This window comes from Ochotona curzoniae, unplaced genomic scaffold (genome assembly GCF_017591425.1).
Source record: "Ochotona curzoniae isolate NIBS_2020 unplaced genomic scaffold, NIBS_Ocur_1.0 contig_2210, whole genome shotgun sequence".
NCBI classification, from domain to species: domain Eukaryota; kingdom Metazoa; phylum Chordata; class Mammalia; order Lagomorpha; family Ochotonidae; genus Ochotona; species Ochotona curzoniae.
The window spans coordinates 33,598,688-33,741,043 of NW_024465369.1; the positions used below are offsets into that span (position 1 = coordinate 33,598,688).

Below are 142,356 nucleotides of genomic sequence, written 5' to 3' on the forward strand. Positions count from 1 at the left end.
GGGCTTTCTGCAGCTCTGGTTTCCAAGTTACCCGCACGCGTTAAGCATTCTGCAAACACTTGCGGAGTGAATGAACGCAACGTGTATGTACCCAGAGGCCCATATTTGCAAGACCGGGCTGCTGCAAGCCCTGAGGCTCCGGACGTCACCTGCACCTTCCGTTAGGGGTAGGTAGGTAGCCGCCTGCCTTGCTCGGTACGGAACGCCAGCCAAAGCCGCAGCGTTTCTGCTCCCGGGGGGCTGCTCCGCCCCGAGCTCGCCTCCGCGTCTCCCACGCTGCTTCCGGGCAGGTGAGGGACGGCGGGAGAGAACTTAGGGCCGGGCAGCGTGGGGCGGCGCGGCGGCCAGGGCCCGGCCGGGAAGGTGCGGTGTGGTGGCGGGCCGGCAGGCTGGCGCGCGAGGAGGGGCCGAGGGTGGGGAGAGGCGGGGCCGGCCGTCCTAGCCGCTTGATAAAAACGCCTGCGAGTCTCCAGAGAACAACGGGCTCATTCAGCGATCCGGAGCTGCCCGCGAGGGGGAGCGGCCGGGCGGAGAGCGCGACCCGTCCCGGGGGTGGGGCCGGACACAGCGGCGAGAGGAGGCGAAGGTGGCCGCTGCAGCAGCGCGGAAGCCTTGGACCCGACCCCGGCCCGGAGCGCAGAGCGGCCGCCGCAGGTCCCCGCTTCCCTCCCGGTGCGCCCGTCCATGGCGGCCGCGGGGCATCTTTGCCTGTTCTACCTGTCGGCGGGGCTCCTGGCCCGGCTTGGCTCAGCCTTCAACTTGGACACCAGCGAGGACAATGTGATCCGGAAATCTGGGGACCCCGGGAGCCTCTTCGGCTTCTCGCTGGCCATGCACTGGCAGCTGCAGCCCGAGGACAAGCGGCTGTGAGTTCCCCGACTCTTCCCAGCCCCAGCCCCCACCCTCTACCCTCGGGGCGGCCGCCCGCGCGCGTGGACTGGGGAGGGCGCACCCTGTTCCCGCCGGTTCGGCGCTCTGGGAGCCCGCCGGTCAGCCCTACCCCCGGCCCGGCCCGACCTCCGCCGACCCCGGGGAGGAGCAGGGCCTCCCGGGTCGCGGCCCAAGCCGGGTGAGGAGCACCCATTGCGCACCTGGGTGCCGGGAGAGTTTACTTTAAAGAAAAAAATAAAGCTAAGTGCTTTCTGCCGGTTCTTCGCTCAGAGAAGGTTTGCTGGGACCCCAGCAGGTGGCACGCTCTGCTGAGCTTCACGTGTGTGTGTGTGTGAGTGTGTGTGTGAGAGAGAGAGAGAGAGAGAGAGACGGGGGGGTGGAGTGCAGGGTCGCTTCGTCGCTGCTCTGGGGTTGCTGGGAGCCTTGTAACAGGAAAGTGCAGGCCTTCCCCAAATCCCGAGCAACACCGGGTTCCCTGACAGACTGGCACGCCCTGCACAAGTTGGGAAGCCACCTTTCTTGGCGTCCTGTCTGACTTTCAGGTGAGAGTTCCTTTGTGAAATACTTCTATGTTTTTGGGGGTGGGAGTAGGGTAGGGGGTGGGGAATGGAACTAACCAGGCACCTGTTCCGCAGGACTAGATCAGCTGAGAAAACAAGGCTCTTTAAGTGTTGCCCAGCCCGGGCCCGCTGCCTTGGGCGGGTCCAGCCGGTGGATTAAAGCAAAATGTCTGATCTGAGCAAGGATTTTGAGTTGAAAAGTGACAACCACTACCCCCACCTACCCCGCCACCACCACACAGGGCGGCTCCCAGGAGAAAGTTGGGAGTGGCTCTCTCCCTTCTTAGGCGTGTGCGTGTGTGTGTGTGTGTGTGTGTGTGTGTGTCCCACACGATAGATCCTTGCAGAGGATGTTTTGGAGCTTGTCCCCTTTATAGCTGTGTGGCTGCATTAAAACAACAAAAGCTTCCCCTCCCACTCAGGCCTGTAGTTGAGCCTCCTTGCAGGACTAACAGAGCGGAGAAAGCAAAGTGCAACCACAGCGAGGGTGATTTTGTAAGAGGAGTGGACGGGATTGAGAGTTGGTGGAAGCCTTTACAACTTCCTGACCTCTGAATGTTGCTGGCTCCTACACCTTCCAGTTGGATTTTTCTGCTAACATCTGCTAGATGAAGTGAAGCTGTTGGGGGTGGGTGGCAAGGTCCCAGGCAGGTGGGCCTGCAGCCTTGGCCAGTTGTGTATCTTCTGCTTTCTCATAGCAATCGGTTGAGTTATAGATCTGAACTGAAAAGTTATTTCTGTTTATTCAGTTGAGGATGACTTTTGGTGTCCTTGAACACTTAGACGGTGCATCTATCCACGTGGAGAGTTTGAATTTGTCAGTGCTGAAGTGACTGTGGGCTGGCCGAGGGAATGGGTTAGCAGCTTTCCTGTGCACACTCTGGCAGCATGGAGTGTCTCTGCTGTTAGAGCTGTGTCAATCTGCCTGAGTGTAAGAAGAAGCCTGTGACTGGGACCCGCACCTTCTGGAAACGCTCTTTCTAGGTGGTGACAGGAGAGAAGTGGATCAGAGCCTTCCTTGGAGAGAGAGGCACGTTAAGGGGACTGAGCCGTGGCAGGAACCCAGAAGCAGTAGCCAGTCTCTAAGGGGGTCCTGTGGCTTAAGTCAAGGGTTGTCCCGCCTTGTGTGGAGTATCCTAGCTTCATGAATAGCACTGGCTCTCCCAGGACAGTCAACACACATGGATCCTGTCATGCCCAATCTCCTAAACTCCATAGAAGTCACCGTGGGAGTGCTTTAGGGCTTCGTGGGAGAGGGACCTGAGCTCTCAGTCATTAACAGCTGTTGATTTTGAGCTTTACTTTCTGTACCTGCAATGGAGAGGTTGAGCTTCATAGAGTTGTTCCAAATATTTAGAGATGACAAGCAAAGGGTATGTGGTCTGCCCAGCCAGGATTCCTGTTGACCAAAGAGTAGCTGTTGATAAATCGATAAGTACCTACTGCGTGCCGTCCCATAGAGGTGTCATTCTGAGGCTGCCTTGGGGGACAGCCAAGGGTTGTTGTCCATATTGGATAATTGATATTTGAAACTCTTCAGCCACATTTAGTTAACTACAGAGCAACGTAACTATTATCAGTCTTAATTAGGTTTAAAACAAAAAGCGAACTCATTGAACAAGTCGCTGCAAAGCAGGAAGAGTACACCATTTGAGATAGGTGGGAATGTTAGATAAATGCACTGTTACAGAAAGCCCATCATAGATGTTTGTGGTTTAATTTTTCCACAATGGTATGTTAATATTTAATAGCATCTTCAACTCCAGCTGTGATTCCATAACAGAATAAACCTGTGTCTGGGATCCACCAAACATTCTAGCAGTTCTAAAGCTTTGAGAACTCTAAAAGGCAGTGCTCCAGCAAGGTTTTCTGGTATAGATTCAGAGTGTTGCAGGTTCAAAGAATATTAGACAGTCACTCGTCCAAGTGACTAAGTCATGGTAGTTAAGGTTGAGTCATCCCCAGGTAGAAGGTGTGTGGATAGCCATCCTCTGAGTCGTCACCCTGCTATCTTCTGGGAAGAGGTGGATCTATGCATGACCGCAGGGCACCGTCTAGAAGAGAGGAGATATTTGTTGATGATCTTCTGGAGCAAGTCTGGATTTTTGCTGACCCTCATTTTTCTTCTTTGTGGGGGACACTGTGATCACCAGTGCAGGGCTCCGCACACCCCCGTCACTTCTGCTGTGACACTGATGTTTCTTCCTGATCTTTCTCTGGCTTGGGAGAACCAAGCTTTTAAAATCCGACTGTCTCCCTTTGCACGTGAAGAATTGAAACCAAAAGCGGTGAGATGTTTAAGAACCCACGGCTGCTTAAGCAGAACTTTAGTTGAATCTGGATGGTATTTCTGACTCGTGCCACCCATAAAGGAAAAGTCTCAAATGTCCTTCAGACCTGGAGATGTTGGCAGGCAGCTGTGTCTTGGAAATGTGCTGTTATGTTGATTTATTGAACGGCTTCCCATATAGGTCAGAGCACTTTTAAAAATTGGTGCTTGTACTCTCTTTCTATTGACCTATGTTCAAACTGACCTTGGATTGAGTTCTGAGCCCTTCCTCCTTTGCCTTCTCCTTGCTTACCTACCCCTTCTGGAAAAGCTCCCTGAAGTAGAACTCTGGCAGTGCAGGGACCAGAGCTGAGTCCAGGAAGTGTTCTAAGCACTGGCTGCCTTGTATTCATTGATGCCTCTAGAGAGTCAGGTGGCCTGGGGCCATCTTCCAGGAATTGCTGGGTCACCTTGAGTCCTGAGAGTAGAGAAAAAGAGAGAATGGGCAGGGAGAGAAAGGAAATCTTGGGATTCTGCACGAAAGCAGAAATAGACTAGTAGGAGACCATGTAAGTAAGGACAATATTGAGGGGGGAAAGGGTCAACGTATTCATCAAGTAAGATTTCTTGGGAAAGTCCAGTTAAATGCTTTTTAGTAAGATTCTCCTTTTATGAAAAAGTAGTTCTCTGTGTGCTTGATTATATAGACAAATTGGATGGAACTATATATTTTTTCGAACTTAAAGTATTTTGAGATTGGCAGAGGCCTCCCATTCATTGGTTCACTCCCCAGATTCCCCCATTGAAAACTGAACTGAAACTGGACAGGAGCTCAATCCAGGTCTCCTGCATGGGTGGCAGGAACACAATTACTTGAGCCATTGCCACTTGTCACTTGTTCCCAGAGTCTGGAGTTGTCAGGAGCCAGAGTCAGGTGTTGAACCTGGGCACTCTGATGTTGGACTCTGGTAGCTTAGCTGGTATTTTAACTTCAGGTTAACACCCCCTCCAAAAATATGTTTGTACTTTCTAATTTATTGCTTATTTTTTATTTGATAGGCAGAGTTATGGAGGGGCAGGGGAAGAGAGAGAGATCTTCACCTGTTTATTCACTCTTCAAATGGCTGCACTGGCCAGAACTGGAATTGTTGGGAGCCGGTAGTCTGGAGCCCTGGGGCCTATGGGCCTCATGCTGGCCTATGGACAGGCTGGTAAGGATTAGGCAATGCAGAAATGGCCGATGGGGATGCTGACAGACCCTGTTGTTCTGGGTGCCATAACAAGTCTAGAATCCAACAGCTTCCTGCCAGGGAGGAACTGCCAGAATCTGAGAACTGGCTGGTTTTGATGGGGAGCTACTTGAAGGATGTTTTGATCAAAAGGTTAAGTCTCAGCTTATATCTGATATGTCAGTTTTCCTAAATGTGATCCAGGAATCTTTCTTCTTCTTCTTTTTTATTTAATTATTTATTTATTTTTACTTAAAAAGATTATTTATATATTTATTTGAAAGGCAGAGTGACAGAGAGAAGCGTAGACAGAGAAAGAGATATCTCCTCTTCACTGGTTTCTTCTTTAAATGGTTGTAGCAGTTGTGACAGCCAGTCTGAGCCATCTGGGTGTCTCCTGCTAGTGGCAGGGGCCTAAGCACTGGGGTTCCCTGCCCTCCAAGGTGTATTAGCAGGGGGCTGAGTTGGAAACGGAGCTGCCAGTACTCAGACCCAGGCTCTGATATGGAATCCCAATATCACAAGGAGCAATGTCACCCTCTGTGCTGCCATGCCAGCCTCTAAAAGTCTGCTCATAAAATTTTCTGGGTTTGAGCCAAACTTTACACAAAAAGCAGCATAAAAGGTCATGGAGTAGAGTGTGCCTCACACCTGGTTCTGCCAGTTCTTTCTGTGACAATGTATGGGACATTTAACCTCTCTATGCCTCTCACCTTTAAGGCCAGGATTCTTTAGTATCTCAGACTAGTGCTGTCCTAGAGGAAGCAACCTCCTGCCTATTAAGTAATGGAAGCCAAGGCTGGAAGAGCTGAGGTGAGTTGGTTTGAATTCTGCATAGTTGGGCCCAGCGGGATAGCCTGTGGCTAAATCCTTGCATCCCCTGGAATCCCACGTAGGAGCCAGTTCTTGTTCCGGCTGTTCCATTTCCCATCCAGCTCCTTGCATGTGATCTGGGAAAGCAGTGGAGGATTATGCAAGGCCTTGGGACCTTGCACCCGCATGGAAGACCCAGAAAAAGCTCCTGGTTCATGGCTTTGAATTGACTCAGCTATGGTCATTGCAGCCACTTGGGGAGTGAATCAGCAGATAGAAGATCTTTCTGTCTCTCTTTTTCTCTGCAAATATGCCTTTCCAATAATAACAAATATTTTTAAAAAATATCTCCCAACAGGGACAGTGTAAGTGGGTCTGCCTTTTGGGTTTGATTTTGGTACATAAATGTATATTCTCTCTTTCTTCTAGTCTCTTTCTTCCTGGATACCTTGTGTTGGAAAATACATCCTGAAAAAGCTATACTTTTTTTTTTTAACATTAGCTTTTAAATTTTTCTTGAAAAGGCAGATTTACAGATCCTAGTGCATGCAAGGTAAGGACTTTTAGCCAGTAGTCTCTGTGCTGGAGCCCCATACCTTGTTGTTTTAAGTGATGGATTCTACAAAGTGTCATTTTTCGTCTTTTAAAAAAATACCCGAGAAGCAGAAGCAGAGAGAAAACATGAGAGAGAGCTCCCCATCAGTTGCTTCGGTCCCCATAACGAACACATTGGCCAGAGCTGGGCTGAGTCAAAGCCAGGAACACGGAACTCAGTCCAGCTCTCCCAGGAAACCAGGTAACTTGAGCCATCATTGCTGTCTCCCAGGGTCCGTGTTAGCAGGAAACTGGAGTCAAGGACAGAGCTGGTACCAAACCCTGTGCACGGGGATAGGAAATGCAGTATCCCTACCAGCTGCATCCAGTGACGTTTTGGTGTCAAGAGATGAGTAGACAGATGCATGGGCTTGCAAGTGTTCTGGGTTGCACAGTATAGGGTGAACTAATCCTTAAAGAACCCCAACCAGCTGGCGTCAGGACCTTCTCAGACCTGACTTTGAGAGCATCACTAGACCCCCATCCTAGGAGGTGGGGTCATTTGTATCATGTCCAGGGTAATGTTGCTGACTGCTTATTTTTCTTTGCTTTAACTTGCCATGAACATGTGGTAGGAAGGCGCTCCGGGAGATGGACCTGGTAGTTACTTATGACATTGCCTAAGGTTGATAGATTGATGGAACAGAGTGGTTTCTTAGCAGATCTGTTTGAAAATTGGTGTTTAGCTTGGCAAACAATGATCTTGCAATTAGTTTTAGGAAGCTACTTAGTGGCAAACTGGGGCATGCACTTGGGCCCATCACCAGTCTGTCTTTGCTTAGCAACTAGATGTATTCAGCATGTCCTACAGTCTGATTCCTACTCATTTTTTTAAAAGAGTTACTTATTTTATTGGAAAGGCAGATGTACATAGAGGAGGACAGACAGAGAGAAAGATCTTTTGCACGATGATTCACTCCCCAAGTGGCCACCAATGGCTGATGCTACATCAATCCGAAGCCAGGAGCCAGGAACTTCTTTCTAGATCTCCCACATGGGTGCAGGGTCCCAAGGCTTTGGGCCATCCTCAACTGCTTTCCCAGGCCACAAGCAGGGAGCTGGATGGGAAATGGAGCTGCTGGGATTAGAACTGGCACCCATATGGGATCCTGGTGTGTTCAAGGCGAGGACCTTAACCATTACACTATCACACTGGGCCCTGATTCCTACTCATTTTACAAAGCTTTTTCAATTAAAGTATCAGAAAACCCTTTTACAGAATAGGCATAAAAAGCCTGGGAATATAGAAGTAAAAATAAACTTGGGGCGCATTTGAAAGCTCTGTATTTGTTAGTGATATGAAGCATACACAGGGCACTATGATTTTTCCCGTGATTCATGTTTGCTTTGCTTGGAGGTGTCACGGTGGCTGCTTGATTTTGAAAGGAGCATTTGTTTGTGCTGAGGTGTTTTTTCAGTGGTGTCTGTGTTGTGCCAGGACAGGGAAATATTATAGACCAAAGGGAAGACATCCCTGACCCTCAGCTCTCACTAGCCAGGTGCCCACTTTGTCACTTATGGAGTCAGAGGCCCTCCTTTTCAGGAAGTACCACCATTGTGGGTCCTGACAGAGGAAGCAATGCAGCCTTTGCCATAGAGGGTCCTTTTCAGGGTGTATTACAGTCAAAAGTATGGGGTGGCTGTTGCCTGTATGCAGACAGAGGCTTGGGGTGACATATGTGGGGACAGAAGCCTGGGGTGTCTGTCTCATGTATGAGGGACAGGGTATCTGCCACGTGTGTGGGAACAGAAATACACGAAGGCTGCCCTTTGTGGGGACAGAAGCCTGGGGTGTCTATTCCATATGTGGGGACAGAGTTGCAGGGAGCCCGTCATGTGTGTGGAGACAGAGATGTGAGGTGGCTGTTCAATGTATGGGGACCTGCACAGGGAAGCTGTTCCTTGGAATGGGGACAGGAGAGCGGGGAGGCTGTCGCGTGTTGGCGGGGGCAGAGGTGTTGGGGCATGGAATGACTGTCCCTGATACGGATGGCCCACATGACAGCACTGGGTTATTGAGTTGCTTGATCCTTGGTGAGGTGAGTTGAAATCCTTCCTGGGTCTGTGCCACTGAGGTGTCTTGTGGGTTGCTGGCTTGACTTCCTTTGCTGTGGCTGGTCCTTTCTTTATAACAAAGGCATTGGAAGTGCAAATATCAGGCATTGTCCCAAACTCTGATGGAGGTATTGAAGGGGCTGGAGGAGGGAGGAACAAGAGGCTAGAAATACCTGGGGTGAATATGAAGTGAGGGGAAGTTGCCTGAGCCCTGGGAACCCAGCCTTGTGGGGAGGCCCACAGGAAAGCTGACAGGTGTTAGGTGCACCGTGACACAGCAGCCTGCTGAGGCCAGCTCAGACCTCTGGCGAAAACTGGGAGCTGGCAACAGAGTGACCTTGTAGGAGCTCACACATGCAGAGTGACCCGGATCTGGACATTGCCAGGCCTGCGGATGTAGATGGCCGGAAGGACCTTGGGAAGTCGGCTGAAGCAGGTGGGTAGAGGGCAGAGGAGGTCATGGGGAAGCTACTGCAGATGCCATTTTAGATGAGCCAGGTTTAGCAAGACATGTGCTGAATAAGAAAGGGACCAGGGCTGCTACAGAAGTTAACTGAGACCAGTTACCTGGCTCAGGGTGATCCCAGGAGGTAAATGCTGGACCACAATAGCTTCCGTTGCTGCCTCCAAGCTTAGTAGCAGCCAAAATCGTCAGGGTTTTCAGTATTTGGGAATAAGAAATTGTTCTTTGTCAGCTTGTTTATTTGTGTATTTGTTTATATTATTCTGTCTTCTATTTCAACCTCAAAGATTTTTAAAAATATTTTTGATATGTGTTATCAAGTTATTTGAGGGAAGAGGAAAGAGAGTGAGAGAGCATTAGTCTGCTAGTTCACTCCCCACATGTGCACTGTGGGACTGAGCTGATGCTATTTACGGGACTCAAGTTATAACAGATAAGAGATGATGATGGCTTGAATTATGACAGCCGTGGATGTAGTAACTAGTGGTTGTATTTTGGTTATGTTTTGAAAGTGGAGTCAACCAGATGTTATACACGAGTTATTCATGAATGAGAGTAGAAATGAATATATGTGCTTATGGTTTTTGGCCTGAGCTGTTGTGTTTTGGTCTGGGGAGAGAGCAAGAGCTTAATGCTTCACATGACCTCTGAGATGTCTAGACATCTGAGTGGAGCCATGGATGGGCAACCTGAAGTTCAGGTGGAACATTTGGCTGGATGGTGTCTAGGTTGTATTGAGCACAGTGAGCTTTGTGTGTTCTGCGAAGGTTAGAGATAGAGTCCTGGGTACCTCTGCACCCCTGCACCTGGAGGGTAGGAGGGGCAGGAGAGCTGGGAGAACTACACTCCTGGAACCACCTGATGAACCGGGCAGAGTTTTGCTGGCTTTATCAGAGCCCTTGCAGCCAGGGAGTAGGAGCAGCGCCTGATTGGAGCAGGTTTGGGAGAGAATAGAAGAGCAGGAAAGAGCCTTGGGACAATAACTGGAAGAGGAAATGGGGTCAGGAGGGTTCTTCTATTTATTTTCTTTTTTTAAGATGGCTGCGAATTATGGTGAGCTAATTTGTTGATGAGAATGTTTCCGTAGGAAAGGGAAAGTTAGTGCAAGAGAAGGGAGATTTGTTGGGGGTGTGTGTGTGTGTGTGTGTGTGTGTGTGTGTGTGTGTGGTAGGTAAGAGGGACAGCTCTGAAGGGTTGGCTTCATTGTTGGAGCATGAGTGGCTCCTAACAGTGAGGAGAGAAGGCCTGTGGAGGGTCACAAGTGCTGGAAGGTGCGAGGTGTCTTGGTGTAAGAGCAGGATTTCCGTTTGCTGGTTGCTTCTAATTTCTGAGTGAGTAACGCTGAGGTCATTAGCCCTCTCAGTGCCTGTGTAGAAGTTTGCAGTGGAGGGGTAAGAACTGCATTCTAAAAGCAGGTGCGTGTGGAATTGCATACCAGTTCCTTCACTCTGTATTGATTTGACCTTGAACAAGTGCTTGTCCTTGTTAGTAAAAAAAAGTACTTGTAGCCTCTTCCTCATAGGGTTGTGAAGATAAAATATCTTGAGTGTAAAAGTACCTGGCACTTCGTTTCTTGTTGTGAATACCTTAGAGACCAGTTCCCTCACCCTGGGAAGTTTTTGTAGCTCTCAATAATCTGACATGACCCTTAGGTCAAGTTGAAGGTTAAATTGTCCTATGAGAGGAGAGCTACAAGTGGGACCAGAAAAACCCTAAGTGCCTGCTGTCCCCTCTGACTCCTCACACAATCTTGTTCCATTTTTCCAGCATTTCAGGACATTTATTGGGAAAAAAAATTAAAACAGTAACAGAGAAAGCTCTTCCATCATCTGATTCACTCCCCAAATAGTTGCAAATGGCTGGCGCTGGACCAACCTGAAGCCTGGAACTCCATCTGAATCTCCCACATGGGTGGTGGGGCCCAAGCAGTTGGGCTGCCTTGTGCTGTTTTGCAAGACTTTAGCAGGGGGCTGGATTGGTATGAGGAGTGATTCAAACAAACCATCTTGGACCCAGCGCCGCTTCCTGCTTCCCCTCCCCCGCTTGCGAAATTCGCGCTGTTCCGATTATCCACCAATGAATTTAACCTCCTGGCGTCTTACCTGAGAACCCCACCTCCCAATCGCTCACGGCCCCTCCCCCTAGTCCCCACCTGCCTGTGGCTCAGATAATCTCAGTCATCCGTCCCTGGGGTCCGCCTGCATCCTCTCCTCCCAACCAGTTACCTACCCCGCCCCCACCTTGCAGGCTCACCTGGGTTGAATAAATGAGCCTCCACGTCCTCCCTCTTCCCTTCCCCCTCTTCCCCTTCTCCTGGCTCTCCCCTTTCCACTCCATCCTGCTCCCTTCCCTTGCCTTGGCGGCCTCCATCCTGCCACCATGGCAGGAGATATTTCCCTTCCTGTTCCCCCTCCGCCCCCGCTCCCGTCCCTATCCTGTAGTAATAAAAGGACCTCCCAAAGCACCTCGGTGTGTCTGGGATTTTGGCTTGCGGTAAACTAATCGTGGAAAGAGGACTTGGCTGCGGAAATTAGAACGTGAGAACTTTTTGAGTGTGTTTAAAACCTAACAATTGGAAGGGGAGCAGCCAGGACAAAATTGGTGCCCACTCAGGATGTCAGCACTGCAGGCGGAGGCTTAACACAATACAACACAGTGCTGGTCCCTAGAATAGTTTTTAAGTATCTCCCACGTGATGGCTTGAGACAGAGAAAGCAAACACAGAACTGTCACCCTTTCCCAGTGAGTTAAGGCTGACATCTTGTACTCAATTGGTATTTGTTGAGCTCTTTTAGTTAATTTAATTCTGCTCTGTATATTGAAGACTTCCAGAGAATAGAAACTGGACTAACCATTTCTTCTTTTCTTTTTTATAAAGGGTCCGTTTTACTTTGGCATTTAGAAAATTAAATTGTGGTAAAAAGAAAAACCACATAATATGTTAGCCATTTCTAAACAGCAGCGTTAAGTATATCCACTGCTGTGAGTACCCTAGCAGTTTTAAAACTTGTTCTGCAGTTCTGAGATGAGAATGTTATGAGGCCATAAAATACAGATAGGCTAAACTTTAACTCAGTAGAGAACTATGCTAAATCATATATCATCTGACACAATCGGTGCGTGGAGACTTGTGGCAGTTGGAATTAAAAGCCTGACATTCATGGTGGAAGTTGAAGTTCAGTCTCCCACCCTGAGCTGTGTTTTTCCATCTTGGTGAAGGACTGCTCCCTTGAGTTCAGTAGTGCCTGACTCCACCTCTGGCTTCTCCACTTAGCATCCCTTGAGAAACCAAAGAAATTTGTCTTCTGGAATTTTTGAGAGAGACAGTCACAACAGATGGAAGGCTGATTCTATTTGTTTATTTCTAATTTACAATTCTTCCCTGTTCCTAACTCCTCATTTCTTTGAAATGCAATGAAGAGTGGTTTCAATTGTACACTGTTCATACCTGAGCTAAGGTTTGATGTGACAATGGCACATTTGCAGGTCAAAGTTCGAAAGAAAGTGCCTGTTTGTTCAGGGATGGCTAATGGGGACAGCTGTCCCTGTGGTCCCTGCCTGCAGCTTGTCTTGCAAATGCTTTTCTTGTTTACCCCACCCCCACCAGATTTCCTCACAGTCATGTTAATCTGTCACCTGGGTGCAGATTTATATTCTTACCTTCATATTTTTTAAAAAAAAAATGTTTATTTTCTTCTGCTTGAAAGACCGAATTGCAGAAAATGGAGAAACCCCCGGAAATGCCTGCAGTAGTCAGGGTTGGGCTAAAATCAAGGACTTGGAGCTCTGGCTGGGTCTCCCCCAAGGGGAGCAGGGACCTAAACACTTGAGCCAGCCGCATGGCAGGATGCATTAGCAGAAAACTGGATCCTGAAACAAAGCAGCTGGGGCTTGAAACTGACACTCTCCAAGGAATGTGGACATCCCAAGTGATGGCTTAACCTGTTGCTGCCACAACACCTGCCCCTAAGTTATGTTTTTTCTAATTTCTCTATCGCATAAGATCTTACTAGGTTTAGGTTCAAAACAGGCTCTCAAAATGACTAACCTGGGAATCCAGGCATCAGCTTAACTGATATTGCAACACCTGCCTCCTTCTGGTGTTGGGAGAGTTCTAAACGGTAAGACCTCTGAGGGCAGAGTGTGTCTAAGTTAGAACCCATGATCAGAATTTGCCTAGGTTCAAGGTGGATCCTGACTCTTAAGGATCAACCTAAACCAGTGCACACAGCAGGTATTTTCATCTGCTTGATGAGAGTGGGCAAAAATTTTAAAAAAAGATTTATTTATTTAGAGTTATAGGGATAGATCTTCCTTTTCCTGACCATTCCCCAAATGGCTGCAACGCCTGGATCTGGGTCCATCTGAAGCCATGAGCTGCTTTTGGGTCTCCTGTGAGGGTGCAGTGGCTCAAGCATTTGGGTCATATGCCAAGGCTTTGCCACATGCAGTAGCAGGGAGCTGGCTCAAAAGTGGAGCAGCTGGGACTTAAACCAGTGGCCATATGGATGCTGGCACTGCAGGTGGAGGTCTACGCTGCAGCTCTAGCCTGAGAGTAGTGCTAGTAATGTTACCTGGTAATGCTTTGTGAATCTCTTTTCCATTGAAACTATTTATCATCTGCACGAGTTGGGACGGGACCCATGGAGTGGTCTAGAAAATTATACTGTAGCCCTCATTTTGGGGGTCTAGGGTTTGGTATGAGCAAGCAGCAAGCTACCAGTGAGCTGTCCCCATTTCTCCTCTCCGGACCCATGGTCTGCTGCTTTGTTTCCCACACTCACCCCTGGCCCACTCTTTCCACCTACCCAGGGTGTCTGTTCCTATAAAACGTCTGCAGAAGCTGAAGAAACTGTTCACATGGCAGCAAACGTGTCTGAACCTAGTTCTCATCCTGGAGAGCTGCCAGGAGTCTTTGGGAGGATGAGTGTGTGTCAGCGACGGGGCCTGACCCTGTGTTTGGCCACACAGGACAGGACAGCCAGGTGCCTCCCATACACAGGACGGGGGCAGCCAGGTGCCTCCCACAAGGGCTGCTGCTGCCTCCTGTCATGCTCCTGAGCAAGCCCAGCTCTGTCCATGCCTCTCCTCACTGCTTCTGTGAAAGGTGAGAGGCCCTCCGACCCACGCTGCTTCTCCTGGGAGGAAGTGATTGCCGCAGGCAGCCCTGGCAGTGTCCACAGCTCCCTCCCACCAAGATCCTGGTAATGAACTCGCCAGCTGTTCACAAACAAAACTCAGAATTCACGGTGCTTTAGGGCTGAATGTTGGGGCTCCCCCTATGCTGGGCTGATGGGTTCCCTTCTAAAAGGAGGAAACCAGAGGTGAGGACTTGGTGTTGGATGGTGTGTGAGGCTGACAGCCCCTGGGCGCCGGCGGCCTTGTGATGTTCCAGTGAAGGTTGGCACTCGTCTCTGCAGTCAGTGTCTCCCACTGCAGTTCTCTGAGGTGTCTTGTGTGAAGTCTTGCCTGTGCCTTCCGCTGTTAGCAGCTCGCTTTCCGGCATATTCCCGCCTCTGTTTTCAGCTTCCTTGTAAGGCCCAGGCTACCTGGGCACAGTAGTAGGGATGGGTTTCTGTCCTTGCCTTATCAGCGCCTCGCCTTGCCTCTAGAGCTGGCTGTAAAAATCCACCCTCAGCTTTGTTGCCTGCTACCGCCTACATACAGCTCGCTAGCATGTGGGAGCTTGCTCAACGCAATTGGCAGGTTTACCTCATGACTTTGGGGCACTGATTTTTGCCTCTATAACTTGCTCTGTCATTTTCTCTTCAAGACTTTCAGTGATGTGTGTCTATTGACTGACACTTGTTTGAAGTTACATACTTTAAAAGTGTTTTGGTTTTGTTTATTTGAGAGAGAATCTTTATCTGTGGTTCACTCCTCAATGGTTGCAACAGCCAAGGCTGGATCAGCCAAAACCAGGAGTCAAGAACTTCTTCCTGTTCTCCCATTGGGTGCAGGGGTCCAAGGACTTGAATCATCCTCCACTGCTTTCTCAGACATATTGGTGTATTAGCAGGGAATCGGATGGAAAGTGGAATAGCTGGGATTCGAATCAGTTCTGATAAGGGATATCAACTTTGTAGGCGGGGGCTACCTGCACCACAATGATGGCCACATATTCTGCATTTTTAATCAATTTTTGAATATTACAAATGGAAGGTCACCTCCCACTGTAGTGCTTCTGTTCTTCTTGGAGGTGGCATGGTTTACCTGGCTTAGGAGTCCTCCCAGGGTGACCTGCAGGTTTCGAAGCACAGGTTTGCTGTGCTTTTTTCTCAGTTGGCAGCATACCGTGTATACTCTGCTGCACCTTGTGTTTTCTCCTGGCCGGCATTAGGGCTTGTTCTGTGCTGCAGAGAGGAGGAGCTTCTTCAGCATTTCTAATGTCTGTATCAGTTCTTAAGTATAAAGCATGGTGTATTTCATCAGTCTGGATACAGATTCTAGATCTGTTGCTACTAAGCCATACTGCAAGTGAAGAACTTGGCTCTCTCATCCCACCAGAAGTAGATCAATTCCTAGTTAAGATCCAGCCCAGTATTGCTACCTAGTGGCCCTGGCTTTGGCTACTCTCTCCGCCTCTCTCACCAGGTGATGGTAGTAGAGGCTAGTCTCCCCCTACCTCCCAGGGTTGGTAAGATCTCTTTTTTTGTTGTTGTTCTATATATATATATGTATATATATATATATATGTATTTATTTTTGACATTCTTTACATAGTTAATTAGGGTACAAAGGTTCAAGGGCTATAGGAAAGTGGGTAGGACTATTATTTCCACATTTTTCCCCCTATATCTAGGGTAAAGGGGGAGGTAAAGGGAGAAGCCCCACCCAGTCTCCCACCCATCCCAGGTCCCTGATGTGGGGCATGCCCCGAGAGTCTTGCTCAAGTGATTTTGATAGTTCAACAGTTCAGAATTGCTGCCAATCTCGCCATTCCAAGCATGATGAGGTCGCTGAGGAATCCTCTGATTGACACAGTCCATCTTGGAGTCTCCGTTTGCCCTGTTTTTCACTGCCAACATATGGCTGGGGTAGTTGATTGATTTGTTCTGTCCTCTGTCTTTTCATGGTTAGGGTTCTGAGTCCGGCAGTTAGATTGGGGGGATCCCTAAAGAAACTTTGAGGTGATTCCAGACCAGGTTCTTGTGTGTACTTGCAAGTACAGGGCCCGGCACAGTCCATCACCCTAATCATCTGATGGTTGCAATTGCTGGGTTGATTCTGTTTTCAGCCCGACTTCCACTGGAACCAATGGGTGTGCAGTCCAGCCTGATTCTGCCTAGCACACACTCAACCCTCATATAAGCCAGTGGGAGCTGCAACCTAGTCGGAGTGACCCACAATAATCCCCACAGGCCCGCCCTCTACCTTGGTTCCCATGCTTGCCAGTATGTGCAGCAGACTAGTCCAGTCTGTCCCACATCCCATTCAGCTCTCATACATGTCAATGGACATTGAAGCCTAGTTCAACCCAACCAGCCTGACTGTCTAACCCACACACATTCTGTTGGGTGCTCTTCTGTCTAGCCACCCCTGCCTCAGTCCTGATTTTCGTGCCCTCCAGTGGGAGTGGTGACCTAAGAGGGAGGAGCCCACTATTTCCCTTCTAGGCCACTCCCACTCCTGGATTATGCACTCTCTTGGTGGTTCTGCAGTTTAACTTGCTGTGGTAAAGCCTAACCAACCCTCACCCATTCTAATTTTTGTTTACACCAGTAGGAGCAATCAGCCCAGCCTGGCCTCTCCCTGATCTAGTCCACATGAGGCCCACAGGTGTTGTAGCCCTGCCTAGTCTTGTCTGCCCCCATCCCAGCTCATGCTTTCCAGTGGGAGTAGCCATCGAGCAGGGTAGCCCCCCTACATTCCCTCTGCCTGCTCTGCCCCCTCCCTCCCTGGTTCTCATGTGTGCTGGTTGGGCGCTGTGTCCACATTTGGTACAGGTCACCTCACCTTGGCATTCCTTAATGTGCACTGTTTTTTGTCGTGACCAAACCTGACTCAACCCACAATATGTTCTGGTGCTCGGATTCGCCAATGGGTGATGTGAACTGGTTCAGCCTGGTCTGCCCCCGACCAATGTCAAATGTATGCCAGTGGGAAACTTTCCATGGCCTGTTCTGGGCTGCTTCCTATCATGCTTCTTGTGCTTGCCTTCAGGGTCTGTGTCCTGCCAGAGGAGTTGCCCAGGCTCCTCCATCAGAACCTCTCCCAATGTCAGATTTCGCACATATCAGTGGGTCCATAAGCCAGCCCTACTCAGTTCACCTCCTGTCCTAGTAGGAACAGTGGCCTTTTATGACTGGCCTTCAACCCAATCTTGTTCTTACTATTGGATGTTTCAACCCAGCCATGGCTTGTCCATACCCACATATGGCTCCCACATGGCTCAGTAGGGACTGAGACCTAGCCTGGCATGGTTTGTCCAGTCCCAGTCCACAATTGTGCTAAGTGAGACTACAACCGTATCTTGATCAAAATGCAGCCCCCATTCCCTTGGTGGGAATCTCAACCCAGCTAGGGTGTTCCCTTAGCTCCCGATTCAGGCCTGTTCACAGCCATAGATCGCACACATGCCAGTGGTTGCTCTGACTCAGCTTGGCACAGCCCCTCACCTGTCTCAGCCCCTGCCTTAGGACACTGCGGCTTAGCATCCCTGGCTCATGCAGACCAAGATCTTGTGAAAAATTTAGAGAGGGTGTTCTTAGCCCCCATAGCCCCGAGCTGATGGATTTCTGATTGTTCAGTGTTTGTATCCCACCTGCACCTACACTTGGTAAAGTGTATTATTAAAATTAGAAAGTGGACAGATATTTGGCCATGTGAGTAAGGTACCACCAATTGAGATACCCGCATTTCACACTGGAATTTGGCTCTCATAGGTTCAATTCCTGGCTCTGCTCCTTGTGTTGAGAACCTGAAAGGCAGCAGTGATGGCTCAAATAGTTGGGTTCCTGCTACCCATCTTGGACACTGGGATTGAATTCCAGGCTCCTAACATTGGTCCTGTCCAGTTCCAGACACTGCAAGAATTTTGAGAAAATGGGCCCTGCTTCTGCAATAATTAATAAATTACTGTCCAAGATAGCTCTTTAAAAAAACATTAGAATGACTTGTTGGAATGTTTAAGTTCACTTCGTCACTGTGGTCAGAGCTTATCAAATTATTTGACATTATTTCATTTGATCCTTGTAACATCCTATGAGAAAATTTACATAGAAGAGTTTCAGATTACCCTTATTAATAACCCAGCTAACAGGTATTCACTGATCAAGTAGGACTTGGGCTAACCAGGTCTTTGATGATTCTGTATTTCTTATTTTTTATTTTTAAGATTTATTTTTATTGGAAAGTCAGATATACAGAGAGAAGGAGAGAAAGAGTACTTCCAAAGTGGCTGCAACGGCTGCAGCTAAGCTGATCTGAAGCCAGAATCCAGGAGCCTCTTCCAGGTCTCCCATGAGGGTGCAGGGTCCCAAGGCTTTGGGCCATCCTCTATAGTTTTTCCAGGCCACAAGCAGGGAGCTGGATGGGAAGCGGGGCTGCTGGGATTAGACCCAAATGGGATCCCAGGCGTGCAAGGTGAAGAGTTTAGCTGCTAGGCTACTGAGCGGGGCCCTCTCATTGGTGTTTGCCTGCTGCTCTGTTGCGAGGTGATAGCTAGTGAAAGCCTGCCCCATATTATCCCAGTTATAACAGCCCCAAGGAGGACTGATCCAGTATCTACCAGTAAGGAAGCAGTGCTGGTTGGTAAAATACTGAAATTGCTCCATTCTAGTCAGGAAATGACTTTGCTCCCAATTCTCCTCAGAGTCTCCTTTCATTGCCATGGCTCTCTCTTCATAGGAACCCACTATATCCATCACATACTTCCCCCGATAACCCAGCAACTGAATGGGAGATGTCCCTAACACAATAGGAGCCCTCCGGGACCTGCTTTAGTACACCATCTGTGCTGGTTAATTGATTCCCAAGCCAATACCAGACCCTAACAATTGTTTAAATGACCTGAGTGCAGAGTAGTTAACCAAGGAAATGCTTACCCATATGACTTGATTCATAAATGCTTACATAGACTTTTAAAAATTGTGTTCCTGTTTTGTTTGTGCAGCTTTCCCTCTTGAGTGTTGTTTTGTTTTGTTTTTGTCTTGTATGCTGGGAAATGTCTAGGTAGTTGATCTAAAGGCTGAGCGCCCAGGATTCATTTTCTTGCTGCTCCACCATGGGAGCGTCAGTCCCATAATCCAAGATGGTGACCCCCACATTCTAGGCAGGGAGAGAAAGGGACAAGAAGGACGATAGCCAGGGACACATGCCTGCTACCTTCTAAGGGGGCAGCAATATCAGGTGGACAGGCCTGAGCTGTGTGGACCACCCAGGTAGAAAGCCTGGATAGCTGGGTGGTCTGAAGCACCTTTTTCTATGGGAGAAGGGAGAAGCTACACTGGGTGGCAGCCAGCAGGCTGGCACAGCTGCCACCATGCCTGTTCCTTCAGGTTTTTTTCTCACCTAGAATGTAACCATGTGATTATATTAATCTCCTTTTTAAACATTGACAGCTTTAGGTATTATAAGCCACAGGGAGAATAGAGTGGATTTGGTGACCTGCCGGGCATGAGCTCAATAAATGTTTCTTTTCCTGATAGGTCTCCTTGAAAGTCACTTTTTCTTTTGCATATTATTTATTTGGTGATGGCTATTACGAAATGAGTACCTGTATTTTCCTATTTGACTGACGTTAGCATCGACAACACTGATGCTTGCTGTACTTGCCATATGAAAACCTGCCTGGCCATGGGCATTTGACCTAGCAGGTAAGACACAGATTAGAGTGCCCATCCCTTTCTGAGTACCATTTCTGTCTCCTGCGCCTGACTCCTGCTTTCTGTTAATACAGAGCCTGGAGAGGTTCAGTGATGGCTCAGGTGGTGGGGTTCTTGGCTGTCACTCGTATGAGAGAACTGAGTTGTGTCTTTTCACCTCCCCACCTCTCCCCAACCTATTCAGGCCTGCGGGAGCCCTTGAGTGTATTCTCCCTCTTTGCATCTCAAATGAGTAAAATAAAATTTAATATATATATGTATGTATATAGAAGGTGTTTGATCACAGTCTACTCAGATTTTAAATTAAGAAAAGTGATGGTGAATTAATTATCCTTCGAGCTCCATTGGTTTCACTGAAATGAACCAAGCATCTACTGTGCACCAGGTACTGTGAGGGTCAGGGAGGAGCGGCTGGGCTGGGAGCCCAGTGGATAAGCTTCTTGGACATGACTCCTTGAAGGCAAAATTCAGTAGATTGGGAGGAGAGGAATGATCTGGCCACTGCAAAGTCAGGTGTCTAATCCTGCAGAACAGAAGGGACTAAAGGCCACATTTGACAAGATCTGGCAGTTCCTTTGTGAGAATGAAAGAACAGGGTTGCTTGGAGACCATGGGTACCACTTGAACTTTCCTTTTTCCTTTCTTGCCCCAGTAGACAGTGACGTTTTTATTGTAACCCTGTGGCTGTGAGTTGCTTGGTCAGCAGCAAACCCCTTTTCAGCTAATAATTAAAATTTTAAAACAAGCTGGTTATGTATTTCTGCCTGTACTGTGTAAATTTCTGTTGAAATTTAAAGTGAAGTTCTTGAGATGTACATTAGAGATGTAGGTTGGTGATACAGTGATTTTTTTTAACCTTGCTGCTGTATATCATATTTTCCCCCTTGAGAATGTTGAAATCCTTCCTGTTGGGAGATAAGAGCAGATGTTGATGAACCAAGGTCACAGCGGAAATCCAATGCCAGGGATAAGAATTCCCTGTTCTTCTTCCCTTCCGTTTGGCTGATCTGATTCCCCTTGCATTGATGGCTGTGAAGTCTGCCCCCCCCCCCCATTCCCTGGCGTGTAGTTGAGATTTCTGAGCTGGAGTCAAGTGTCATGGGTTAACAAGAAGACACGGTCTGCCTTGGATGTTCCTGTGTTGGCTGAGCTCCCTCATTCTTAGGGTCACACCTGCAGTGATGTTATATCAAGTAAGGGCTGGAACCCACAGGCCCCACCGGTCCAGGAGTGCCGCCATCAGGTTTAGGTCCAGCACACTGTCTTAAGGGGGTCGAAAGGAAGCTTCTTGTGCAATTTTGGGATGGCCAGGACAAAACTACTGGTCTTGTAATCCAAATAAAGGCAACAGGCACTCTTTTGAGGCTCCTGTGGTATAGATCTCAAAGCATTTAACAAGCTTTAATTGCAGCCAAGTATGGTATTGTAAAATGAAGCTCTCAGTGGATAAATCAAGGTTTGTTAGTGATGTGATCATTAGCTCAAGCAGGAATGATTAGTGTAGTTTGGAGCTGGATCTGTCTGGAAGGCCAGGGTTGCTGGGCACAGCTCACCAGCTGTGTGAGCTTGGGCAGGTCATTTGTCCCTTTAGAACTTGCCTATTTGTAAAACGGGTGTCAGTAAATAGTGTCGGCTTCTTAATGAACTCAGAGCAGAGTGCCTAAGATAAGAGCATGGCACACATTAGCAGAACCTGGGAAACGATAGCTGCCCTTGCTTTATTAACAATGGTAACATGTTTACCCTAAAGCATGGGTACGGTAGGCTGTTTTATTATTTCTTGGAAGTTATTAGAAATCTAGTTTGTAGAATGTGAGGTTTATAGTTCATGGACAAAAGAGAGCCTTTTAATCAGCTTTCTGTGTACCCATGGAACCCCAGGCTGGCAGAGGAATAGATTTCTTCCACCTTGAAGGTTACTTGACTCAGACTTGCCTAACTGGATCTGCCAGTTAGTGGAGTTAGGTAGGGTTTGGTTTTTCTTGGCTAAATTACTCTTGTGGTTACATATATATATATATATATATATATATATATATATATATATATATATATATAAAAGATAGAGGGGCGAAAGGGGAGACCAGATTCCTGCCCTCAGGGAGTTTGTAGCCTAATTTGGTAGAGGGGGAAGAATTAGGGAGAAGGGGTCCAGGAAGTTTACATTGGAGTGGGTGTAACTTGGACAGGTTTCTGGAAGGCCAGTTGGGTGAGCTGGAGTTAGGCAGTTTTTGTGGGTTGGGGGATGGGATGAGATGGCAGGAAGCATGTGAACATGGATACCAAGGTCTGTTTGTCCTAGGAAAGCAAACGGAGCTCATGGCCCTAGGTGGCTGGGGCATGGGCAGATGGGGCGTGGCTCTGAGCTGCAATGCGAGGAGTATGGGTCACAGCAAGGACCCGCCAAGCTTGATGCCGAGCTTGATGGCTTGTCCATTTCAGGTCATCCAAAAAGTCTGGGCCTTGAGTCCTGCCTCCTAAGATGGAGTTACCTACCTGTTGGAGGAGGGGAACCTGAAGTGTGAAAAGCATCTGCCTTAAGGCCACAGAAGGTGTCATAAGACAGAAGAAAAGAGGTGGGAAAATCCAGGATTACCTAGAGTGTAATTCACCTGGGACTTAGGGACAGAAGCATGTCAAGTCGATCCCCACACCCCGAGGCAGTAGGAGGAGGGTTATGTGCTAAGCTAGATTTGGCTGCAGCCAACTGGCAGGGACCCGGACTGTCCCACGAACCAGGAACACACCAGGATCCAGCAGTGAGCACTTGGTAGATTATCTTGGGTTTGAGATGAGTACCTTCTAGATGTTTCCTTTCAGGGCTCTCATTTGCCTGTCCTCAGTGCAGAGTTCCAGGGCGGCCCTGGGCTAAAAGGCTGTTCTGAGAGTCAGGGTGAGTAGATGGAGATGAGGGAGTGGGTCTGAGGTTGGGTGGAGTCTGCAAGTGCTGAGTGAGGGAAACATGGCCTTGTGCTCCTTCCTCTCCCGTGGGTCTGGTGTCCTGGGGGATGGGATTTGAGACTGGGCTGAACCTGTCATAGGAAGCCCCAGAGGCTCTTGGACCTGATTCCTCTGACATCAGGACACTGAGCCCATGGTAGAAGTATTTTTTTGGTTGTCTGTATCAATCAGTTTTTTATCATTATGACCAAAAGACCAGAACAAAGGAGGTTCACAGTGCAAAAATCAGGCCATGGGACAGGCCTCTGGAGGGGCTGGGCACAGTGGAGGGACATCACAGGATGATGAGCCAGGAGCAAGGTTACTGAGCCGGAGAGCCGTCTTCTGAGAATGAGCCCCAAGGACCTGAGGACACACAGTGGGCCACATCCCAGACATCGTAACAAAATCGGATCAACCCTTGGGCTGTCCCCATGAGACAGGAATTTCAAAATCTGTAGGAGTTTGAACCCATCCTGTTCAAGGCATAACAAGGGACAAAAGAGGAGTGACCATCATGGGCACAGTTTGTAACCTTGCATAGACAAGCAATGTAGGATGACTGGCTCTCTGGGGAGAAAGGTTAGAATGGGCACTGCGTGGTCCCCTACTGGAGTTTCCATTTGAAGCTCTGTCCCTGCAGCTCTGATGAGGTGCTTTTGTTGCTAACACTTCCTTCTCACTGTGCCCAGGGCTGTGGTTGACCCCTGGCCTCAAGGCGGCCGCCATGCCACAGTCTGCCTTGAACTGCAGCAAATGCATCGTAGTCTAAGGGGTGGGGTGAGAGGTGGTGTCACTCTTCTGGCCTCTAATGGTGGGAAGTACTGTCTTTTTAAAGTCTCAAATTCCTGAGGGGGAGGTGTATGTTAGTCTTCCCCTTCTTACTTCTGTACCTGGGTGGTTTAGTTATGAAGATTGTACAAGAATGTGACATTGTGAGGCTTTTCCCCCAAATGTCGTGATCAGATGTCGGACGAAGATGGAATGAAGTCTGTTTTCTTGTCCAGCAATTCTGGCCTTCAGGTTCTTCTTGTTTGGCATGGCAGCTGTTTTGGTCGTTGGAGGTCTACTTTGGACCTTCTTCTTTATCTCTTGGCATTAGAAACTCCGGTGAGATCAAGTTGGGTCCCTGAGCTCTTCCAGGGAGTCAAAGTGGTGAGCATTGCCAGGCAGCCAGCCTGTCACAAGGGGACCAGGTTTTGTGGGTGCAGATGATGCTGCATGGACATGAGGGAGGAATTGAGGACTAGTAGGTGCTCTTGGCAGAGTGGACAGCACCTCCTCACAGTGGAAGTGCAAATGGAGAGCCTGGGGAAGAGGACTCCCTCTGACATCAAGTCAGGTTGGAGTTCAGGTGGGCTGCAGAGTGGGAAAGAAGCAGCTGTGGTGAGATTGCAGCATCATGGGACAAGCCCCACACAATGCCCTATAAATAATGTGAGCCTCCCATATTTTCATGTGAAAATGAGCATGTGAGAACTCCACAGTGGGTTGAGTGAAGTCCTTCGAAGACATAAAGGGGGTGGCATTTGGCATAGCATGTAAGACACTGCTTAGGACACCTACATTTCATATTGGAGTGTTTGGGCTCAACTCCTGGCCCTTTTAAACATCCCAGATTCCTGTTAATGTGCACCCTGGGAAGCTGCAGTGGTGACTCAGTGAGTTGGGCCCGTGCCACCTTCGTGGGATTGAGTACCTGGCTCCCTGATTTGGCCTCACCCAAACTGGGCTGTTAGAGGCCTTAGGAGGAGTGAACAGTAGATGGGAGGTCTCTGTCTCCCTGCCTTCCAAATAAAGGTAAACGTGTCAGCACTACTCCACATGCATAACACCAGGAACAAAGTTTAGGTTGAAATTTCTTAAGTTTTCTCTTCTTTGAGTTCAATTTGGAGTTGGTTTTGTCTGGTTGGCTATGGAGAAGGGCGTTTTCTTGGCTTAGAGCTAGCTACCCTTTGAAATCTCTCAGCCACCAGCTCTGGTTTCCCCAATGTGGTGTAGGTTTTGGGGGCAGAAATTGCCCTAAGGCCAAGATGTTGCTAAAGCAATTGCCTTGTCAGAGACCTGTTTCTTTTGCATTTCTCTTAGGAATGTATTAGTCAGTAGGAGTGGTTGAGGATGAGAACCATGGGCTCATTGACAAAGTGCAGCTAAGGTGGGGAGGAAGGCCCAGTCATCCTGCAAGAAGCTGTGGAAATATTTGCTGTGTGGATGAGCAGGGGCTTAAAAGGTTCCTTTCTGTGTCACTGTTACTCCAAGGTATGCAGGCAACACTTTACAAGGAGCAAGCTTTTGGCACAGCAGTTAAGACACTGCTTGGGATGCCCACATACTATACTACAGTGGCAGGTTCAAGTCCTAGCCGAACTTTCCCTTCCAGCCAATGCACATTTTTGGAAGCAGAGGTGATGGTTCAGGTCCTGAGGCCCTTGTCACTCACAGCAGAGGAGAGTTCCAGGCATCCTGGCTTCTGCTTGGCCTTTGCAGGCGTCTGGGGAGCGAACAGTGGGCGAGAAGATCTCACTATGACTCTCTTCGTCCCTGTATCTCTGCAACTGAACGAAAAGAAGTCAATAGTAATTTTTGGAAGAAAAAAAGTGTCTATTTAATACAACGCTACATTAATTTTATTTGTATATACCTTTTAAAAAAAATTACAGTTCAAATAGCATGCAGTTCTTTTTGAAAGGTTAAACTGGCAGGACCTTTGGTTTCCTGACTGAGAGTAGGGAAAGGCCGCGCTATTTTCCTCCACTTTTTGAGGACCTGTTTACTTTTGGAAAGGAGTGAATATTTGAAGTGTCTCAATTTTTAAGAAAAAATGATTTATTTGAAAAGAGAAATTATATGTAGCGAGGGAGAGAAGACAGAGAGAGAGAAAAGCTCTTTCACCTGCTGCTTCAGATCTCCCCCAGATGGCTGCAATGGCTGGGGTTGCGCTGGCTTTTACATTTGTATGAGAAGGTAGAGAGAAAGATAATACCTTCAAGTAAGATGAGGCTTCCACATGCTGGCTCATACCCTAAATGCCCACAGTGGCCAGTGTTGGGCCATCCAGGTGGCAGGAGCTCATGCCCTGACCAATGCCCCCCAGGGTGTGTGCTAGTGGGGAAGCTGGAGGTGTCCGGAAACTGTATCATGTTGAAATTATTAAAATCATGCAAAGCTTAGTCTGTGAGTTGTGGAACGTCGCTGCTTGCTCACTGAGTGTTGTTTACATGCTAGACCTGCGTGGGTGCTGGGCGATGCAGAATTGCTATGGCCCTGCTGCGTGGAGCTGACATCATGAACTGTGGCCCTCACCGCAGAGGGAAGATCAGTGTGAAACTACAGTTGTGGGGTTTGGCCTGGTTGAGGCGGTGCTGGGAGAAAGGGATTGAAGCAGAAATCTGAAGGATGCCTAGGAGGATTCCAGGGAGAGAAGATCCTGAGCCAGGGAGCAGCTGGTGGGAGGAGAGAAGGTGTGAAGGAAGCCCAACAGGGCAGCCAGGAGCCAGTGACGGGAGAGGGTTAACTCAGGGTGTACACTTTGGAAATACTAGACCTGCAAAGCTTTTACCTGGGCTGGTGTTTGGTATAGTGGTAGTGTTGTTGCTTGCGACATCCTCATTCAATATTGAAGTGTTTGATTCGTATCCTGGCTTCTCTACTTCTGGTCCGGCTTCCTGCTAATTCACACCCTTGGAATGCAGCAACTGATGGCCAAGCACTTGAGTCCTTGCAATCCACGTGGAGACCCAGATGCAGTTCTGGGCTTCCTGGCTTTGTCCTTGCCCAGCTCTGGCTGTTGTGCACATTTGGGAGGAGTGAACCAATGAATGGGAAATCTGTCTGCCTTTCAAATAAAGTCAATGTTTAAAAATTAAAAAAAAAAATTTTTTTTTTACCAACATCACCATTAAAGTGCAAATACTTGGCATCTGAGCACAGTTTTAATGTTTATAATGAGAGGCCTTAGGTTTCTTGCCGTGGTAGACAGAATGATGCCTGTGGCAAAGTCGCCCAGAGCTGTGTACCTGTTAGGATAAGAGGCAAAAGGGGAATTCAGGCTTCTATTCAACTGGCCTGAAAATCAGGGAAATTATCGAGGAAGGCCTTGTGCAATCATAGAGGTCCCTGGGGTGGGGAAGAGGCAGGCAAGACGTTTGAAGATGCTGGGCTTGTGGCTTGCAGGGGGAAGACAGGCCAGGCGGCAAGAAAAAACAGGCCACGTCCAAAGCTGGAAAAGGGTAGGGAGACCAGTTCTCATCAGGCACCTCCTGGACAGGCCAGGGAGGCCTGAGTCGGACTTTGGACCCAAACAGTTAGCAGACATGAAAATGTGAGTTTCCAGCATCCGAGTATATGGTACATTGGGGCAGCAGGAGGAGAAAACCTGCTGGTGGCAGCTGAGGGGTGACGCTAGGTCCCCGGGGAGAAATGGTTGGCTGGACAAACACACAGGCCCTCATTCCAGATGCCTCTCAGCTCTGCCCTGAGCAGAAGGCCTGCCAGGGTGGCAAGTTCATGACCAAACCTGTGCCCCTGGGGACACTGCTGAAGAGATGTGAACATCCAGGACTTCTCCCTGAAAAAAACAGCCAGACTACAGGCCCAGTGTAGGAACCTAGTGGCTAAAGTCCTTGTCTTGCATGCGCCAGGGTCCTGTATCAGTGCCAGCTCTAATCCCGGCAGCCCCGCTTCCCATCCAGCTCCCTGCTTTGTGGCCTGGAAAAGCAGTTGAGGACGTCCCAAAGCCTTGGACCCTGCACCCGCGTGGGAGACCTGGAAGAGCTCCTGGCTCCTGGCTTCGGATTGGTTTAGCTCCAGCTGTTGCGGTCACTTGGGCAGTACTCGGTTTCTCTTCCTCTGTGTATATCTGCCTTTCCAATAAAAATAAAAATAAATAAATAAGAAGCAGCAGCAGCAGCAGAAGCCAGACTGCTTGTAGGGCGATGGAGAGCTTTAGCCACTACTTTTCCTTTTAGTTAGTTTGGACATGATTCTATAGAAGTGACCAAAGAGGCTGTGAGAATGATACCTGTTCATGCACGGCTCACTGAGCAGAGTGAGGTGATGAGTGCAGAGTTCTCAGGTGTATGGTGGGTCTGTCACAAAAATACAATACAACAGTCGTTGTGTGTTTATGATTTACTAGCAATTCTACACACACATACAGCCTCGTGTGGATATTTTCTTTTTTTTTTAAAAAAGATTTATTTTTATTGCAAAGATGGATATACATAGAGGAGGAGAAACAGAGAGGAAGATCTTCCTTCTGATGGTTCACTCCCCAAGTGAGTGCAAAGGCTGGAGCTGAGCCATTCTGAAGTCAGGAGCTCTTCTGGGGCTCCCCAAGGATTTGGGCTGTCCTCAACTGCTGTCCCAGGCCACAAGCAGGGAGCTGGATGAGAAGCAGGGCCGCTGGGATTTGAACCAGCAACCATGTGGAATCCCGAGGCACACAAGGCGAGGACCTTAACCACTGTGCCACTGTGCCGGGCCCGGATATTTTCTTGTTATCAGGACTGATTCTCTAGTTCCAAGGGAGGGGAGGCAGGCCCCTTCTCTGTAAGAGGTGGCTAGCAGGGCTGCTAGGTGGGCAGGGTAGGTCAGAGCAAGTGTTAATGCCTCTTCCCCTTCTGCTTCTCTTTGCTGGAAGGGGAAGGCAGGGGAGAAGGATCTGTCATTTTACAGGGAAGAGCTGAGGTAGAACTCAGCAGTCAACGGGGCGGAATGTGCCGTGCTGAGGGTAGCCTGGCGGTCATGGGTAGGTGCAGGTGACCCCTTACGCCCTGGCCCCTGGGGAAGCAAACCCAGAGAAGGGCCAGAGCTTCTGTTGGGGGATCCCTGGAAGGTGGAACTGGGGGAAGGCAGGGGTTCTCATGAGGCTGGGTGGCTGTGGTGGCCAGACAAACCCGCCTCAGGTGGTCCATTCACCGTGGGCTGCCTGGGACTCTCCAACCACAATCCCACAGCTGCCATGGCATGCATGGAGCTGCCGAGTGCTTCCGCTTGGCTGGGGAGTCTTCATCATTCGTCTTCCCGAATGGAACATTTTTGAGTGAAGGGAGTGGGATGAATGCTAGGCTTTGAAACAACAGGTGTGACCCGGGACAGTAGGGGACAAAGCTGCCTGTGTGGGCAGCCTAGCCAAGGCCTCGAAGCATTAACCATTTCATAGGATGTCCCGACACAGCTTTCAGTGGGAGGAGGAGGCTCACAGAAATAGAGGGGCTCGTCCCAGGGGTCTTTTGTCCACAGCAAACAGCTGGCTGATACAGGGGTGTGTTTTCTTTATATTGCTGAGTATAAAGCAAGGTGTTTTTTTTTTTTTAAAAATCTCAAAACTTGTTTGTCCTTATAGTTGGAGTCCTTGCAAAAATTGTTTTGAGAGCTGCCCTTTTAATTATTTTATTTTTAAAGATTTTTATTTATTTGTAAGACAGAGTTACAAAAAGAGTCTTCCATCCACTGATTCAGTGCACAGTACAATTAACAGCAGGGCCTGGGCCAGGCTGAAGCCAGGAGCCTGGAGCTTCTTCCTGGTTTCCCACATGGATGCAGAGAGGTCCAAGGATGTAGGCCGTCTTGCTGTTTTCCCATGCACATTAGTGGGGGCTGGATGCGAAGTGGGACTCAAAACTGCGGCTATATGGGATGCCAACACTGCAGACAGAGGCTTAACCTTCTGAACCATAATGCTGACCTGATTATTAGATTGTATTTATTTAGTCAACTTAAATTGCGGATACTACTAGAGGCTAAATTTGGTTTTAAAATCCTTTAAATAAAAATATATTACTGATTTGAAAAAGCAAAATGACAGAAAGAGAAAGACCTTCTGTCAGTTTACTCCTCCTAATGTCCACAACAGCCAGGCCAGGCCCAGCAGCCAGGAGCCCCATCTCGGCATCCCATGCGGGCAGCACAGACTGAAGCTTTGGCCAACGTGAGCTGCCTGCCCGGGTTTGTGTATTTTCGGGAAGCTGACCTAAAAGTAGAGGTGGAATTCTCACTTGAACCTTCAGATCCAGTTCTATCTAACCCACCACACCATGCTTGCCCCAGCACATTTCAGGAGACAGAAAGGAGAAGGCCTACACTCTGTATTAATCGCTCAGGATTCTCCCTTCTGAAAGGCAAGGAAGCCATCTAGGTATTTGGTTCACTTCCCACAAATGCCTGCAGCAGCTTGGGCTGGGCCGAGCCGGAGCCAGGCGTCAGGGTCTCTGTGTGGCGGGGACCAGGTCCTTGAACCGTCCGCCACCTGCTGCATTAGCAGCAAAGGACGTCAGATGCCTATCTGGGATTCAAACCTGAGCCCTCTGGTCATGGGTTGTGGGTGTCCCACGCTGCAGCCTCGCCACAGCAGCAGAAAGTTATTCTGATTCTCAGACTTTGACAAGTTTAGATGTTAGAAGCTTTAAAATGGCCTGGAAAACTGGGTTGGACATTGCTCTCTGATGAAGCCATGTCAAAGAAGCATACAGAGTTACAGTTCAATGGCTTCATGACACAAGAACAAAATCATTTTTAGTGAATGTTTAGTATACCATGATGAAATGTTTGTATGAAGTGGATGATCAAATGTTGACCACTTTCTCTCCATTCATAAAAGTTTAAATAGACAAATTGAGCAGAAAGGCATTTTTGGAATCCCCTCATGATTCCTTGTTTTCTTTTGCTTAGGTATACATGGTATGTGAGGCAGACCCGGCATGGGAGGGCCACAGTGATAGTCGATGTGGTTGTAGTGGCAAGGCAGGCCTTGCGTTATCAGACTATGGGGAAGGCAGGCTAGGATGAAAATCTGATCATTTCTGGAGTGACTGAAATTTGGTTCCTGACCCCAGGTGACAGAGCAGGTGCACAGGTTTGCCGCCAGGCTCTGCGATGGCTGAGAGATTGCAGAAAGGCAAGAAGCAGGTGGGTTCTGCCTTATTGCCTGACTGGGGCAGAAACCACGGGCTGGGGTCTGTGTGAGGCAATGGGGAGAAGAAGGGCGTGCTTTGTTCCTGATCAGGAAGCAATGGGCAAGGTGGTGAGGGAGAGGGCTAAGGGCCAGGAGAGGTCTGCCATCCAGTGCCTCTCCCGGGATAATAGTTGGCTGCCTTTTCACACCCTCCTGTCTGCAGCACTTTGGGAAAGGAATGGGAAATGTTGATGTGTAGGTTTTCTGAAGGTGCACAAAGTTGAAAGACTGGATTCTTACAGAGGCAGGACAGTAAAAACAGGCAGAAAGGCAAGCTCCTCTAGTGTATGCTGGCCCCCCTACAATTCAGTCTTGCTCATTCTGGCATCTGATAAGTGATTTGCAGGCTGACTTCCCGTCTGCTTGCCCACTCAGCCTGCAGTGAGGCCCTGGAGTGTGCAGGCCCTGCCAGGTTAATCCCTGCTGAGGGTGAGACCAAGCCATAAATGGACCTTACTTCATACAACAGCAAGACAAGCACAGGAAGGGTCATCAGGCACATGATGAGAACAAGCAACAGCTTTGGGTAGCAATGGCTATTTTAAAAATATCAGCTATTTTAAAATAGTTTATTTTTAAAATGAAACAGAAAGTGGCAGGTAGTTTAAATTCTTCCCTTTTCAGGTTGTGAGGCCAACGGTTATTGCCTAAAGCAGGTAAATCAGGGATGAACAGGTGGCCTGGTGATTAAGACATCCTTTGTGACAGCCACATCCCAGGTCAGAGTACCTGAGTTCATGTCCCAGTTCCACTCCTGTTTCCAGCTTCTTACCAGTGTGCTCTGGAAGGCAGCAGAGGATGGCTCAAATGCTCAAAACAACTGGAGCTCCCAGCTCGCAGCTTCAGCATGGCCAGCCAGTGCTGTTGCCAGCAGATGGGGAGTGAGCCAGCAGATGGGAGATCTTTCTCTCTGTCTCTGCCTTTCATATAAATCGAACTTTGGAGGAGCCACAGCAATAGCAAGTTTATAATAATCTAGAATTAAAAAGAAGTAAATCTAGAATTTTTTTAAAAAAGCGTTTTGACCGGAGAGTGAGGTTTAGAGTGAAATGTTGAACTCTCTTGCCATTGGTTCTTTTTGATTTCTTCGTTGTACTTACCACAACAGAAATTCAGCACTGATTTGGAGATGGGTTAAATGTAGGGGCCGGAAGCCGGTGCTGTGGCACGTTGGATTCGGTCGTAGCATGCACTGCCAGCATCCCCTTTCAGACTGCTGGTTCCAGGTCCAGGAGCTCTGCTTCCCAGACAGCAACCTGCTGAGAGTACTTGGGAGGAAGTGAAAGATGACCCAAGTGCTGGGGTCCTAGCTGCTCTTGACTTTGGTCTGGCCCAGACCTGATGGTTAGGGGGCATTTGAGGAGTACACCAGTATACAGAAGAGCTTTCTCTCCATCATTTTGACTTTAAGTAAATGAATAAAGTTTTTTAAAAAAAAAGTAGGAATGATACAATGCCAAACCAATGCCATCTTACGATTTTTTTAAGTCCTAATTTAGACAAACTAAGGAGGCTGTTTTGAGTTGAGCAATAATAGAATGCTTGTTCTAGCAAAGCCATTTTTCACCTTTCTGGGACCCAGTGCATACCTAGAGGCAGACTCTTTAATCCTTGAGGAAGTGACTTACCGCCAAGGACAAGGAAGCAGAGCAGCTATTGTCCCTAAAGTTTGAAAAACGTCCAAGCGTCGAGCACTTTTGCTGGACGGTGTTGTGCAAGTTTACCAGCTCTCCTTGGAGGACTGGAAGGTATGGCTTTCCTTGAAGAACCTTCAAATGTCTTTGTAGTGAATACCATAGCAGTGGGTCCAGCATCTTTGTGGTCTTTTTCTGGACTCCAAAGAACCGAATTTCTTTCATGGCTTGCTTGCCCATCTTTATAGGATTAGACTTTTATCTTGCATTTTACTATTTTCAGGTTTCTTTCAAAACAATGACAGTGGTTTTGCAAGTTTTTGATCTTATCCTTTCAACATGGGTTTCTGGTATGTTGGAATCCTCCAGCAGCTTTGCTTTACAAGCAGTTTTAAACAGAGCTCAGAAGAGGAGCGGTGCTGTGACAGGTGGATTTTCCTGTACGTTTCGGCGTCTGAATCGATCTTGGGTGAAACCCAATTTTTGCCCTTGATTTGGGCAGTGCTGTGGGAGTTAGTTCCATTCATTTCCTCCACTTCCCCAGACCACTTCTCCTGGCTCTCTGAATGTCGGAGCTGTTGCTGTAGTTTGGATTTGCATGGAAATGGTGGTGACCACTGCCCGCCTGGTTGCTGGGAGTGTCCCCCGGGACTTGGTGCTTTGGCATCAAAGGGTCCTGAGAAGAAAGTGAAGAAAATAGGATTCAAGCAGAACTGGATTCTGGTATGGGCCGGGGGTCCCCCACAGTATAGTGCCACTCCTCCCATTGCTACCATACCTGCATCCTCCCTGCCGCCTCAGGAGCCAGCCGTGCGCCACACGGCTCAGACCAGCTCCCACAAATAGGTGGGCCCTGGCACTTCATACCTGGTACTGTTTTTACCTTTTCTGTTTGTTCCTGTCAGCCATAACCTCAGCCCCACAGCCTGTGGCCTCCTGCCTTTCAGGCCAGTTCTAAGCAGAACTGAAGAGCCTTCCTATTTCCTGAACCAGAGAGGGGAACTTAACCTTGAGGATTCCAGCTGCGGACTTACTGAATGGGGTCACAGTGTTCTCTCAGATAACACTGCCTTACTAGCCCAGGAAGGACTCTGGGAACAGATGAGGCCAGAGCAGGGGCGCCCTCTGCTGTTTGCTCTGTGCTCTTCCACCTAAATGGATCCTAGGGAGAACAAGGATGATGCTGGGCCATTCTCCTTGCACTTGTGCGTACTTCTTTGTGCATACTACCTTTGTGGAGTTCTCAAATTTGATGCCCGTTTTTCCCCTCAAGTCTCTTTGCTGTTTCTATTGTGTGTGATTGCTTTTGTCAGCAATAGCTGTCTTGGCAGGACCTTTTATTTGCAAGAGGTTGGCATAGCATTTTTTCACTCCATTTTGTCACTCCAGCCCTCTCCAGCCAGCCCATGTGCGACTTATGTGCCTCCTGCCTTTTCCCACAGCTGGTGGCTGCTGAGCCTAAGGGAACAGGTGGAGTAGAAGGGGTAACCGGAAGCCCACACTCTGAAGAACTGCGCTTTTTAAGCCACAGAAAACCTGGGAGCACTGGTTACACTTGGGTCCAAGAGGCAGAAAAAGTGGCATAACCCAGAGCACAGAGCCCCGTTTTGATGCACCAGGGGGCACCCACTCCCTGGTTTCTTCTCGCCCCTTTCCTAAGCCTCTGCACATGCCATGCCCTTGGTCGGCCCACTCAGCTGTCACCTCCTGGTGACATCCTTCCTCCTTGGACAGCTGGTGTTGTCCTCACAGTGCCTGTGACACCTCCTCTGGTTTAGTGACCTGCTCATGGGTCAGGTTCCCCCAGGGCAGAGTCGGAAGGGTGGGGATAATTTTTCATTCCTTCCTGGAGGCTCTTGATGACCCAGTTAATGGGAAAAGGAATGAAAAGTGGGATAAACAGCAACTAAGCCATCTGTCTGCCTGCCTTAGGGGCTCTGGAGCCCCTGAGGTGTGAGGCAGAGGAGGAAGTGGTCAGAGAAGACCTTCTGTTATCTTTACAGGACTCCACCCAGCCCCACCCGGCCCCACCCAACCCCGAGGGAGTGCTTGGATTCTTCCTGCACCTTGAGTCTGATGTGGTGTGCAACACACACTTGCTTCCCTGTCATTTGTGTGAGGTTTGCCATTTCATCTGGGCTACCCCATTCTGGGGTTGTGTTTCCTAAGAACTTTTACTTATATTTTACAGATCGATCTCTTTATTTGAAAGTCAAATAACAGGAGGTTGAGCCAGAGATCTTCTATCCTCTGGTCCACTCTCAAAATGGCTGCAGTGGTCAGGGCTGAACCAGGGAAAAGCCAGGTGCCTGGAACTTCATCGGGTTCTCCCACATGGGTGCAAGGACCCAAGGTCCTTGAGCCGTCTTTGCTTTCCCAGGCATAGCAGGGAGTTGGATCTGAAGTGGAGCAGCTGGGACTTGCCCGGGACCACATAGGGATGCTGGCACTCCAAGTGGCAGTTTTACCTGCCTTATGTACCCCACACTGCTGGTTTCTAGAGCTTTTATTTTTATTTACCAACATAGAACAAGCTCCCACCTGCTGGCTTGTTTCCAAAATTCCTGCAGCAGCCAAGATGAGGCCAAAGTGAATTGTCAAATTAAATGCAGGTCTTCACTGGGGTGGCTGGGACTGAGTGTTGGAGCATCACCACTGCCTCCCAGGATGTGCGCTCGCAGGGAGCCAGAATAGGGAGCAGAGTCAGGACTTGGGTATAAGATGCGAGCTTCTGCCTTTGATTTATTTATTTTTAATATGTTTTTATTTTCCTTAAAAGGCAGAGATAAAGACAGATGGACAGACAGGTAGATCTTCCAGCATCTTCCGGTTCACACTCCAAATGCCCATATCTGCCAGAACTGGGCCAGCTTGGAACCAGAAGCCCATAATTCAAACTGGATTTGCAAGATCAAGTGCCCTGAAGCACTGGAGCCATCAACGGCTACCTCCCAGGGTGCATTAGCGTCTCCTACCACCCAGTTCCGGCCCTTTACCAGCTCAGGTCCATCCTGTGGTCCAGGCCAGTTCACCTCTAGGGCACTTGGGGGGCTCCTCTTGGGGATCCCAGCAGCCCCAGGGTTTGCCCCTGCCCTGCAGCAAGAGATACTTCCAGCACCAAGGCTGCTGCCCTGTGCCCTCTGCAGCTCCATGTCCACTCTCTGTCCTGGCAGGTGCCTCTTCATTCCTTCCAGTGAAAGGTGGACGTGGAGGCTTGCTGTGATGAGTGGCTGGCAGCCTGGGAGGAGGAACAGAACAGTACCCGGGTGTGTGGTTCCTCCACAGCCACCTCTTCCTTGTCTCTCCCTGGATACCATCTGGCTCCCTCCCTGCTTTCCCAGGACATGTTCCTCCTGTTAGACCAGCCACATTGGGCCTTGGTTGTACAAAGATGTGGTATTCTTTCTTGGAATGCGTCCTCTCCTGCTGTTGCTGCAGGGACAGTGCTGCTGAGGGGCTGTCAGGATCCTGTGTATCTGTTTGATGTCTGCACCTGCCAGGGGTAGATTTCTGAGGCCGGGAGTGGCTTCTGTTCGGTGTTGGCAATGTGTGGCTTTAGCTCTGTGTTTGTCCTCCCCGCCCTAGTCTGTTCCTGGCTGACTAGTCTTAGGCGGTTCTTGTCAGGCAGGATGGAGAGACAGGAGCCAAGGAACCCAGCAGGAGACGGGGTGTTGAGCAGGAGCCCCTCTGGCTATGACACTGGGAAACTGTGAGGGGTGTGGGGAGGATTACTGGACCTTGCATCCATCACCCCAAAGTCACCCCCCAGGTCCTTTGTTGGAGCTGGACTAGCCGCAGTGTAGGCACTTGTCTGAAATGACATGTGGATGCCAAAAGTCAAAATTGGTTCAGAAAACAGTCAAGTTGCGTGCCATAAATGTACTCCATATCTGCTTGTCAGTTATATCCCACTAAAACGGACACGGGCTGGAAGACGGAACTTGGAAGGAGCCCAGGGTTGTAAAAGGGAGTAATTCAGCAGAGCTGTAGCTCAGGTCAACATTTTCTACCTCCTAGGATAAAGTATTTTGTTTATTTTTAAATTTTTAAAGCTGCATTTTTTTTTCATTTCAATTCGAAAGTAGTAAGAGATCTTCTGGCTGCTGGTTCTTTCCCTAAATACTTTCCTGGCACGTGGGATTCAGCCAGATGGAAGCCAGGAGCCCAGAACTCAATAAAGGTCACCCATGTGCGTGGCGGGGACCTAAGCACTTAAGCACTTGACCCAAGCACCTGCTGTTCCCCTAAAGTGTACATTATTAGCTGGAAGCTGGAATTTGAAACAGAGCTGGGACTTGAACCAGGCACTCCGGGATAGGAGGTAGCCATCCCAAACAGGGTCTTCACCGCTGTGCCAAATGCTTATCGCCAGAGTTTAGGCTCTATGTAAGTATATGAGGGAGGCTTTAAAATATTCATTAAAAATTCACCTTATCTTTTAATTAATTTTTCCATGAGCTTTTCTGAAGCCATTGCACCTGAGCTTAGGGCCTAAGGTGTGGTCAGATGTACCCGTGGATGATAGAAAGGCACCGTGTTAGAAGTAGTGCGTTTGTCTCTTGAGCTCCGTGTCATGTCTTTGTCAATGCCGGGGCCGTGCTCAGCGAGGAGTGCTGACTCCCTTCCTTCTGCCATTCTTCTGTACTTGCTCTCGTGGGAGTGTGTTGTAGTCGTGCTGGGACTCCAGCTGGGATCCCCCTCAATGTTTGGGCTGCTGAATAATTAGTGGACATCTTTGTACAGTGTAATTCTGGAGGCCCTTGGCTTGGCTGTGTTTTTGTTAAAAGTACCTTCAATTCCAATCTCCACACTCTGTTTCATCTGCAGGTTGCTTGTGGGAGCCCCACGGGCGGTAGCCCTGCCTCTGCAGAGAGCCAACAGAACCGGAGGTCTGTACAGCTGTGACATCACCTCCAGGGGACCTTGTACTCGCATTGAATTTGATAATGATGGTATGTTTTGTTTTTTCTGGGAGGGAGAGAGGGGTTGGTAGGAGCCTGGCACAAGTAGAAGGGAGGAATGGAGGAAGCTAGAAGAACAAAGGGAAAGATCAATCTTCCATCCACTGGCTTGCTCACCAAATGGCTGCAACCATCATAGCAGTACTAGGCTGGAGTGAAGTGCCTGAAACTCCATTCAGGTATCTTACGTGGCTGCCAGGAGCCCGGAAATTTGGGACATCTTCCACTGCTTCTCCCAGGCACATTAGCAAGGAGCTGGATTGCAAGTGGAGCAACCAGAACTCCAACCGTCACTTCTATGGGAACCGCTTCCCATGACACTGGCCCTGATGGTAGATGCTTCTACCCTCATATTCCCTTGGCCAGTCTACCTGTGCTCCCTTGCACCCCACTTGCCCTTTCTGTGGTGAAAGAAAAGGGATTCGAGCATTTATTCTTGCAGAAAAGGCCTCTTAGCTGCATCAGCTTTGGCTGCTAGGTATTGGCCTGGAAAATACTTTCTCAGCCATACTGGGTTGGAATGTTTTGCCAGGCTTCCTTGCAATGCTGCTTCTTAAACTTTCTGGTGTGTTAATACTGCCCCCTAGTGTTGCACTGAGCTTCTATAATGCTCTTAACTAAATTCATTGTCCTGTTGTATATTGTATCAAAACAGTTGAGAAAAGGCTGTAAATATCCCAAACTGCCTCCCTGCACCATGGATAAAGTTTGTTATCCTATCTCAGATAAAAATTTATTTTGTGAGGGTTCTGGGTAGCTGAGAGATGCCATGGTGTTATCCATGATCATGGCCGTGTTCAGTCTTATTCTAGTAGACAGAGTAGAACAGTTAGAAGCTTCACTTGAACCTAATTTGATATTTGAACTGGTTCATTTTTTGCACATTCTTATTTCTTCATCTTCTGAAAAACATTTATTGTTTGATTAGGAAAAATATGTTTTCTTTAACTTGCAAGCATCCATAGACTCATAAAAAAAAGAATAGGCAATGTAGAAAGCCCTTCTGGTGTTCCTGTTCACTTATTGTTTTGTAGCCTGTGGGAGGGGCTCACTGTGCATGTTCCCTGTGCTGCTTTCCACAGCTGACCCTTCCTCAGAAAGCAAGGAAGACCAGTGGATGGGAGTCACCGTGCAGAGTCAGGGGCCAGGCGGCAAAGTGGTGGTAAGTGTGGAGACACAGGTTCTTTCCCTGATGTTGGAGCACCTGTCATGTGCTGGCACCCGTGTGACTGTGGCAAACAAAACAGAGGCTCCGCCCATGGGGAATGTGCACTGCAGCCATGCTCACTGCTTTAAAGCAGGAAGTCATGCCAAGAAGAAAGCAAAGGGTTGTTTTGTCCTGTGACTTCTGATCCACTTTAAGAAGTTCATGAAGAAATGAGATTACGAGACAAGTTTATATTGGTGAACAGTTTGAAATCCATGTATACTTTTTATCAGGATCTCATGTTTCATAAACATTTAAGGGAAAGGTTGATTCATGAAAGTTAGACTCCCGCACACGGATCTTCCATCTGCTGCTTCACAGCCCAGGATTGCACCAGGCCAAAGCCAGGGGCCTTGGGTTATCTTCTGCTGTTTTTCCAGGTGTATTAGCAAGGAGCTGGAGCAGAAATAGGCCAGGCAAGAAGCAGCATGCATATGAGATGCTGGTATCACAATTGGTGGCTTAACCCACTGTGTCACACTGCTGACCCTGTGCGTGGGAAGAATATGGTACCCCAATTGGATATGCAGGCAGGATGGGATCTTAGCATACAGCCTGGTCCCTGCCTCACAGGTACATCCTGCGAAGGTGAGCATGTCAAATCAACAGTTAAACAGAGAGCATTACATTATGTTGCAAGAATTTCAGCCCACCAATGAACTCTGATTAGGTCGTGGCACTTGGCTATCCTGAATTCAGAGATCTCTTCCGGTGTCATCTAAGGGCTCCATCTCATAAGTCAGGAACTTGTCATCAGATGTTGCCCATGACTATGGCCTCCACATGGTCACTGTTACTTTGAGAAACAGTTGCAATATGGAAGAATACAGATGAGCCAAAATTGGAAAACGATAACAAGTGAAATCTCTCCTAGGCCAAAAGAAGCATATTCTTCTGCTCCCCAAAAAGCAAATGCTGACAGGACTGCCATTGCCTCGGGCATAACACCATCTGGCCTGGATACAAAGTGTTGGTGTGTCTTTCAGTGAACATTCCTGTGAAGGTGGATGTGTGAGCCAGCCGGAAGTGAAGGCTAGATGCCCTAGGAATTAGACATTTTAAAAAATGACTTTGTGGGGACGGAGCGGGATGTGCTGCTACTCCAACAGAAGAACTCACTAGGAGCTTTCCTGCCGATAATCTCTCCCTGAGAGAACCATGAGAGATGGGTAAAAGTGTCTGCCACAGAGCATGACAACTTTAACTTTTAAAAGCAAAGACTTGACCTACCTCTGCTGTTTTGAAGAGGAATATGAAGTTTTCTTTCGGCTTGCAAGAGTAGGAAGACTTGGCCTCGGCATGCGTGAGCAAAGAATATAATCAGGAGTTTCCTTCCAGGAGTAAGAGGGAAGGAGAGTGTGCGCAGCCCGTCTGGGTGGAAGAGCACAAATGAGAGCAAGTGTGTGTGTGCCCTGGCAGGAGGAGCAAAGACAGAGGCAGTCACTCGAGGTCCATGGCAGAAAGGAAGGCAAAAAACGGGAGTGGGCCTTCTGCGGGAAAGGCTTTTGTGAGCAGTTTTAACCCCTCATTTGCATAGATTTCAAAATTATATGAACTAAAATGAACCTGTTAATTATCCACGTACTTGGAGCTTTTCCATGAACTTGCCCTTGTACTTGAAAGCTGTCATACAGTCTTTTCTATATTCTATATATGTGATAAAATGTTTTTCTATAGCATTTATCAAAGAACTTTTTGATTTATTCCTAAAACTCGGGATGATCTTGACAAAAAAAGAAAAAAGAAACCAAAACAGATTAAATATGGCTTTTATCATAGGAACTTTGTAGCTTCTATAGCTGAATGAAAAAAAAGAGAATGATCTTGGAATGAGCGCTGGGTAATTAAAGTGCTCTTGTTATTTATCTGAGCTTCTTCACACAGAAGTAGTAGCAATGTCATAAAAGGTGGACATGTGGTGCCAAACGGTGGTGGGAGGACCTCTCACGGTGGAATGGGATGAGTTTCTGTCCATCAGAATCTGCTTGCTGTGATGATCTGCACCAAGTTTTAAGAAAAATGGAAATTTTAACAAACATTGACTTTTGGTATTTACAAGAGCCATTATGGGAAATGGACTATTGTAAGTCTTTTCAGCTTGTGTTCGGTGAGGGATAGTCGTGCAAACCCTTGTAGAAATTATAGAGATTATTTCATCTGTTATGGCAGTGTAATTCTCTCCCTTTGAAGAAGTGACTTAGGGAAATAACCTTGGAGCTCAGAGTATGAGTTAAGGCTGATCATAAGGAAATTGGGTGGGTACAAGGAGAATGTTTTCATTTCAGCTGGGTCTGCTTGATCCCTATTCGAATAAGTCCATGATTTCTGCCTTCCAGAATATAATGACTCACTTCCACTGATGTAGAGCTTTGGACAGCCACTAAAAGCCAATTAAGTTAAGAGAATAAAATAAGGAAATATCTTTCTTTGTGTATGTGACAGGTGAATTTGCAGATGAATTGCCTGCGGGTACAGAGTGGCCTTCAATATTTGGATTGGAGCATTGAGTGGGATGAGACCCCAGTCCTAGTTTCGGCGTCTGATAATGATCCCTTCAGTGCCACTTCAGGGAAGATTAGCCGGTTTGGGATCCGGTCCAGGATGAGGAGGTCGTTTTTTGAGCATGCTGTTTAGAATTGGCTCATTATCATGGACAGCTTTATCCATCCGTGATTTTAATTAAACAAGGCTTATAGAGGTGGGGTTACTTTGTTGCATCTGTTTGCAGACCTGTGCTCATCGATATGAAAAGAGGCAGCACGTTAACACAAAGCAGGAATCGCGAGACATCTTCGGGAGGTGTTACGTCCTGAGTCAGAACCTCAGGATCGAGGATGATATGGACGGAGGAGACTGGAGCTTCTGTGATGGCCGACTGAGGGGCCATGAAAAGTTTGGTTCGTGCCAGCAAGGTGTAGCAGCTACTTTCACTAAAGACTTTCATTACATTGTATTTGGCGCCCCAGGAACTTACAACTGGAAAGGTACGATGTCATTTGTATTTATAGAAATGGGGAGGTTAGAAGGTGTGTGGCATTGCTGTTGTATGTCTTAGTATGTTTTAAGGTAAAATGAGTTGTAAGGTAGGTTTAGTTGAAAGTGGGTAGAGAGTTCAAATTTCTAAACGATGTGATTTTTAAGAACAAATAGTGAGTGCAGTGGATGTTTCTGTTTTGAGAACTGTACCTTGTTAGTGTGGACAGGTGACTTGTTCTGGCAGGACTGTACTAACTGGCAGGAGTCGTCTTTGCTTTTATCTGCATCTGTTTCATGAAGCCAGTTTTCACTTGAGTGTGAAAACATCTGCAGACAGGCTCCAGAATCTTCTGCAGAGTGCGTTGATGTGGCCATTTTGTGCATTATCTTAGAAGCCCAGTTTTTGCTCATCAAGCAGGTAATGGACCGACTGGGGGACTTCAGGGATGCTCATTTCAGGTGATTTGAGGAAAAGTTGATTCATGGCATTTTAAAAGGTGACTGATGTGGGTGAATGGACACGTTAGGAGGAAGGTGACCTGCACTCTCCGACCGGATGGATGCTCCTGCGAGTCCTTCTTGTATCTGAAGAAACTCAGCAAGTTTGGAACACTGTGCTAGATCACAAAGGGCGATCAGTCAAGTCTGTGCTGTGATGAACAGAAAAGCATCTGATTTGGAAATAAGATCTTTATTGCTGATTGAGAAATTTTGAAATAAATCCTATAACATTTATGTGAGTCAGGGAGAACCCCAGATTTTGGTTAATGAAAAGGGGAAATTTTTTCTCAGTGTTAATTTCCCTTGGCAGCAGTTCTTGGCAACACACCTTTCCCTGCTTGATGACCATGGTGACCACCACCAGGAATAAATTTCTTTCTAGTCCACTCCACCCCCATAGAGATGAGACTCAGGTTGTTTTGACCTAATCGAACCAACAATGAATTCAGAGATTGTTTTATTGTAACAAGCAGAAATGCCAAGCAGAGTATAAATACCACTCAGTGTTAATGCTGGCTGTAACTCATAGAGAGCTGTGTCTTATCTACTTATATATCCTAAGCCACGTTACCATTGTAAAAAGAATCTTATCTTTGTAATTATTAATTATAAGATCTTTAACAAGAAAATTTGGTATAAATTATGTAAATAAAAATATGCTAATTTAAAAAAAAATGGGATTCCTCCACTCCCCAGTTCCCACCCCCCAACTGATTTTCCCCATATTGTTACAGTAGTCCTTCTAAGGAGTTGTAATTCCATCAGTCTGTTATTTAAAACTCTGCAGAATTGTATTTAAATTGTTATTTAAAAGGCAGAGAGACCAGAGAAGGATCTTCCATCCACTGGTTCAGTTCCCAAATGCCTGCAACAGCTGAAGCTGAGAGCCCTGAACGCCTTCAGGTCTTTGACATGGGTAGTAACAGGTTCCCAAGTACCTGAGCTGTGACTTGTGCCTGCCTCCCCAGTCTGCATTAACAGGAAGCTGGTCTATAAAGCAGGGCTGGAACTTGAACTGAGCGCTGCATTGTGGGAGGCAGGCATCCCCAGCAGCAGTTTTATTGCTGCACCAAACACCCACCTCAATGTGGTCATTTCAGTTCTGTACCGCAGGAAAGGCAACATTGATCCAGGACTACAGAAAACATCAAATCTAGGAGTATAGGGCCCAGCACAAAAGCTCAGTGGCTCTTGAGCTTGCAAGCACCTGGATCTCATATGGTCCCTGGTTTATGTCTTAGATGCTCCATTTCCCATCCAGCTCCCTGCTTGTGGCCTGAGAAAGCAGTATAGGATGGCTCAAAGCCTTGGGATCTTGTGTCCGAATGTGAGACCCAGAAGAAGTTCCTACCTCCTGGCTTCAGATTGGCTCAGCTCTGGCCATTGCACCCATTTGGGGAGTGAACAAGTGGATGGAAGATCTTTCTGTCTCTCCCTTCTATAAATCTGATCTACTTTAAAAAAATGTTAAAACTTAAGCTTATAATGAACTCATGTCATTTGTCATTAAAAACTAGTTTTCTGTAGATTTTTGTCTGCTAGGCATTTCATTTTCCATGACATTATAAAGATGGTTCCTGAAAATGCATGTTTTTTTAATTATAAGAATAACTTTGTTTCACATAAAAATTTGCATGAACATGTTTCATCACCTGAAAATTTTCTCTTAAGTCTTTTCTTCCGCTCACCTCTCCTCCTGAGTTCAGTGATAACATTGTAGGAGGGTGTTTATCAGGAACCATTTATTTTATTTTGTTTCATCTTCACTTTTTTTTCTTCTTGTTGTTTGTGCCATTTCATTCCTTTAGGCATTGTTCGTGTAGAGCAAAAGAATAATACTTTTTTTGACATGAACATCTTTGAAGATGGGCCTTATGAAGTTGGTGGCGAGACTGACCATGATGAAAGTCTGGTTCCTGTCCCTGCTAACAGTTACTTAGGTACGAACGAGCACAGACCGCTCTCCCAGTGCTGAAGTCCCTTTGGGTGGCTGCCCGCCTCCTTCCGTGCTCACAGGCCCCTGGACGTCAAGGCTGAGAAGAAGCCAGGGCAGGGACGCCAGGGGCCTGTGGCTGCACCTGTTGGACCTTGATGAGCCTTAGAGATTGCCTGGGACCCCATCCAAGGCGAAGCAATCTGCTGTTGCCTAGAACCATCCGCAGTCTTACTTGGAAGTCCATGGGCAGCTGAGAGGACCATCCATACAGCCATGATTTGCGGGTGGCTGTGCTGTCTACCCTCTCCAAGTGTGCCTCTTCCCTTGTGCTATTCTTAACAGCTCCATTTATGAAGTTATGCTTGGTGACCGGACAGGACCTCTAGGTCCTCCCTCTTCCTTTGCCATCCTCCATGGGGTGGCCCTGCTGCTGGCCGAGGGCGCGTGCCTGGTGGCTGAGGCTGAGCCAGTTTGCTCATGTGGCTTGGGGGGACACCCAGATTGTGTCTAAGTGCCAATTCTTTAACTCCAGAGGCTTGTTTGCATTACTAATAGGGTCCTAAATTATTCATGTGCATTATGGTAATTACACAAAGGCTTTTAAAAGCTTTAATTCTTGGTATGAGTTGACATAAAGAATAATTACTGTGCATTTCTTGGAAAATTGTAAAAAAAATCTTCTAAAGCTAAATAGTAGCCTGTTTTTTTTTTTTTTAAAGCAAGGAGAAAGACATCCATACATGAGCGATATTACTGGAATAATGGCGAGTAAAAGAGGAAAAAATAGTTATGTATGTGTGACTAATTCCAAACAATGGGCTAGTAGTAAACACATACTAAGAAGTTGTTCAAATTGTATAAATATCCATAACTCTTCATTTTAAAAAATTCCATTGATAAAACTTGTTCATATACCCTCATCTCTCCAAAAATAAAAATACAGCTTGAGAGTATAGGAAAAAAAAAATTAGATTGATTCTTGTTGTCACACCTGCTGTGTGCTCTAAGTCAGGGACTGTGTAGTCAGTCCTCTTTGTATTTGCAAGACTAAAAATACTGTTAGTGTTCTTTTTTGTAAAAAGCTGATGCTTATCACTGCGACTTGGCAGCTTTATTTCCTAGTCCAGGATGACACCATTAGCAATCCTGCAGGCAAGGATAGAAATGCTTGTGGGCCTGCTAAGGTGAGGGGGAGTGGTGGGCTGTGTGAGGGGTGCGGTAACAGGCTTGCTGGGCCTTGCAGGCCATGAAGGGGCGTGCAGGGGAGTGCTCCTAGTCTCCAACGTTTAACCTGAGCTTTCTGAGTAAGCATGAGCAAGAAACCAGTGTTGGAATATATGTTCATCGACCTCTCTCTTTCCTTCAAAGTGTTATTTAGCGATCACATGTGAGGATTAGTATATAATTGTTCTGGTTAAGAAACCAACACTTAGCTCTCTCAGATGGATGCCTGTGGATTTTATGAGCATAGTTGCCATTGGCATATGTGAAAATACCAAGTGTTTTTAGTTTCGCTACTTTGAGAATGAATTTCCATGAAAAGTAGACATAGAAGAAAGAAATCCACTTTGTTGTGTGCCAGTGTGCCTGGCTGTGCTGTGTGTGAGGCTGTCATTTCCAGGGAACAGTGGGTCTGGGGTGGATGAGATCAGCCGCCTGAAGGATGGCAGTGAGCAGAGCAGCCCGCCGTTGGCGCTTGCGGCCTCGGCATCCTCCCGGAGAGCACGGCTGCTGGGCTTCTCACCAAGCGTAATTATTTTTTCTCCCATCTCTTCCATCCTGTGCATGCGTGCAGGCCTGCTGTTTCTGACCAGCGTTTCCTCTACCGATCCTGATCAGTTTGTTTATAAAACACGGCCTCCCAGGAAGCAACCTGACACATCCCCTGATGTGATGATGAATAGCTACCTAGGTTTGTGACCTCTGAGGTGACAAATAAATAGTCTTGGTCATGGTCATTTAGAAAAAACTTTTTTGATCCATACAGAGCATAAATCTTTTTATTTTCTGTTTCATTTCAAGTGAAGCATGCACAGAAGGCATGCCAGGGTGGAGGCCCTGCCGCCAGATGGGTGGCAAAGCTGCCGTCGGCTGCCTCGCCCTGCTCTGAATGCGTGGCTCATCTGATTTCTCAGCTCGCTTCACAGGCTGAGAACTGCAACAGTAGCGGTGATACTTTCCAAACCTAAAGCACCCAGGGAAAGTGGGTGAGCCCCTGTGTTTGGCATTTGCCCTGCCTTTCTGTGGGAAGACATTACTTAACCAATTTTGAGAAGGGGATTTCATTTGCTTCCCACCAAGCCTCAGGTTCTGAAATCTGGCTGGCTAACTGGGTGCTCCTAACATCTTCTGCTGTCTCAACAAGGATGTGGTTGGTCTCAGCCACAGCTTGAGTCACCTCTATTGTTTGTACCAGGTTCTCAGTCACCATGTGTCCTCAGCCATAGTGTGGTGTGCATGTTCGTGTCGCAAAGTTCATCCAAAATCATGAGGTGCCATTCATGGTGATATTGATGATGTTAGCATTTGTGCTTGCCTGATTACCCAATAGACCAAGGAACAAGGGAGTCATTGATGTAAAAACTCTGCTCATTCCATTGTAGCAAAGCACTGTGGCAGACACACCACTGTGCAGCACGGCCAGCTTGTCTTCTCCCTAGCTGTGATGTCATGCCCCCAAGATAATTCAGTATCTAGCCTGACCCTTCTTTACTGTTGTTTTAGTAACAAAATGGGGTCTGAATTGATTCTTAAAATGTACGATTCATAATTCAAATCATACATGCTCAGCAGCATAGACAGAAATTCAGCATCATAACATCTGTAGAAAGCAAGGAAGGAGCCCCACAGTAACTCTGACTTTGTGTCAACGTTCTTAGCTGTGGGTGAAAGAAGAGGGAATGATGGAGTTACGATATGGGACTTCGTGAACTATAGGACCTATGTAAAAGGCTGTATTTTCTTTTCTAGGTTTTTCTTTGGACTCAGGGAAAGCTATTGTTTCCAAAGATGAGCTTACTTTTGTATCTGGAGCTCCAAGAGCCAATCACAGTGGAGCTGTGGTTTTGCTGAAAAGAGATATGAAGTCTGCACACCTCCTCCCTGAGTACATATTTGATGGGGAAGGGCTGGCTTCTTCATTTGGCTATGACGTGGCTGTGGTGGACCTCAACAAGGATGGGTAAGAATGCTGGAGTGGATTTGACTAAGGATTGGTATGGCTTTGACCGGCTGCTATAGGGCTCAACATGGGCCATCTCGTGAGGTTGGGGGTTCCCAGAGTATATTGGTTATATATGAATATATCTATATATAAAACATCTCCATGGTTTGTGTGATACCCTCCTTAGAATGTGAGACTACATTGGTTTTATTTTTAAAGATTTATTTCCTTATTTAAAAGCCACAGTTTACAGAGGGGGAATGGTGTGACGGAGAGATACATCTTCCATTTACTGGTTCACTCCCCAAATGCCTGCAACATTCAGAGTTGGACCATTGTGAAACCAGAAGCTAAAAACTCAGTTCAGCTCTCTCATGTGAGTGTCAGGGACCCAAGTAATGGAGTCCTTTAACTGCTCAATAGCAGGCAGCTGGAGTTGGAAGTGGAGTTGACACTCAAACCTGTGTACTCCAATACAGGAAATAAGCATCCCACGTGGCACCTTCACCACTGTGCCAAATGCCTGCTCCTGGTCTTTGGTTTCTTAAGGGGCTGCTGGAGCACCAGAAATGTCCTGTTGACCATAAGGATTGGTGACCAGGTCAGAATGTATTTCTGTGGCCGCTGGTGCCAGATGAGGTAGATTAGAGTGAGGGATCTTCACTGGGGGTCCTGCCGCACAGTGGTTTCAGCTTGAGGAGTTGACTTTGGGTTCTTACTCTCAATCTTTTCCTTGGGATATTTATTACAGGCTACCTTGATTTTGTTTTGTTTTGTTTTGTTTTTTGTCTTTTCTCTATCTGTTTGTGTCCTTAATACCTGAGCTGGGGTGTATTCTCCCTTAGCTTGCTGGCATTTTTAGCAGATGATTCACAGGTTGTCCTTTTGTTGGATCTTCAGGTGGCAAGATATAGTCATTGGTGCTCCACAGTATTTTGACAGAGATGGAGAGGTTGGAGGAGCAGTGTATGTCTACATTAACCAGCAAGGCAGATGGAATAACGTCAAGCCAATTCGTCTTAATGGGACCAAAGACTCTATGTTTGGCATTGCAGTCAAAAATATTGGAGATATTAATCAAGATGGCTACCCAGGTAGGTAAAATGGTCGTGGCTTCCAGATGGGATTTTTGGTTGTTACAGTAATGAGTGCTTCCCGTTGTCTTTTAAAAAAAACATTGGAATAGTTTCAAAATGTAACGTTTATGAAACTGTGCTGTTTCAACAGATATTGCAGTTGGAGCTCCCTATGATGATATGGGGAAAGTTTTTATCTATCACGGGTCTGCAAGTGGAATAAATACCAAGCCAACGCAGGTAACCCATCACCTTGTGTCTATAACTTGTCTTAGCTTTAAAGCCTTGTAATAGGATATTTATATTTAAGTGAATTTTCTTACTAATGTTTTATTTGTAAGCCTCCAAGTATGAATTTTGCTTTTATAAAAAAAAACATATTGCTGGAAAACAACTTTGAAGCAGATGTTTAATTGCACTGAGTTGCTTGTGTTAATTGCAAAATCTCTTGGATAAATGAGAAATCAAAAAAAATTGAAGGACAAGTTTGTCTTACCCTGAAAGGGTATATGTGGGTAATTCCAAAAGCTCATGGAAAACAAGATTTTCAAAGGTAACTTGATTTTAGTGCATAAAGACCCAGCCTTTCCTTTTTATTATTTTTATTTTTGTTGATTTTTATGTAGTTGATCAGGGTGGGAAGGATCGAAGGTTAGGGAGAAAGTGAGAGCGTTGCTTTCACTTTTTCTTCCTCCGTATCTGGGGAGGATAAGGGGAGAAGCCACACTCAGCCTCCCAAATGCCTCAGCACCCAAGGGTGGGAATGGCCACCTGATATCAACCCAGGGTTCCCAGTGTGGAGCTTGCTCCAAACATTCTGCCTAAGTGGTTTTGATAGTTCTGAAATGCTGTCAATCTCACTGATCCAGGGATGAGAAAATCCTTCCAAGTTCCATTGGTTGTCATAGCCCACCTTAGGTTCTCCATAGTCAACACTTGGCTGGGGTAGTTGTCCAGTTTGTTCTGCCCTCCTTCTTTTGCTGTGGTACCAGGTGTCCTCCACACACTCCACAGTGGACTGCCATATTTTCCATGTGTATCTTGGCATGCCGTCCAGTGTTATCTAGATCACTGAGGAGGCACAGTTCTGACACGTGCACTCTACAGTCAGTCTACACATCCTGCCATTCTCCCCATGGCTGGAATTTTGAATCCAGCAGTTCAGTTGGGGGGAAATATGCCAAGAGACCTTATTTGAGGTGGTGCCAGACCTGACCCTTGTATGTGCTTGGCAGTATGGTGTCTGTCACAGTCTGTCACCCACATCAAACCTGCACATATACTGTTAGTTGCCATTGCTGAGTCAGTTCTGCCTTCAGCTCCATCTCTTATGCAAACGAATGGGTGCTGTGGCCCAGACCAACCCAGCTTGTACTCAACCCCAGTACCCATAAGTGTTGGAGGGTTCTATATGACTCAGCCTTTCTAATTTGAAGGTAAGGATGGAATGTACTGCCTTCAAGATTGTTTAACTGGAGCTGTATATGGAGAGATCCCATGTGTTCTAGGTGGATAATCCATGAACTTTCGCAAGTCCCCTCATCTTTGCCTTAGTAGTGTAGTAAGCAGAGATGCTAAAAGGGAACTTGTGTGTCTTCCTCAAAACAGACAAGAGGCTCATTTTGGTATCTCTGTGCCCATTCTGATGCATTGTTTGTTTCAGATTCTTGAGGGTACATCACCTTATTTTGGATATTCGATTGCTGGAAATATGGACCTTGATAGAAATTCCTACCCTGATGTTGCTGTTGGTTCCCTCTCAGATACTGTTACTATTTTCAGGTGCGTTGTTTCTGCCTTATGCATGTGCAGTTATCAGATTACCTTGATATTTTGACCTTTTGGATTGAAACTTGTAACATCTGCATTTCAAAGGCCAAGGCATAGTTATTTTGAAGACACTCATTTTCTTTTGAGGATAATATTACAGTGTAAAACACATGTTTTAAACACTGCTTAACTTTTTCCTTGAGAGACAGTGAGATCCTCTGTTTCCTTGTTCGCTTCCAAAATGCCCACAAGAGCTGGGGCTAGTCCACATGGAAGCCAGCAGCTTGCAACTCAGGCTGAGTACCTCACATGGGTGGCAACGACCCAAGGACTTGAGCCATCATCATGTGTTGCTCCCCTGGGTGTGCATTATCAGGATTCTGGATTGAAAGCAGAGTAGCCAACACCTGAATCAGGCGCTTGCTTGGAGCCACATACGGGGTGTGGGTATCACACGCTGTCATTTAACTGCTGTGCCACATACCTGCCCTGGGTGATTTTTTTCTTACCTGCCTTTGTAGCCATTTTGTAAAGAATATGTTAAATAAATTAACAGTTATATAAGCAACATGTAGGAAACTATTTCCCATGAGTGCTTGACACCGTCATGGCCCTGTAGTCTTCCAGAACACTTCTGGAGAGATTATTTATTATGTGATAGTAAGTGATGAAAGTCACACACATAAAAGAACAGTTGTTGAAGGGACAAAATCCATGAAAGCCATCCCATTTTAAAAACAAACAGAAAAAACAAAACTACAGGGATATGGACGGGATCTGAGGAAGCACCGAAGTGGATGAGCCCATGTCTGTGACATGGAGAGGAAGGGAGGGACGAGCTCAGGAAAGTGTGGATGCTGCCTCATGCTCGTGTCCTGGGCTGTTGCTATGCTGTGTGTACTTCTGACGGTGAGCTGTCAGGTGGTTATAAAACACTGTCTTTACATGCGTGTGTCTCTGCTGACAGAGTCGTCAACTTTAATGCAATTGAACATTTTTAAAAGGTGGAGGAGAGTAGAACAGTAGCAGGAGTGTCCATCAAAAAGCAATTGGCAGTTATAGTTCTAGTTTGAGACCTAACCTGCGACTATTAAAAACTTTGACTTCCTATTCTGAAATCTGGTTACCCAAGTTTCTCTTCAGTAGATGACTGGCCTGTTTTTTGTTTTGTTTTGTTTGTTTTTGTTTTAAAAGATTTATTTTATTTGAAAAGCAGAGATAGAGAAGGGACAGGAGGGAGAGATTAAGGTTGAGATCTTTCATCTGCTGGTTCACTCCCCAAGTATCCACCATGACTGGGCCTGGCTGAAGTCAGGAAGGAGCCTGGAATTTCTCTCGAGTCTCCTACCGGAGCAGCAGGGATCCAAGTACTTGGATCGTCTTCCACTGCTTTCCCAGACAGATTGACAGGAAGCTGGATTAGAATTGGAATATGTTGGGATATGAACTGATCCCCATATGGGATGCCAGTATTACTGATAGAGGCTTTAACTGCTGTGCCCCAATGCCAGCCCATATGACCTGTCTTCAACCAGTTGAATGTGTGTCCATGTGTAATTGATATTTTGATATCCTCTGTTGATAGTGCCTTTATTTCCTCTTGTAATAAGTGGGTAAACTGTGAACCCAGTAAACTTGTTCCTGCTTTCCTCACAGATATTACAAAAGTGAATTTCAACATGCTTTGATAACAAGAGGAGAATGTGTCTCCACATCTTAAAGCTGAGGAAACTGGTGTGGGCTTAGCTGGGCTTTCAGGCTGGGTTTGGTGAGAACAAGATGCAGGACCCAAACCTGCCCACTTCAAACCTGGACATTTCTCCCACAAAATCCTCCTAGAACTGCAGGACACTTATTGGACAAACAGCAGTTAAATGTGAGGCGGGGAAGACTGTAAGATTGGCTCTATGTGTTAACAACACTTTTTTTCATGATTCGCATATTCTATATGCTAAAAATTTTGTGTTTACAAAATAAGGTAGACAGAAGTGTTAAATGGAATTCATGACACTCACTAAAGCATTGATGCTATGGTACATGAAATACTGCATCTGTAACAACTGATTATAAAACACTTGTAAGACGGGGCATTGTGGTACGGCAGGTTAGGCCATGGCTTGGGCTGTGGCATGAGTGCCAGTTCAAGTCTCAGCTACTGCATTTCTTAAAGATTTATTTTTATTTCATTTTTATTGGAAAGGCGGATATACAGAGAGAGACAGAGAGGAAGATCTTTCATCCAATGATTCACTCCCCAAGTGAGTGCAACGGGCCGATACTATGCCGATCCAGAGCCAGGAGCCTCTTCTGGGTCTCCCACACGGGTGCAGGGTCCCAAAGCTTTGAGCCGTCCTTGACTTTTCCTGGGCCACAGGCAGGGAGCTGGAAAGGAAGCGGGGCTGCCGGGATTAGAACCGGCGCCCATATGGGATCCCGGGCGTGCAAGGCGAGGACCTTAACCACTTGCGCCACCGCACCGGGCCCAGCTACTGCATTTCTGATTGAGCTCCCTGTTAACCAGCCTGGGAAGCAGCAGATGGAGTTCGTGTACATATAGTTCCTAGCTCCTACATGGCAGACCTGGTTGGAGTTTCTGGATCCTGGCTTCACCCTGGTCCAGCGCCAGCAGTTGAGGCTATTTGGGGAGTGAGCCAGCAGATGAAGCATCTCTTTTTCTCTACGTTTCAAACAAATTTAAAAAAAAAATTTTTTTAAAGATCCTACTGAATGGCAAATACATGCATGCTCTCAAAACTCAAGTATCGGGCCCGGCGCGGTGGCGCAAGTGGTTAAAGGTCCTCGCCTTGCACGCCCGGGATCCCATATGGGCGCCGGTTCTAATCCCGGCAGCCCCGCTTCCCTTCCAGCTCCCTGCCTGTGGCCTGGGAAAGCAGTCGAGGACAGCCCAAAGCTTTGGGAACCTGCACCCGCGTGGGAGACCCGGAAGAGGCTCCTGGCTTCGGATCGGCATAGTATCGGCCCGTTGCGCTCACTTGGGGAGTGAATCATCAGACGGAAGATCTTCCTCTCTGTCTCTCCTCTCTGTATATCCGCCTTTCCAATAAAAAATAATAAAAATAAATCTTTAAAAAAAAAAAAACTCAAGTATCTGCAAAGGATCTTAAGAATGTTTTGTAAAGTGCTTATGAATAAACTATGTGTAGAGTTTAAGATCGTGCACCAACACATGCTTTTAATTTTGCGTGCAAGTTCATTTCCCATGAACTTTCGAACTAACCTTGTATGTAGTTGGTATCTTTGGAAGTGGCAACTTGTTAACTATAACGCCAAAGTAGAAAGATAAGCAGTGGAGGTGGGGGAACATGGAGAGCTGTGCCATTTACCACAAAGAAACTTGTGGCCTGTAGCTTACGACCACATCTATTTTGCAAGTTTGGGCTAGTTGTTTGGCATTTGCAGTGCATTTTCCTATAATAACACTATTCTCCCACATGGTTGGGCTTCCCCCAGACCTCCCAAAGGCAGCCTAACTGAATCTGCATGGTAGCCATTGCCCCCATTCTGAATTCTGACCTGGGAGTGCTGCAGCTAAGAGGTGAGAGATCTCCCCAGCCCGCCCTCACCTCCCCACCTGCACACTAGCACAGGTCAGGCTGTGAGCCCCCTGCCAGCCTTTGGCTACAGAATCCAGGGAGAATTCTTCAAGGAGAGAAAAGGGGTTTTTGCGGAATAAGCAAGGCTAAAGGTGTGAGATTCCTGCTGCTTGAATATGTGTAGAATTGGGGTAGCCAGAGCATGGGTGGCAAAGGTTAAAGGGTTGAAGTTTTAGATATATTGTGAGGATGGAAAACCTGTAGTAGATTCTGGTGCAGGGAGACAAAGATTTTTACTGGGGGAAGGGAGGTTGCCTGGGACTGTCCGTAGTGCTATTGTTCACATACATGTAGACACCCTGACAGTGAACATCCCAGGAGTAAGGTTTGTTTTGGGTGTAACTCTTTTGGAGTATATTTTGGCAAGATTACTCTTATTTTTAAAATACATGAATTGTTTGGCTCAGAAATGCTGTTAAGAATTTATCCTACCTGAAGTGTGTACATACATGTAGATGGAGGTAGTTGTCAGAGCAGAAATTCCAGCATGAATTTGCTCATTCAAGGGTTGGTGAAATAAAGGATGCTCCACTGATAATACTGCAGCATCACCTGCCACAAAACACGCTAGATCTGTGTCCATAGATAGGAGAGGACCTCTGAAATACTGATCCGCGGGCCCAGTGCAATAGCATAGCGGTTAAAGTCCTCGCCTTGAATGCGCCAGGATCCCATATGGGCGCCGGTTAGTGTGGCTCAACAGGTTAATTCACTTCCTGCTAGCACTGGCATTCCATATGGTTGCTGGCTCCTGTCTAGACTGCTCAACTTCTGATTAAGTTCCCTGTGTGTGGCCGGGGAAAGCAGTGGAGGATAACTCAAGTCCTTGGGCCACTCATGTGGAAGACCCAGAGGCTCCTGGCTTTAGATTGGCTCAGCTCCAGCCATTATAGCCATCTGGGGAGTCAGCCAGCAGTTGGAAGATTTTTCTTTGTCACGTCTCTCTGTTAATCTACCTTTTGAATAAAAATAAATGAACCTTTAAAACCACACACATGGGGCCCGGCGCGGTGGCGCAAGTGGTTTAGGTCCTCACCTTGAACGCCCGGGATCCCATATGGGCACTGGTTCTATCCCAGCAGCCCCGCTTCCCTTCCAGCTCCCTGCCTGTGGCCCGGGAAAGCAGTCGAGGACAGGCCAAAGCTTTGGGACCCTGCACCCGCGTGGGAGACCCGGAAGAGGCTCCTGGCTTTGGATCGGCATAGTATCGGCCGTTGCACTCACTTGGGGAGTGAATCATTGGATGGAAGATCTTCCTCTCTGTCTCTCCTCTCTGTATATCCGCCTTTCAAATAATAAAAATAAATCTTTAAAAAAAAAACCACACACATGCATACACATACAAGTTTTACATACATGTAAAATGTACATGCTCCACATCTTACTCTGTAAATTTATAATTAATTGAGCCTGGCACCATGGCCTAGTGGCTAATGTCCTCACCTTGCATGTGCTAGGATCCCATATGGGTACTGGTTCATGTCCTGGTAGCTCCACTTCCCATCCAGCTCCCTGCTTGTGGCCTGGGAAAGCAGTTGAGAACAGCCCAAATCCTTGGTACCCTGCACCCTGTGGGAGACCTAGAAGAAGCTCCTGGCTCCTGGTTTTGGATCAGCTTAGCTCTGGCTGTTGTGGCCACTTGTGGAGTCAATCAGTGGGCGAAAGATCTTCCTCTCTGTTTCTCCTCCTCTGTATATCTGCCTTTCCAATAAAAATAAATAAATATTTTTTCAAAATTATAATTGAGTAAGCACAGTACAGTTCTGAATGAATCTTGTCTACTTCTGTACGTGTCTATGCATTAACAGCTACTCACTTTAGCCGTGATAGAGATGGAGGCAGATCACACAGGTATGGCTCTGCTGCCCCACCTGTGGTTTTGAAGATGTCGGATGCAGCAACGGCCGAGTCTCTGGTAGGAAAGTGTCTCCCATCCTAGGTAACAAAAGGCTGAGTTTCCTTCTACTCCTTTGTTTTCAGATCTCGGCCAGTGATTAATATTCAGAAAACTGTCACCGTGACTCCTAGCAGGATTGACCTTCGCCAGAAGATGTCAGCATCGTGTGGGGCGCCCAGCGGGATATGGTGAGGGTTGCTATGTGTCCCTGGTACCTCCTCTGCCACTGGGATGACTGTGGCCCAGGGGGAAGATGGGAGTTGGGGTGCTGGGCCCAGGGTGGGGAATCTGCCCTGCACATACAGAACATCTTCCTCATCCACGGACAGTGGGCATATCTCATGGTCAGGGAATGTATCTGTTTTTTTCATTGCAAGAAAATATCTTTTAAGAAATACACATTTGATTTTTCTTACAGCCTCAAGGTTAAAGCCTGTTTTGAGTACACTGCCAAGCCCACCAGTTATAATCCATCCATAAGTAAGTACTTTTAGAAAGATCCTTTTTCCCCCCTCTCTGCCAGGTTGTAAGTGATCCATAAATCAGAAAAATGAAACTGCAGTGGCCCAAAACAGGCCCATCAGTTCTTGTCTGAGGAGTTGAGCACATGTGTTGTCTGCTGGCCACTGTTCTTGGCTGAGGGATTTTAACTTATGCTGTAGCTCCCTCAGGTGGCCTGATGAAAATTCAGCTTTAAAAAAAAATTAGCAATAGGAAGGAAAGGGCAATATACTTGGGAAAACATCACTAGATGGTGAAATACGTATTGCCAAAAATAGGAAGAGGAACAAAGACAGCAGGGATATCTGTTGCTCTATGGGCAGTTAAAATATTGAAAAGGAGCTCAACATGCTTGTATTCGTGTGCAAGCATTATGCTTTCAGTTAATGTGATTTTGGTCATTTTGTGCAGCAATTGTGGGCACACTTGAAGCTGAAAAAGAGAGAAGAAAACTGGGGCTGTCCTCACGAGTTCAGTTTCGAAACCCAGGCTCTGAGCCCAAATACACTCAAGAACTGACCTTAAACAGACAGAAGCAGAGAATGTGCATGGAGGAGACCCTGTGGCTGCAGGTGAGGCTGCGCCGTCACCGGACTTGGGCTGGTGGTGACCCGTAAAGATGGCTGAAGAGTATTTGAATGTTGCATTAGTCGATACCAAAACATTGTCCCAGATCTCCCCTGTTGCATTTCACACCATGCTTAACTGTCCCTGTATGCTTCCCAGGATAATATTCGAGATAAACTGCGCCCCATCCCGATCACGGCCTCCGTGGAGATACAGGAGCCGAGCTCTCGTAGGCGAGTGAATTCACTTCCAGAAGTCCTTCCCATTCTGAATTCCAACGAACCCAAGATGGTCCAAACAGATGTAAGTGTGACTTTTGTTTTCTGCAGTTTTTGCCATGTTCTGATGGCTAATTCAGATATCTGTGAAGGCAGTAGAATTAGTGATGGGCTGAAAAGGCCATTTCTTTGGATTAACAGATTCTTCCAAATTAGCAATGAAAATTGAAACATACAATATGGAGGCAGAGAGTATTTTCCCTCATAATTTTTTTTATCAGAATAACTGATTGAGGCTATAACTGCCAGAGCTTATATATTGTCATATCTTTCTCCTGTGGCAAAATCTGTGCATGGATTTCAGTTGTTTTTCTACCAAAATTAAGTTACCTTTTGATTCAATTTTTCAATGAAGTTTTTGAAGTACCCTCAAATTTTAGCATTGGAATGTTAAAAATACAAGGCAAATCACTGTGACAATGTTAAAAGCAAGGAGTGTGAAAACACAGCAGCACTAAACAATACGATTAGCAGTGAAAAAGCCATTGACTGTTGGATGTAGCACTACATTGTCTTAGCAAGAACTGTTTATGTTTTGTGGTTCACTGGACCCCACATATGAATGAGAGTTCTGTTTGGTAGGGTTTAGGATGTTTCTGATGTAGCAGCTTGGTCTGGCATTATGTACTTGTTGTGCAAAACCTTCTCAGAGGCTCCTGGTACTGCTGGCTCTTTATAGAGCTTCGAGGAAGTGAGTACTTGCTGCCATTCAGTTCAGGAGCTGATGCCCAACTCTACTGCGTCAATTGCTTTTGCCACCAAATACAGATCTTTCTATTTTTGTATGCTTTGGTGTTCCTGAAATGTTCTCATGTTGTTAGTTGTGGTGTAAATTGCCAGCTCCAAAGTTATGTTAAATGTAACAGACACAGAGAAGGTCTCCCTAATTGTCCAGTGTGATGCAGCACTGTGCCAATGCCTCTGTGCTGACAGCTTTCCTGATCTTTGACCTTCCGCATGCTCCCTGTCTTCTCAGCTGTAGAGTGGGCTCCAAAGAACCCTCCTGATGATGGGTCTGTTTGGGGATTCCATGGGTCCACGTATGTAAATAATTTGTGAGCAGTATCATTATTACTGATCATTCTTAGAGTAGCCCTGTAAAGTAGGATGGTGAGATACCATTTGCATAGACATAGACTCTGAAAGATCAGATGACTTGCCTGAAGCCACGAAAACAGGGTTGAAAGCCACATTTCTGTGGCTGCAAGGCTCACCCTCCTGGCAACACTGCACAGCCCCCATTGCCCTGGTCAGAGCATTATCAAAACTGCTTTGTTCAGAGACAGAGTGAGAATGAGATGAATGGCCAGCTATGACTGGAGTTTGAATTCTGCACTGGGAGCTGCCAAAGAGGGAAATGAACAGAATGGAAACTTCTCTGGTACCTCCCTGTGTTCTGAATGGCATAATGGCAGTGGTTCTGTTTCCCTACAGGTGCACTTCTTAAAAGAGGGATGTGGAGACGACAACGTGTGCAACAGCAACCTTAAACTAGGATATAAGTTTTGCACCCGAGAAGGAAATCAGGACAAGTTTTCTTATTTGCCAATGTAAGGCTTGCCCTGTCGCATCAGCACAAATGGCTGTTCGTGAAGAAAGGGTTCCTGAACATGCATTGAGAGTTTGATCTTTTGCTGTGTGTGTGTGTTTTTTTTTTCCAACAGTCAACAAGGTGTGCCAGAACTAGTTCTCAAAGATCAGAAGGATATTGCTTTGGAAATAACAGTAACCAACGGCCCTTCTGACCCAAAGAATCCCTCCAAAGATGGTGATGATGCCCACGAAGCCAGACTCATCGCCACCTTCCCCGACACGCTCACTTACTCTGCGTACAGAGAACTACGGGCATTCCCTGTAAGTGTATGTGGAGCCTTGTGCAGAAGGAAGACCCACCCTGAGTGGCAGGCAAACTGAAGAGTTGACCGCTGGTGTGTTTTTGTTACAGGAGAAACAGCTGAGCTGTGTTGCCAACCAAAATGGCTCGCAAGCAGAATGTGAGCTGGGAAATCCTTTTAAAAGAAATTCCAGTGTAGGTGATGCCTTTCCAAGCTATTGTTGTTGTTGTTATTATTATTATTAATATTATTGTATCTTTTTGATACCATTCCATTGTCTGTAAGCCTGATCTGGGTTAATGGTGATTTATGTTTTCTAGGTTACTTTTTATTTGATTTTAAGTACAACCGAGGTCACCTTTGATACTACAGACCTGGATGTTAACCTGAAGTTGGAAACGTAAGAGTCATTACTTCCACCTTTCCATTTAGAATTATTTTGTGAAAACACAGGCAGTCAGTGAATTGGCCCTGATCTAACACATAAAAGAAGTGTAATTGTAATGAGAAAACTGACTGTTAAAATAAAACTCTATTGTTTCCTTTTCATTTTCAGAACAAGCAATCAAGATAATTTGGCTTCAATTACAGCTAAAGCAAAAGTGGTTATTGAACTGCTTTTATCGGTCTCTGGGTAAGTGTTTGTTTGGCATAACAAATCAATGTTTGAAAGAAACATTTACAATCCTCACTAAAGCTGGTGTTTTTTAATTTAACAGAGTCGCTAAACCTTCTCAGGTATATTTTGGAGGTACTGTGGTCGGTGAGCAAGCTATGAAATCTGAAGACGAAGTGGGAAGTTTAATAGAATATGAATTCAGGGTGAGTTGGAACAGTTAGTCCATTTAATATGCTAGACATTTACACAGTCCAAGTATAATCCTGAATATATCATTTTAATAAATGTATAGTGTTAATAAATAAGCACCATAAATAAATGCCCAGTTAAAAATAGTGTGGTAAAAATCCATGATGCCACTTGCTTGTGTTTGGTAACACCAAGCCAACATTGTAGAAGCCCCTAGATTGAAAAAGGAGCCTTTCCCAATCCTCCTGCCACTGAGGTGGTTACGACTCTGTATAATAAAAACAGTACTTTCGGAGAATTATAATAATAATGTGGTAAAACTTTTTAGCCTGCAGAAAGAAAAACATCTGACACTCAGAATAGGCCTTTAGGTCAGAATCCACGTGTTTTTCTTAGAGTTTTAATGCATATGTAGCCTAGAAACAAAGCAATAATTGATGCCCCCTCCTACCCGGAGTCTTCTGTTTGACTTTAAGATTTCCAGTGCACACGAGGGAGCAAGCTTTTGTGACAGTCATTTGAGAAGTATAGCAGTGGCTTTTACTAAAGACTTTTCATTACATCATGTTGGAAGCTTCAGTTTCATCATAGTGACTGTAGATTTGACATCTGCCAGTAAGAAAGGCTCGTGATTGGCTCTGAGCCATTTCCCAGTAGACAGTCACAGCAACCATTAGGGTCCAGTTGAGTGAATATGAGCAGGCTGGGTAGGGTCTACTCATTACCCAGATGTGGGTTTGGGCCTCTGTGGCTCAGATTACATTTCTGAAAGTGAACATGGAAATGGAAGTCTACAAAGCTAAGAATGGGCACACCCATTCGTGGAGCAGGATGAAGAGGAGGGATGTTCACCCGCAGACACAGCTGGCATTGGTTGTGGTGGTGGGTAGGATGGTTACATTGGGATGGCAGTAAAAGAAGTCTGTGGGTCTTGAGCTGCTTTTAGCTTCTACAGAATGTTACTGTGTTCTGAGCTGGGACTCCGGCTGCACAGTGGAGGATAAGGGCAGCTTTATTTTCACAATGGGTGGGGTTTTCCAGAAGCAGGGTATTGGGGGCGCTCACTGCCTTGGCATGGGTGCTGTTGTGTGCCAAGCAGGGTGGGTATAGAGCAAATTACAGATGCACCCCATACATTAAGACACAGTAAATCTACACTGCTGATTGCACTGCCTGGAACAGTGGTTTCCAGGTTGATTTAGCAATCATTTGTTTCTGTTTGACCTTTTTATTTTTCCCTTTCTATTTCATTGATAAGAATATTTTAAGCACACATCTCTATTTGAAATGGCCTATCAACAGTCCATTTTTGTAGGCTCTGTAGGATTATGCCAGACGATCTATGGACAATTTCCCATTGAAACAATGACATGGAAACATTCCGCATTGTTTTCCAACAGGTAACTAACTTAGGCAAACCTCTCAAAAACCTTGGCACGGCAACCTTGAATATTCAGTGGCCCAAAGAAATTAGCAATGGCAAATGGCTGCTTTATCTGGTGAAGGTGGAATCCAACGGATTGGAAAATATAGCTTGTGAGCCCCAGAGTGAAATAAACCCCCTGAACCTGAAGGTATGTTAGTGAACTTCGCTGATACCTCAAGGGACATGAGTTAGAGGAACCTACTTGTGAGGAAGAATTCATGATTGTCCCTTGGAACATGGCATTCTTGAATGTAGTTGCTTCTGTAGTTGTTGCAGTTTCTCGTGTAGTTAGGTATCAGGCATGTTCGGTTGGGAAAGGTTTGCCGGTTAGCAACTATCATGGCATAGAAGGCAGACTTGTGCAGTGATTGTGGCGGTAAATGATATTTTCTGGAGTTCTATGATTGATGCTTAAAGAAGTACCCACTTCTGGGGGTAAACCAGCCAACATTAAGCTCGTTACAAAAGGTACTGGTGTCTTAGCAAATGGCTTTGAGACATTTTCATTTCTATTTTTGAAATGATTTTTGTTAAAAGATATTTTATTTATTTGACAGAGATAACAGAGAGAGAGAAGGAGAGAGAGGGACATGCAGAGATAAAGAGATTTTCCATCTGATGGTTCACTCCTCAAATGCAAACTGCCACACAGCTGGGACTGGGCCAGGCTGAAGCCAGGAGCTTCCTCTAGGTCTCCCACATGTGCCATCCTCTGCTGCTTTCCCAGGCACGTTAGCAGAGAGCTGGATCTGAAGTGAGGCAGCCAGTTCTCCAGCCAGCACTATCCGGGATGTGGATGTTGTAGGCAGCAACTTAACCCATTATGCCGCAGCAGCAGTCTCCAGTTATTTTTTCAGATGGTCAATATTTATTGAGTTCTTACTGTGTCTAAGGGACTGTGCTAAGTATTGTGTTTGTATTTTCTCCTTTCCGTCTTCTGACAGTCACAAAAGGTATTTTTATTATTCTCACCATTTCACAATTGCAGGCCTTGAGATTCAGAGATTGAAAGCAACTTTTTCAGGGTCGGCCGCTATTAAAAAACAAATTGTGTCTGCATTGAGGCTCCACTCTGCTGATTTCAAAGCCTGCATGCTTAGCCCCTCTCTACCGCTCCATACTTTCCTAACTGATGTAGCATTTATGCTCCAGTTTGGGGAAGGCTTCCCTTCTCTTGCATGTTTTTGTTTTGTTTTGTTTTTAATTTTAAGGTAACTGGGTATGATCAATGACCATAGTTGGTAGCTCGTAGCATAGATGTTTACCCACCAACTTTGAAAAAAGGGGATGGTCCATTCACTGTTATTAATCATTATTAGATTGAACATTTCTCAACCAAAATCTGGAACTTTTTGAGCATCCACAAAGCTTTGCATTTTGGAGCACGATTTTGGATTTCCATCCCAGTAATGTTCCCTTGCTGTAGTCTGTACACATACTCCCAGAGCTGGAAAACTCTGGAATCTGATACACTTCTGATCCCAAGCATTTTACCTAACAGGAAATTCAACGTGTATAAGGGCAGAAGGAGTTTTAAGTCTTTAGGTGACTCATGCAGTGGGTCTCCTTGCTTCTTTTTTGTGGTCCTCAGTGTCAGGTCTTTAGTCAACGTAAGCTGGCTGACTGCCCTGTGTTAGCACTGAGCTGGGCCCCACGGTGGTCTAGGAATAAGACAGGGCCCCTGATCCCAATATGGGCATATCTGGGTGGGGACCCAAATAAGCCAAGCATCTTTTTTCTTTCTCTGAGTTTTATGTTCAGGGTGGGCAGAAATTACTTAGCTAACTTAGTCCTGTGAATGAATGAATCCACTTGGAATTCAGGGTGGTAATGTTACCTGCTGGTTTCATACTCATGTCTGGGACGAATAGCACTTTGCGATGATGTGACTTGGGCTGCTCTGTAGGAGGGTGGAGTAAAATGCAGCGTGGAACTGTTGTGGCTGTTAACTCTTTGCAGGAGTCTCACCACTCCAGAAGGAAACGGGAAATTGCTGAAAAGCAGGTTGATGATGGCCGCAAGTTTTCTCTGTTTGCTGAAAGGAAATACCAGACCCTGGTGAGTATTTTTCAGGAGCTGCGAGTGGCAGGGGCTGAGAGGACGCCGGGACTGCTGTGTTTTGACTCCGTCTTCTTCTCTGCCCTAGAACTGCAGCATGAACGTGAACTGTGTGAACATCAGGTGCCCGCTGCAGGGCCTGGACAGCAAGGCCTCCCTTATCCTGCGCTCGAGGTTGTGGAACAGCACATTTCTAGAGGTGTGGCCCTGCCACGAGTCTGTCCTCTGCAGGCATCCCTCTGCCACCAGCGACGATGTTTCCAACCTCCCTAACGCATGTACTCACTGTCCACACACAGGAATATTCCAAACTCAACTACCTGGACATCCTCATGCGGGCCTCCATTGATGTGACATCTGTGGCTGAGAACCTCAAGCTACCCAATGCAGGCACGCAGGTGAGAGGTGCCCTGACCTCCCTTAGCTTCTACAGGCCATTTCCCTGCACGCTGCCCTGGCATCATGCTGTTGGCTGTTTAACTTCCCTCATAGTCCTGGGATCTCCATGGAGAAAACAAATGACAGTCTTCAGGCCCTGCCACACCAACCTTCATTTAACAAAAATCATTGAAAAAAAAAATCTGGGGGTTCACTTCCCAAATGTCTGCAAGAGCAGGGGCTGGGTTGGTTTGAAGCCAGGAGCTTAGAGATCCCACATGGATGCAGGGACCCAAGCACTTGGGCCATCTTATGCTGCTTTTCCAGGTGCATTAACAGGAAGCTGGATCAGAAATGGAGAAGCTAGGACTCAAACCGGCAGCCATATGGAATGCCAACACAGCAGGCAGAGGCTTAAGCTACCATGCCATAGCTCCAGCCCCTTGAAAAGCATATTTTGAAATCTAAGTGTTTAAGTGTGTCTTCAAATTTTGTGTGCTTTGCTCTGGGTCCATTATTTCCAGTTGCAAGGCAATTTTGAACCTTCATCATTTCTCTCAGCTTTCTGTCCTGTGAACTTTCTCTTTTTGAAAACTGGGAAGCATGCTTTCTAGGTCCTCATCTAGATAATTGACCAAAATTACTGGGCAGGAGCAGGACCTTGTAGGGAGCCATCAGTGAGGGTGTCGTTGTAGGGGACTCAGGCCTGAGGGACTGCATGTCTTAGTGGGTACCGAGTGGGAATGTTTTGCAGAAGACTGGAGAACACCACTGTGCGTTACCGCAAGTTTGTTGATGGAACTGTTCTGGCATCTTTTGTTTGCTAGTTGAAACTCAGAGAGCCTCCCTGGTCATAGTGGGTTTTGTAGTAGTGGACTTCAGGGTGTTCTGAGACTGTATCCTCTAAACCAGCATGGGACACATTATGCCAGGTTGGATGCTGGGGGAAGTGATGTAAACCAGGACTGCACCAGGCTCATTAGCACGTGGGCATCCTGGCTTTGTTATCTTTGCAAGTGCCACAGCAAAGCTATTTCTCTCTCTCTCTCTCTCTTTGCCTCCTCCTCCCTCACTCTCTCTCTACCTCTCCTTCTTTCTCTTTCTTTAAAGATTTATTTATTTATTTCAAAGAATTACAGCAAAAGAGAGACAGAGAAATCTTCCATCTGCTGGTTCACTCCCCCAGAAGGCTGCAAAGGCCTGTTCGGAGGGCCCGGCGACGAGGCCTGGTGGCTAAAGTCCTCGCCTTGAGTGCGCTGGGATCCCATATGGGCACCGGTTCTAATCCCGGCAGCTCCACTTCCCATCCAGCTCCTTGCTTGTGGCCTGGGAAAGCAGTCAGTGGTGGCCCAAAGCTTTGGGACCCTGCACCTGCGTGGGAAACCCAGAGGAGATTCCTGGATCCTGGCTTCGGATCGGCATAGCATCGGCTGTTGCGCTCACTTGGGGAGTGAATTATCGGATGGAAGATCTTCCTCTCTGTCTCTCCTCCTCTCTGACTTTCCAATAAATAAATAAATCTTTAAAAAAAAAAAAAAAAGGCCTGTTCAGAGCCAGGCCAAAACAAGAACTGGGAGCTTCATCCAGGTCCCCTACATGGGTACAGGGGCCCAAACACTTGGATGTTTGCTTTCCCAAGCCATTAGCAGGAAACTAGATCTGAAGAGGAGCAGCTGGGACACCAGCCAGCAACTGTATGCCATGTCAGCTGTACCTGTTATGCTACAGCGCTGGCCCCTACAGCTTAAGGCTTGAAATGGAACTTGAAGTCAACCAGAATTTCTTGGGAATGCATTCTCTGTGTGTCTGAAGGTGATTGCTGTAACTTCCTGTAGCTGTAAGTCAGTAATCTTAAAAGGCTCCGGGATTTTTAGAGCTAAAATGAGTTAGAGGGAAAGGATTGGAAAGAATAATGCATTAGTATTAAGATTCTCACAGTTTGCTGGGTGCTTTATATTCTGTCACTTAAGCTTCAAAAGAGTGACACCTGTTTTAGGAACAAGGAAGCAGACCCAGACAAGGGATATGCTTTGGCATCCTGGATTGAAACGCATAGTTTGACTCCAAGGCTCCTGAATTCATGACATTTGATTTCCCACTAAATCTTCAGATCCCAGATTCAGATGAAAAACTGAGCCCAAAGAAGGTTGTCTCTCCCTCAAGTTCACAGAGCAGCCCCCTGGCTTGCAGGGTTTCATCAGGTGCTTTGATTCTGGCCGCAGTAGAGCTGTAGGCCAGTTCCTCTGATGGCTCTGGCCCAGGAACCAGAACCTTGGCTGCTTTGGGCATTTTATGTCCTCAGGACTTTCTTGGGAGAGTTCAAGCCTAATGATAAGTGGAGTCCTTACTCCTTGTAAGTCTCACGTCTAGAACCCTTTTCTTTGGAAAATTGAGACATTTTCTCTTCTCCAGTTTTGTGGTACATCGATTTTCTGTGATTTCCGAGACATAATAGCCCAGGTATCATATCTGCATGCCTTGTCATTTCAAGGTGCGGTTTTTCTGGACCTGCAAATGTGAGCTTAATCCAAGTGTCACAATGCCTTCCTTTTTATTCTTGCGCTTATGTGGCTGGCAATTTCATCTTTATCTTGGTTTTATCTATCCTTTCCTGAAGGTAATTTCCTTTGGAGATGGAAGCAAAGGAAGTTGAGCAGTTCAGCCTTATCTATGATCTGAATATCCAAACTTCTTTTTTGCTTAAAAAAAAAGCTTAAGAAAAAATTTGTTTCTTACACCAATTTTAAGAGATTTGTGTTCACTTTTTAATAAAACATTTTAATTAAAAAAATTTTTTTGAGTAGCCAAGAGAGACAGGAAGAAAGAGCTTCATCAGATGGCCGTCATCAGATGGCTGGGACTGGTCATACCTGAAACTTGGAGCCAAGAGCTCAAGCCAGGTCTCTCACATGGGCGACAGGAACCCAGTCACCTGAGCCATCTGCTCTACTTCTCAGGGTCTACATGAGCAGGAAGCTGGAATCCGGTGTATGAGCTGGGATTTGAACCCAGGCCTTGTGATATGAAATGTGGGTATCCTGATCACTAGGCATAATGCCTGTCCCAAGAAAACACTTGTAAACTAAGATACTGTCGGAGAGTGAAGTCACATAGGTGAACCAAGAAAGATGGTTGTTTTAGTGTCCTTTAAGTGTATCCATTAACAAGTACCTATTAGGACTGTGTGTCTAAGCTGTGCTACATGCTGTATGTTCTTTCCTTGGCTATCGTTCTATACCCTCAGTTGATTCCAAGGAAGCAAGTAGAAATTATCCCCAGAAAATACAATAGGTAAAAACAACCACTTCATTCTTCGAGGGGTAAGATTGTTGTTTTTTTTTCTTAAGAATTTATTTGCAAGTTAGTGTTAGATGGAAAGAGAGAGATCTTTTATGCAATGCTCATTCACTTCCCAGATGGATGCAATGACCGGAATTGGGCCAGGTCAAAGCCAGGAGCTTCATCCAAGGGACCCAGATGCCTAGACCATCTTTTGCTGCATTTCCCATGCCATTAGCAGGGAGCTGAATCCAAAGTAGAACAGCTAGGACAGAAACTGGCACCCATCTGGGATGCTGGCATTTCAGGTGGCAGCTGTACTTGCTATGCCACATCACCAGCCCCCTCAGATCCTTTGTCTCTAAATGAAGAGAACCTGAGATATGAATCCTTTTTATTAGGAGTGGAAGATGTCTTTTTTTTAAAAGATGTATTTAGTGGATGGCTTTAGGGAAGATATAACTATCCTTTCATCAGGCGATGTTGTATACTGACGTTGAGTAGGAGCTGGGAATATTCCATCACAGAGTCCTTTAGGAGAAGTATCTCGGTCCCTGGAAGCTCATGTGGTCTGAGCACTGCCCACTGCTGATGGGATTTAACGCTTGAGGAGAGGCTCAGCCCCTTTGCCCTATGGATGAGTGACAGGTGAAGTTCACCAGGGTAGGTCATCCCATGGCAATGCCTGCAACTGAATGAAACCAAGGGGGAGGATGGATTTTGAAGTTGGGAAACTCAAAGGTAGTTTGTACTCAACTTAAGCTGTTATCTGTCATGATTGCTATGACAAGATGACAGATTTCTCAGCTCTGGGAATTGCAGTACCCTAGCTTCATTCCTGTTGCACCCAAAAGAAACTGGAGTTGATAACTAAAGTCAACAAATGGTGAAATCCAGCTGCCTTCTTAGACCCCAGAGCACCTTCACTCTTAAATGTGGGCGGAGCCCAGACACTGGCTTCAGTGGTTTTTTTAAAATGATTTATTTATTTGAAAAAGAGAAAGAAATGGAGAGAGGGAGAAGCAGTGTTTTATTCTGCAAGTGCCCACAACAGCTAGAGCTAAGCCAGGCCAAATCCAGGAGATGGGACCTCCATTTGTGACTCTTACGTGGGCAGCAAGGACCCAAGCACTTGGGCCATCCTCCACTACTCTCCCCAGCACATTAGTGGGAAGCTGAATCAGAAGTGCAACAGGGCCCGGCACGATAGCACAGTGGTTAAAGTCCTCTCCTTGAACATGCTGGGATCCCATATGGGTGCCGGTTCTAATCCCAGCAGCCCTGCTTCCCTTCCAGCTCCCTGCTTGTGGCCTTGGAAGCCACTCAAGGGTGGACCAAGGCCTTGGGACCCTGCACCTGTGTGGGAGACCTGGATAGAAGTTCCTGGCTCCTGGCTTCAGATTGGCTCAGCTCCAGCCGTTGTGGCCACTTGGGGAGTGAATCATCGGATGGAAGATCTTCCTCTCTGTCTCTCCTCCTCTCTGTATATCCACCTTTCCAATAAAAATTTAAAAATCTTAAAAAAAAAAGAAGAAGAAAAAGTATAGTAGTCAGAGTTGGCACTAGAGTCTTTTTTTTTTTTTAAATTTATTTATTTATTGGAAAGTCAGATATACAGAGAGGAGAGACAGAGAGGAAGATCTTCCGTCCGATGATTCACTCCCCAAGTGAGCGCAAGGGCCGATGCTATGCCGATCCGAAGCCAGGATCCAGGAACTTCTTCCGGGTATCCCACATGCAGGTGCAGGGTCCCAAAGCTTTGGGCCATCCTTGACTGCTTTCCCAGGCCACAAGCTGGGAGCTGGATGGGAAGCAGGGCTGCCGGGATTAGAACCGGTGCCCATATGGGATCCCAGGGCATTCAAGGTGAGGACTTTAGCCACTAGGCCAGGCCGCCAGGCCCAGCACTAGAATCTTTAATGTCGCGATGGATCCCACAGGGGTTTGAGTCCTGGCTGCTCCATTTCCAGTCCAGCTCCCTGTTTATGGTGTGGGAAAGCAGTGAAGGATGGCCCAAGTACTTGGGCCACTGTCACTCAACGAGGGAGACTGAGAAGTTCCTGGCTCTTGGTTTCAGCCTGACCCAGCTCTGTTTGTTGTAGCTATTGAGGAAGTGAACCAGCAAATGGAAGATCTCTCGCTCTCTCCATTTTCCTGTTTCTGGAACTCTGCCTTCCAAATAAATAAGTAAATCTTAAGGAAAAGAAAGGGAAAAAGAAGTAGAACAGTTAGGACTGAAACTAGCACTTTGATACAGGATTCCAGTAACATCACAAGTGGTGACTTAACCAGCTGTGTCACAATGCCTGCCCCAACCTCAGTCCTTGATATCAGGTATCTGATTGGCTCCCAGCCTTTGTTTGCATGACCCCAGGCCTGGGGCTTAGAGCTTTTATTGGAATCCCTACCACCCTTCAATGCAGAATTATCCTAATCACCCCTGAGTCTGTTGCCTGGCAACCATTTATGGGAGCAATTCCCCTGTTGTTGGCCATTTGAGAGTTGGTGTTGTGTGATGTGATTCTAACAGTGAGACGGACTCTTTTTGCTATGCCCAGTCTCTTCCTCTGCTTCCACATTATGTGAACTCACTTTTTTTAAATGACTAATTTGTTTATTTGAAAGAGTGACAGAGAGAGTGGGAGAGAACCCGCCTGCTGTTCAACTTCTGGAATGGGACAAAATGAAGTCAGGAACCAGCAACTTTTTCTTGGTTTCCCTTGAGGGTACAGGAACCCAAATACTTGGGCCATCTTCCGCTGCTTTTCCCAGGCTACAGTGAGGAGCTGGATTAGAAGTGGTGCAGCTGAGACTTCAGCTGGCGCCCATACAGGATGGTGCTGTTGGAGGCGAGCAGCTTTAGCCACTATTCCAGCAGATTGTACCCCAGAACCCATTCTTACAAATGAGGATGAATCTTCCACCGCTTGCTTCCCCCACACAGGACAGCACCATGTGCTTACCCAGTACTGGATTGCAGGGAAGCAAAGTTAAACAGGGTCTGGCAAAGGCTAATGAAATGCTGCTTTGGGGATGTGGCAGCAGCTCACCAGCTGGGTGACAGTACTTACTTTGTCTGCATTGGTCTTTGACTTTCTTCTTCCTTCCTTTGTGTGTGAAGCTAAAAATATTTTTTAAGCTTCAGTTGAGGTGCTTGCTGGGGAAGGGGGTAGGGAGGGGAAGCAGCGCAGGGGGACTGATTGCCTGGGGCTGGGAGCCTAGGGGAACACAGAGCACTACAGGAAACACAGTGGTGGCGTGGTAGCAGCGGCAGGTGTCTGCCTTCCTGTTGTTGGTAGAGCAGGCTGAAACCTGCAAAGGGGAGCTCCTGCCTGCCCTTCTCTTCCAGGAGTGGACTGAGGTTGACCTGCAGTTTTCTAGGTGAACCAGAAAGAAGCAGTCCATAAGGAGAGGGCTTTCCAAAACAATTGTGTAGGAAGAGCGAGCTTGTCGTAGACATAGAGTAGCACCTGGGGTTCACTAACATGGAGCACATGACCAAGAGCAGTCCTCGGTTTTGCTTATTTTCTCCTTTACACGTTCCTAATTCGGACATACCAGGGGCAGGCAACTGGTGTAGCAGTGAAGATGCTGCATGGGATGTCTGCATCCTGCATCACATATGCCTGCATTTGAGGCTTGGCTTGCACCCGATTCCAGCTGCATGAAGATGTGTTTTTCTGGAAGGCAGAAGGTGACAGCTTAAGTAACTGGATCTGTGCCACCCACAAGGGAGGAGACCTGGATCGAGTTCCTGGTGTTTTGAGTTCCATCCTGGCCCAACCTGAGCTGTTGCAGTGGGTTTTTAGTGGTGTCAGCCAGCAGAGGGGAGATCTCTTTCTGTCTGTGTGTCTCTTTCTCTAATAAATACATTTTCTAAAAAGAGATGAAACCCAAGTAATTTTTTTTTTTAAATGCCAGATACTTCAAACTGGTAGCTCTCTAATCAGTGTAGTTTACAAAATCATGTTCCAAGTCTCCATTGAAACTTTGCATGCTTGAAGAAATAGTCCTTGACTTTAATCACTAAAGTCCACTTGAATTGTAATGATCTTTCACACATAAGGCACATATGTTAATGGGCATGATTGATTGGTAACACATTGCCAAAAGTAACCTTTTAAGTTTCTGAGTAAAGGCTGTGCCCATTTCTGTTTACTATTGGAGGTTTGGAGTTCAGCTGCTCCTGAATACATAAGGGCATCCAGTGTATAAATACACATTTTGTTAGGGGATGGCATCAAGCCACTTTGGGAAATTATATCATTTATGACGATCTTTGCCTGCAGCTTCATTCTTATTTTCACATTTCACAACATCTTTAAAACCTAAGTAGAGTGGAGGTTAATTGTGCATAAATTGAACCTTTTCTCTCCATTACTGAAAAACTAATTAAATGTGTGACCATTATCAAAAAGATACCCAGTGATGAAGATAAAGTTCGATTGCCTCTGTTTTGATCTTTGTAGAATGGTTCAATGCACAGTTTTCCTCTGCTTTTGTTGGTAACGATTTTTTTTTTAAATGGCACATTAGTGAAAAAACTTGGTCAGCTCTGGGGAAGATATCTTTAAGGACTGTGTCTTGAAGCAATATTCTGACGTTAAGTCAAAGGGACCTTGCATCTGAAGGTCATCTCCTCCATCTGTAGGCTGCGTTGTTCAAAATGTGTGCAGATTTAAGCTGCAAACCCCTGCCTGATGTTAGCTCTCCCCCAGCTAACTTCGCTCGCATGGTGGTGACCTTGCCTTCCTTTGTGCCACCCAGGTTCGTGTGACCGTGTTTCCCTCCAAGACGGTGGCTCAGTACTCAGTGATACCCTGGTGGAGCATCCTCGTGGCTATCCTGCTTGGGATTTTGATGCTTGCTCTGTTAGTGCTTGCTCTATGGAAGGTAAGTCCCACCTACTGTGAGAGTCTGACGACACCAGCTTTCTTCATGTGTTAAAAATGTGAATTCTCACCCATCCATAGTATGTTTTTCCTTTTTTTCTCATTACTGTTCTCTCTCAAAATTTTGTCCTGAAATGCTTCTGACAGCAACTTTAAGAGACATTTACTATAAGCTGCTACCTGACAGTTTGTATATGATTTAATTTTTGTTAAATAATGTGATGTTTCTGAAATGAATACCTATAATTTGGCATGTTTATTGATAAAGTTTAAATTTTACTACTTAAATGTTTTGTACACCTAAGGTCTAAGTAACTTACACCATATTGCTGGGCGGTAGAACAGCCTGAATCTGTATTCCAGTCAGTTTAATGCTTGTAAAGAAGTGTTGGTGGAAACCGCTGGGGCGTGTGTCCTGCAGCTGGGCCACCAGAAGCACAGTGTACAGCGAGTGAGTGACTCTATCTCCAGTGGTCCTCAGAAAGTTTTTGAAAAATGTGCATTCTCTCCTGACTCCATTCTTGCACCAACATTTTGAGATATCTACAGATAAGGAGGATCTGGGCTCAATATAATTAATGTTCCTCCTTAGAACAGTCCTTAGACTAAAAATAAAATGTCAAAGTCTTCTCCCTGCTCATTGCTGCCTGTAAATACTCTACATTTGGAAAAAGGCTTGTGAATACAGACTCTCGTTGCCGAAAATAGCAGCCCATTGATTCTGGAGTGTTCCCAGTAAGCATAGAAGTCCCTGATCAGCAACTCCAAATTCCAAAAGTTCTGACTTGCTTAGCAGCGAAGTCCAACACGATTTTTAATCTTTCTGCTTGAGCTTCGCTGCAGAAATATCAACATTTTTATTACATTGGGATCATGTGTACAGTGTATGATTTCCTAAAATGCCCCAAATTCTGGCCAATATATCAGGCCCAGAACATTTTGGGTGTACCAAAGAATCCTGCAAGATCTAATCATCCTTTGTACTTCTCTGGATCCAAGAGCAGAGCAGCCAAAAATTCATGATAGCCTTTCAAATACTGAACATCTCTATTTTGCTTTATTTCTCCAAGTCATTTCCCCTTTTTCTAGTATGAGACTCCTCTTGGCGTGTGGTATTGACTCCTGGCTGTTGGTTCTTCTTGGGACATCCGACCCAAGCAGGGAAATCACATGAGAATGACTTTGATACCAAAAACTGGATTTGCAGTTGGACCTGTGGAGGTGATCTTGGTGAGATAGCAAGGTTGTTTTCAGGAGAGGTCTCCCTGGCAGTCATTAGTCCTCAGTGAGCTGAGAGTTGGGAAATCCAAGCTATGTATAATGTCAAGCACATCCTGTCACCTCCTAGAAGCTCCGCTTTGTCCTAGCTATTTGATGAGTGGAGTTGACTAGATGAACTTACTCTGTTGGAGAGGGTTTTCTTTCTTTCTTTCTTTCTGTTTCTCTCTCTCTCTTCCTTTCTTTCTTTCTTTTTTTTTTTTAAATTCTGGAATATCCAGAGTCTCACTCAAGGGGACTCTATAGAATAATCAGAGAACTGCTGTAGCCCCACATGGGACTCAAGTCATAAAATTTTAGGGTTAGAAAGGACTCTAGTTCTTTTTTGAAAATAACTACAACAAGTTTACTGATAAAAGTTTCCCTTTATTTATTTTAAATGCAGAAACACATTGAGAGAGATTTTCCTCTGCTGGGCCACTTCCCAAATGTTTGGAACAGCCTGAGCTGGGCCATGACAAAGCCGGAAGCTTGCTACTCAGTCTGGGTGTCCAGCATGTGTGGCAGGGACCCAAGTTCTTCTACTATCAAGTGCTGCCTCACTTAGGTGTGCTAAATTGGAAGCAAAGCTGGCTTTGAAACCAGGCACTCTAATTTGGGATGCAAACACCCCAAGTGAGGGTTTTAATCTCTGTGCCAGTTGCACACCCCTCCAGTGATCTTTAAATGGGATTTGTACATCTGGCTTGGTGGCAAACCTTAACAAGGCAGTGGGAGATTCCCCACGTCATCCATTGTGTCTGCTTTTAGATACCAGGATTCTGCACAGGATCTTGCTTATAAGTAAAATAAAAGCATTCTCTGATCCAATTCAATTGCTTGTGTTTTGTGGACAGAGATAGTTGTGCCCAAGAATCCCAATTGGAGCCAAGAGCCAGGACTCTGGATTCCTGATCCATTTTTTTTCTGACCCTATTAGCACGTTACTAAAAAGTTGACTGGGGTATCCACTATGTGTTGGATGGAGAGTCATGAATATTAGGATTATCTAGATGGCAGTGTCTAGAGCAGTACTACCCACTGTGGAGGCCACTGGTCATGTGTCTAGGGGGCACTTGAGTCATGGCTAGTGCCGTGGAGGCATTGCATTTTTTATTTAGTATAAGTTTGAAAAGCCGCATCCAGTAGAGTGACTACCATATTGTCCACAGTGAGGCTAACTCTTTATCTTCATGAGCTGCCGGAACAGAAAGTGGAATTTTACAGGAGAGATTTTATTTGACCATGTTATATTTCAAAAAGCTGTTCATGGCCTTATAAACTAGATTAAAGTAAACTGAAAAAGTCTTCCATTATTGAATGAAGGAAATAATAGTAGAAAGTGGAATTATACTGTGATCCTCATTTACAGTGACCTAGCCTGAGGACCATGGGCTCCTGCCATTTAGGGCTATAGGGCAGTCTGGTATTTGGGGGAAATAACAGCAATCATTCTTTCATGACTGTGTATTTGAATTTATATTTCAGTTCACCCTGCAGATCCAAAGGCCTCAGGTAGATAGCATTTGATCCATGACACTTATATTAAAAAGTGGAAAAACATTTGCCACTTAAGTTCATTTTATTTGTACCTGTGCTAACTTTGACTTGGGAGAACCAATTTCTAACTTTTGTTTCAAATTGCAGCAGCCTCTTAGGCTTCTCCTGCAGGAGGAAACCTGCCTCCTTCCCCGAAGCTACAATCAAACTTGTATACCTTGTTACCTTTTAGGGTAATTTGTCCTTAGGATTTTTGAAGAATCAGTGTTTTCCCTGTAACTGTTTGACCAGTGAGCCCTGATGTCAGAGTGTCCTGAGGCTGTCATAGTGTCACACAGGGCAGTGACTATTCACTTTTGATGAGTCCAAAGTGGTCTCTTTGTAAATGTGCTGTCCTTACAGAACAGGTGCAACCTGCAGAGTTGTTCTTCTGTTTAGAGCTTGTACATAGAACTGTACCATTGACTAAATACCTTGCTTCTTTGTAGTGTGGCTTCTTCAAGAGAAATAAGAAAGATCATTATGATGCCACCTACCACAAGGCTGAGATCCATGCTCAGCCATCTGATAAAGAGAGGCTTACTTCTGATGCCTAGTATTGATCTACTTCTGTATTTGGTAATTGATCAATTTTTTTAATTGCTAGCTGTGGAACCTGCTGTGGTTGTGGTGGCTAACTCTCAAAGCGACAGCTTGCTGTATGTGCCCCCTTAACAGATGTTTCCAAATGTGCACCCTGGCTGGGCTTGCTTGTGTTTATTTATTTCACTTGAAAGCTCAGTTTTTTGTTTTTGTTTTTTTTTTTTTAAATGCTCAAAGAGCCCTCATTGCAGGTGAGTTGTTTTGTGGCCCTGGTATTAAACAACACCCATAACAATGAAGAAAATTGTCATATTTGTATACACAAAAGGTTTTATGCCTCTCTAATAGCCCAGTGCACCAAATGCTGTTAAAAAAAAAAATTCACTGTATCTGGCTTGGGATTTGATTTCAAAGATGCATAAAAAATCCTCCTAAATTTCTTGTCCATTTTGAAATTCCCAACAATGGGTGCTTGTGTTTAATTAACCTGCTGCATGTTGGAAACATTTGTGTTTCTCCTGAGGAAGAGGCTTCTTCAGTGTGTTCTTTTGTTATCGCGGCTATAGAGTGACAGGGCAAAGCTTGGAATGCTCTTTACTGTTGCTTGGAAATCGTTCTATGCCAGCTACGCATGCGTTTTCTTTTTCTTGCATATCTCTTACAGGTCAAAGACCATTACAGGAAATTATCCTGATCAGCCTGATTGGCCGAAGGGCCAACTAGAAATTGTCTTTCACCAGAGGGACCTTCCCTGTACAAACTTCAATCACAAAACATGCTCTGAAAATTTTTTGTTTCAAATACATTGTAATGGATTTTGACCATTTTTTCCATATTCCTTGAGATTTTAATCAACCTTGGATCTCAGTTGATTTTAAGTTCGTGTTTTGCTTTTCTCCTATTTGTCAATCCATGGAAATGGGAATCGTGAGTGATTCCTGTTTCCATTTCGGCAGGTGTAAGAGGATCAAATGACTGGTAATTCCAAACCATAGCATGCCTTGATGAATCCCAGCATTATCCTTTCAGTCCTGCATTTCATTATTAATTGATTTCTTTAATAGATCAGCACTTTGATTTTTTTCTTTTTTTGTACATAATAATACATGAGATGCAGAGAGGGCCTAGAAAAGAACATAAGTTCTTGGTCCATGTTGTCTATTGATTTAGTGATAACTGCATTTAATTTTGCCTTCCCCTGTAACATTTGTGTGACATGATATCATTTAGAATATATCCTCTTTTTGCTATCACATCAGAAATACATGAATCAAATGTTCTTCAGGATCCTTCTTATCCTCTGAGCTTCATTTTTAAATTAATGGCATCTTTTTTCTTTAAAAGAAAAGACATATATTTTATTCATTAAAAAGTCAATCTGATTCTCAATTTTTTATATTTCTCAATAAAAAATAAACTTTGAATCAGATTTTTTTAAATGGAATAAAATATATTCATTAACAATTTAAAATTATGTGGTTTTACCCAAAAAGGTTGTCAGAAGTTCAGTGTCATGAGAATTACTTCAGGTGTTCTGCAGCAAATCACTAATTTTATTGCAGGTCAGTTACTGTGTGATTTCCGAGGGAGAGAGCTTAGTTAGAAGCACAACAGCAAATCCAATTCTCTGATAGCTAGTGAGACATACAGTGTGTGTACCAGAACCTTGGAGGAGAGGCAATGATTCTTCAGTCAGAACCCTGACATATTCAGATAGCAATTTGACAGATATTTGGGACCTGATTTTCATGATGGTAGTGAGAAATGGACATAGGACTCATCTTCATTTTACAAAACCTTTTAAAAAATTGTCCTGAAAATCATTGAGTAATCTGAAAATGAGATCTCTTATCTATAATGATGTGTTGTATGATTTTTTTTTATTTTTTACCAAGTCAAAGCCTGGGAGTTGTTAGTAAAGATGTGGCTGTCAGTATCCTAAAATGTAAAGATCAGGTGAAAAGGACCTTGTCTTCCAGTCTCGCGACTGTTTTCCCTTGATCCTCATCGGCTGCCATTACTTCTCAACCTGTCAGTTCTTGGTGTCTGTTTTTCCTTAGTCCCAGAGCAGTCGTGGCTATGGAAAAAGTTAAGACAGTCACGGCCAGTGAACTTGGTTGTCTTGAAACTAACGAGCTGTCTGTGTCTCTCTTTCCCCCTTCTCTAGTGTGGATTCTTTAAACGCTCTAGGTACGATGATAGCGTCCCCCGATACCATGCTGTGAGGATCCGGAAAGAAGAGCGAGAAATCAAAGATGAAAAATACAATGATAACCTTGAAAAGAAACAGTGGATCACAAAGTGGAATGAGAATGAAAGCTACTCCTAGGGCGACTAAACAAAACAAAACCAAAAAACTGATTGTCCCTACCCAAAACGCTTTCCTTCCCTTCCGACTCAGAAATTCGAGTGGATTCCAAAGCCTACTGGATGCCCACAGATTGATTTCCAACCCCACGACTCAAAGTGGGAACCTACAGTTGGAACTGTGGATATTGTTACGTAGCTTGAGGCTCCTATTTTGCACAGCCAAATTTAAGACTGTTGAAATGGAGTTTTCTTTACCTGCCTTAATTTAACTTTCCAGGTTGCCTTGGTTTATGGCACTGCCAACGTAGATGTGCCAGGGAGGGGCCTGCCCAGATACACTTGGGTATAACATCATGTTGGCTTAACAGGAGAAAGGCACGTGCCAGCACTTGACCTGACAGAGGGGCCGAACTAACCTTGACAGGTGTTGCTGCATACTGCCTTGTCCTAGCCGGGTTAGCTGTCCTGCTGTCCCTCTTTGCTAAAACACATAGGCATCACAGACTTGAATGCTAGTTAGACTTATTTGTATGGTATTTATTTTTGTTTTTGGTTGTGTTTTTTTTTTTTTTTTTTTTTTGGTTTCTTTTGCAAATCTTTTTGTTGCTGACTAACAGGCCAAAGACTCTCCAGTTTTACTCTTCAGGGAGATTGAAGCAATCAGAACCAGAACACAGGAGGTCATTGGTTGGACTGCAATTACTGACTGTGAGAAGAAAATAATAGCTCTTTATAAATGGACCAGGGAATTGTTTTAATAACTGAAACTTGTCTGTCAATAAGAACATCTGCTTCCTGGCAGCCCCGTCCCTGCCCAACCTCAAAATGTTAAAAAAAATAAGATTAAGTGTCTAATTCTTATCAGACAATGAATATTGGTGGGGGGTTTTGGTTTATTTTTTTAGTTTAGAGCTCAGTGTGATATTTCTGGATTCACACTGTGACTTTCAGGAATTCTTGGGGATGTACTCTCAGCTGCACGTGCTTGTTGTAAGTTTAAGACTTGAAAGCAACAATGAGTGCCGATGGGGGGTCTGATCCATTGTAAGACTACTGAGACTGCTGCCCAAGTGGGACCCCTTGCCAAGTGGAACCTCGCCACTTCTAAGTTTCCAAAGGTCAGGGGACCCTTGTAATCAGTGAGTTGACGTTCTATCTTTTTGTCTTGTCTTCTCCCTTATCCCTATCTGCCTCAAACCCTTTACTAAGAACTTTAAATTGTTTTCAGATTGTAAAAATGGTGGGTGGGGAGAGGGCAATGGGGAAGGCAGTTATTATTCTATACATTGAATAGATAAAAAAGCTGAGGTTTTAATTATTGTGCTTCAAGATGTTAAATTATATGGGGCAAACAGGTGCTAATTTGTTGGGATGTTATTTCAATGTCTTCGTCTTTTAAGACATCAAAGGATAGTTGTGTTGCCTGGGTGCAGCACATGGTTGTTTTGGAATTTTCTTTTTTTCCAGAGCTCTTACACCCTTTAGATACTAAAGACATTATTCTTGTAGTCTTGGAATTTCCATCCACAAAAAATAGCTTTACAGATGCTATTTTGTTTACAACATTTTCTCTAAAACAGGTCGTAGCATTGTTGAAAGTCTCTTGTCTCATGCTTGGGAAACTGGGAGCCAAATGCAGGCCGGTTTCCAGGTTACTGAGGAGGTGATGATTTTTTTGACAGTGTTTACAGACCTTCACTATAAAAATATGAATGTCCTGGGGAGGGAAATGGGGGGTGGGGGGTTGGCAGCAGATGCCTCAACAAAGAAGCAAGATATTAGGTATGGTGTTTAAATTGATAGTTGTTAAAAAAAAAATGTCATCTCAAGTCAAGTCACTGGTCTGTTTGCATTTGATACACTTTTATACTAACTAGCATTGTAAAATTATTTCATGATTAGAAAATACCTGTGGATATTTGTATAAAAAGTGTGAAATAAAGTTTTTTATGAAAGTGTTCATTGCTCAATAGCACAAGCGCTGTAGAAGTGACATGACATGAAGCCTGAAATTGGCAGTGACAACCTGAACTGCCTATTCTTTCCTCAAGCCAAACTAACATTTTCAGTATTTTTTATATTTATTCTTAGTGACTTGTGTAAGTTCAGATCAGTCCAGAGGTATTGGTGCTCCCCAAAAATGGATTGGAGACCGGGCTGTTCCTCCTCTTGTGATTCTGCTGTTTACTTGGTACTCAGGTCTTTAAAGTAATCCTCTTTCTTTCAAAATGAAAGAAAATGATCTTGGGAGGCAGGTGGTTAGCCTGCCCGTTAAGGCCCTGTGCCCCGCAGTGGAGTACTTGGGTTCAGTCCCAGGCTCTGGCTGTGACTCCTGACTAGCTTCCTGCTGATGCTGACTTGGGAAGCAGTGGTAATCCCTCAAGTAATTAAGGTTCTGCCAGCTTCAGCCAGGCTCATCCCAGTTGCTGGGGGCAACTGGGGAGTGAACAAGCAGATGAGAGCTGTTACTCTCTCTTAGTCTCTGCTTCTCAAATAAAAGTTTAAAAATAAAAGGAAAATGCCCTTTAAAAAATAAACAAATTTATTTGCTTAGTTGAGTTACATAGAGAGAGAGATCTTTCCATCTGCTAATTCAGTCCCAAATGGCTCCAACCCTAGCTGAAGCTAGGAGCCTCAAACTGTTAAAATCCTGCTACATGGATGCAGTGATTTACGCAAGTAATCAGGCCATCTTCCACTGCTCTCCTAAGCACATTAGCAGGGAGCTGGATTGGAAGCAGGATAGATGGGATTTGAATGGTGTTCATATGGGATACTGGTATTGCAGATGGTAGCTTAACTTGCTGCACTACAATGCCATCCCCAGGGAAAATGGTCTTAAAGGTGATTTATTCAAGATATGCACATAACTACAAACTGGGAGCTGTCTGTTTTATTGATTTATTTTGCCTTTCAAGCAGGGAGGAGTTTATTTAGCAATGATACCATGATGTGAAAAATAGAAGGTCTTATAACTAAGGTGCTTCCTTTTTAGAACACACTTGGATATGCGGGCAGTGAGGTTGTGACATGTGTCATTAAATTACTCACCAGGAATGGTTTCGCAGTCCAACAGAGAGAACATGAGTGGTTTTTTTTTTTTTTTTCAACAAAAAGATTTTGGTTAGACTTAAGCAATTTTATGAAACCGATCTAACTAGATTATCAAATTTAAGAAAGTAAAGTACTTGGATAGTGCCCAGATAATACAGTACATCCTGGCATGAATAAATCTCTATTCCAAAAGATTTTATCTGTTACATGTATTAGGATATATTTTGCCACTTCACTGGGTATTACGTATTCAGTCTTGGCCTTATTGGTTCATTGTCCTGAAGATATTTGTGACTGGCATTTTTTAATGTTTTAGACAGTGACTATGAACATTGTCAGATTCACCCAGTTGTCTGGATACAGCTGGATTAAATTACATGCAATCCCCATAACCATGTATAGAGTCGATCAGTGGCTGTAGTTTGACTTGGGCTATGGCATAAATGACAGCCTGGATGGACTCCACTTTCCTGTCAGACATCCAGGAATGCCTGAGAGTGACAGTGTCATCAGGTTACTCTTGGATCCTTTTGGAGTTACAGAGGACATCATTGCAAACGCCAACTCTGTATTACTGGTTATATTACTGGTTATAGTTTACTTGCCAGAAACCTCACCCTGGGTCATGCATTGCCATGGCTTATGGCATGCCATGGTGTTTGAGAACTTTCTAGAATACGGGAAGTATCCCAAACCAAGAGATAGGAATAAGATGAGGCCTTCTAACTGCAAACATCTTAAAAAGCAAATGAAATTGAGAGACTGTTTTAAAGGAGGAGAAGAATGAATTGCAGACATGTGTAAGTACATCTTCAAGGCTAAGAACGAATCTGGAAGAATTGTTTGATTAACTGGGAAGAATGAAGTGGTGAGAGGCAGCTCCTCAAGCAAGACACCGGGAAGGTGAGGCTCATGGAGATGAAGGAAATGGCCTGCGGAAGGGTTTCACAGGAGCTTGCTGGCATTCGTGCTTCCTGTAGTTCCTGGTTGTGACCAGTGACAAGCATGTGCTTGCTTGTTCCTCGCATTCCTGGTTTGCAGACTGAAGGGCTTGCTGTGCAGCTGTTAGAACAAGGAAGAGCCGTGCAGTGGGAGCTGAGGTCTGTGCTTGCAGAGGTGCCAAAGACATCACCTGGCAGGACAGTCAGAGAAGGATGCCTGGCTGGATGCTCCAATGAAGGAGAAATGAAGAGCATTATGCCAAGCAGAATAGGAAAGTTGGTCCTGCCTGGAGCAGGGGTGAGCCAGGTACCTCAAAGGGCACAGCTAACCTGGTAATGGCTGATGATTATACTCAAAACGAAGGAGGTAAGGGCAATCTTTGTAGCCATCAGGAGGCTTAAGTGCTGCAATCTTCACTTCGCCCTGGCCCTGGAGTCTTCTGTTAAGTTATGCTGCCTCTCCCAGGGTCAAGGAAACTGACTTGTTAGGAGAGTTCAGTCCTTCTAGAACATCCTCTCAAAAAGTCTCAGACAACAGGATCGGAGTGTACTGCTCTTGTTATCGCCAAGCCTTCCAGTTCAGTATTCAATAACCAGTGGATGGTTTGAAGTGAGCCTTCTGTTAAGATCCTGTTGTTGGCAGGCGAATGTGGCTTCATCATTTTCTAAATGGATACCAAAAAAAGTGTAGGGGGTGCCGAATGAGATTGTAGGGGGTGCCGAATGAGATTGTAGGGATGCACCTGCACGTGAGAGCCTGCCTCTTGCCTTTTACAGGAAGCTCATACTCTAAACAGGCATTGACAAGCCTGAGTTCACTTCCTAGACGGCCATATCATATGAATGCCTGGTCTTCCTTAGGTACGAAACAGCCTTGTTCCTGGAAATAGCTCCATTTGCAGAAAATTTGGAGTAGTTATTCCAGTCTACATGTTTGAATCACTTAATGAACCTTCGCAGGTTTTATTTGTGATGCTGCACTCAGAAATCTCCAAGGATGGGATCCAGGCTTTGGTGCTGTTGAAAACCTCCTGGGCTAGGACCAGCGTTTGAGCTTCTGTTGAAGATGCCCCTTCCCCACAGCAGATTGTCTGTCTCTATCACTGGCTTTTGCTTGGAACTCCAGCTTCCTGCTAGCACCATCCCCTGGGAGGCAGCAAGTTGGCTCAAGTTGTTGAGTTCCTGCCATTATTGTGGAGAAGACCTGGAATGTGTTCTTGGATTCAGCCACACAGGCTGGGACCAGGCCACTGTTGCAGGTATTTGGGGGAGTGAATCAACAAATGGATGCTTATTCTGTCTGCTTCTATCTCTCTCTGCCACTGAAATAAATTTTTAAAAGGGAGAGAGGGGAGGGGAGACTTAATCCACTAACTTTGAAAATGCAGCTATGGTTAAGAACTACGAGAATTTATTAAAGGGCAAGGTGTGGAAGTACCTTGCTTTTGAACAGGTGAGGAGGAGGAGCTAGCGGGAAAGAGGTCAGGAGACTGTCAGGAATCAGAAGCCAGCCATCTGTGTTCACAGGAAGCTGACAGCAGCAGCCAGAGGCAGAACTGGAATCTGCGTACTTCCCATGGGATATGGTTGTTTTAACTGCTAGGCCAAATGCCTGCCCCCTGGGGTGAGATTAAGTAGTTGATGCTTTAGCATCCTCATCATCCACAAATGGTGTGTGAACTAGGATTGATAACTTAGGCTTCCAGGGAATGCAGACCATCCTGTGAAGAGGCAGAGGAAGCAAGCAGTAGAGGCAGCTGGAGACAGCAGTTTCTAGAATCTTAAGATCTGCAGCAAGTGGGCTTGGTTCCTGCTGATCTGAGGATGAACAGAGCCTCTGCCTGGACCAAGCTCATACCACTTTAGGGATACAAAGCTGACCTAGATTGATGGACAGCTGATCATAGGTTCACTGTAATCCATCAGCATGCTCAATGACACACCTGCCAGCCACTTTGCAGGAAACATGAGATCATGCAAGGAGCAAAAAAATAGCTTTCAGGAAATCTCCACTTACTTCTCAGAAAAAAAACTGAGTATTCCTCCCCCTAATTATAATGGGTCTCCCCAGTTAACAAATAACCTATTGAACGTAGTTTAGGAATGGGGCCATGCCTCTTCAAGTAGGCAAGTGTTCACTATTTGCTATTCTCCAGCTTGCTCCTGAATTCACTCTTAACAAAAGGTCAAGGAACTAGGAACTAGACCACACTCACTGATTGTAGTACCTACCTCAGCTTCCAACTTCCAAACCCCCAACCTCCTCCAACATACAGGTAAGAGAGACATGGGCACAGCCAGTTCTTCTGTTTTACTGGATGTGTGCTGCTTTCACTGTCTTGACAACAGAGGTGGCATTTTAAAAATTATTTTATTTATTATTTTTATTGGAAAGATTTACAGAGAAGGAGAGACAGATCTTCCATCCATTGATTCACTCCTTAATTGACCACAATAGCCAGAGCTGAGCTAATCCAAAGCCAGGAGTGTCTTCCTGGTCACCCATGCAAGTGCAAGGTCCTAAGGCTTTGGGTCATCCTTGACTGCTTTCCCAGGCCACAAGCAGGGAGCTGGATGGGAAGTGGGGCATTTGGGATATGAACTGGCACCCATATGGAATCCTGGCACATGCAACGTGAGGACTGTAACCACCAGCCTACTGCGATGAGCCCCAGAGGTGGCACTTCTTTAAGGCTGCTTTGCGGGTTTCCCACTGAGAATATGCACATTCCAAAAGCCCACCCATTGAAGCAAGGCTGGGTTGGTCTGGTATAGTGATAGTGATATCTAAATTAGTACCTGAACAAGAAGATGGGAATAAGCTTTAGGCTGGCTGTAAGAGACTACAGTTTGAGGTCTCCTTTCTCAAGAAGTAGGTATTCAAGTTTCCTTTGGGTGGGACCATCACAAACCTAACTACTGAGTTTGCTCCTCCTTCTAGCCTTTGGCAAGGACTCAATCTCACTGTTTCTTAACTGGTTTCTCCAGAAGTCCTGTGGAACTTGTTTGTTATCTTCAGGACCTGTCAGCCCAGAGCATGTCTAAACAAAGACTTATTCAGAGAATGAACCACAGAAAGAAGCAGCTAACACTGAAGAAATGAAATGGAAGAAAATGAGACTGCAAGATTAGACATTTGAACTTCTCTACTCACAAGATAATCTGAAAAAGAATTGGATTTTGATGATGACAAAGTACAGAGGATAAGTATATAGTATAAAGTATAGGAGAAAAATAATTCCCATATGGGCCCAGTGTGGTAGCCTAGTGGCTACAGTCCTCACCTTGCACATGCCAGGATCCCATATGGGCGCTGGTTCTAATCCCAGCAGCCCCACTTCCCATCCAGCTCCCTGCCTGTGGCCTGGGAAAGCAGCAAAGGCCAGCTCAAAGCCTTGGGACCCTGTACCCACGTGGGAGACCTGGAGGAAGCTCCTAGCTCCCAGCTTCAGATCAGCTCAGCTCCAGCCATTGTGGCCACTTGGGGAGACATCCAGCAGACAGAGGATCTTCTCTGTATCTCTGACTTTCCAATAAAAATTAAAATTTTAAAAAGATTTATTGGGCCCGGAGCGGTGGCGCAAGTGGTTAAGTCCTCGCCTTGCACGCCCGGGATCCCATATGGGCGCCGGTTCTAATCCCGGCAGCCCCGCTTCCCTTCCAGCTCCCTGCCTGTGGCCTGGGAAAGCAGTTGAGGACAGCCCAAAGCTTTGGGACCCTGCACCCGTGTGGGAGACCCGGAAGAGGCTCCTGGCTTCGGATCGGCATAGTATCGGCCCGTTGCGGCTCACTTGGGGAGTGAATCATCGGATGGAAGATCTTCCTCTCTGTCTCTCCTCTCTGTATATCCGCCTTTCCAATAAAAAATAATAATAAAAATAAATCTTTAAAAAAAAAAAAAAGATTTATTTGACTGCAGCACACGTGAGAACAAGGGAGGGAGGGGGCAGAGCTGGCAGAGGGAATGTAGTGGGGCTACCCTGCTCGACGGCTACTCCCACTGGAGAGCATGAGCTGGGATGGGGGCAGACTAGGCAGGGCTACCACACCTGTGGGCCTCATGTGGACTAGATCAGGGAGAGGCCAGGCTGGGCTGATTGTTCCTACTGGTGTAAACAAAAATTAGAATGGGTGAGGGTTGGTTAGACTTAGCTGCAGCATCAGCTGGCAGAAGCTGACACTGGGGGTTAATTCTGTCAAGTTACATTGCAGAATCACCAGGAGAGTGCATAATCCAGGAGTGGGAATGGCCTGGAAGGTAAATAGTGGGCTCCTCCCTCTTGGGTTACCACTCCCACTGGAGGGCACAAAAACTAGGACAGGGGCCGTGGTGGCTAGACAGAAAGGCACCCAAAAGCATCTGTGTGGGCTAGACAGTCAGGCTGGTTGGGTTGAACTAGGCTTCAATGTCCATTGACATGTATGAGAGCTGAATGGGATGTGGGACAGACTGGACTAGTCTGCTGCACATACTGGCAAGCATGGGAACCAAGGTAGAGGGCGGGCCTGTGGGGGTTATTGTGGGTCACTCCGACTAGGTTGCAGCTCCCACTGGTTTATGTGAGGGTTAAGTGGGTACTGGGCAGAACCAGGCTGGACTGCAACACCCACTGGTTCCAGTGAAAGTTGGGAGTGAAAACAGAACCAACCCAGCAATTGCAACCACCAGATGATTAGGGTGATGGACTGTGCCAGGCCCTGTACTTGCCAAGTACACACAAGAATCTGGTCTGGAATCACCTCAAAGACTTTGGGGATCTCCCCAATCTAACTGCCGGACTCAAAATCTTAACCATGAAAAGACAGAGGACAGAACAAATCAGTCAACTACCTCAGCCATATGTTGGCAGTGAAAAACAGGGCAAACAGAGACTCCAAGATGGACTGTGTCAATCAGAGGATTCCTCAGCGACCTCATCATGCTTGGAATGGCGAGATTGGCAGCAATTCAGAACTGTTGAACTATCAAAGCCACTTGAGCAAGAGCCTTGGGGCATGCCCCACATCAGGGACCTGGGATGGGTGGGAGACTGGGTGGGGCTTCTCCCTTTACCTCCCCTTAAACCCCATATATAGGGAAAAAAATGTGGAAATAATAGTCCCACCCACTTTCCTGTAGCCCTTGAACCTTTGTGCCCTAATTAACTATAAAGAATGTCGAAAATAAAGAAAAATATATGAAAAAGATTTATTTACATTTATTATTATTTTTATTTATTTATTTTCCCTGGTGGTGATGGAGGTTTGGAAACCTTTTGTCTTTGTAATCTCAGAGACTTGTTCTTGGCACCACAGGCTTCTGATGTTTGAGAAGGGCATATTTAGTCTCCCGAACATGTATAATTCAGATGTCAGCAAAGGACTTCTAGTCCCTCAGAGATGCAAGCTCAAATTACTGTTAAAATAACTAATCTAGGGGTGGGCACGTGGCACAGTGCTTAAAGATGGTGATATCAGAGCCCTGGCAATGCCCTCACTCTGCAGTGTGAACTCCTCTCCTCGCTTCCTGCAGGCTGTTCCAGGAACCTTCCCAGGGTCTACCTGCCTCCTCTTTCCGGGAAACATCAAAGGGCTGACTCCAGATAAAAACTATTTTCCCTAAAACATATCCTAGGTAGGATGGCCTCTACATCACAGTTTCCCTGAAAGCAGGAAGGCAGGTAGGTGTGTGCAGGCAGAAACCGGCTTTGGTAGAACACTATGCTTTTAAAACAAACATCCCCCAGGCGTCTCATTCTCCTCCGTTAACTTTGAGCTATTTTACAACTGTGTCAGTTACAAGTAACAGGGATAACCAATTAATTCTACCAGGCACAAACTTCCAAGACTGGTAAGGAAAAAGTGCAAACTCTCATTTTTGAAGACTTATTTTTATTTTACTATGCAAACCCAGTTACTCCAGCTCTAAGCAGTACCTAGCAAGGAACACTTCATAGTTTCACCTTGCTAGCAGGACTATGCCCTCAAAAAAGTGGCTCTGGCAGGTGATCCTGGCTCTCACTTCTCAGAGGAAGTTCCCCATTTGGAAACATAAACTCCTAGACACCGTCTCTCTCCTTTTTTTTTTTTTTTGCAACCCTTATGGACCCTACCCAACACAGCCAGGAGCTTTGGTTTTCCTTTGCTGAATAAACTTTCTTCTTTGTTCATGTGCCTAAATCTCTGTGGGTGTGAGACAAACAACCCTTTGAAGAGAAAGGGCTACAGCGCATCTGAAAGTTTGGGCAGAAAGAAAAATGTGCAACATGAAATGAAATGGTCTAATTCCATTTCCTATCAGCTTTTTGAAGGCTGTGTGTTTGTGTGTCTGTGTCTCGGCTGAGGGTTAACTAACTGAAACAGAAATCCAGAATGTTCCCAAGCCCCAAACTGGGTCCATTATCTATGTAAGGCCCCGCCTGGGTGGGTGAGGGGCAGCCCAGGAGCAGGCTGAGAAAGGTGGCTGATAAACCACAGCTGCAGAATACAGCCCCCTCAGCAGAGCAGTGGAACAGTGACCAAGGTCAAAAGGCACCCACAGCACTCGATAGCACCATCTAAGGGGCATTTCTTTGTCCCCCAAAACTCCACCTTTACAGCCCTCTAATCGTATTCCCCATTTCCTGGCCCGCTGTCTACCGGACCAGTGAACCTCAGCCGGGAGCGCTCCCAACAAAGCTTGTTTTAAGCTGACCTTTACTCTGCGTGAATTTCTGGTTCTGAACATGAACTTGAGCCTTACAATCTACCAAACCGCAGATGCACTAAATACTATTGTGTGGTGCAAGTCTAGGAAATATTAAGGAGTCTTTATTAACCAACTGTGGTGATGGCCAGGCCTGCTTAGAAATTGACAAATGACAAGTCAACGTGGCAATCCAGTCTGAATGGAAACCCTGAGAGGAACAAATGTTCATTACCGTGGAATCTGTTAAACTCAAGCTGTTCCAGCTTCCCCAGTGATATAAATTACCCAAGAGATGTGCAGGGAACACCCTGGATACACTCCCAAAGCTGTAAACATTCACCTTTTCCTGGCTTCTCTGTTTACATTCCATTACCATTAGACCTCACGGCTCCTGGAACTCTTGAAAGGACACAAATAGAAACACAAAACATCTTAGCATTTGCATCTTTCCTGACCTACCGAAGCCGTGAACAGAGGTGAGGAATACAGACAGAGGCCATGTTCAAGGGCTTCCTGTCCTCATAGTCTGTCCACCGGAAGCCAAGTCTGTGGGAAGCTATAAGAGCACCCGAAGCACATGACCAGGAAAGCGAGCCGCTCCCTATCATGGGCCTTTATAGGGGCTTGAGAGGGGAATGGTTACAACACAGTACTACTTCCTCTCAGTTGAGGTTAGGTAAGCATCCTTTGACTCATAGGTGACCAGAAAGCATCTCCTGGATTGGGGAGGCATGGCTTCCAAGCTCAGGACCCTGAACCAGCTGCCTAAGATCAAAACACTACCCATAGGCTATGTGTAGAAGGCGGAGATGGAACACAAATGGATTGTCATTGATCTCATCCTCAAATTATACTACCCAAACAAATCTGAAACGAGAAATACAAGAATTTTGGAAAAGTCAACCTGTATATATAAATTGATTCCATTGATAAAGCACAGGGTAAATATATTTTTGATGCTGCATCTGAAGCACTTCAGCACTGCGGTGGACACGGGGAAGCAGGGGCGCAGAGACCATAAATGTTTTCAGTATTAACTGCAGCCTTTGTCGCTCTGTGTAGGTGCAGCAGGCCACTTGCGACCCTGAGGGCGATGGGAGGTGGAGGGCGGCTGTAAGTACGCTGCTGCCGACCGGCCCAGAATGGCCTTAGAGAATGCCTCCCACTAGGCTGCCACCTTTGTCCCTGGCCCCGCAGTTGCTGAGATTGCACGCGGACTCCTATCCGCGTCCCATCGCGGTGCCCAGCGGTCGAGCAGGTTCTTCCCCTGTAAAGTGTAGGATTTTGGAGAACTCGCTCGCTGAAGGACCCTGCCGTGGGCCCCTCCCCCGCCCCAGCCTTTGGCACGAGGCCGTGAAGGGAGAGGAAGAAGGACGGGGTGGTTTAACAAAAGGGCTGGACCACTGGGCGCACCGCCCCGCGGGCCGCACGAGACAGACACCAGAGAAGCAACCGCCGCCGGCCGCGGGCCTCGCCTCAGCCCTTCCGGCCGCCCGACCCGGCGCGCCTCGCGGGAAGGGGGCGAGGCCTGGGCCGAGGCGCAGGCGCAGGCGCGCCGGCTCCAGCTCGGTCCCCGCCCAGCGGCGCGGGGGGCGGCGGCGGCCGCGGCGGTGACAGCCGCTCCCCGCCCCCGGCGGCCCGGCCACGTCCCTCACGTAGCGGCCGGCCGAGACGCGGAGCGGCGGGCTGGCGCCGGGGCTCCGGCTCCTCCGGCGGGGCTAGGCCATGAAGCTGGCGCGGCTGCTGCGCGGAGCCGCCGTGGCCGGCCCGGGGCTGCGCGCCGCCGGCCCCCGCGACCGTCGCAGCTTCGCCTCAGACTCCGGTTCGGGTCCGGCGGCGGAGCGCGGCGTTCCGGGCCAAGTGGACTTCTACGCGCGCTTCTCGCCGTCGCCGCTCTCCATGAAGCAGTTCCTGGACTTCGGTGAGTGCGGCCCGAGCCCTCGGGCCTTTGTTGCTCGCTCCGGGCTGGGCGCTGTGGCTGCCGGGGCGGCTTCGGAGCACCGTCTTGTCTGTAACGTCTTCCTTCTCCTCAGCGCCCTCGGTGCTTCCTCTCTCCCTCGCGGGTGGCCGCGCTCACGACCCCCGGTAACCGGGGCTTGGGATTTTGTACTGTCTGCTTAAAAACAAATTTGCGGTGGACCGCGGGCGGCACGACGCTCCGCCTTTCGCGCTGCACGTGTGCCAGGGTACGCTGGCTTTGGGGCGGATTCCGCAGGGTGATGAGAAACGTGCAGTTTGGCATGGCATGGTTGCAAAGAATTGGCGTGATGACAGGCAAAGCGGGTTCGAACCGGCCTACTGTTTGTTGGAAGGTTTTTCTTGCCACCGACAGGCACGTCATGTAACGTCGGTAGCAGGTGCTGTGGAGTTGACCACATGCACCTGGCATTCCCTGGGAGACGGTGTAACAGATGGCAGAAGGAACTGCGAGTCAGGCGTTTAACCATAAAATTTGAGTAGCAGAAGTTATCTACATTGTGAGTGCCACCAGGTGACCAGCATCGCCTGTGGACCCAAGTAGATACCGACATCTCTGGCAACTTTATCTGAAAACTGGTTTGCAGTAGCAAATTCGCTTTTGGCTCCAAGCCCTCCTTTTTTGTTTTTCTAGAGTGATGAAAGGGGGTGAATTTGACCTTGCTCACAACATTCTTTCACAAGGACATGTTTTCCTTTAAAGCCATAATTCCCAGTGCTGACATTCTGAGTTTTGCAAAGATTGTCCCTGCTAAAACCATAAGATTGTCACTGAACTCAAAATGTCACTGAAATAATCTAATCTTCAGTTTAAAATTTTTTTTAAGTTAAAATACTTTTGGGGGGACCCAGCGCGGTGACCTAGCAGCTAAAGTCCTCACCTTGAACGCCCCGGGATCTCATATGGGTGCCGGTTCTAATCCCGGCAGCCCCGCTTCCCATCCAGCTCCCTGCTTGTGGCCTGGGAAAGCAGTTGAGGATGGCCCAATGCTTTGGGACCCTGCACCTGCATGGGAGACCTGGAGGAGGTTCCTGGCTCCTGGCTCTGGATCAGTACAGCACCAGCCGTTGTGCTCACTTGGGGAGTGAATCATCGGATGGAAGACACACGTACACAGTCATGCACAGACGGGCTCCCATCCACTGGTTCATTCCTGCAGGTGCCAGGACTGGGTCAGGCTGGGGCAGGGAGTGGGCAACTCAATCCAAGTCTCCCACATGAACAGCAGGAACCAACCTTAGCTGGACTGTCACCACCCCCCCACCCCCACCCCATCCTGGCCAGCGGGGGAGCTCAACCCTCTGATCTGGGTTACTGTTGTTTCAACTGCCTGGTTAAACATCATCCTGGTTAGTGTAGCTTTAAACTTTGTGGAACTGTTTGCTAAAGGAGGATTCTGTTCACTTTTTTGCTTCCCTGTCAGGATGCTAAGGTAGAAAGGGGCAGGTGACTGAGGAATCAGAGAGATGTGTAGGGCCTTGCGGATGATTGCTGTGCAGATGTTGGTGATTTTCCACCACCCGGAAGCCCTCCTGGGCTCTCTTGTTGCTGGTAGTGATCGGTGGTCGTGATCTTTCACGGATTCCATCTTCTTTTGTACTTGGAATGTTTCCCAGTTTTCCTGGCTAGGTGCTCACCCTGGATAAAGAGTTAGGAGTCGGGCCCGGCGCGGTGGCACAGTGGTTAAGGTCCTCGCCTTGCACACCGGGATCCCATATGGGTGCCGGTTCTAGTCCCGGCAGCCCCGCTTCCCTTCCAGCTCCCTCCCTGTGGCCCGGGAAAGCAGTCGAGGACGGCCCAAAGCCTTGGGACCCTGCACCCGTGTGGGAGACCCGGAAGAGGCTCCTGGCTCTGGATCGGCATAGCATCAGCTGTTGCGCTCACTTGGGGAGTGAATCATCGGACGGAAGATCTTCCTCTCTGTCTCTCCTCTCTGTATATCCGCCTTTCCAAAAAAAAAAAAAAAAACAAAGTTAGGAGTCAGCTTTTCTAAATGCTAGCTGTCCCAGGGTGTGGAGGGCAGGCTTCTGAGCCTGGCTCAGATGTGCCCCACCAGTTTCAGCTCTAGCATGCTCTTAGCTCATCCCAGTGAGGATTGTCGGGAGTGGGGGAGTCCTTCTGAGAACCCCGACACTGGGTTCTTCTCCACTCCTGCCTCAGACAGCAGCATCACCCCCTGCTGGTCCCGTCCCAACCCCCCCCCCCCCCCAGCATCACCCCCTGCTGGTCCCGTCCCAACACCCCCCCCCCCCCCGCGGTGTGTGTGTTTGTGTGTGGTCATACTGCCTTCTCAGACAATTCCTGTGTTTTTTGCTGTTGCCACACCTCCACCTTAAAGCGTTTACTTACTGCTCTCCCCATGGCCTTGGGTTCCAGGATCGGTGAACGCTTGCGAAAAGACCTCATTTATGTTTCTGCGGCAGGAGTTGCCTGTCAGATTGGCAAACATCATGAAAGAAATAAGTCTGCTTCCCGATAACCTTCTCAGGACACCATCTGTTCAGTTGGTGCAAAGCTGGTAAGGTTCCCATGCTGTGGTCATAATTTCTGTGGAGCTGTGAGTTTTACTCAATGTTGAACTAAATGCGTTCTTACTCTTCAGTGACATTTAAAACGGTGCTTGTCTTCCATTCTTTTGTCAAATCTGAATTTGTCTTCTGAATCCTGAAGTCATCACTTTTTGGTCATCAGAAAGCCAGCTGGAACTGTGCAGAAGCCGAGATGAGAGCTCCATGATTTGTGTTACTGAACCTGCAGGGGTAAAGAGAAGTGCCTACCATGTGTAAATAGCTGGGCATGTACAATCTCTTTAACCACCCTGCATGGGGAAAATGCTTCCATTCCATTTTGCATATGAGGTGTGCTAAACCTTGCTGTGGTCAGAATGATGAAATATATGAAGGCAAATATCTTTTTTGTAAACTGAATTTACTTTATTGAAGTAAATCTTTCTATAGAGCACAACAGTTAAAGTGTCTGTTTTCCCATTTTAAGACAGAAATTTCTGAATCATAAACTGATTTTCCTCCCAAAAGCAGCACTACGGAGTCTTAACAGTATAAACTCACCTGGTGACCAATATGCAGCCTTCACTGTTCACAGCATTCATTTAAAAGTGTAGTTCTTGGAAGCACTCTGCATTTCAGACAGAAAACAAGCAAAAAAAGAGAGATAGCCAGAGTTAATATCATACAGTGAAAAAATATGGCTGCAAGACATTTCCCAATTACAGTTTTGTGGAGATCTAGTTTTCCTTTCCACATTAAAGTTTGTGTGAGAAGGTGGTCTAATGTCAGTTTTAAGTATGGGCAAAGGCTGTGTGGCTATTCTGTGTATGGTAAGATGCTCTCTAGGCCAAGTTGTAGAGGTAGTTTAAGTGAAAAAAATTGATTTGACAGTGTAAGTAAAAATTTTCAAGGAAACTCCTCCCTGTTTTTTTTTTTTAAATTCTTCACAAAAATGATAAGTCTTGGCTTCTGAATGATCTGTGCCTCACATATTACAGGTACTCACATGTCTGTTGGAAGGCAAGCATAGTATTTCTTGGCAAGGATGTGGAAATTAAGGGTTAAAGTGCCCAGTAGCTGTCTGACACTTGAGTTGAAATGCAGGGAGGAACACAGCTGGTCAGGAATAGCTTTCCAGACCAAGCAGTGGATTTACAGACTGTCGGCATGTTTGTTGCCCTGATTCCTGCTAAGTGGGCACAGTTTTAGATAGCGAGCTTTCAGATAAGCCGAGCGATGTCACCCTGTTGGAAGATGCACTCAGATGGTCCTGAAGTAACCTAAGCTCTGACCCTGCATTGTCTTGGTACTTGTTTACATGACTTGAAAATCACATGACCCTCCTCCTCTTGGTTATTCTCAAACAGGCACTTTGCTGCCTTGAATCATTAGGTAGAATAAAAACTTACATTTTCATCACTTTTGTGTTTTTATTCATTGCTGTTTGAAAGAACTGTGTGGTAGATTGTAGACTTTCAACAAATATTTGTTGCCTGGCCATAGTCATCTCAAGATTTTAAAGCACAGACATTAAGATAGGCTGGCCTCATTTTATTGACTACACGTCATCTATAGATTGGTGACATGGGAAGTCTCGTGATTCGTCAGTATTTATACTATAATATACAGTGGGATTTAAAAAATTAAAATCTGTTTAGGGATATAGAACTTAAGAAGGAATAGAAAATCTTGAAATTCTTGTATTAAATGTAGCTTAAGCTTCAAGGGCAAAATTTGCATATTCTACTACTTTATGACCAGTGCTTTGCTCAAGTGTGAGTGAGTATAAAAGCTGTAACTTCAAACATGATTATATAATGTAACAGTATTGCAAATTTAAAGGTGGTTAAAGTAACTTGAGCTAAATTTCACAGTATTGAATTTTCAGAATGTAAGTGAGAACATGGGCTCTTGGTTTGCATTTTAGGTACATCCAGAGCCTTCAGGAGCTTCTTGAGTTTAAGGACAAAAGCGCTGAGGATGCGAAAGCCATTTATGAGTAAGTGTGCTCTATTGAGCATATCCTGAACACAATTTTAAACATCACATTAAAAAATGTGAGTATATGAGCCTTAGACCTTCTGTTGGGTCACCTTAGGGAACATGATAAGCTTTTACGTTACCGCTATTTAGAATGTACAGTGGTACAGGTTGAGATCCCTGATCCAAAACCTGAAATGCTCCCCCAATAAAGCAGAATCCACTGCCTGTGTGGTGGTTACAAACATTCAGAAAGTTCCGGGCTTTGAAGCAGTATGGGTTTGTGGTTTGGGAATGTTCAGCTGTGCAGATATTTCAAAATTCAAAAGCATTTGAAGCACAACTTGTGGTTGTGAGAGCGTTTTGGATGAGAGAGATTGTGTGTACTCGTATCACAAGACAGATAGTTTATAAATTGGATTGAGCAGTGCCTCCTGTTCATCTTTGTGCTGTTTAATGTGATGATGAATGGAAATCTAGATGTGGTCTCTGTGTTGCTTGGAGAGTATGTGCATTTAACTTATACTTACTTGAAGGGTCTGGTAATAGAACAAGTGAATGCAGGTAAGCTCAGTTGGTTTACTCCGCAAATACCTGCAACAGCCAGAGCTTGGCTGGGTCAAAGCTAGGAGCGTGGACCTCCTTCCAGGTCTCCCGCGTGAGTGGCAGGGACCCAAGTACTTGAGTCATCTTCTGCTGCACCTCAGGATGCATTAGCAGGAAGTCGGATTGAAAGCTGAGCAGCTGGGTGTCTAACCAGCTTTTTGCTAGCGGATGTGAGCAGTTTAATTTTTCTGTCCTCCAACATCTTCTCTGTTAAACATTTTGAAATGCCAAAGAACTATCAAAATATGACTTCATGTCATGAGTTTTAAGATCTGTGGTTTGTAACATAATATTAGTAACATGAACAGTTTAGTAATCAGCTTTCCCAAACTGATAAACCGAAGTATTCACCTCCGTTGCTTATTCCAGTAAATGTTGTTGAACCTATGAAGACTACCTCTTGTCTTTAGACTGTCTTTAACAGAAATGGCAATGCTTATTGGGGCCAGCACTGTTGCATGGTGGGTAATGCCACTGCCTGCTTGTTCAGATCGCTGTTGCTCTGTATCTGATCCAGTGTCCTGATAATATCCTGGGAAAACAGCAAAGCATAGCCTAAGTGCTTGGACCCCTGCACTCACGTGGGAGACCCCAGAGACTCCTGGCTTCAGACCAGCCCAGCTCCAATTGCCGCAGTCATTTGCGGAGTGAACCAGTTGATAGAAGGTCTATATCCTTCTCTCTTCCCCTCAGTGAAAATACTCTTGCTTACAAATGAATAGATCTTTATAAAAATTCATTTTCATTGTATTTGAAAGAGGTTGAGATGGAGCTAGCATCAGAAACTGTGTGCCATCTGTTGGTTCTTTTGCCAAACACCCTAAACATCTGAGACTGGCCCAGAGAAAAGCTGGGAGTCAGAAGCTGAGTGTCTGTGTCTCCATGTAGGCGGCAGGGACCCAGGTTATGAGCCATTACCTGCTGCCTGCCACAGTGTGCAGAATTCTAGATTCCTGGCTTTGACTTGACTCAGCTCTTGCAGTTGTGACCATTTAGGGAGTGAAAAACTTGGTAAAAGATCTTGTTTTCCTGTCCCTCTGCCTTTCAAATAAAGTAAACAGAAGAGCTGCTAAATTATTATACAGCAAGTCAAACCTCTACATACGCTGATCTTTCTTTTTTTTTTAAGATTTATTTTTATTTTTATTACAAAGTCAGATATACAGAAAGGAGGAGAGATAGAGAGGAAGATCTTCCGTCCGATGATTCACTCCCCAAGTGAGCACAACAGTTGGTGCCATGCCGATCTGAAGCCAGGAGCCAGGAACCTCCTCCAGGTCTCCCACACGGGTGCAGGGTCCCAAAGCATTGGGCCATCCTCAGCTGCTTTCCAAGGCCACAAGCAGGGAGCTGGATGGGAACTAGAGCTGCCGGGTTTAGAATCGGTGCCCATATGGGATCCCGGGGCATTCAAGGTGAGGACTTTAGCTGCTAGGCCATGCTGCCAGGCCCATATGCCGATACCTCATTGGAATGCTGTGTAAGTCCCAGGTGCTCTGCTCCCAATCCCTGCTAGTGCGCCTGGGAAAGTAGCCAAAGGTGGCCCAAGTACTTGGGGCCTGCTACCCTTATTTCTTAAGAAACCCAGGTGGAGTGCTTGGCTCCCAGTTTCAGCCTGGCCCTCATGGAAGATTTCTGTCAGTCTGCCTTCCAAACAAACAAATAGATCTTTCTGAAAAAGTAAACATTAATACCTGAAAACAACCATGAACCAAATCTAGAAAATGGCAGTCAAGCAGAATAATTTGTTTTAAACATTTATTTACTTATTTACGTGAAGGGCAGAGTTAGAAAGGATTTCCGTCCACTGATTCACTGCCCAGTTGACCACAACAGCCAGTGTTGGCCCAGGCCCAAACCAGGAGCCTGGAACTCTATCCGGGTCTCCCATGTGGTTAATAGGAGCTCAGACACTCTGGCTGTCTTGTGCTTTCACAGACATGTTAGCAGGTAGCTAGACCCAAATGAAGTAGCCAGGGACTCAAGCTAGTTTTAATCTGCTCCCCACACATCAGCCCCTGCTTTTGTTCAGAAGAGATAAGCAGAGTTGTTTTTGTTTTTGATGAGTCATTTTGTTAGTATTTTGGTTTAACAACTTGACTTTGAAGATAATGAATGACTAACTAGGAATGTATATCACTAAGAACATAGAGATAAGTTAATTATACTCAAAACTTTGGAGGGGAGTGTAAAGTATGATGAACATGTTTGGAAATTGGTTTTGTGTTTTTGTGATGAGGACTTCGAGCTTCTTTATTTGGGTGAGAAGGATAGAGGGTTATAGGGAAAAGTGAGTGAAACCATCGTTTTCCAGATTCTCTTCTTTCTGGGGGAAGCCACATTCAGTCTCCCAAATGTTCCAGTACCCAGGGAGGGGTGACCGCCACCCAATATCAATCCAGGATCTCGCCGTAGAGCATGTTCTCAAGATTCTGACCAGTGGTTTGGATAGTTCTGAAATGCCATCGATTTCACAGATCCAAGGGTGAGGCAACCCTCCCAGTGTCCATTGGCTGCCATAGTTGACCTCAAGTCTCCATTCACCCAGATTTATGCTGTCATCGTTTGCTGGGATAGTTGTCCAGTTTGCTCTGTTCTCCTTCCTCTGCTATGGTTCCAAATGGGCTGTCAAATTCTCTATGTGCATCAGGGTCTGGGTCTATGCTATGCCTGTTTCACTCTCAGGCAGGTCCAAGGACCAGGACCAGGTGCCTAAGCCCTGCCAGATCCCCTCCGCAGAGGGCTCATGAACCCAGCACCCACCTAGCATGTGTGCCTCAGGACCCAGGCCAGATCATCCAAACCCTGCCCCCAGACTCATGAACCCAGCATCTACTGCTCAGGCAGGCCAAGAGACCAGAAGGGTCAGGTCACCTGAATCCCACCGGATCCCCCGCCCCCAGGGCTCATGAACCCAGCACCATGGAAAGCACACTGGTTCTGCCTTACTGAGTTTGGGATTTCTTGCCAGGTACAGTTGCTTCAGCTTATACTCAAGTATTCCCTTATAAACATTGGCTGTTTTGACATGGGTTTGCTTAGCTTTACAGATACTGTGATCCGAATCAGGAACCGCCACAATGATGTAATTCCCACAATGGCACAGGGAGTGGTTGAATACAAGGAGAGCTTCGGGGTGGATCCTGTCACCAGCCAGAATGTTCAGTACTTCTTGGATCGATTCTACATGAGTCGCATTTCAATTAGAATGTTGCTCAATCAGCACTGTAAGTGTCCGGAAGTCGAGAGAAGAAGCTACCTAAAATGTGCTGGTAGAAAACTTCCCTTTCAAGAGAACATTTATTTCACTCTTTTGCTTGTTAGAAAAAGTAAGGAACTGCCAGATAATGGAGATTACATTTTATTGGATGTAAAATACTGTTTATGAAGCAAAAAGTATTTGTTCCATTTCTCTGTATTCTTTTGAGAAATAGCATTCAAATCTAGTAAAGGTCATTTTAACTTAAAACAGAAAACTTTGTTTTCTGTTTTTACTTTTGTTAGCTTTATTGTTTGGTGGGAAAGGAAGTCCATCTCATCGAAAACACATCGGAAGCATAAATCCAAACTGCAATGTAGTTGAAGTTATTAAAGGTAAGCACATTTCTCCTGTCAAAATATATACAAAGCTCCAAGCTGTTGAGTGTGTTTCTTGCTGTTAAGACAACTACCATTTGTAATGTGATAGAAAATGTTAGGAACAAAAGCTTTTTGCTTTTATATTTTTTTGTAATTTTTATTTATTTGAGAGGCAGTGTTAGATAAAGGAGAGAGAGATTTTTCATCTGCTGGTTTGTTCCCCAGGTCGCTGCAATGACTGGGGCTGGTCCGGGTCAGAACCAGGAGATTCTTCCAGGAGCCCATGCACTGGGACCATCCTCTGCGGCCTTTCCAGGCCAGTAGCAGGGAGCTGGATTGGAAGTGGAGCAGATGGGATGCCGGTGATGTAGGTGTTGGCTCTACTCACTGTGCCACAACACTGGCTGCAAATATGTGGATTTGAAAATAGCTTCATAACATTAATTGTGCCCTATGTAAAGGATGAGTATTTTGTCAGCACAGTTCTCTTTGCTAGGGAAAAATCTTAGGGTACTAAAAAGGGCATGTGTCTTACTTTAAAACATTCAAATCCCTACTCCCTCCTTTTTTTAAAAAAGATTTATTTATTTTTTATTTTAAAGTCAGATATAGAGACAAGAGGAAAGACAGAGAGGAAGATGCTCCATCTGCTGACTCCCCAAGTGGCCACAACGGTTGGTGCTGAGCCAATCCAAAGCCAGGAGCTTCTTCCAGGTCTCCCACATGGGTACATGGTCCCAAGGTCTTGGGCCATCCTCGACTGCTTTACCAGACCACAGACAGGGAACTGGATGGGAAGTGGAGCAGCCATGATTAGAACCGGCACTAATGTGGGATCCCGTCATGTTCAAAGTGAGGACTTTAACCACTAGGCTACCATGCTTGCCCCGACTCCTCGCTTTTTTTAGTGTTTCTTTTTTTATGATTTATGCTTTTTGTTTACATTTTAGTTGTTTTTTTTTGTAAAGATTTATTTATTTCCACTGGAAAGGCAGATACACAGAGAGGAGGAGAAACAGAGAGGAAGATCTTCTGTCTAATGGTTCACTCCCCAAGTGAGTGCAATGGCTGGAGCTGAACCAATCTGGAGCCAGGAGCTCCTCCAGGTCTCCCACATGAGTGCATGATCCCAAGGCCCCAGACCATCCTTATCTGCCCTCCCAGGCAGGGAGCTGGATGAGAAGTGGAGCCGCTTGGACTAGAACCGGTGACCATATGGAATCCTGCCGTGTGCAAGGCGAGAACTTTAACCACTACACTATCTTGCTGGGCCAAGTTTTATTTGTTCATTTGAAAGGCAGACAGAGTGACAGATAAGGGGAGGGGAGAGATAGAGTTATCTTCTACCTGATAGTTCACTCACAGAATGTCTGCAACAAGTAGAGCTCACACTGGGCCCAAACCAGAAGCCATAAACTCCATTTAGTTCTCACATGGGTGGTAGGAACCCAAGAACCCAAGAACTGGACCATCCCTTGGCTCAGTAGCAGGAAACTGGATGAAAAGCTGAGCTGGGACTCAATCCCAGGTATTCCAGTGTAGAAGGCAGGTGTCCCAAGTGGTGACCTGACCACCTGTGCCGAAGTGCCTGCCTCAGACCTTCCACTCCCCAGCCTTTTCAAGTTCCTTTTATTGGGAACAATGACTCATAAACAGTTTGAATCTTTTCACAGCTTTTTTTTTTTTTTTTTTTGGCTACTTCACACACATATTGGCTTGCAGAATTGTTGATCTTATTTTGCCTTTTGAAAATTGCATATTGTATGTTTTTCTGCAATTTTATAGACACCATGTTTTACATGTGGGTCCACCCAGGGAGCATTTACTTCATCTATCCAAGAGGCAGAGGGAATTCCCTGTCATACCCCAGCTCACTTCCAAATGCCTGCACTGTGGTGGGAGTGGAATCTAGCATCCAGGAGGGGTCAATCCAGACCTCCTGTGTGGGTGGCAGGGACCCAGCACTTGAGCCATCACCTGCTGCCTTCTAGGGTCCGTATTATCAGAAACTGGAGTTAGGGGGAATCAAACTCAGATACACTGAAGTGGGATGGTACTGGCATCCTAACTGGTGTTTGAACAGCTAAGTCCAACACCCATCCCCACCTCAAGTTTTCCATAGCTATATGAAGTATACCAATATGATCCATCCTCTTCTTGAGTCACAATCAGGCTGTTTTTAGGGTTTTTTTTCTATTGTCAGCAGTACTGCAGAGAACATCCTTAGATGTGTAGTGGTTTTTGCTAGTATTTTAGAAGACAAGTTTTCATTTTTTTTTTTTTTGACAATCTTTACGTAGTTAATTAGGGTAAAAAGGTTCAAGGGCTACAGGAAAGTGGCTAAGACTAGTATTTTTTCCATATTGTTTCCTTCATGTTTAAAGGGGGTATTAAGGGAGAAGGCCCTCCCAGTTTCCCACCCTCCCCAGGTCCCGGATGTAGGGCATGCTCTGAGGTTCTTGCTCAAGTGGTTTTGATATTTCAACAGTTACGAATCGCTGCCAATCTTGCCACTCCAAGCACTATGAGGTCTTTGAAAAATCCACTGATTGACATAGTCCATCATAGCTGAGATGGTTGATTGACCTGGTCTGTCTTCTCTCTTTTCTTGGTTAGGGTTCTGAGTCCAGCATTTAGATTAGGAAGATCTTCAAAGAAACTTCTTGTATGTACTAGCAAGTACAGGGCCCGGCACAGTCCATCGCACCAATCAGGTGGTGGTTGTAATTGCTGGGTTGGTTCTGTTTTCACTCCCGACTTTCACTGGAACCAATGGGTGTTGCAGTCCAGCCTGGTTCTGCCCAGTACATACTTGGCCCTCACATAAACCAGTGGGAGCTGCAGCCTAATTGGAGTGACCCTCAGTAACCCCCACCAGGCCCGCCCCCTACCCTGGATTGCCAGTATTTGTAGCAGTAATCCAGTCTGTCCCACACCCCATTCCACCCCAGCTGCTGTCTTAGTTTTATGTTCTCCTGTGGAAGTGGTAACCCAAGAGGGATGAGCCCACTATTTCCCATCCAGGCCTCTCCAACTCCGAGATTCCAGCTGATGCTGTGGCTAAGCCCAAACAACCCTCGCCCACTCTAATTTTGTTTACACCAGTAGGAATAATCCGCCCAGCCCGGCTTTTCCCTGATCCAGGACACATGAGGCACACAGGTGTGGTAGCCTTGCCTAGTCTGGTCTGCCCCCTTCCCAGCCCAAGCTCTCCTGCGGGAGTAGCTGTCCAGCAAAGGAACCCTCCCTTATTCCCCTGCTCCCTCTGCCCCCTCCCTTCCTTGTTCTTGCGCTGGTTGGGCGCTGCGGTCCCTTCTGGTACAGGCAACCTCACCTTGGCATTCCTTATTGTGCACTAGTCATTGTTGTGACCGAACCTGGCTCGACCCACACTGGTGCTTGGATTTGCCAGTGGATGATGTGGACAGATTCAGCCTGGTCTTCCCCCAACCCCTGCCAATTGTATGCCAGTGGGTAACTTTCCATGGCCTCTTCTGGGCTGTTTCCTATCATGTTTCTTGCGCTTACCTGCCGGGTCTGTGTCCTGCCAGAGAAGTTGCCCAGGCTCCTCCATCAGAACCTCTCCCAATGCCAGGTTTCATGCTTACCAGTGGGTCCATAGGCCAGCCCTACTCAGTCCACCTCCTGTCATAGCAGGAACTGTGGCTTTTCCTGACTGGCCTTCAACCCAATCTGGTTCTTGCTGTTGGATGTTTCAGCCCAGCCATGGTTTGTCCATACCCACATATGGCTCACACATGGCTCAGTAGGGGTTTGAGACCTTGCCTAGTCCATCGCACATCTGCCCTGGTCCTCCAGGACACCAGGGGGTGTTGGGGTCTGGCCCGGTTTGGTGCATCCAATCCCAGTCCACACTTGTGCCAAGGGAGACTACAACTGTTTCCAAATCAGAACGCAGCCCCCATTCCAGGTCACACGCCCCTTGGCAGGAATGTCAACCCAGCTTGGGTTATCCCCTTAGCTCCTCTACCAGGCCTGTTCCCAGCCATAGTTCACTCGCATGCCAGTGGTTGCTCTGACTCAGCTTGGCACAGCCCCTCACCTGTCCTGATCTCTGCCTTAGACACTGTGGCTTAGCGTCCCTGGCTCATGTGGACCACTAGGTGCAAGAGCCTAGCTCGGCATGACCTGTGCTCCCTCCTGGTTTCTAGTTTTGCTTGTGGGCTAAGGTTTGCTCAGTCGTGCCTGATCTACTCTGTTCCGTTACCAGTTGACACATTAGCCAGCTGTTGGAGCTGCTTTTGCAGGACAAGCCCCAAGCCATAGCTTTTGCATGGACTGGTATTTGGTGGTCGGCATTGTTCAGTGATTACAAGTTTTACAAAGGAAGAGTTACTGCCAGTGGGAATCTTTACGAATGTTTCAGGTCCTAGAAGCACAATGGGTTCAACCTGGAGCTAATTAAGCAGCGACTCAAAGCACCAAAACCTCAGAGCTCCCCGGCTGGGTGGCCAGCAGGCAGAGCCTGACACCAAATGGCGCACTGGCTACCTGGGGACAGCTTACCACGTGCACGTGGTGGGTGTGGTCTGGGATCCAGGCATGAGACGCCCCGGAAGACAAGTTTTCTGTAATTGAGAATATCCAGGAGTAGATGTTTGGCCTGACAATTTGGAATTGCTGGGTGACATTCTAAAGCCACGTTGATTCCCTTGATCTGTGATGACACTAATTAAGAACCACACATGCAAGTGAACCAGTACATGGGAGCTCTGTTTCTATCCTTAGCCTCTCAAGCACATAAATAAATGCAGATTTTTAAAAGAAATTGAAATACTTTAATTTCTGATACTTCCAAAGAGATATCAAACAGTGGATTAGAATACCTTTCTAGGGCAAGCATTGTGGTTGAGCGTGTAAAGCTGCTACCTGTGGTTCTGGCATTCCATATGAACTCTGGTTTGTGTGCCAGTGGCCCTTGCTTCTGACCAGCTCCCTGCTTATGGCCTGGGATAAGCAGGGGAGAGTAAACCACATATTTGGGCCCCTGTCACCCAAGTGGGAGACATGGATAAAACTTCTGGCTTTGACCTAGCCTAGCCCTGGCTATTGGGACCATCTGGGGAGTAAACAGGCAGATGGAAGATTTCTCCCTCTCTGTCCTTTCCTCTCTAACTCTTTGGAATAAATGTCCTAAGCTTTCTGCAGCTGATTTTTTGCATATTTAATTATATTTTGTTTATATTTTTCCATAGGGATCTTTAAAAGGTTTTTTTAAATAGTTATATGTGATTCTTCCTTTATGATTATTTGGCTATATTATATTACACTTAGAAAGACCTTTCCAAAAGTAAAATTGATATATATGTTTTCTTTGGTAGAGTTTAAATTTTTCGTGTATTAATACTGTTGATATCTTAATGCATGAAAGAGAAATAAATCTATTTAATGCCTTCTTTTCATTTTGATTCAAACTAGATGGCTATGAAAATGCTAGGCGTCTGTGTGATTTATATTATATTAACTCTCCTGAACTAGAGCTTGAAGAACTAAATGGTAAGCCTGATGTTTTCTTCTCCCCAGAGATTAGTTGTAATTGCCAAGTTAGAGTTGTTTTGGCAGAAGAGGACTCATCAGTTTTTTCATGGATTGTGGAAACTGATAGACTGTATATTTCTGTGTGAATCTATATTATACACACATATATATAATTTAGTTGTGTTCTTTATGAATAGCATTTTAGCTTTTCCTTTTTCCCCCCCAAGTTTTATTAAAGAGACAGAAGTAGAGATGGAGAGCTCCCATCTGCTGGCTTATTCCCCAGGTGTCCACAGAGCTGGGCTAGGGCCAGCGCCAGAACCAGCAGCTGGGAGTTCAATCCAAATTTCCCATAAGGTTCCAGGAGCTTAGTTATCTGACCCATCATTGCAGCCTCTGAGAAGCTGCATTGCAAGTGAAGCGGAGAACTGCACCTAGCTAATCTCTCTGATGTGGGGTATGATTGTTAGGTAACTTTTTTGCTCACAGAAGAAAAAAATTTAAAAACTATTTGAAATGGAGAAAAAACAGTATTACCTGTGTGTTGGCTCACTCCCCAAATTGCACAGCTGCCAGGGTTGAGCATGGCTAAAGCCAGGAATTCAGTCTGGTTCTCCCACATGGGTGGGATGGATCAGCCAGTTTAGCCATCAACTGCTACCTCTCGAGGTGGACATTAAGGACGCTGGAGGCAGGAGCAGAGCAGGAGCCAAAACCCAAGCATTTTGGTACTGTGTGCAGGTGTTCCAAGAGGTGGTGTCTTAACTGTTCTACCTGATGCCCGCTCGCCCTGCTTTGTTTTTAATTTTTTTGTTAGTCTTAGGAAAAAAAATGCTAAGAAAAGTTAGATTTGAGCTCCACCCTGCCACCAAAAGCTGGCGGCAGGACGAGTCTGGGAGGATTCCGGACCTTGGGGTTGGGGGCAGCTTGAAACCCCCACAGTGTGGCAGCTGTGGGAAGTGCCCCTGCTGGGCAGGATCCAAAAAAAAAAGATAAGTTACATTTGACTTTTTTATGTCACTTCAGTGTTATAAGGGTTACCCTTTTTCTGCTTGCTGAGTTGTAATATAACCTTTTGTCACTAAGGAAAAGAAATAACTAGAAATGTCAAAGATGCTTTGAGCTGTCTTTCTCTCCAGGATTTTTTTTGGGGTTTTTTGTTTTGTTTTGTCCAAGTGGCATCTTTGTCTTTGGGACAGAAAACATCAATGTATTAGGAGGAGATTGATGAGTCTCATAATTTGTCCTGAAAGCATGGTAGATTGACGAAGGAAATAATTTTCTTAAGAAAAATAAGAAGGACTGAGAATAAAATTAAATAGGCTTTTACGAAGCCATATCCTGGACCTTAGTGTAGAAGAGTAGTGGAAGAAGTTACTCAGTGAAAATAGAGTTGCTTGGTGATGTTCTAGAGCCATGCTGGTACTCAGTAAGAGTCACACATCCAAGTGAGAGTATGGGAGCTTGACCAGTGGTGGGCAGTTCCCATGTGTACTGTCTATGGTCCCGAGAGGGAGTTGATTCAAAGGAGAGTCTGATTTATCAGTGGGTTGTTCAGCAGTGAGTCTTGCTTCTTTGCTGCACCAGAGGTCTGTTTCACACTCTCCTCTCTGCCCCGAGTGGGAGTGTTGGGACCCCTTGAGTCTGATGCTGGCTCTGATATTTCGTTCAGCTCTTTATGCACAGAAGGTATCTGAGATAAAACACACAGCATTGTCTATAAGAAAATGCTCAGAAAATGACTTTTTTGGAAAAAGAAATGTATTTTTGTGAATTGGACTGTGAGATACTTTCCTACTTTGAATATTCTTTTAAAAGATAAACTTTCATGTAGAAAAATGGTGAAATTGTTAGCAGATTGTGAAAAAGAAACCCAGGACTCTTGTCACAGATAAATGGTTTTAAGTATGGGGTTCAAACACTAATGGGTGAAGAAACTGCGTGGCAGTTCTCCCCCAAATAATACCGTGCTTCATAGTGAATGTTTTCTTTTCATTACCACGCAATTTATTCTTAAAAATGCTGTAAGCACATCTTTCTGTTCTTTCATATTTTTCTCTTCTGCTCTGTAGCAAAATCACCAGGACAGCCCATACAAGTGGTTTATGTACCGTCCCACCTCTATCACATGGTGTTTGAACTTTTCAAGGTTTGTAAAATAGTATCACATAACCTTTACCAGTGCTTTTCTGAGGTTAGGAAACTGCTCAGAAAGTCAAATATCGTGCTAGAATCTCCTATTCCTTAAAAGATGCTGTCCACGTTGCCAGGTATCAGCCTTTGTCAGGGCGGCTGGGCAGCTCTGTGTAGTGAGGACTCAAGCTTCAGATGCATAAGACCTGGGCTTGAATCCCAGTACTGTCCCCTCATCTCTGAGCCTCTGTTTTCTCTCCTGTAAAACAAAGATTCTTTTTGAAGATTAAAAATGACATCATAAGTATTCAGTGCAATGGTACACATTGGTACTCAGTAAAGTTATGTTTTTTATAAAACATTAGGAAGACTAATTTATAGTTCCTAACCTGAAAGAACCACCAGTCTCAGTGATAATTTGTTTTGTTTGTTTTTGTTTTTTAGGGGATGTGGGCAGGAGAAAGTGATGTATGTTAACATAGGTCTTCTGTTATGCTTTGTAACAGATTTTGGAAATGAAACTAAACCCTGCTGATAATTTTGTGTAGTGACTTCTTTGTACCCCCACTTTCCAGTGTAGCTTGCCAGGAGGATGGGTGAGGAATAGCACAGGAACGGGGGCTTTCAGTCCTCCTCACTTTAGCCTGCCTTCCTCAGCTTCAGACCAGAATGGAAGAGATGACTTTCCTCCTGATAATGTGACACAGAAATTCCCAAATCAGGAAAGCTAAGGCTGCCTTGGAGCAGTCGCATTCTAAGATGCTCTTTGGCCATGAGACAGTAAAAATGTATCCAGCACCTTCTAAAAAAAATCTTGCCATCAAAGTAGTTAAATAAATAATGATTGGTACTTAAAGAATTAAAGCTAAATGTTTTTGGAAATTCCAGCCACGTAACGATCTGTGCCCTTCAGGACTTAATGGAACAGTTAGTCCATGTTATGCAAACCGTTTCTGTGATGTCAATGGGTTTTATCCAGAGCCTCATCTGACAGTGCTTCTGCTGGAGGTGGTGGACCCTCCCCCTCTGGCCTGCCCAGCCCTGACAGTCACTGTAGGGCCCCACTCCCCTGAGGACCACCTCAGGTCTGTTTTGTAGCCACTTCTAGTTTATACCAGCTTTTATTCCCAGGCCGAGTGTAATACTGTTGTCATCTGTTGTGGGCCTTGTGTCCCTAATATCCTGTAGGCTTCTGGGATCAAAATAGTTCTATCTCAGTTATTCTTAATTTCTAGCTAGTGCTAAAAGTATCAGTTTTTCCATCCTAAAGGAATAATTTGCTGATGCTCCTACATGAAGAATTATTTTAAGGAATTAAGATAATTAAAATGGTTCTTAAAAATAGAGCTGAAAGTACATTTTCAGAATTAATTGGTGCCCATTATTTATTAAAATCATTTAGGCTTTTGGACAGAATTTTGTGCTTTAACAGCAGCTAGAAAGAAAGTTTTATGTCTGGCTTTAGAATATGTGCAGAATTTTGTTGGAAGCTAAAATATGCGTCAATCCCCACCCCCTCCATGCTGACTCAGTTTTTTAAAGTGTAAATATGGTTGAAAGAATACAATTCTTTGACAGATCTCCATGACCTGTCAAATTTTTTTTAAGTTTAAATAGTGTACTTGTTTGTTTTAAAACATTGTTAGTCTCTCCTTTTGAAAATTGTGTTTTTAGTGTAATTCTGCTGTATTTCAGAATGCCATGAGAGCAACCATGGAACACCATGCCGACAGAGGTGTTTACCCTCCTATCCAAGTCCACATCACACTGGGTAATGAGGATTTGACTGTGAAGGTAAATGCTGTTTCTTAAAAATTAATCCACAGGCGTGTGAGAATAGCTATCCATAGGATTTCTAGAAGACACAGTTTCCTCTCAATGGAAAGAAATATTGTCTCATAGATAATAAACACATTGCTTCATTTATCTAGCAAATTATAGAATTGTACCTTGTTTGTATTTCTATTTTGGTCCCAGGCAGTTCAAATTAAAGTAAATCATGGAGGCAGTATAGGAGTCATCACTACTGTCCACTTAGATAAGCAAGATCTAAAGTATTTGGAGATGGTTTACAATATCTCATTATTAAGTGCTATTGCTTTTTATTTTGTATGAAAGTTAACCTGGCAGAAAAGGAGAGCTTCCATCTGCTGGTTCACTCCCCACAGTCTGAATCTCCTGGGTGGGTGACGGGGACTCAGCATCTTGGGTCACAGATCATGGACTGCGTTGTGGAGTGTGCATTAAGCTGTAGCTGGATCAGAAGCAGAGCAAGACCCAGCTCTAGGCACCCTGTAGCTACCCAGTAGCACTCAACCCACTGTGCCACAACACCTACCCCTGATTTTTCCTTAATTATTATTGTTATGAAATATTTGTTGTTTATCAAAACCAGTGAACCTCTGATCAAATGCTGTGTGGTAACAAATCTTATCACAAGTGACCGCAACGGCCGATGCTATGCCGATCCAGGACCTTCTTCCTAGTATCCCACATGGGTGTAGGGTCCCAAAGAATTGGGCCGTCCTCGACTGCTTTCCCAGGCCACAAGCAGGGAGCTGAATGGGAAGCAGAGCTGCCGGGATTAGAACCGGCACCCATATGGGATCCCAGCACGTTCAAGGTGAGGACTTTAGCCACTAGGCCATGCCGCCAGGCCCAGTTTGAGCTTTTGAATTTGACGTGCCCCTTGAGATACTGGAATAAAATGAGATGCCGCATCCTGTGTTGATGAAAGTTACTGTCATTCAGTTGTAAATCCATCAACTTTTCACTTCTTAAAAATTTTGCTTAGGCCAGGCATTGTAGCCTAGTGGCCACATCCCATCCCTGGAAACATCTGTTAAGAACAACGAACAACAACCAAGTAATTTGAGAGCTACACCTGGCAGTAAAAATAGCTAAGGCTAACTAAACACACAAGGAGATGGCCAGAGGGCCTTTGGAAAGCTCAGCAATATCCTTGGAATCTGGACGGCCATGGCCACACTTGGAACGACAATACTTGTGCTCCAGGGTGATGTCAGAAGGCCCCGTCCCCAGCCCTCACTGACAGGCTTTGGGTAAGCAGCTCATTAGTGTGCTGCTGTCAGCGGCCTGGCCAAGTGCTGAGTGCTTCCATATGCAAGTCCCTAGCCAAGGTTCAGGCACTTTAGCAAACCTCAGTCCCATCAGCAGTCTCATTACTAAGTTAACAGACCTGAGATTTCAGTGGCCACAGAAAACAAGGAATAGAAGCATTAAATAACCAGTTTTAAAGTCACTAGGCACACACCACACACGAACACACAAATCTGAGTGGTGATCGTATTGAATTTCCAGAGTTGCTATTTTTTTCTTTAAATTTTTAAAGGTCATTTGAAAGAAAGTTAGCTAAGGAGATCTTGTATCCCTGGTTCACCCTGCAAATGCCTACAACAGCCAGGGTTCACCAGGTCAAAGTCCGGAGCTGTGAATCCCACCTGGGTTTCCTCTGTGGGGAGCAGGAACACACTGCTGTAAGCCAAGGACGAACAGAGCAGGGAGCTGAATACAAAGGGGATCCAGGACTCCAACCTGCACATTCCCATACAGGAAGCAGGTTTCCCACATGGCAGCTTAACTACTGTACCAGATGCCTACCCCACTGTTGCATTATTTAAAATGTCCAAGACTTAGAAAGATTCAGAAAAGCATGACTGAAACAGGCGTTTGGTCTAGCAGTTAAAACACCATGTGGAATACCTATATGCCAGATGAGAGAACCTGGGTTCAAGCCTCAGTTACTCTCTCAACTCAAGCTTCCTCTTACTGCACATTCCAGGGAGGCAGCAGGTACATGCCACTCATATGGGAAACTCAAATTGACATTCTGGTTCCTGGCTTCAGGCTGCCTCTACCTTAGCAGTGGTGGGCATGAATCAGCAGGTAGGAGCTTTCTCTGTGTCTCTCTGCCATTCAAAGAAACTGAAACTACAGTTGCTTTTGATTCACTGATTCAGCTCTTAAGTATATGTATGAGAAATGGAGTCTTATTTTGGTACAAAAACTTGAACACAAATGTTTACAGCAGTGTTATTCTTAAAACAAACAGACAAACAAAAAGCACTCATGCACCCACTGAAGAATGGACAACTAAAACATGCTATATCCATATAACGTGGTCATTCAAGAGAAGGCAATAAAGTGCAGATTCAGTCACAGAAAGACCACCTGCTGAAGAATTCCAACTGTATGTCTATTCAGGAGAGGGGAAAATCCAAACACGGCAGCCGTGGCTGCCAAGGACGGGGAGTGGGGAAAATGCACATCATGGTGATGTACTCTAACCCAGAGAAGCAGCGGGTGGCCTCAAAACTCTGCAAGATGGTAATTTTCCATCTAGAATTCTTCATATGACTTGGAATAACGAGAAAATGATGCAGGAAACATGACACTGAGCGAGGGTTAGAGTGGAGATGGGAGCATATATGCTGTAGTTAAGAGTGCTGAGCTCTCAGCTACTACAACAGAAAGCTAGTATTTGTTGTCCAAAATGTAAATTTCAGAAACGGTAATATCAGGTTATTTAGCAATACACATAATAGTAGATACCAGGAGAAATAAATGAGGACCACCAATGGCTAGGAACTGAAATAACTGATTCTTACACTCTGGATTTATTACTCTCATGAAGAACTTTAAATTATTCTTAAAGAGAAACTCTTAAGAAACTGAGCTAACTAGCAACACACAGGGAAAGGCCTGAAACTGGGGTGAGAAGACCAGATGACATGTCCTGTAGCATTTACTCCCTGTGTGACACTCAAGTCATCATTGTGTCTTCTTTCCTGACCTGAAACATCTGTGCTCCCAAGTAGCTGTTGCAAGAATCAAATGAAACTAAGTCAAAGTAGGCTGATAGTCACTATTTAACAAGGAAAACTCGGTGGGCATCCACAGCCAGGAAGATGTCTCCGACGCCACTGCTCTTCAGTTTGCCCGAAGTACAGACTCAGTTTATGGTGGGGAGAGGCCAACACAGAGTGAGCTACCAGCTGCTGTCTGATTCTTGCCAGGTGGAGCAAGGGTAGTTTGAACGTAGCAGAAACACTTACATGATGAGAACACTGTGAAGTAGGCTGGATTTTATTGTCCCTGAAATCTACCAGATAGGCCTTGAACAATAAAAACATCAAGCCACTGTTGAGAACATTTGGCCAGTTACCTGGCAGTGAAAATGGAAGAAAAAAAATGTACCCTTGACCAGGCTTTCAAAGGTGTTCTTGAAAAAGAAAATTATAAATCATTGCTTCTGTGAAAACATTTTTGCTATCATTTCTCTTGCTATTGCGGGCCTAACTGAAGGTATTTGCACTGCACCTGCAGCTTTTGTATTGTTGGGAGATGTTTTGGATTGTCTTCCTTTGGATCAATGTGACACAATATTCACTTTTGTGGGAAAAAAAAAAACTGTTGCTACTTGGAAATCAGATACATTTTATTCTGCTGGGAAGAACTATCTATACAATGATCTCCTAAGAAGATCATCTAAATCACAAAATACGGTCTTCTGTGGGCAAATTCAATTCTTTTTGGTCAGGCTTATCTTCTTTCTGAAAAATCAGGCCTTGACCTGCAGAGTCCGTTTCACCTGGAAAATGTCACTGTTTTCAATACCAATGAGCAGGAAAGCACACTGGGCCAGCAGCACATTGAGGATACAGAAGGAATGGATGTAGAAGAAGGTGAAATGGGAGATGATGAAGCACCAACAACTTGCTCTGTCCCAGTCGATTACAACCTGCATCAAAAATTTTGGTCACTTCAGGATTAGTTCAGAAATCCTGTGCATTGCTATGAGAAGGTTTCACAGAAAACCTTTCTTGAGTATTCTGAAGTTTTAACAGTTTGACTGCAATGGCCAATGCTGTGCCGATCCGAAGCCAGGAATTTCCTCCAGGTCTCCCACTTGGGTACAGGGTCCCAAGGCTTTGGCCTTATTCTTTTGCTTAAAATCATTTATATGTGTTTTTTTCTTTTCCTTGTAGCCCTAGCTACTCTTTCAGAATTTTGGTTTATATGCAGTAATATCAGTATTATAGCTACATATTTTTGAAATTTTATTTTTATTTATTTGAAAGCCAAAGTTATAGAGACAGACATGAATCTTTCCACCTGCTGGTTCACGCCCAGAATGTACAAGGCAACTGGGGTAAAGCCAGGCTGAAGTTAGGAACCTGGAATTCAGTCACGTCTTTCCCATAGGTGGTAGGGACTCAAGTACTCAAGTCATCGTTTGCAGCCTGACTGGATACGTAGCAGAAAGCTGGGGTCAGAAACACAGCAGTTTTTAACTCAGGTGCTGGAGTGTGGGATGTGGGTACCCCAGGGGTCTATTAATCATACCAGACGCCTCTCCAATTTGTCTCTCAAAGTGAGGCTTAAGTGTCTTAGTTCATTCCCCGCTGGTGATTTTTACAGATTTGGTGGTGAAAACTGCTGTTAGCTAGCTGACATCTGAAGCTCTGGGTGAGAACAAGGCAGCCTGTGCCCTGGCTTCAGGGATGTTGTCAAGTTAGTAGCATTTCATCTTCTGTAAGCCTGAAATTCATGTGAATCAGTCCAGAGCACCCAGTGTGACAGGGAATAGAAAATTAGGGATGGCGGCTGTTGGGTAGGTGATTTTGGGAAGTGGAGATTTTGTGCACTGAAGCAAAAACCTGCAAATAATTACCCAGCTTCTCTAGCCTTCTTGTTAACGTAGCTTACCTATTTCATAATCTCTTTTCCTTGGCACATGCTTGTGTTCACCTGTGTCTAGTTTTTTTCCTATCCAGATTATCCTTTTTTTTTCCTCTAAGATTTATTTACTTGAAAGGCAGAGTTACACGGAGACAGCTGGAAAGACAGGAAAAATTTCGAGCTGTTGGTTCACTCCTCCAAACGGCTGCAACTACCAGGATGGGGCTGGGCCAGGCCAAAGCCAGGAGCTTCAGTTGGATCTCCCACACAGTGCAGGGGCCTGGGGATCTGGGCCATCTTCTGCAGATTGTATAAGCAGATCAGCAGGGTGTACCTGACCTTCACTTCTCACATGTAAAAGTCTAATGCATAACTCAGTGCTGTGGCTTCATACACTTGCTGAAGTCCCACCAACAATGTGCAAACGAGTTGCGAATAGAAACACTTCCCTCAAAGGTGTACCTGACCCACCCCTCTAATATGTACAATTCTGATGTGCAGTTCCCTGCTGTCGTTGCACATGCTTGCTGAGGTCCCACCACCAGTGGACAAGTTTGTGCCTAGTCAGTGATACAGTGTGCTCTTGGTGGGACCCCGGGAAGTGTATGAAGCCACAGCACTGAATTATGTATCAGAATTTTACATATGAGAGATGAAGGTCCGGTACGCCCTTGAGGGAACTGCTTCTGTTCACAGCTTGGACTGTGTGGTGCTAGTTTTCAAAAGCAGTGCTTTCCCACTGGCAATTACCCTGTGGTGTTGGGTGTATACAGTGTTCTGTGGTCCGTGAAACTTGGTCTCAAAGCATGACCCTGTCTTGTCTTAGATGAGTGACCGAGGAGGTGGCGTTCCTCTGAGGAAAATCGACAGACTCTTCAACTACATGTACTCAACTGCACCCCGTCCTCGCGTAGAGACTTCCCGCGCAGCACCCCTGGTATGTGACCCAGAAATAATGAATCGGCCTTTTGTGAACTGCCACATGTCAGCTAAGCCTTTGTGTGGGGCACTCCAACCAGAAGGGGGACGCCACAGGAGACACTTCCCCTTTGCGTTTCCGCAGCTTTAGGAATAATTCTTTGTAATTGAAATGGGCACAAGGTAGAGATGATAGTTTTGGAGTTCTTGCTACCAGCTTAATAGTAGGAGTGTGGTTTTCCTGTTACACCATTGAGATGGAGTGTTTCAATTGTGAAAGAAGAACTGCAGGTCCTACTTGTATTTGGAAGCACTGATTTAACCTTGCTGTAGACATTTTACCTTGGATAGTTGTAATCAGATTTCATGCTCTGTAGATTTAGCAGTGAGACCAGTCTGAAAAAAGCACAGATTAACACTGCTTTGATGGTGTTTTTATTGCTGTTAGTGTCACCTTATTTAGAATTCAAGTATAATCAACCACCTGAAACCCAGAAAAAGCACTTCGCCAAGTCTTTGTCATGCTGTTCCAAGAGAACTCTGTCCTTCTGTGCTTTGAGCTTCTCTAGCACATACACTGGAGTTACACTGTGTCAGGGTGAAATACAATCTATGATGGATCCATTCTCGACCTTCCTACAGAGTCATTGTCCTTTTTGTAAAAGGTGTTTAAAAATTTCGGGGGAGCAAACAGAGGACTCCCATCTGCTGTTTTGTTTTTTTTTTTTCCCCAAATGCCCATAATGGCCAGGAATGGGCCAGGACCAGATGTAAGAACTGGGAATTCAGCCCAAGGAGTCTCCTGTGGGAGCAGAAACCTAGTCACTATAGCCCTCACCTGCTGCCTTTTGGGATCTGTGTTGGGGGAAGGCTGGAGCCAGAAATCAGGCCCAGGCACTACGGCATCTCAGCTGCTGGGCCAGATACATATCCTAGAAGGCCTTTATCATTCTTGGACACAACAGAACCACAGTTCATTCTTACCAGACTTTTGGAAAGATTGCCCTACTGTTGGGTGTGCTTCTCCAACTGATAGATAACCACCATGTGTCCAGGCGCAGATGATGAATGATAGATATCGACATCTTCTTACAGATCTAACCTAACTTGGGAGAGAGAAGGGGGATGCTGCTTTTGTAGTGAATAAATTTTGCAGAATTTTGTGGAGCACAGCCTGTATTTGTTATTATATATAATTCATATTTTTAAAAAATAGGCTTGACATGGATAGGGTTTCCTGTACATCTTAGGCAACCTTAACTTAGCAAGAATCAATTTATTGCTAGGCTCCTGCAGAGCCTACTTTGCAAGTAAATTAGTCAGCAAGCACAGGGAGCTGAGAAAGACTTCCTAATAGCTGCAGGGGTGGCATCTGGTCTACCTGTGCACCAAGTCCTTGCTCCCCATGGATACTTTTTACTGGGTATTTGGGCAGAATATCTCTACCTTGAAACCTGGTTAGAGTATCTGCATGTCTCCCTTGCGGACCTTCTCTCTAGGTACCACTCTTGGCACACCAGATACATTCAGTCATAGCCTGGATTCATGCTGTTTGCTTTCACAGGGGAAACCATATCGTTTCAGAGGTAAGAGACTGGCATTGATAAAGTCAGTCAGTACCATGAAAGCCCAAGCCACCTATTCCTACAGTTTAATTAGGACCACTTCTGGCATCAAGCAGAATAAGTTAGGATCCCAGTAGGAAAGAGGTGGCTCTCTTAAATTATAATTCAAACAGCTAAGGTCCCTGCGGCGTGGCCTAGTGGCTAAAGTCCTTGCCTCGAATGCGCAGGGATCCCATATGGGCACTGGCTTAATCCTGGCAGCTCCACTTCCCATCTAGCTCCCTCCTTGTGTCCTTGGAAAGCAGTTGAGGATGGCCCAAAGCCTTGGGACCCTGCACCCTCCTGGGAGACCCAGAGGAAGTTCCTGGCTCCTGGCTTCAGATCGGCCTGGCACTGGTTATTGTGGTTACTTTCATCATTGGATGGAAGATCTTCCTCTCTGCCTCTCCTCCTCTCTGTATATCTGCCTTTCCAATAAAAATAAATAAATCTTTTAAAAAAAGGCTGGGCTCCTGTTCTGGCCTTACCCACACCTTATAGTCTTCGTATATAAATCTTCCTCATTACAGAGTGCTCACCCTCTAGATCAAAGGGTTGAGGAGGAGGCAGAGGTTGCAGAATGCAGAAGAGTGAGCTGTAGGATGGCTGCTTATTGTCAGAGGCCCAACCTGCACAGGACAGCTGCCCAAGGAAAGAGTACCATATCTGACTCCCTTTTGAACTCTCCCTAAGATCCCCACTGGCAGGACCCCTGGACACAGCCCATGCAGACCAGCCTCCGAGGACAGGGAGAAGTGTGGAAAATTGGCTAGCAGGAGAAGCAAACAACTTTGGTTAGAAAAGTAATTCTTGGCAGAGAAAGCTGCAGCCAGGTTTGTTAGCAGAACTCTCAAGTACACATGCGTCCTTTACTAGCATCCATACGGAGTGTCACCAAACATGACTCAGTATCACAAGAAACCGTTTTTTTTTTGTTTTTTTTTTTTTTTTAAAGTTTTATTTTTTTATTATTTTTTTTTTTATTGGAAAGGCGGATATACAGAGAGGAGAGACAGAGAGGAAGATCTTCCGTCCGATGATTCACTCCCCAAGTGAGCGCAACGGCCTATACTATGCCAGTCCGAAGCCAGGAGCCTCTTCCGGGTCTCCCACACGGGTGCAGGGTCCCAAAGCCTTGGGCCGTCCTCGACTGCTTTCCCAGGCCACAGGCAGGGAGCTGGAAGGGAAGCGGGGCTGCCGGGATTAGAACCGGCGCCCATATGGGATCCCGGGCGTGCTAGGCGAGGACTTAACCACTTGCGCCACCGCGCCGGGCCCAAGAAACCGTTTTTTTACACATGTTTTGTACAAGAAATTGGTTGGGTTAATTGGATAAACAAGGAGGCCCTGCTCCCTTGTGGGAACCGGCTGAACAGACACCAAAGTGATATATTTAAGGATTAAGGAGCAGGTTCTGCTAGACTGAAGGGTGGAGACAGAAATCTTACCAGGTCTGGAAAGGTCATTTTCGAAGCTTGCATTTTTATCTAAGGTGGTGGGGTAGGGTGTGGGTAGTGGTGATGTATTTTGGATTTTCAGTCAGGTGAGTGACAGTAAGTTAAGAAAGACCCTTTCTAGATACCTCCACAGGCCGGCAGTTCATGGGCTGAAGTTGTAAACAGTACGTGGCAGGCTGCAAAGAGGCTATGTCTGTCCTTCCTCCTAGAAGAGGTGCTGTACTGGCAGAAGCACTGCTGGGGTACCCGAGAGCATGCACATGCAGAGGAAAGCAGCTTTCTCCAGAGCACCTCAAGTCATTTTAGACAAAGTAAAGACTTTTAAATGGCTACAGGGAAGCAGCGGATGTGGTATTCGGTCAAGCTTCACAACTTCTCAAATCTGTGGGATTCAGGCTCAGAGAGCCTTGGGGTCCTCAGTGACATTTGTTTTGATCAGAGCAGTCCTATAGTGTGTGGCTTTCTGATTAGGATTTTTCTTACCCACAGGCTGGTTTCGGTTATGGATTGCCTATATCCCGTCTTTATGCCCAGTACTTCCAAGGAGACCTAAAGCTGTATTCCTTAGAGGGCTATGGGACAGATGCAGTGATCTACATTAAGGTAGTAACTGGTCTTCATGTGTTGATATTTCATGGGATGATATGTAATGATGCCAATATTTCTTTGTTACATTGTACTCTATCTCTTGTAATTTAAATGCAGAAATATTATGTATATTTTTGGTTTTTTTTTTTTACATGGGATTGCATCCACTTTAACAGATAATCCTCTAGACAATGGGGAATGAAAATTCTTACCTCTGATACAGTTTTACTGGTGTGAAGTTTAGTGACTTTAGTTTCTTGTTCCAGCCATTAGGTGGCACCCATTTCATAGGAAATGCAGGAAACTATTGGAAGAACCAAGAATCTGGAAAGATTAGTGGTTATTTTTCCCCCTTTCAACATGTCAATTTAGAAGTAACTGGAATGCAGTATTTTTATTAATATATGTAACATTTTGACCCAACCTTTAGATGAAGTAATTCTAGAGTATTTGAAGAGTCCAAATGTAGTTAATGTTTTTAGTTCCATTTTGGAAAATATTAGTAAAAGTCTTAGAGAATTACCAAAATCATTAACATCAAATATCTAATCTAGTCTTATAAGAATGGAAGATTTTTTCCCCTACCTGGAATAATGTCTGTGACCTAAGGTTCATTTCTGCTCAAAAATGCTAGCTTGTAGATGAATAAAAATGAAGGGTGTCTCAGGTTGCAGTAATTCAAAGAATGCTGAAATGAAATTGAAGAAATGATAGTGATGTATTGGTTATTACACTTGATCCTAACCAAAAGACTAATAAACTATAATAGTGATGAATTAGAAATGTGAAATTATGTAAGAATCATGAGACAAAAATTCACATATACTGAGTTGATGATATGAATGGCAGGAAAAAATGAAGGCTCAACTGTGGGTCAGGAAGCCAAGACATCTTGGATAATTTTATGTTTATTGATGCCACTGTTGTGAGGCTTTTAACATTTCAGTGGCAGTCTTGGAAAAAAAATGGTACTAATAAAATTTCATTGGATCCATGTACATAAGTCAGTGTTTTACACTTTTAAATCTAACCAATATTTAGTTGGGATCACATTTTATAAGAGGTATCCACTGGATACCTGAGTCTTCCGAGCTGACTGTGGAATTAGTGCAGGCAAAAAACTCAGTTGCATGTATACCAGCCAGTAATGACATTTAGGAAATAGTGTGTCACATATGTACACTATTTAGAAACGTATAGGTTTTTTTTCATTGTACATCTTCTTAAATGAATTCGGGACAATGTCAGACTTAAAGGCCCAGCTTTTTCTGTTTTTCAGGCTCTGTCCACAGAATCCATAGAAAGACTGCCCGTGTATAACAAGGCCGCCTGGAAGCATTACAACACCAACCATGAAGCTGATGACTGGTGTGTCCCCAGCCGAGAGCCAAAGGACATGACGACCTTCCGCAGTGCCTAGATGCTCTGGTCACACCCGCCAAGGCCAAGTGTGGATTTTGTGTTAAATTGGAGGGGATGGGTTCAGAACTACATTATACCAAATACCACAGATTGTTCTCACAGTTAACTGAGTGGAATCAGCAGCTTGAGTTCCACTCGTGCCTGGCAAACCTCCTGAAGGATGGAACTGTCTCTATTTTATACTTTTAGTCAATTGGACGTAACTTCAGACAAACTTAGATTTCGTTAATTTTTTTTCTTCCTGTAGGCTTCAGATGTGTGCATGTCTTAGGTTTCTATAGGAAGCTGTGTTTTTAAAAAGTATTTTTCACTTATGTCTGCTGGAAACATAAGTACTGATTGTATTTGGTTTAACCAGTTTTCTGTGATTTGGAGACGTTCTTGCTATCCTACACTGAATAGTGAAAACTAAAATATGGTGACCAACTACACATAAAGCAGAACGCATATACCTTGTAAACCTAGGACCCGCTCCCGTTCACTGTCTGCTGTCTACGTGCATTGTCTTAGCTCTGAAGTTAAATTTTAAAGTTTTATTATAAAAGATTGCAGTGGCTAGTTTCCTGTAGATCTAAAGCCAAGATCATGGTGTTTCAAACTTACTGGTGATCAATGAAAGGGGAAAAATTTTGTATTAAAAATGTACTGGCAGCTGAAGAAAATTATAGGCAAGAAATTGAAGATGGGGTAACGAGTCCCTCCCCGCAGCTGACCTAACCAGCTGCTTGCTGAGATAAGGAAGTTTTGAGTAGAGTTTTTCCAGGTTCCGCCTCAGACATCCTGCGTCAGAATCTTGAGGGTGTGAGCCCAGAGATGTGTTCTATCACACACTTCCTATGTGAGTCTGATGTGAGCCCAGTTAGGATGCTGACTTGGACTAAATAGTGAGGACAATGTTGTTGCTAAAGTAACAAGGATCTTTAGGATGGTTTCTGTCTGTCTCAAGGTCAGATTTTGGACCCCCAGGAGAGAGAAATAATCTAAGCCTAGTGCAATTTGAGGCACGATTAGAGGCAGAACAGTATGATTACACAAAAGAGACAGGTAACCAGAGAATCATAAATGCACAAATCTTGACCAAAAAAAAAATGCCTATTTTCTATATGACTTTTTTTTAAAACCAGGGAAGGGAAAGTTAGCCTAGTTTTGTGATGACAGGCCTTTGTATCCTTATGGTAATTTGTAATTTACAAAACCTTTGGTGTGTTGTGATCATGCTGTTGGTGTTCAGGGCAACTAGCAGGTGCCTCATGCTCCTTTCAGAGTGTGGCTAGAAGTTACACAGAATTGGCTCCAGAGCCAAAAATAAGAGGCTATGTTGTCAGTCATACCTCATCTTTTAACATGACAGGCAAACATGCTGAAAATTCAAAGTAAAAATCTAACATTTAAAGAACAGCCTTGCACATTAAACTTAAGAACTGTATTTATCTGCAAAAGAACATTGAGTTGAAACACTTCTTGATCACATAAGATTAATAATTCTATATAAATCTGTAAGTTGGAAGGGCTGTTAATGGACATTCCGTCTACTTACCCGCACTGTGGAGATGAGGATCCAGACACTCAGAGGAGGTTGCCTAACCTAGGGTGTCTTACATGAGGAAATCTGGCCAAATATTGGAAACAGGGATCTTATATAACCTGTCCCTCAATTATGGATTCTTTGAAAGATCAAATATATTAATATATTGATTTATATTAGTTCAGCCTGTTACAATTTTTTACTTTAAGCTTGTAATGATGAAATTTTTAGAATCCTTCTAATTGAAATGTTCACTTTTGTAAATGAGACATTTGTAAAACTGACTTAAGCTTGACATTTTTACCTTTAAAATATTTCCACCTAAAAGAAAGTGTTACCTTCTTAAGAACTAAGAAATGGTTTGCAAAGGAAAAGAAAAGTTGTTCTCCTTTTGCTTCGTGAGTTACAGCTTTATGTTTTGTGGTAAAGAACAGAAAATGACAAAATGTTCTGGTAGACCTTTTTCCAAGTTGATATCAAATCATTTGAGCTATCTGAGAAGTTTTTAAAATTCTTAGCTGAGCTATTTTGACTACTAGGATTAATGTGATGCAGTATAAATATAAAAATACTTGAAAGGATAGGAAGTGAACATTAATTTTTAGAACTTAAAAATTAGTCATGTGCCAACATTTTTTAGGAAATGATAGAAAAGAAAATTCTGTCTATCCTTTAATACTGGCTGACTTTTGATGTCTTCATACTTAAACCTGATCACTTTCTTTGACTGTGAAATTTTTACATGAAAATGTTAAAGGGGACATCTACCTTATTGTTTTATAAAATGTTTTCTATGTGGCAATAAACTGAAAATGTGGACCAGCTCTCACTTTGAACATAAACTGAATCAATTTTGGCTTTTAAAAATATCATGTCTTTTAAATAGAAAACTCCTCTATCACCAAGGCCCAACATTCTGTAAACGTCGGAAAGACTGTAGCTTGTTGGCTTGCACTAGATCTCACTGTCTCCAAAAGAAGTGTGTTTGGAATTTGAGTTTCTAATGTATATATTCCAACAAAGCAAGAGGTGAAGTTTGTGTGGTTTGAATTACCCTAGATTTTCACACAAAATCTAGACTCACTGGATAAATGAAGATGTTCTGTTGTGTGATTTCGAAAGGCTGTAAATAAATTTGAAATTTGAATAACTTTCCACAGTGTAAATAATTGTAAAAAAGGCCTTAACCGGTGTTTGTAGAAGTTGGTTGTCAGGACTAAACTGTCCTACTCATAGATTCCTAACCCATAGATTCCTGGGTGAAAGGACTACAGGCACCACAACTTCCCTCCATTGTTGAAGCCAACAGGTTCTTTCAGACTCCAGAGGAAAAGAACTGGGAAGCAGTGACCTTGATGGTGCCACTGTGCTGTTTAAGTGACTCATCAGAGAAGCCTTCAGCCAGTTCATATCTTCAGTTACAATATCAGGTAGGTAGTTTTAGTGAAGGTTTTCGTCATATACAATTAACTTCTAGTCCCACTAGTTAATTTTCTTATGCACAAATTCAATGTACTTGAAAAATAATGTAGTTAATGCTGTGTGAAAGATTTTTGTATGTTCAAAAAGAGCACACTGCTAGTTTGAGTAGTTTTGGCATTTTTAAACTCTTGTGCCATTTGGCTGTTTACATGTTTGCAAAGAATGTTTCAGTGTTAGTCCAGGCTTCATGATATGAAATGTCTGAGTATAGGCCACTTTAGCTATAAGTCCTAAAGGTTCCACGATCTCCATCTGACGGGGAATTCTTGGTGGACAGAGTCCAAGTGGCACAGGGGCTCACAGAGCAAGATTTGAGTGTGCCTGTGTGTGTCCTTGGTGGACTATATGTATTTGCTTGACTATGAGGGCCTCACCTAATCCCAATCACCTCTGAGGCCCTGCCCCTAAACCCAGCAGACTGTTTCCACTTTTCTTATCCCTTACTGTGGGTATTAGGTTTCAGTGTGTCTCTTAATCCCTAACCAAGAACTTACTTCTTGAGGCCCTGGAGTTATACTTTGTAGATATCACAATGTTGTAAGAAATGCAATTTTTAAAAGTGTCAGTTGACAGAGACAGGTCAACAGAGAAAGCAGACTTCTATCCACTGGTCCACTCTTCAGCTGCTTGCACCAGCCAAGGGTGGGCAGAGGCAAAAGCCAGGAGCCAAGAATCAGTTCCGGATCTCGGGTGCGTGGTGGGGACCCAGTTATTTCAGCCATCACTTTTCACACAGTGTCTACCTTAAGAGGAAGCTGGAAGTGAACCACAACCATGGTTGTAACTTAAACTGTGGAATGTGCAACAAGACCATCTTTGCTGCCAAGCCAAACACCTACTTCAAAAAATTTGTAATTTTGATAATAAGTTGCAAATTCCTTGAGGGGACAGTCATGAGATCAGAATATCCTAAAGTGTAAGTCAAATATAAAAAGCTATAATATTTTGGGGATAGTTTTGTACTGAGATGTTTAATTATGAGATTCAGAATAGTTAAACTATCACAGTATTGTATGAAAATACTGTGGCTATATAGTTACAATATTGAAAGAGTTATCATGGACACAAATAACAGAATGATGGACTTATGACTGCTTATGAAATACTATACTATTGGAATAATATGGGGAAAATAAGTCAAGGAGAAGGAGTTGGGGGGGCGGGAAATTCCAGAGCCAATGGAACTGTACCATAAAAGTAAAAATAGGGCCTGGCATGGTGGCACAGTGGTTAAGGTCCTTGCCTTGCATGCCTGAGATCCCATATAGGTGCCGATTCTAATCCCGGCCCCACTTCCCATCCAGCCCCTGCCTGTGGCCCGGGAAGGCAGTCAAGGACGGCCCAAAGCTTTGGGACCCTGCACCCACATGGGAGACCCAGAAGAGGCTCCTGGCTTCAGATTGGATCGGCATAGCAGCGGCTGTTGCGCTCACTTGGGGAGTGAATCATCGGACGGAGGACCTTCCTCTCTGTCTCTCCTCTCTGTATATCCGCCTTTCCATATAACTAAATCTTTAAAAAAAAAAAAAGTAAAAATAAAATAGAAAAAAAAAGTTACCGTATAAAAATGTCATATAATATGAAGTCATTTTTTCCAAATCTTGGACTTATATGATTATACAACTGAAATGGAATGGGAGAAAGCTAATCATTTGCAGTATCTGAATTAAGAGAATCTCCAGACTCATAACTGACTTCCCATCTGATTTATACTTAATATACACATAAGTAATGACTGTGCCCAGCACAGTGGCTCAACTGGCTCATCCTCCCCCTCAAGTGCCATCCTCCTATATGGGCACTGGATCGTGTTCTAGTTGCCCTACTTCCCCTCCAGCTCCCTGCTTATGGCCTGGAAAAGCAGCTGAGGATGGTGCAATGCCTTGGAACCTTGCATCCATGTAGGAAACCCAGAAGAAGCTCCTGGCTTTGGATTGGCTCATCTCTGGCCATTGTGGCCATTTGGGGAATGAACCAGTGGATGGAAGGTCTTTTCTCTGTCTCTTTCTCTATAAATCTACCTTTCCAATAAAAATAAATACATCTTTTTTAAGAAAGAAAAGAAAGCCTGATTACCCAGAGGATCTCTAATCTGACTCACAGCTGACCTCTCATGAAAAACCCTACGGCCTAGGAGAGAAGGAGACACATAATCCAGGTCCTAAAAGAGTGGAACTGCAGCCAAGAATACAATATCCAGAAAAGCTTTCATTTTTATGTGAAACAAGGAACTTCCAAAACAAACAGAAACGGAAAGAATTCATCTTTAACTGACCAGCTGTACAAATGATGCTTTAAAGATGGTGCTACACACAGAAAATGACAACAGCTCCCACCATATTTAAAGATGGCAGAAGCAAAGAACATCCTAGTCAAGCCACAAGTGAAACCTAAACCAAACAATGAGAAAAATCGTATAAAAATGATAGGACCAAGTCACTAATTGTCAGTTATAATCCTGGACACAAATGACCCAAACTCTCCAGTCAAAAAACAGATTAGCAGATTGGATCAAAAAACAAGATCCATCTAGCTGCTGCCTATAAGAAACACATGTCAGCAGCAAAGATCCCCACAAACACAGTGAAAGGATGGAAAAAGGTATTCCATGACAAGGGAAAGGAAAAACAAGCCACTGTAGTCATCCTAGCATCAGACAAAAATGATCCATTCAACAAGAAATTACTATGATAAATGTATATGCACTCAATGCCAGGAAACCTGGCTATGTAAAAATGATTGTGGGTTTAAAGGGAAACAGACTGCAATAAATCATTACCATCCATAGGCAGATCAAGCAGACAGAAACAATAGAGCTAATTTGTATCAAGGATCTAATGGTCTTTTTTTTTTTCTTCCCCCTAAGATTTGTTTATTTTTATTGGAAAGGCAGATCAGACGTACAGAGAGGAGAGACAGATCCTCCATCTGCTGGTTTATTTCCCAAATCACCACAACAGCTGTTGCTGAACTGGGAGGTAAGAACATCAAGTGCAAGGTCCCAAGGCTTTGGGCCATCCTTGACTGCTTTTCCAGGCCACAAGCAGGGAGCTGGGAGGGAAGTGGAGCAGCTAGCCCAAGAACCAGCACCCATTCGGGATTCTGGCACTTGGAAGTGGATGATTAGCTTGTTGAGCCATAGCACTGGCCCCTGGTTACATGTGTTACGTTGTCTGTCCTGTGGTGTTTGAGGTTGACCCTGGAAAAGCTTGTCCATATTGAGCATTGTTGAGTTTTGGCTGCTTTTACTTCTCCATCCACCTTTCTGTTAATGATCTGGGGGAAGGTAGCAGAAGATGGATCAAGTACTTGGGCTCCTGCCAGTCCATATGGCAGATCAGGATGGAGTCCCTGATTAGCATAAACTTCCTGGGTTCAGTCTGGCCCAGACCTGGTCAATGTGGTCATTTGGGGAGTAAACTAGTGGATGTAAGATCTGTCTCTCCCTCTCTGTGCTGCTCTGCCTTAATAAATAAACACATCTTTTAAAAATAGAATTAATTCTTGGGATGGGTATTTGGTGTAGCAGGTAAGACGCTTCTTAGAACATCTGTATGTTACACAAGACTGCCTGGATTGACATCCCAGCTCCCTTTTTGATCCAGCTTCCTGCTGATGTGTACCCTAGAAGGCAATAGTGATGGCTCAAGTACTTGGGTGCCTGTCACCCAAGCTCCTTGCTTTGGCTTAGCCTAGTTTCAGCTCTTGTTGGCATTTGGGGAGTGAATCGGTGGAGGGAAGATCTCTGTCTTTAGAAAAGAAGAAGAAGAAATTAGCATAAACTTCTTTTACAAAATTTACTGATTATTTGAAAGGCAGAGTGGCAGAAACAGCAAGAGATTTTCCATCTACAAGTTCAGTCCTAAGTGCCCACAACAGCAACTGAGGCTGGGCCGGGACAAAGCCAGGAAGCTGGAACTCAAGTGTGATCTCCCTTGTGAGTGGCAGGAATTCCAGGACAGGAATATGCATTAGCCAGAAGCTGAGGTCAAGAAAAGAGCTGAGATTCCACTCCAGGCATGCTGAAAGGGAATACAGGTTTGCCCAGCAGCGTCTTAACTGCTATGCCAAAGGTTCATCCCATCACGAACTGAACTTCCATTAATTCTGCTCTTCTGGGCATGAGAAAGCAGTCAGCCTTTTTCCCAGTTTCTTTCTGTTCCAAAACATTTGGAGGGTCTTCCTCCTGCCCCCTCATCTAACAAATCTACATAACTCAGCAGAGGAGAGTTGGGGAAGAAAGGAAGCTGAGGTGGGACAGGGTTAGGGATATCAGCTGTGCTGCTCATTGCACATGGTCTCCCCCACCTAATTTGGATGAGTTTAATTCTCTCTGCACCTAGAGTGGTTCGTTTTGCTTATGGTCAAAAGCATAACTTCAGAAATCTTAGAAGGCTTTTGTTTGCTTTTCTACTGTTAACTGCCTTTCCCTGATGCAATGAATACACGAACAAGAAAAGAATGGAGAGTGAAAAGTAAGAGAAAGTCAGAGAAGGCACTTGGTAGCATCTTAAAAATCTTATCCTGCCACAATCACCTCCAAGGATGAGATCCAAGAAACTCAGTTTTTCATGGGCGCTTGGAAAAGAAAAAAAGAGAGTCTCGATTTTTTTTTTCTTTTAAGGAGGACAAAAAGGATGCTATAAATTACAGATTAGTAAACTTTGTGTTTCATTGAGGGAATGACTAGGCAAAATCCATCCCATTATTATTATTTTAATAATTCACCTTGGTCAGATGAAGGCTGTTGAAATAAGATATCTGTGTTTCAGCAAGTAATTTGTCTCCTTGGACATTGTTAATGGCCAGGATCCACAATGGAAACCAGAAAATAGAAGGGTTGGTTGGTTTCTGCTCCACTGGGCAATCACACACAAAGGGAACTGGAACTCTCCATTGCAGCTCATTGCAGCTACGAGACTATTATCTTCCTTTATGAGAATCAGAAAACATAAGAACCTGGAGTGGAGAGGTTCGCTTCCCCAGCAAACCTAATTGATAGGGATAGGCAGGCAGCTAGTGAGGTCTGCTGAGCTGGATGTCACAAGCCCACATCCACCTGCATGACAATCAAAATGCCCCAATACCCAGAATGCATCTGCTTCATCTGAGACCCAAAGAGGGATGCCAAGAAAACATGGACATTCAGCTCCATGTGGGGTTTGTGGAGATGTTGTGTAATTCCCAGGTGTCTTCACACTTGGAGGCACCACTGCCTTCCTTATAAAAGCAACTGACAACTGGAAGGTGTCTCAGCTTCTGCCACAGACCACCAGGGCTGGAGGAGCTTCTGGGTCCTCCCTCTCTGTTCCCCTCCCCAATTCCTTCTTTCAGGCAGTCTTCGGGTCCATGACCGACTCACAGCTGGTGTTTCCCTGTCATCCATCCATCTGTGTGTGTGCGTGCGCTCACTTTCTCGCCTTTACATAAATCTGATCACTTTGTGTACCTTGTGTCAGCACTTGGAATGAGAGCCTGCAGTGGAAGTAATACACCCGTAACCTGCACCAAAGTGACGTGCCAATCCGTCCCTCCAAGGCTTAGCATCCTTGGCTCTTGTATGGTGGCAGCTTTGCGCTTCCTCTCCTCCCAAAGCATTGAGTCACGTGTTTGTCATGTGTGGACCATGAATCTAGAAAATGTTTTATCGCGCGTTGCTCTCCCACCCTCTATTTGAGTTAGTCTGAGGGACTCATGGTAAGGAAACTGCATTCCTTCACATCAGTCTGCCTAAGCTGACCACAAGGAAGCACATGGCAAGCCACATGCTTCTCAAGAACAGAAGACAGGCGGTGCCAGGGACATCCCCTTGCAGAGTGGAGGGGTGATGGTCTGCTGGAAGCATTTGATTGACTTTCAGGCCCAATGCTACATTATAGTTTAACACGCATAAGAGCCGTGCTCTGGATGGCAGGGGGCAAGAGCTCAGAGGAACCAAAGGAACTGTAGAGTTTTGGAGTTTTGCAGCTAGGAGAAGCACTGAAGGTCAAATCCAGTTAAAAAGATTCAGCTGAGTAAGGCTCCTCCTGGGCAGTCCATTTGCATGAAAATCTTACTTGGAGAAGAGGACGACGGGCAAAGCTTGTGTAGCACTGAGCAGCGTCACCGTCACCTCTACGTTCTCACTTGTTTGTGGCCCAGGCACCCACTGCCGTGTCCTTGGTCCTCAGGGTCTCCTCGCTTTGGTTTACTTGAACTTCTGAAGCTCACGTGTCTGCCCTGCTCTTTCTGGCACTATGCAAAAGCATATTTTCCCACAATCTGCCACACCTGCCTCTGCTTCGCCTGGAGCCAGCTGAAAGTAGAGCCTGTGCGACTGCGCCGTTCGGAGATTGATCTCCTAGCTCTTCAACTCCCCTCACTTAACAGGCTTCAGACTCTTTCCCCCGAGGACACGGATTTCCAGAGACACAGTGCCCAACTGCAGCGTGGAGATGAGCAAGAAGCGGTTGGAGAACAGCACAGGGTAAACCCAGGAGCCAGTCCTTGCAACTTGTTTGCTCCACCCGTTTGTCTTCTCTTGGCCGGAGTTCTGGATGTCCCTCTGTTGCAGCAAAAGCAGGTGAGGTGAGCTGGGGTTCAGTGCTGATATCAGTGACCATTTATGAGGTTGGACAAAAGGGTGAGAGTTGAAGAAGTCAAATTCTACTTAAGAGAGACCCCAAACAAGCAGAGATGCTGCTAGGAAGGGAGACCAAGCCAGTGAGTTCTCACAGTCTGGGGTGTTTGCCTTCCACACATAGTCTGCGAGGAGCAGGGGTGGTTACGTACTAGCTTCTGTGAAGGCACCTTTTCTCATTTGTTTTCATCGCAACCTTGCTCTCCTCTGGCAGATACTCATTACTGGAATCTTCTATCCTGTGTTTTTCAGTGTGTACATGCTGGCAAGGGGCTGTGTGAGGGCACTAGTCTGGCCTGCTTCAAGCCCCAAGCTCCCTCGCCTCCTGTCCTGCCCCGGGGTCAGGGGTGCCCCAGGCTCTCTGGAGGCTGATGCTAACAGAGGAGACGTGGTAGTCATTCCCAAGTTTTTCTGTGTGACTGTCATGCTTCTTGTAAACAGACAAAAGAAGCAGGCCCTTGCTGCTTGCCATGGGACAGCGAGTTCATCAGAGTTGGTATAAGTAAAGTTGGTTGCTAGAAGCTGCGGTTTTGGGCAAAGAGTGATTTCTGAATCCAAAATACACTCATTCCGTGCAATCACCCACAAGAGTTTTAAAGGGAAGGGTAGCTGCAGGTGGGGCTAATTTTCAGATTTGATTCTGATGGTGGTCTGCCCGGGAAATCCAGGGTGCCTGGTGGAGATTGCTCAGTAACAGAGCTTAGCTGCTTACAGCTGATGGCGGCTTACTCTCCCCAAAGTAGATGGGAGGTCTGCTCTTCCAAGCCATCTCCTTTCAGTAGGCTCCTGACATGCAGGACTGTCACAGGTAACCCACAGGATCAGTAGTTGTTCTTTGTTCAAATATGACCAGGGAAGGGGAGATGTCTTTGTTGTGGTTACCTCCTCAGTGTCAGCTAGTGAGTTTTGGTCTCAGTGAATGATCTCTCTGTGCTGGCCTCTTGTAACAATGCCATATGTGAACAATGCAGAGAGAGAGAGAGATCTTCCATCTGCAGGTTTATTGCCCGAATGTCCCCAATAGGTGAAGCCAGGCTAGGCCAAAGCTGGGAGCTGAGCTCAAAGAATTCTTGTCTGAGGTGATCCCAGATCTGACTCTTGTGTGCGCCCTTCATCCACATCAGCCTACACGTACACACTGGTAATTACAACTGCTAGGTCAGATCTTTCTCCAGCCGCATCTGTTATGCAGAGCAATGGGTTCTGTGGGCCAGCCCAGCCCTGCCCCCACCCCCAACACTCAACCCTCATGTGTACCAGTGGGAGCTACAGCCCAACCAGAGCGACCTCCAATAACCCCCCACTGGGGCTGCCCCGCCAGCCCAGCCAGGAGCTTCTTTGGGTTTCCCATGTGGATGCAGGGTCCCAAGGACCTGCCTATCCTCCACTGTTTTCTCAGGCCACATGCAGGGAGCTGGATGGGAAGTGGAGGAGCTGGGACACAAACTGGCACCCATATGGGATGCTGGCGCTTGCAGGCTGGCCCTTACCTGATTATTTTAATACTTGTGCATGTTTCTCTAGACTGTAAGTCTAGTAGTGGAATGTAAACCAAATGTTATGTCAATGTGTCACTTTACAAGAAACTGCAAAGTTGATTTTGAAAGTGATGCTAAAAGGCCCGGCGTGGTAGCCTAGTGGCTAAAGTCCTAGTCTTGCACGTGCTATATGGCATTGGTTCTAGTCCTGGAAGTCCTGTTTCCCATCCAGCTCCCTGCTTCTGGCCTAGGAAAGCAGTGGGACCCTGCACCAGTGTGGGAGACCCAGACAAAGGAGGTTCTTGGCTTCAAATTGACTCAGTTCTGGCCATTGCGGCTGCTTGGGAAGTGAATCAATAGGCAGAAGATCTTCCCTTCTCTCTGTCCTCTGTATATTTGACTTTCCAATTTAAAAAAATCTTATAAAAAAAAGTGATGCTAGAAATTTACACCCGTTTTACACCATGTAAAGAGTTCACAGTGACCCTTATCCTCACATTTGACTCTGAGATTCTCATCTAAGAGATGAAAAACAGTATTTTATTATGGTCTTAACTTGTATTATATTGACTACTAATTAGATTGAGCACTTAAAATTCAATAAGATATAGTTTACAATTCTGAAGTGCCTAATCACAGATCTGTAACCACAGCACCTTTTATATTACAGGGCAGTCTCTCAGTATTTGTTGAATGAATTCTCAGTGCAAAACAGGACTGGGATGCTGACATTGATTGTTTAAAAGGAGGCTCAACCGTAGAGAAGTATAAACGCTCCCACCTTCACACTGCAGTTGGAGAAATTTTATATAGCTAGTTTAGTGTGACTAGTGACTGATTCTCCTGCATAATTGTTTTTATTTCAAAGGGCATTTATATAATTATTAAGAAGTATAAAAATATCTTTTCAACCATATTCCCACATGGGATCCCAGTGCGTGCAAAGTAAGGACTGTTTAGTCAATAGGCTATCACGCAGGGCCCAACGCCCAAGTATTTGTGCCATCATCTTGCCTTCCAGAGGGAAGAAGGTCTGCAGGAAGCTGAAATTGGAAGTGGAGCTGGAGATGAAATCGAGGCACTCCCAAGCAGCATCTTTACCACTTGGTGAGTACTTGCCCTTCATAGTATATTTTTAAATTAAATTTTGCTTTGGTAGAGTGGTGATTAGATTTAGGAAAGCAATACAGTGTTCCCATCACTTTGGATCATGGACTTCTACCTTTATCCATAGTTTGAAAGGCTTACTTAAAAAAAAGATATGTTTATTTTTATTGGAAAGTCAGATATATAGAGAGGAAGAGAGACAGAGAGGAAGATCTTCCATCCAATGATGGAAGTAACCACAATGGCCGGTGCCAGACCGATCCAAAGCCACGGGCCAGGAACTTCCTCTGGGTCTCCCACGAGGATGCAGGGTCCCAAGGTTTTGGGCTGCCCTCAACTGCTTTCCGAGGCCCAAGCAGGGAGCTGGATGGGAAGCAGGGCTGCCAGGATGTGAACTGGCACCCATATGAGATGCTGGTGTGTGCCAAGATGAGGACTTTAAGTGCTAGGCTACCATGCCAGGCCCTGAAAGGCTTACTTTTAAAATACCTTACCCATGAAAGTAATCCATGGACCATGGTTGTAATACAGTAGATTCAGGAGGTGCTAGAGATAATAGCATCTTTATTGGAGCAGTAGTTTAAGCCCTGGTTGCTCTGGTTCTCATCTTGCTCCTTGATATGTCAGGGAAGCAGCAAATAATGGTCCAAAGTCTTGAGTTTCTGACACCCATGTGGGTGAATCATTGGAGTTCCTGGTTTTTGGCTTCAGCCTGGCCTAGCCCTGGCTATTTTGGACATGTCAAGAGTCAACCACGGGCCCAGCAGCGTGGTCTAGTAGCTAAAAGTCCTTGCCTTGAATGCGCTGGGATCCCATATGGGCACCGATTCTAATCCCGGCAGCTCCACTTCCCATCCAGCTCCCTGCTTGTGTCCTGGGAAAGCAGTTGAGAACGGCCCAAAGCCTTGGGACCCTGCACCCACATGGGAGACCTGGAAAAGGTTCCAGGTTTCTGGCTTCGGATTGGCACAGCACCGGCCTTTGTGCTCACTTAGGGAGTGAATCATCGGACGGAAGATCTTCCTCTATGTCTCTCCTCCTCTCTGTATATCTGCCTTTCCAGTAAAAATAAATAAATCTTAAAAAAGAAAAAAGTCGGGCCCGGCGCGGTGGCGCAAGTGGTTAAAGGTCCTCGCCTTGCACGCCCGGGATCCCATATGGGCGCCGGTTCTAATCCCGGCAGCCCCGCTTCCCTTCCAGCTCCCTGCCTGTGGCCTGGGAAGGCAGTCGAGGACAGCCCAGGGCTTTGGGACCCTGCACCCGCGTGGGAGACCCGGAAGAGGCTCCTGGCTCTGGATCGGCATAGTATCGGCCCGTTGCGCTCACTTGGGGAGTGAATCATCGGACGGAAGATCTTCCTCTCTGTCTCTCCTCTCTGTATATCCGCCTTTCCAATGAAAAAATAATAAAAATAAATCTTTAAAAAAAAAAAAAAAAGAAAAAAGTCAACCAGTGTATGGGAAATGGATCTCCCTCCCTCCCCCTTTCCCTCCTTCCCCCCTGCCTTTCTCTCCCCCCTCCCCCATTCATTCTGTCACTCTACCTTTTGAATAATAACCCTATAAGAAAAGCTCTCAACATCAGGAGTTAATGATACCTGTCATTTACTGAGCACCTATGATGTCAGGAAATGTGCTAAGGACTTGACATACATTATCCCATCTAGTTCTGGAGACTGATGTTGTTAGGGTCTGGTTTTGTCAATTTCCCTTGAACGACAAAGAGCCTTACTGATAATGCAAAAGCAAGCAGAGTTTATTGTGCCAGCATGCTGGAGTCAGACCGATCTTGGGGCACGCAGGCCAGCCAAGGAGGGGTCGGACCCTGAACTAGCAAAAGGCTAGAGATTATATAGGCCCCTTTAGTCGTTACATGCATCATAGCCCACACAAATTCAAACACAGCAATCAGACACGTCATCTTTAGGGCTTCCAGGTGCAAACAGTCCACTTCGTTCCCAGACACATTGTCTTTAAGGCCCCTGGGTCTAGACAGCTCATTCTGTTCCCACACACTTTCCTGTTCCTGGGACCAGATGATTGTGCCACTGTCCTCCTGCACCTGGGTGCATTCTATAGATAAGGCTTGTGACACTGTTCACGAGGTCACAGAGGAACAACATATATCACTAACATGGAGTTTTCCTATGGTCCAGACGCATCCTGACCTAGCAAAGCAGCAGCTTCTTGGCACGAAAGGGCCTAACATTGCCTAACATTATACTAGCATCTAACAATGTCTAAACAACATTAATTAATGATAAGTTGTTCTTAATGTTTCAGCTTCAGCCAGCAAGTGCTTAGCACTGGATCTGCAAATTACTATCTGGCTGTATGGTGAACATTCTCATTCAGCCATCAATATGCCTCTCGGACACAAAAATGTTATGGTGACTTAGCTTAGGCCAACAAAGTACATGCCATCAGAAAGCTTATGAACTTCACAACCACATTGTCTACTTAGAAAACAACTTTTTTCTTTATAAGAAAATGCACTTTTAGAGTGGGTTGGGGAAACCTCTTGCCTAGCAATTGTGACACCTGTTGCGATGCTTGCATCCCCTATTGGGGACCCGGAGCTGATACTCAACTCCAGAATCCTATTCTGGCTTCTGCTGATACACACCCTGGATTGTAGGGCAATGACTGAAGTAATGGGGTTTCCTACCATCTGTGTGGAAGACCAAGATTGGCCTGCTGGCTCCCCACTTTGACCCAGTCCAGGCCCAGCTGTTGTAGGTATTTGAATCATGAATGAACAGATGGGAGCTCAGTCTTTCTCTGTGTCTAAAATTAAAAAAAAAAACTGTGGATTGGACAGTTATAAAACAGTAAGTCATATTTCTAGCCTCTTTTTTCTTTCCCAAACATAACCCATTGCTTCACAAAATTAGATATGGGATACATTCTTTTATCAGGATGTATGAAGGATGGGGAAATTTATTCAAGTCGAGTCAGCACTATCAGTTCCCAAAGTGGGGAGCCCTGGCCCTGGTGGTTCATGCCTTAGATGGCCCGGGTTTAGTACCCAAAGGCCTGATGTGCTAGGCCCTGAGCTGAGCCCAGGACTCCCTTCAGGTCTCCTTTGTGGCTGGCAGACACCCGGTTACTTGAGCAATCACTTTTGCCTCCCAGGGTCTTTATTAACATAAAACTGGAGCCAGGAGCCAGCTATCCTGCCCAGATACTCTGATAGGGAATGTAAATATCTTAACCAATAGGCTCAGCACCTAGCCCCTTCTGCTTTTCCAATAAAGAAATTTCAATAAATAAATGAGAAATCTAAAACTAATTATGGGGTCAGCATCATGGCTCAACAGATTAAACTGCTATTGTGATCCCAGCATCCTGTAGAGGAGCTCCAGTCGGAGTTTCAGCTGCTCCACTGATCCAGCTCCCTGCTAAGGCACCAAGGAAAGCAGCAGGAAATGGCCCAATTGCCTGGGTTCCTGCCACCCTGGCAGGAGACCCGGATAGAGCTCCAAGCTCCTGGTTGGAGTGACTCTCTCCAGGCAGTGGCAGCTGCTTGAGGGGTGAACAAGGGATGGATAATACCTCCCTCTCCCTCACTCTGTCACTCTGCCTTTCAAATAAGTAAATGTTAAAAAAAGTGGGGGGAGGGGAGGGAGTACTAACCACTTAAGAAAACCAGATGTACACATACAGTTGACACAAGTATATTAAAGCAGTATGTTATATGTAGAGAAATGAACTCTAATGCAGGAGAACATTAATGGTTTTACTCAAACAGCACCATATCAGGGGAATGGAATAAACAGAAACAGATAAGAATGAAAACAAATTGAAGTGGTCTTAGGCAGCTATTTAAGGGTCACAAGCTTGGAAGCCACACCTCCCCCACTTGTGTAATTCTTTTTGCACCTGCATGTCAAAAGATGAGTCTCCATCATTACTGGGACCTGAGGGAGGTGCGGTACTACAGTTGTGTGTACCCACTCCTGTTCGAGGCCGTGTTAGGAAGGGGCTTACTCTCTTGTTCAGATGCTTGGGTATTTGTGCTCTGGCTCTTGCACTTTTCACTTCATTCCCTCTTGCATACCTACTTGCCCTCTTGCTTCCCACAAATGGACTCTGAGAACAGAGTAGCCATCTTTCTCCCTCACCCTTTTGCTTCCTAGCTCACTCTCCTTGAACATGGCCCACCTAAGTCTGTAGTCTTCACTCTCTGAATAAACTTTGCCACTTGCTTAAGCCATGTCTGTGCCTGTACTTAAAATGCTACTTAAATAAGAAGCAAGAATGTAGGTATTAATTTTTGGCCCAGACCTAGATTACAACAGAGTGAAAGATCATTTGCAGGTGGTAAAATGATCACTGGATTTGGTTTCCCACAGACAGACCTGAAGCACAGTGAATGGTAAACAGGTGTAAATTTAGCATGATGCAAAAGAGAAACAGACCTTGACAGAGCAGCAGTTTCACTCTCGGTTGAGCTGGGTATTGACTAAGTTGTGCTTAAGATTGTTTTTTTTCTAGCTTGTTATATTACATTACAAAAACCACACACCATTTGCTATGACTTGGACCATCATGGTCTAACTTTAAACCTGGCTCCTTAGAAAAATGCTGCTTCTAGTTGGTTGTGCAGTTGTCTTGGAGTTTAAGTGTTACCCTCATGGGGTAGACTATTCCTCTCTGGCAGCTGCTGGTTCCAAATCTGAGTTGGACTTGCTATGATGCCCCCCACCTTCGCTCCCCTTTCTTCTGCTGCTGGAGGCCCCCACTGTGGCTCTGAACCTCTTTCTCAGCTGACCAGGCATCAGCTCCACTCTTGAATGTGGTCAATCACATTTCTTCTGTCACATGGCTGCTTTGACTCTCCCACTGCATCCTGAAAATAAGAGCATAGCACCTGCTCTGATGTGGCGGCTTACGGTTACATGGACGGCCCTTGTCAGCACTAGCAGTGCCAGTTTGTGTCAGGGAGAAGGTGAGTCATATTTTGGTTGGAGGCAGGTCCAGGAATGGCCACTAGAAGCATGTTGTAGCTGTCATGCTTAGCTGGGTGAAACTACATCTTTGGGACAAGAGGGAACAGCAGGGATTTGGGAAAGAACTATATATGCATCTTACCCAATTATATTTTCACAAATTGTTTGAATCTGTTTCCAAGTTCATAAAAAAACAGTGCACTTAGTGTCTTGATTTTTAATTCTGGATGCAAAGTGTAAGCATGTTGATGTCAGTTCTTGCCTAATTTAAAACATTGCTCTGAAGACAATATGTCTAAGAGCTAATCTAGGCATAGGTTGTTTCTGTAGCCTTCTCCTCTTAGATTTTCACTCTTGTGTAATTACCCGGGAGAGATAGACCCAACCAGGCTGTGAATCTGGCATGGAAGCGCTCACTGCTCCGTGGGTGCAGGTCTCCTTCTGGGCTGTTGATAATGTTTTAGAACTAGAGAGGGGTAGTGGCTGCACAACTTGTGGATTCATTGAATGACATTGAGTAACTTTAAAGTGGTTGAATTTCACTTCAAGAATCACTTAAAAGGCTTCTTTAAAAATAAAAACATTACTCTCTGTGCCATCATTGAGTAAAAAATTCTGAAAACTTAAATTTACTATAGTTACCAATATCAGTACTGATAATAATTGTATATTAGGATTTTTTTTCCTAATGTATATTAGGAACTTTCTTTTTTTTTTTTTAAGATTTATTTCTTCATATTGGAAAGGCAGATATACAGAGAGGAGGAGAGACAGAGAGGAAGATCTTCCATCCGATGATTCACTCCCCAAGTGACCGCAATGGCTGGTGCTGCGCCGATCCGAAGCCGGGAACCAGTAACCTCTTCTGGGTCTCCCACATGGGTGCAGGGTCTTAAGGCTTTGGGTCGTCCTCGACTTCTTTCCCAGGCCACAAGCAGGGAGCTGGATGGGAAGTGGGGCTGTGGGGATTAGAACCGGCACCCATATGGGATCCTGGCATGTTCAGGGCGAGGACTTTAGCCACTAGGCCATGGTGCCAGGCCCAGGAACTTTCTTAAAAAGAGATTTATTTACTTGACAGGCAGTTTTTTCCCCCTAATAATTATGTGTTAGGAATTTAAAAGAATATATTTATTTATTTGACAAGTAGAGTGATAGAGAATATAAACCTTCCATCCTGTGGTTAAATTCCAAATGGTCACATGGCTGGGGTTCGTCAAGCGGAAGCCAGGAGTCTGCAGTTCCATTTGGTTTTCCACATGGGTAGCAAGTACTCAACTAATTGAATCTTGAGTCATTATCCATTGTGTGTGATCAGAAAAGGAGCATCTGGGTTTGAACCAGTGCTCTGATACGAGGTGCTGGCATTGAATGTGTGGACATAACCTACTGTGCCTCAGTGCCAGGCCCTGTTTTTGTTGTTATTGCTGTTGTTGCTTTTAATGTCTGTGGAAGAAGTAGCTATTGTGTGGTGCAGCAGGTTAAGCTGCTGTTTGGGACATCTGCTTCTTATCTAGGCTCCTGCTGATGCTTCTTGGACAGCAGAAGGTGACCTCTCAAATGCTTCAGCCTCTGCCAACCATGTGGAAGACCCAGATGGAGTACTGACCTCCTGGCTTCCACCTGCTCTGCATCTGCTGTTGCAGGCATGTGGGAAATGAACCCGTAGATGGGAAAGTTTCTCTCTTTCTGAAATTCTTCCTTTGAGGTAGATGAAAATAAACAAACATTTCACCAGTGTCAATCGGGGATGGGCATTTGACTGGGACATTGAGACACCTGTTAGGACTTCCTCATCCCATCCTGGCCTCCCTGGATTCAATTTCCTATTCTGATTCCTGACTGCAGATTTTTGCAAATTCATACAGGAAAGCAGCAGGTGCTGGGCCAAGTATCTGAGTCCCTGCCACCCATGTGGGAGACACAGATGAAGCTCTTGAAGGCTTCTGGCTTTGGCCTAGCCCTGCCTTGGCTGCCAAGGCTGTTTGGGGAGTGGATCAGCAGATGGAAGGTTGCTCTGTTTGTATCTCTCTTCTGTCTCTCTGTGACTCTGCCTTTTAAACAAACAAATGGTTAAGAAATACGAAAACCATACTCATTTAAAAGCACACATAAAGAACAATAGATTGCTTTGAAATGCATTGTTTATGAAGAGACCCTCACCGACCACTCTGAAATAAAACCTCAGATCATACTGGAGATCTTGTAATTACAAGTGTTATTGATTATCTGCAAGCTATGATGAGGCTGATCTGGCAGAAGTGAAGGCAAATCCAGAGAACAGAACGTGCCCAGCTCTCCCGAGCTGCCTCCTACATGAGTGCCTCCTGGTAAGAAAGTGAAAAATGGACTATGGGACTCGCCATTTCCCCAGAATTTTGCAGCCGCCCACTGTACTTTTCTAAACCTTTTTTTCCAAGCTACTTTATGCATTTCTTTGCATTCTTTATGTAAACAAATCACACATACTGAGATGCTTTTAATGTCTGTTTCTTGGGGGGGAGTATAATATGCAAAATTAAGGTGCAATGTCAAGGAACCTCCTAGGAATTGAACCAAATGTGCTCAGAAAGTATGTTTGTTCTCTAGGCGCCTTTCAATTGGAAAGGCTCAGGTCTGTGGGCCTAAATCTCTCCCTGAAATCTGGGATCATTTTATTTCTTTTAATGGTGCCTACATAGGAAATAGCTGTAACTTCAGCCACAGCTTTAGATGCAGAGTAACACAGTGTGTTACACACAGGCTCCTGTGCTGGTAGAAAATGGTGCCAGAAAGGGTTGGCAGGCAGGAGGCAGGCAGCTCATGGGAGCCTGTGTGGGGGGAGCAGGTAGGCTGCCTGCATGAATATCAGGGAAAGGATTTTGAGCTGTGGAGAGAGGGGTCACCTGGCCATTGTCTGCTGAGGCAGTGACTTTGGGCTGAGGACACAGGGAGAATGCTCCTGGGGACCACCATTGCAGGCAGTAGGTGAATACCCTGATCCTTTGTCTGCTGTGCTTCCAAATGACATGATCAAACTCACACTTGTCACCTTTCTAGAAATATGAGTCCCATAGGAGGAGTGGGGCCAAGTCAAGGTGGGGGTGCTTAGAGGGAGATGGGATTGAGTAAAAACCAAAGAAATGATGATACAGTCACATCTGTGATTTGAGTTTGTTCTAAGTCTGTTCTACCCACGTCTAAAGAAAACCTGAGCTCCTTTGGTGGGAAGCAGTGATGTTCTCAGTGAGAAGAGGAAACATTGGTTAAGGTTGGAATTGCAGGCCTCATGGGAAGAAGGCAGTTTCCCATCTTTGTTCCTTGGATGTCTCCTTGTGTGCAGCTCCTTGGGAGAGGACAGAGTGCTTGTGCCAGGGAGCCTGGGGAGGCATGTGGATTTCCTCTGTCGTGGAAATGTGATCCAGTACAGAAACCAGTGCTTGTGCTTTGGTGTAGTGTGTATCACTTGTTAATCGTAGTTTGAGGATGCTGGTTACTAGTTTGGATTTGGAGAGTACCAGAAGAGGACTTCCCTGCTCAGTAACCTCAGGCTGGGGAGCACGTGGCAGCACAGGGAGGGCTGAGGAAAGACAGGCCAGGGTCTGCCTTCACCCAGGTCTCCCATCCTCTGCCCACTGTTTCAGAGCTTCTGGCACCACTCTTCTGAAGACTTTTGGTCTTTTTATGTCATTGCATCTCAAGAGCTTGGTTTTATGTTGGCACTCCCTGGTCATTGGATGGGATAGCATAGGAGGTCTTGTGGCTTGGGTGGCAAGGGCTGGGTGCTGTCATGACTGATTATCTGCACTTTTGGCACTTGTGATGGGACAGGGATCCTACAGAACACCTCCAAAGCCATGTGCCCTGCTCACCTAGAGAGGGATACCACCCTCACAGCACAGGTCATGGGGCCACAGAGCCAAGCTCTGGGCCTATGAAATCTGACTCCTAAGATATGCAATAATATGACTTATTTCAGATTTTTTAAAAAAAATTTGAAATAGAAGTGGGGTGGAGGGAGAGAGGGATTGATTGGTTGGTCCCATCTTCACCTTCTGACTCATCCCTTAGACAGTGATAACAGCCAGAGCTGGATGAGGCTGAAGCCAAGAGCCTGGCACTGGACTTGACGTGTGGGTGGCAGGGATCTAAACCAGAGTCATTGCTGCCTCTTCCTGGGGAGTTCATTAGCAGGAAGGTGGGGGCCAGAAGGAGAGTCTCTCCCAGGAGATGTAGACATACCAGGTGGCCTGGGAGGCATCTGGACCATAGCCTACTCTATGGTCCTTCCATGTTTAAATGCTTCTGGCCTGTCCATAGAACAAAATCATCAACTTGCAATGGTTACCTATTCAATGCCCATATTTTGGTCCATGTAGAATTATTCTAACCACCATTTAACATGATGGCAGTGAGGTGCAGGGATGTTTTATAATCTAAGCAGGGTGGCCATCCTCAGGCTTACATCCAGTGACCAGTATAGATGTTAAAAAAAAAACTCACTGTTCTTTGCTTCCATATTATATTTTTGGGTGACAGAAATCTGCTCCTTCTAAACATTGCCTTTGAGCACATAGCAGGCCTGAGGCTCACATTATAGTGGATTGAGGGACAGGAAAGCCTCTGCGAGGCTGTATGCTGGGGCATGGCTGGGTGCTGAGCACCACGAAGGCAAGCGAGGTGGGCGGTGTGGTCACAGGGCATCCTGCTGGCTCTAACAAGGTGGGACGGGTATGAGAGACTAAACGGCAAGGCCTTTGTGCATGGAGATGGTTGGTGAACAGGCCCTGAGTCAGGAATCTTCAGTCTGAATGACGGGGGTTAGGGGCAGCTGACACTGGCAGGGGTCATGCAGTAATGGCAGCTGGGTCCTGCAGGGCCTGAGGGCACATCATGAGAGTCGGAGCAGATGTGGGACTCATGAGACCGAGCCAGTGTAGATGCACTGGAAGCTGAGGGTCACTTCCTTTCTTGCTTCCAAACCAATCAGTGAAGGGCTGGTTCCAGCCATGCACTATCTCCACAATCATAAGACTTGAGGATCTCAAATTCTGGAGCCTGGCCACCCTGTGTTACTCCTGAGCAGTAACTGTGGCTCTCCAGTGGAGACGATGCCTTATGTGGCAAGTGACCCCTGTGAACCAGTTGATCCTGACTGCCCCTGTCCTCCCATCCCCATTGTTTTAACAGACAGGGCACTGGAGAATCTCCTACCACTGAATCTACCAGAGAGAGGGCAAGAGCAGGGAAGCATGCTGTTGCCTTGCTTCCTGACTTTCTGTCGCTCTTCCTAGTCTCCTCCAGGATGATGGTCTAGGGAGGCCGTAGGGAGAGGTGGATGGATGAGAGAGAGCTGTTAGGAACATTTGAGAAGTGAGCCAGTGGATGGAAAATCTTTCTCTGTGTTATTTTGCCTTTCAAATGATGCATCTTTAAAAAAAAATCATATATTTGAAATGAGAGTTTTGCCTAAGTAAAAAATTAAGTCCCATATCTATAGCAAATCAAATTTGTCCTAATTGATAAAGTATCGTTTGAGTTACAGAATTGACACATAATTATTGATATTCCTAGCTTAAAGTGTTTTCCACTGCTGTGTCTTAAAAAAATTAAAAATTAGAAGACAACTGCTTTTGTACCTGCTCTCTTAAGCCCTTCTCTGTTCCACTTAGGGACCAGTGATGCAGCTGCCAGGCCCTCACCTCTGGGGGGTGTGTGGCTCGGGTTGGCCAATTGTGGCTGGCCCAGGCTGGGCTGCGTGTGGTCCCTGGGAGGTTCCAGAATCCTGTGAGTAGGCTGTTTATGGAGGCAAAGAGGAGGGTTAGGACAGTTCATCAATGACGCCACTGGAGACCACAAGGGAGTGGTGGTACTGGGGACCCACCTTTCACCAGCAGAGAGCTCTGCTGCGTACAGTATGCAGAGCCAGGAAATGGAGAGGGAGGAAAAAGTTCCTTTTAGTGCCTGCACCCAGCTGGGATTCCCTCCCTCGGAAGCTCCATACTTTTCATGTTCCATAAGATAGTTAATTTTTGTCCACTGAAGCTGGACTGAGTTCAGCCCTGCCACTCAGGATGCAAAGCAGCCTTATGGATCAACCATTGCAGAGTTACTTTGCAGAGCAGATGCAGTACTAATGGGCTAGGAACACCAGGGAAGGAGAAATCTTTTGAAGCACAGCTTTGGCTTGAGAGCTCGTGGATTTGTGATGGGAAAGCGAGCCCCTCAGGTCAGTGCTAAGGGAAGGAATAGGCCTTCCCTTAGTAGGCCTTCCCAGCAGGTGCAGGATTGGTTGGGAGGGTTGGCAGTGGTGACCACATGGCTTGTGTGGCAGGACGGGGTCTTCCCAAGTGGAAGTGCAAAGGCACAGCTGTGAAACACACATCCTCTTGGTGACTATGCACCCTTGGGGCCCCCTGTAAGCCAGAACAAGGGTTTAAATAAGGCCTTCCACATTAGAACCACAGCTCCAGATTGGGAGTTTTGGCTCGTGTCCATGCTGTTGGTAAGCCCAGCAGAGATGACCCGATGGGCTGTCCAGACTGTTCCATAGTGCTCATGAGCTCACGGCTCAGCCTCA

General features: G+C 45.7%; 2 protein-coding genes and 2 long non-coding RNA genes across 7 annotated transcripts; all 4 read left to right on the top strand.

Annotated features, from left to right (window-relative positions):
• Window positions 1–487: 487 nt before the first annotated feature.
• Window positions 488–78,955, top strand: ITGA6 (integrin subunit alpha 6). Of its 4 annotated transcripts, none has more exons than XM_040971719.1 (26): window positions 517–866; window positions 37,056–37,180; window positions 38,272–38,351; window positions 41,125–41,380; window positions 43,682–43,813; window positions 45,605–45,721; window positions 46,780–46,990; window positions 47,873–48,066; window positions 48,200–48,288; window positions 49,712–49,830; window positions 55,413–55,517; window positions 55,748–55,809; window positions 56,242–56,402; window positions 56,557–56,700; window positions 58,110–58,225; window positions 58,340–58,529; window positions 58,621–58,704; window positions 58,831–58,910; window positions 59,067–59,144; window positions 59,230–59,332; window positions 60,719–60,892; window positions 62,704–62,802; window positions 62,891–63,001; window positions 63,102–63,200; window positions 71,227–71,352; window positions 76,858–78,955. In XM_040971719.1, the coding sequence occupies exons 1-26, from the start codon at window positions 685–687 to the stop codon at window positions 77,017–77,019; spliced, it is 3,399 nt and encodes a 1,132-aa protein (XP_040827653.1). In that variant the 5' UTR covers window positions 517–684; the 3' UTR covers window positions 77,020–78,955. The 4 variants fall into 4 exon arrangements, with proteins under 4 accessions (XP_040827654.1, XP_040827656.1, XP_040827653.1 ...); XM_040971721.1 differs by lacking the exon at window positions 45,605–45,721 and adding an exon at window positions 74,597–74,726 and having other exon boundaries at window positions 518–866; window positions 76,858–76,929; XM_040971720.1 differs by lacking the exon at window positions 45,605–45,721 and having other exon boundaries at window positions 488–866.
• Window positions 78,956–80,337: 1,382 nt separating this feature from the next.
• LOC121150895 lies at window positions 80,338–84,189 on the top strand. The gene is made up of 3 exons (XR_005883038.1): window positions 80,338–81,856; window positions 81,956–82,254; window positions 83,937–84,189. It is a non-coding gene; the product is annotated as an uncharacterized LOC121150895 (long non-coding RNA).
• A 5,136-nt stretch (window positions 84,190–89,325) lies between these two features.
• On the top strand, window positions 89,326–121,306 carry PDK1 (pyruvate dehydrogenase kinase 1). The gene is made up of 11 exons (XM_040971723.1): window positions 89,326–89,583; window positions 92,017–92,158; window positions 94,075–94,146; window positions 97,776–97,960; window positions 98,238–98,327; window positions 103,752–103,829; window positions 105,884–105,960; window positions 107,640–107,738; window positions 113,473–113,583; window positions 117,115–117,228; window positions 118,493–121,306. The coding sequence occupies exons 1-11, from the start codon at window positions 89,388–89,390 to the stop codon at window positions 118,631–118,633; spliced, it is 1,305 nt and encodes a 434-aa protein (XP_040827657.1). The 5' UTR covers window positions 89,326–89,387; the 3' UTR covers window positions 118,634–121,306.
• A 3,282-nt stretch (window positions 121,307–124,588) lies between these two features.
• LOC121150897 lies at window positions 124,589–130,991 on the top strand. The gene is made up of 3 exons (XR_005883039.1): window positions 124,589–124,620; window positions 128,012–128,204; window positions 130,761–130,991. It is a non-coding gene; the product is annotated as an uncharacterized LOC121150897 (long non-coding RNA).
• Window positions 130,992–142,356: the final 11,365 nt, after the last annotated feature.

What these genes read in the sequence shown, in the direction of transcription:
- ITGA6 (XM_040971719.1), top strand. Translation starts at nt 685, where the DNA reads ATGGCGGCCGCGGGGCATCTTTGCCTGTTCTACCTGTCGGCGGGGCTC. An exon ending in CAGCCCGAGGACAAGCGGCT is followed by an intron (nt 867 to 37,055) that starts GTGAGTTCCCCG and finishes TTTCATCTGCAG; the next exon opens with GTTGCTTGTGGGAGCCCCAC. An exon ending in CTGCTTTTATCGGTCTCTGG is followed by an intron (nt 59,145 to 59,229) that starts GTAAGTGTTTGT and finishes TTAATTTAACAG; the next exon opens with AGTCGCTAAACCTTCTCAGG.
- PDK1 (XM_040971723.1), top strand. Translation starts at nt 89,388, where the DNA reads ATGAAGCTGGCGCGGCTGCTGCGCGGAGCCGCCGTGGCCGGCCCGGGG. An exon ending in AATGTTGCTCAATCAGCACT is followed by an intron (nt 97,961 to 98,237) that starts GTAAGTGTCCGG and finishes TACTTTTGTTAG; the next exon opens with CTTTATTGTTTGGTGGGAAA. An exon ending in ATGCAGTGATCTACATTAAG is followed by an intron (nt 117,229 to 118,492) that starts GTAGTAACTGGT and finishes TCTGTTTTTCAG; the next exon opens with GCTCTGTCCACAGAATCCAT.